The sequence below is a fragment of the Vulpes lagopus genome, chromosome 20 (genome assembly GCF_018345385.1).
Source record: "Vulpes lagopus strain Blue_001 chromosome 20, ASM1834538v1, whole genome shotgun sequence".
NCBI classification, from domain to species: Eukaryota; Metazoa; Chordata; class Mammalia; order Carnivora; family Canidae; genus Vulpes; species Vulpes lagopus.
The window spans coordinates 4,134,400-4,276,663 of record NC_054843.1 but is presented as its reverse complement, the minus strand read 5'-3'; the positions used below and the strand labels follow the sequence as shown (position 1 = coordinate 4,276,663).

The 142,264-nt window shown below is 49.8% G+C and overlaps 1 protein-coding gene and 1 long non-coding RNA gene across 2 annotated transcripts; both read left to right on the top strand.

The window, feature by feature from the left end:
• The first annotated feature begins 31,475 nt into the window (after positions 1-31,475).
• BACE2 (beta-secretase 2) lies at positions 31,476-116,171 on the top strand. The gene is made up of 9 exons (XM_041735123.1): positions 31,476-32,053; positions 69,942-70,030; positions 79,997-80,213; positions 83,543-83,671; positions 84,851-84,985; positions 86,442-86,543; positions 90,885-91,034; positions 96,774-96,942; positions 115,683-116,171. The coding sequence occupies exons 1-9, from the start codon at positions 31,772-31,774 to the stop codon at positions 115,934-115,936; spliced, it is 1,527 nt and encodes a 508-aa protein (XP_041591057.1). The 5' UTR covers positions 31,476-31,771; the 3' UTR covers positions 115,937-116,171.
• Positions 116,172-118,400: 2,229 nt separating this feature from the next.
• Positions 118,401-125,374, top strand: LOC121479489. The gene is made up of 3 exons (XR_005984734.1): positions 118,401-120,554; positions 122,151-122,367; positions 123,754-125,374. It is a non-coding gene; the product is annotated as an uncharacterized LOC121479489 (long non-coding RNA).
• Positions 125,375-142,264: the final 16,890 nt, after the last annotated feature.

The following is a 142,264-nucleotide window of genomic DNA, read 5'->3' as shown; positions in this document are numbered from 1 at the left end:
CTGGTGGGAGCCTATGGAGCAGGAACCGGGCCACGTGTCCCTGTCCTCATGCCATCTCTATGGAAAGCTGTCGGCTCCATCTTACATACGTGGAGACTGAGTCTCACAGGGGGGACTGATCGGATGGGCACCTCTGCTGGTAAGTGGCCCAGCATCCTTTTGACCCCGGCCGCCGTATCTAATTCCCAAAAGAAGGCAGGGATGGGGGTCCTCATCTGCGTGGGGAGCCAGAGACGGACACGGCCCGGGGAAGCCGGAAACGCAAGCGGAGAGTCCCACACAGGTCCCTGGGCCCCTGGCAGGGTCGTGGACCGTGTTTAGGGCGGCCCGCGATGGGGCGGCTCCTGTGCAACCACTGCGCAAAGGGGTCAGGTCCACAAAGCCAGGCTTTTTTCCTGCTTTTTAATTTCTGGATCCCCAGTGCCTCATCCCCGGTGTGGCTGTCGTGGGCCCTCGGCCAGTACTGGAATGAGTCCATCGCTCAAAGGATGGCCGACCCAGGCGGGCTGACAAATCAGCAGACTGAAAACTCTGGACTCGTTACGCGCACAGAATTAATCCAAACTGGCGTTCACTGCGGTCATTTTGAACATGCCTCCATAATATGTCTTATACACACACGCACATGCACACGCACACGCACACATGCATACTCTTTAGCAAAAACCCCCACCCGCCCACTTCTTGAATTATGGGCAGTGAAAAGTCCAGGAATGGTATGGGCTTCGGGGTGAGAAACTCCTCGGCAAATACCAATTCCATCCCATTCCCGGAACACCACCTCCAAATATCTCATTGGGGGGGAAAGAAAGAAATTTTTAAAATTGTGTCTGCACATGAAACCTCTCAAAACCGAAAAGGTAAAACAAGGGGTGTTGGGTTCCCCCCCTCCTTTTCCCTCTGTATTTTGAAACTGGCTCAGAACGAAGTTAGAAAAGAATCTCTGTCCATCTGCTGCCCAGCCTTCGCTCAGCGGAACATTGCTCAGTCAGGGTTACGCAAAGCTGGAGAAATAATGGAAATGCACAGAAAACCTCATCCCAACCCACACCGCTGATCGTTTTCCAAAACAGCGTTCTTGCCAAATGGGCTTTTGGCTTTATTCACTCAAACGACTTTCTTGCTCACTGCTTAGAAGAGGCGTTTTGGCAGGAAAAGGAATCCACAGTGTGCGTCTGACATGACATTCCCATTCTGATCGAGAGAACCGGGGTGGGAAACAGATACGGTGAAGCAGGTAGAGTTTGTCCAGCGGTCCCCTTCGCGGGGCAGTCCTCCCCCAAGTGCCTGTCGTCTTGTCACCCAGTGGCCGCGGGCAGCTGCCCCTCTGCCCCCCGCTGCTTCATATGTTCGCCTCCCAGACCTGCGTGCTTACGACTTAACAGTCGGCCTATTCTAATCGTCGCTATGCAAACTGTAAGGTTGATATTATTCCTGTTTTTTTTTTTTAAGATTTTATTTATTTATTCATGAGAGACACAGAGAGAGAGGCAGAGACACAGGCAGAGGGAGAAGCAGGCTCCATGCAGGGAGCTCGACCCAGGACCCCGGATCATGACCCAAGCCAAAGGCAGATGCTCAGCCACTGACCCAGCCAGGCTCCCCTCCTGACTACTTCGGGCCCCCACCCGTGCCAGGCTCTAGCACACTCGTCATTCTACAAAATCCAAGACGACTCTCCCATCCTTGTTCTGTTCATTTGACAGGCGGGGCTGGGGGCAGGCCCTGCATGTTTGGGGAATAAGGAGAGTTTTTCAAGTACATGTTAGACTCTCCAGTTTGGCGGTAGATCTTGTACAAAACATCGGGAAGGCACAGCGTCCAATGTCCTTGGTTTTATCGCTGTTGGTCACCGTTGACATTTGCTTGGCGGATAATTTCGGTATTTATTTGGTTGTAAATGCCTGTCTGTTTCCCAGATGGTCAGCTACCGGCCCCAGGGCTCTATGGCCTCAGAAACACTTGGTGCCCGACGACGTAGCCAAACGAGCCCGGGGGAATGGTTAGCTATGGCTTCACTGGGGGGAGAGAGAAGAGGAACGGACCGTACAGACGCAGCCGAGGCTCCGCTGCGAAGAAAGAGGCAGGAACGGGGGAGAGCTGCGAGGCCTGCAAGTAAGCGTGGGCTCTGCGTGACCGGGCCCGGGGGGCGCCCAGTACCACCTCTGCCCGCTGGAGCTGACGTCGGGAGAGCACGGGCCACAGGTCGCGGAGGGGAAAGCTCGGGTGAGGCTGGAGGGTGCCGTGGGACCCGGGCACCCGGCTTGAATTCACTTTTCCCCCCAGAGGACTTTTCCTCCCGGAGATCTGACTCAGGAACCAGTGTCAGGCCGGCCAGCAGGAGGAGGGACGACATTCCCCCTGGGCTAGAAGTTTCGGGACCAGAAGCCACCCCGCGGCATCCAGCCTCAGCCACAGGGGAGTCGTCTCCGTCCCAGCAGCACCCAGGTGCGGGGGTCGGTGGCCAAAGGGGCAGGAGGGTGTTACCCCTGCTCCAAGGCGGTGGGGCTTCTCTCAAGGCGTGCGTGTCCCCAGGGAGGAAATGAGGCCCAGAACTGACCCCCCGCTCGCCCCCTGGCATGACTCTTGCACAAAGGTCCTAGGGCTGCTGTAACAAAGCACCACCAGGGGCTCAAAGCAACAAATATGTACTCTCAGTTCAGGAGGCCGAAGTCTGAGATCAAGGGGTCAGCAGGGTTGGGTCCCTCTGACGGAGGGAGACTCTGCTCCAGGCTCCCCACACCCCACCCCAGCTTCTGGGGGTTTGCTGGCCATCTTTGGTGCTCCTTGGCTTGCAGAAGTGTCACCCGGATCTCTGCCTGAAGCATCCCACTGTGGAAAAATCCCGAGCACCCCATGCAGCACCACTCACACCTCCGGCACGCATGGGCTTCATTTTGTCTCTGAGGCTGCCCTAGTGGCCTGTGGCATCTGTGCAGGATGTCACAGTCCGGCCACCTGGAGCATGGAAGGCCCCACCGGGCGCCTCCGGCGGTAGAGGTGCTCTCACTCACCCTGGTGCAGCTCCCCCCCATCACGGCATCACCCCAAACTCCAGCTGCACGTTGCAGCAGGCAGCGGCACCCCCACACCCACCCCACACACCCCCACCCTACCCGGACCAGCCAAGCCACAGGCACTGCCTCCCGGGCCCGGAGTGAGGAGCCCTCTGGTGAGCCCCCTGACCAACTCTGCCCAAGGGCTTTGCCTAATTTGGGCCAAGGCAGCCCCAAGTGGAAGCACCTCTGCGTAAGTAGTGGCTTCTGTGACCAGCACAGTCCGGCAGCTCAGGGGGCGAGGAAAGGGCTCCCTGGGCGTAAGTGAGTAAAACTCAGATGTGCCTTCGCTGCCTGGGGACCCGAGGGGCCACCGGGTGCCCTGAAGCCGGCCATCGAGTCTCCGTCGTGGGAGTCACGCTGCCACCGTCATCTGCGAACCTGACTTCGCAAAGGGTGTCCGAGATGGCAGGACGTAGGCAGAGAAGGAGCCTGGTCGGGGGGTGCCGGCACCCAGCGTGAGCTCCCGAAGCCCCAGCGGGCACCCCAATGACCTCACCGCCTGGCGCTGGGAGAAGAGTCCGACTGACACGGGGAGCTTGGTGCTTGTCTCCCTGGGCCGAAGCATGAATCTCACCGACCCAGGAGCCTGAGTATAGGGCTATGGGTGTATTAGGCAGAGACACAGAGAAGCTCTCAGGACCGAGAGGGCCCCCCCCAGGGTTGCCCCTGAGGGCTTTTGGCTGACCTTTTACTGGGAACCTAACTGGGAAGCCCAAGGCCTTGAGATGCCTTTGTGCATCTCACGGGATTGACTTCTGGCTGTTTTGGGGTCTGGAGAAGCTCTGGGATCGTCTGGTAACCATCGAAAGGGGGATACTCCCTAACACTTTGGAGCTAGGGAGCCTGATTTGGTTATTTTTTCTGTTTTTATGGTTTTATCTCTGTGTCCTTGGGATGGGTAGGAGCCTGACTCTGGGCCATTTGGTGTCCTTGGGATGTATGAGAGCCCGACTCTGGGCCTTCCCCTCATCTTTCCCTGCCTAGCCCCATTGTCCCTAACTCACCACCAGGTGTTTTCGCCAACCTCTCAATTGTTCTCCTCGCACTTAACAGTGTCAAGGACCGTGGCTTCTGATGCACCCAGGGTTTCAGTGTGAAAGCAGAGATTTTCTGAGTTGTTCATTTTGTTTTTTTCTCATTTATTTTTGTGGGTTTTTTCTTTTTAAGATTTTATTTATTTATTCAGGAGAGACGCAGAGAGAGAGAGAGGCAGAGACACAGGCAGAGGGAGAAGCAGGCTTCCTGCGGGGACCCCGATGCGGGACTCGATCCCGGGACCCTGGGGTCAGGCCCTGGGCTGAAGGCAGGTGCTCAACTGCTGAGCCACCCGGATGCCCCTGAGTTGTTCGTTTTGTGCACAAGAAGCGCAGAGCGGACCGCTGCGTCCCTGTGTTGCTGTTACTGACAGTTTTTAAAGATTCACAGAATCAGCGGTGACTTTTCCAGTCCTGGGGCTAACGTGGTGGGAAGAGGGCCGGGGAAGCGGGGTCACCTCGGAGGAGCCCGCACGCCAGGCCGTGTGTGCCAGCTTATGCATGACGGCTGTCCCACGGGGAGGACAATTGTCCCGAATCACAGAGCAGGAAACTGAGACCCCGAGAGCTAGGCGCCAGGATGGCCTAAGTCTCGTCGGCCTTCCAAGTCCGTGCCCTTCCCAGACGCGAGGCGAGGCGAAGGTTTCTAACTCGCTGCTGAGCTCGCTGCTGAGCTCTGTGCTCCTCCATCCAGGAAGGCGGAGGAGAAACTAACGCCCCCCATCAGCGGAGCCTCCGGAAACCAGCGTTCACTGGTCACATCCAACGAGGCCGGAATAGGAAGCAAACCCATTGGGGAGCTGTGATCAAACGGGGGCGAATCCTACCCGTAGGAACCTACGTGACAGTGGGATCGATGCGTGGAAAAGGGAACAAGAGAGCACAGCGGAGCTCAAACAAATCCCGGAGCACCCGGTTGGGAGAGGGAGCTGGGACCTGGGGCTTTGTGTCAGGGTGGAGGGCGCACGCCCGTTTCCTATAGCTTCCAGAGGCTTCCAGAGGCTATTTCCAAGGCTTCCAGAGTTCAGTCGAAAGAGTACAGAAGAAAGTAGCATATCAAGTCACAAAACGTGTTTTTCTGGTGTTTTCTTACATCTGGGAGTGAGCCCAGCAGCCCTGGAGACACAGCGGGCCCCCCTCGTTCAGCTACGACTGACCCTCTGCAGGATCACCCCGTGGCCACCAGCTGGTCCCCTGCCAGGACTCTTGCTCAAGCCTCCCTACTGTCCCCCCTCTTCCCTCACTTCTTCCCCAGGCCAGGGTGTGTCTCGGATCCTACAGCCACCCCTCCTTGCTTTCACCTCCAGTTCCTACCTGAGCTAATCCAGCAGGTACCATCTCTCCAGGGCCCCTTTTCCCCCCAGGCTCCGGGGATGCCTCCTGAGATGCACTCAGGTGAATTGTGTTCTCTAACACATGGGGTGACCTAGAGAAAGGAACGTGAGAGGAGAGTGTGCACAGGCCCCTTTCGGGGCCCCACGTCCACCGAGCGCAGGGTGGACACCCTGTCCCTCCTCCGGGAGCTCCGGGCACTTGGGACTCTTGCGACACTCAGGGTGGACAAGACATCTATCTGGTCACCGTCCAGTAAAAGCGTCCTACTGCTGTGACAATCCTGCCACCAGTGCTTCCAGCAGGAAAAGCAGTGACAAGGATTTTCTTTTTAAAATTTTGTTTTATTTTCAACTTGTGAATTTAGTTTTTTTTTTATTTAAATTCAACTAATTAACATATAATGTATTATTGGAGGTGATACATTGGAAAAGCAGCGACAAGGATTTTCTTTCTTTTTTTATGCAATGAAATATTGCCTCATTTATTTGTTTTTTTAATAATAAATTTATTTTTTATTGGTGTTCAATTTGCCAACATACAGAATAACACCCAGTGCTCATCCCGTCAAGTGCCCCCCCTCAGTGCCCGTCACGCAGTCACCCCCACCCCCCGCCCATCTCCCCTTCCACCACCCCTAGTTCGTTTCCCAGAGTTAGGAGTCTTAAGGATTTTCTTTCTAAAACTTTTTTTATTTTCAACTTTTGAATTTAGTAATTATTTTTTTTATTTAAATTCAATTAATTAACATATAATGTATTATTGGAGGTAGAGGTCTGTGATTCATCACTCATATAACACCCAGGGCTCATCCTGGGTGCCCTCCTTCATGCCCATCACCCAGTTACCCCAAACTAGGTCCCCTCCAGGGACTCTCAGTTTGTTTCCTATGATTAAGAGTCTCTTAGGGTGTGTCTCCCTCTCTGATTTCCCGTGACAAGGATTTTCTTAAATCAGGAAAAGTATCCAGAGAGACTCCACTCCTGGCTCCTAAGGTGAGGCCTGCCACCTTTGGAGGGTGGGGCCACCCAGCATGGAGTGTGTTCCAGGACGTCAGCTTCCGTGGATTACACAGAAAACTGCAGCCCCCAAATGGAGCCACTTAGGCCAAGTCCCCAAACCGAGGTTTCATCCCTACCCAAACTGCAGTCCCAACCTCCCCCAGAAATGTGGTCTGAACCGGCCAGTCAGGAATGTCCTGTCCTCACCGGCGAGGGAACCGGGTCTCCTGGGCCTTCTCACTCCCCACAAGGAAGAGGGAATCTGCAGGATAGACACACCCCCCACCCCACCCTTCCCACCCAGGGAAGGTGACCTTGCCTAAAATAATCCTCTCTTTCCTTTTCTTTTTTTTTTTTTAATATTTTATTTATTTATTCAGGAGAGACAGAGAGAGAGAGACAGAGACCCAGGCAGAGGGAGAAGCAGGCTTCCTGCGGGGATCCCGATGTGGGACTGGATCCCAGGACCCCGGGGTCACGATCACAACCTGAGCCACAAACACTCAACTGCTCGGCTGCTGAGCCACCCAGGCGTCCCAATCCTTTTGTTTTGCTAATAACGTCCTTGCCCCACTGTCCTTCCTATAAAAACCCTCCCCGTCGTCACAGTTCCCCAGAGCTGCCCTCCGCTTGCTGGGTGGACCGCTACCTCGTTCGTGAATCGCGTAATAAGCCAATTAGATCTTCAGATGCACTCAGGTGAATTGTGTCCTCTAACACATGGGGTGACCCGGAGAAAGGATCGTGAGGGGAGAGTGTGCACAGGCCCTGAGCACTTGCTTTTTTTGTAACTACACCCAAAAACCGGAGTTTTAGGAAAGAAATTAGATCTTTAGTTGAAAGAGTCAGAAAATCCACAAGTGGGGCGCCTGGGTGGCCCAGATGGTGAAGCATCTGCCTTCGGTTCAGGTCCTGATCCCGGGGTCCTGAGATGGAGTTCCGCATCGGGCTCCCTGCTCAGCGGGGACCCTGCTTCTCCCTCTGCCTCTGCCCTTGCTTGTGGTCTCTCTGTCTCTGTCTCAGATGAATAAATTAAAAAATCTTAAAAACAAAACGAAACAAAAAACTCTACACTTAAAAAAAAAAGAGAGAAGGAAAGGAAAAAAAATCTAAAATCAAATTCTAGCTGTGTTATCTATTAGTTGTGAGTCCAAACAGATCACTGGGCCTTATATAAGCCTCAGTGTCCTCAGCGTGGAAACCAGAGACAGTCATTTTGCTCCCCGGGCCTCTCGAGATTGCGAAGACTATCCAGTTGTCCTGTGAATTGAATATGGGTGGGTTTTTTTAAAATATAAAGAACTGTAAAAAAATACAAGGTATTCTTGCCCTGCAGGAAAAAGAGAATTAGCGTGATGGGCAGGCGTTACTATAGCCACAACCTCCTCCCAGTTTTGTGATAGTAAAGACGGCCTGTGGGTTATATAACCCTCTGAAGAGCTTCACTGTGTGTGTATTGATCCAAGACAACAACAAACCTTTTTTTTTTTTTTTCAAATATGTGATGTCTGAAAACAACAACATGTTTATTAAAACCTAATAGGGGGCCTGGGTGGCTCGGTTGGTGAAACCTCTGCTTTCTGCTCAGACCATGATCTTGGGGTCCTGAGATCGAGCCCTGACGGGCTTCCTGCTTAGGGGTGGGGGCTTCTCCTTCTCCCCCTGCCCTTGCGCTTTCTCTCTCTCATATAAATAAATAAATAAAATATTTTAAAATAAATAAATAAAACTTAATAAATGTGGAGCGCCTGGCTGCCTCAGTCGGGGGGAGCGTGTCACCCTTGATCTCAGGGTTGTGAGTTCGAGCCCCACGTTGGGGGTAGAGAGTTCCCGAGAACAAAATCTTCAAAGCTGAATTAGTTAATTAATTAAATCCTGAATCGTATAAAGAAAAACTAATAAAGGCACCTTTAGAAAAACAATCCAAAGTCTACCCATTTCCAGGTGGGGAACACAGGGTATCGTGAGGATGAAATCTTCTGTGACCTCCGAAGAGCAGGCATGTCTGTCCCTGATGGTTTAGGCCACGGGGGCGGTGATGTGACCGTCCTGAGAGCCCCCAGGGGAGGTCAGGATGGCCACTGGCGGAGAAGGGAAGATGGGTGGGTGCAGGGTGCTAACCGTGACGGGGGGAAGGTGGACAAGCACGCAGGGGCCAGTGCAGAGTCCCCTGGGCGGGCAGGGCCCCTGATGGAACTAGTACCTCCCTCAAAAGCCTGGCTCCCCTCTGGGTGCCCCCGCGCAGCAGACCGCCCTGGGCAGGGGACAGGAGTATCCAGAGCCCCTGGGTGCGCGAAGCTCCGGACTCAGAACAAGCTCTGGGACACCTGTGCTGCCTCGGCGGACACCGGCCAGCCGTTAGGCTCAAATCCTAGGACGAGGTATCTATCTGCCCACCTTCTCCCCTGATCTGCGAGCCCGCAGCTGCCAAGCCCGTCACGTCTCACCGTCGTGTTCACGGATCCCGCTCCACTAGCTGAGCGCAGTTACCGCGTCGCCTCTGCATCCCGGAACACCCGCCAGGAGGGGATAAGGAAGCAGGTGACACCTGAGAGAGTTGCGGGCTGGCTCAGAGTGCCCTGGGAGGTAAAGACTTTTGGACACATTCCTGGGGGGGGGCGGGCAGGATGGGCAGCTAGGAGCTCCCTGAGGGGCTGTCAGGGCTCAGCAGGGAGGTCAAAGCCATTCTGAAAGGCTGATGGATCGTTAACTTAATTAGCACGATAAGCTGGTATTTTCCTAGGCTCTGAGCCAGGTGTTAGAGCAGAAGAGGCCCCCTGAGGAGTAGGGTGTAGACTGGAATGGCCCCAGCTTCTCATTTCCCTGGGAAACGGCTCCCCAGGGCTCCCCAGGAACACCCCAGGGCCACCAGACTCCATCCGGACCAGCCCGAGCAGGGTCTGGAAGTTGGCTCCCAGAGGCTCAGGACGGGGAAACGACCCTGTGCACACCTGCTAGTGAGGAGCACCCGAGGCCACTCCTCGGGGAGGAAAGGGAAGAAGCAGCTTATAGGAAACGTGGCGGCCGCTTTCTCCAACTCAACTCTGCTTCCCAGGATGCAGGGGCCTTGGCCACTCGCTTCTGGGAACTTACTTGCTTAGAAACACCCCCTCTCTGTTGTTCCTTGAAAACAAAGAACGGAAACATTGGAAAAACCCTTTCGTTACCTGGTACAGTGCTACACATGGACACAGCCATGGGGGAGCTTAAAGCCCTGGCTTGCAGCTGCGAACAAAGAGGGATTCATGGATTCTGCTGAAAGAAACGCATACAGCAGACAAACCAACGCATGCATCGTCTTCTTCTTCTTCTTCTTTTTCTTCTTCTCTTTAATTTTTCCCAATATATTTTAGAAGAAAAAGTTTAATTCAGGGGGAGGAAAAATCAGCCAGGGCCTAAACTTACTCAAACCGATCTGATACCCACAACCTACATTTTAAGAGGGAACCCCATGCATAACCACCCTGCCCACCGAAGCAGGGGACCCTGGAAAACATGAACATTTGCCATAAAAGTGATTTCCTGAGATGGACCTGTTTATAAACCGGCCCCAGTGTCACCGGAATGAATTTCAACTGTTCCTGCAGTTCTGAAGACGGATTGCAGACAAGACCTGGCCGATCCCTTCACCCGGGAGACCAGACCTGCAGGCCAAAGACAAAGTGCAGATCTGCCATTAAGTGATTGGGAAGGGGGAGAGGTACTTGCAGATAAACTGTGGCCCCGATGCATAAATCCTGCCGTGGGGAGATGCATCTGTTGTGCCCAAGATTGCGAATCCGAGAAACCACCGAGGAGCCGACCCGGATGCAAACACACGAGGGTTTATTTACAAGCTCGAGCTTGGGTCCAAGGGCACCCGACACAGCGGAGCAGGGACTTGGACCCCGAAGTGGGTTACAGCTGGTTTTTTTATAGGCTGGCCTAGGGGATTTTCAGAAGGGGTGGAGGAATTTCTCAAGTTCTGTTTACATTCTGATGTGGGGCTTTCAAGGGCATTGAGCTCTGTTTTCATTCTAATATGGGGCTTGCTACCACGGGGGTGGGCCCTGTTGTCTTTCTGATAGGGGATTCTCTGCCGAGCTCAATTCTGAGCTCTGTTGTCTTTCTGATACGGGATTACCTGCCCAGGACATTGAGGACATTCTGCAGTTTTTCCTATAAAATTCAGCTCTTATTCACAGGGGCCTAAGATGGCTGTACTTGTGCTAATGCTAAACTTGAGGTGGGATGGCCTTGATTTTTCTCGGCTTCCACACATCTTGGGTATGCAAACTCTCAATTTTCCTCAAACACAAAGCATTTCCTGTGAGTTCAATGCCAGAGCGGCTCGTGCTGAGCTGGGGGGTGGGGGGTGGAGGGTGGGCCTGGGCACAGCAGCGGATGGGGGCAGGGGTGATGCAGCTTTTCAGGGAGGACACAGCGGTGTCCCCTGCAGCGGCCCCTGAGAACAGCGGCCCCAAGTTCCAAACCACAGCCCCGCGGGCCCCAAAGAAAGTCAGACTAACTAGTCTCTGCTGGTGCTCTTGGCAGACTTGCCTTTCTTCATTCTAGAGACACCCGCCCCATGTTTGAGCACATTGAGCAGATGCCAAGGGGCCGATGGCTCTCGTTTGGCCCGTAGATTGTCTGCTCTTGTGTGTGTGGACGGGGTGTGTGTGTGTGTGTGTGTGTGTGTGTGTGTGATGCATGTGCATTTAGTGTGGTGTGTAGTGTGTGTGCGTGTGTGTGTATGTGGCACATGCGGTGTGTATATGTAGTGTGGTGTGTGTGTACTGTGTGTGTGGTGTGTATATGATATGTCGTGTGTGTGTGTGTAGGGTGTGTATGTGTGCGGTATGGTGTGTGTGTGGTGTGATGTGTGTGCAGTGTGTACGCGGTATATCGTGTGTGTTTGTGGGGAGTGTGTGTGTGATATGTCGTGTGTGTGTAGTGTGGTGTGAATGGAAATGTCATGTGTGTTTGTGAGGAGTGTATGTGTGTGCAGTGTGTACGTAGTGTGGTATGTGTGCACTCTGTGTGTGGTGTGTATGTGATATGTCGTGTGTGTGCAGGGCGTGTATGTGTGCGGTGTGGTGTGTGTGTGTGGTGTGTGTGTGGTATATCATGTGTGTGTGTGATATGTCATGTGTGCGGGGTTTGTGTATGTGTGTGTGCAGGGTGTGTGTGTGTGTGCGCGCGCGCGCGCGCAATGAAGGAGGGCAGAGGCCCCTGTGCACTGGGGGATTGAGAAGCCTTCCTCAGGGGCCTATGCAAGCAGAGTTAGGGGTCCCCAGAAAAAGGAATATGAGGTACAGCTTTCTTGACATCAGAAATGTCATGTTAGGCCCCGGCCACCCCGGGATCTAGGCCTGACCAGCACTACTTCCCCAAAGCATGTTTCTTCCGGAAGGTCCTGGGATATGTCGAAATTGCACAAGAATTGACCCCAGTAGTTAAGGTTTGGTTTTTTTTATTTTATTTTATTTATTTATTCATGAGAGACGGAAAGAGAGAGGCAGAGACACAGGCAGAGGGAGGAGCAGGTCCCTGCGGGGAGTCCAACGTGGGACTCGATCCTGGGTCTCCAGGATCATGCCCTGGGCTGAAGGTGGCGCTTAACCGCTGAGCCACCCGGGCTGCCCAGTAGTTAAGGATTTTAAGGCAAGAAAAGAAGGAAAGAAGCATCCGCCACTAGGAAGCCAGGAGAGAGCCTTGTGGGATCAGGGACAGTCAATCCGTCCCGGCGTCGCTCAAAACAAAGATTGGCCAACAGGCTCCTGAGCTGTCACTGCAGGATCCGAACCCCCTGAGGGCTCAGGTGCCAGACCAACTGGGGCGCAGAACTGACGGTGTCGCCTCTGGCCGGCCCCGTGGCTTCCGTCGCCCAGCACCCCGACTCTGGCGCTTAACATGGCTTTTGCCCCTGGGGCGCCTGGGTGGCTCAGTCAGCTAAGCACTGGCTCTTGATCTCAGGGTCTTGAGTTCGAGCCCTGCATTGGGCTCCACGCTGGGTTGTGGAGCCAAAAAAAAGAGAGGAAAAAAAAAAAAGATGGCTTTTGCCCCAATTGCACGCTGCGCTCCCCACTGCACGCACCCCCTCGTGAACATGCAAGCGCCCCAGCTTAAACCGTGCCCAGTTGTGTCATTTGAGGAGGTGCTGCTTGGGGAAATAGCCCCCCTGTTCCCCTTTACTTCCTCCAAGGACACTATTCTTGTCCTTGTCCTATTCTTTGGCTTGGTTGGTCGTGCCCTTTGGCTCCTGGAGGCCAACAAGGGGCGAACCCACTTTCGGGTAACGCTGAGGCTTGGTAGTGCTTCTCAGACTGCAATGGTCAAAGCCCCATTGGAGGTGCCGTCTGGGAGAAGCACATACCCTAGGTCACCCCCAGGGAGCGGCTGTAGGCGGGAAGGCCTGGCCAGCAGGAGCTCAGGACACCCCTGCAGAGGTGACTGAGCCCCCCGAGTGGGATCTTCTCACCATGATGTGATAGTGAAGGGCCCTTGGGACGGTTGTGACAGCAGGGATGGTACAGAAAGCTCCTGTTACAGGGTAAGAGCTCCAGAGCACTAGCAAAGCCCCTAATAATCTTGTTAATCACGCCCTGCAATGTTGTCTTTTAATATTGTAAAATACTCATGCAGCAAAGTGTTGTATTCGGGTATTAGAATAATCTAATCTTCTTATCCTCCAGAGATGCACTGGTAACAAAGCTCTGATGGCTTCTTTAACTTTGCATAGGATCTTACGTTTATACAAAATCACCATGTCCTGGGTACCTACCCATCACTTATCCTACGGTTCACGTATTTAACTCCCCTGCCCCGTAGTTTCCTCTGCTGTGCAACTGGGTTGACTTTTTTTTTTTTTTAAGATTTTATTTATTTACTTATGAGAGACACAGAGAGAGGCAGAGACACAGGCAGAGGGAGAAGGAGGCTCCATGCAAGGAGCCCGACGTGGGACTTGACCCCAGGATCCCGGGGACATGCCCTGAGCCCAAGGCAGATGTTCAACTACTGAGATACCCAGGCATCCTGGCTGACGGTTTATAAGTGACCTGGTAAAGGTGGGGTGTCTATACCTGCGTGCCCGCTGAGTGCCCAGTAAATGTTAGCCAGCCTCCCAAGCTGGTGTGCATCTTGGAGATGGAACTGAACTCCATCGACTCCATCGACTCCATCGACTCCATCGGGGCAAGTTCTCTGCTTTACCCCCGATGCTTGGTTCTAGGGCCAGTTGGCCTGGTTGATAGAAGGCAACCGTGGAAGGAGCCTCAGGACGTGCAAAGGAACAAAGAGGAAGGAGGAAGAGAGAGCCCAGCTGAGCTAAGGATGGCAAAGATGGACCTGACATGGACCCAGATACAAAGTAGCATGTCCCTGTTCTCCTCTCCTGCCTTCTTCCCAGCAGAATTTCCAAGCACATGGAAGTCTGGGCACATCCAGCACCTTCTTGTGTTCTCTGTCACCAGATGTATAGTCGAAAAACCACGTACCCTGAACTTGCACATCCAGACATGCTCACATTAGCAGTGTTTTCAGAGCTTGTGTATCTTAATTCCAAAAGAACACAAGGAATTTTTTTTAAAAAAAAGAGTGTTTACTTATTTTAGAGACACAGAGAATGTGAGGGAGTGGGGAGGCTAAAGGCAGAGAGAGAGAGAGAGAATCCCAAGCAGACTCTGTGCTGACCATGGAGCTGGACTCGGGGCTCAGTCTTATGATCCAGGACCCTGACATCATGACTTGAGCTGAAATCAAGGATTGGTCACTCAACTGATGGAGCTACTCAGGCACCCCAGGACTTTTCAAAAAGACATTTAATTTATTTTAATTTATTTTATTTATTTATTTTAAAGAGAGAAAGGAGTGGGGGAGGAGTAGAGGGAGAGAGAGAGAGAGAAAGAAATTCAATCAGACCCCCAACTGAGTGTGGAGCCTGGCTGGTCCATCTCATGACCTTGAGATCATGACCTGAGCCACCCAGGTGCCCCTAAAAGACATTTTATTTATTTATTTATTCATTTATTTATTTATTTATTTATTTATTTATTTTATTTATGATAGTCACACACAGAGAGAGAGAGAGAGAGAGGCAGAGACACAGGCAGAGGGAGAAGCAGGCTCCATGAACCAGGAGCCCGACGTGGGATTCGATCCCCGGTCTCCAGGATCATGCCCTGGACCAAAGGCAGGCGCCAAACCGCTGCGCCACCCAGGGATCCGTATTTATTTATTTTGTAAATATTTTATTAACTCATTTATGATGGACATAGAAAGAGAGAGAGAGAGGGGCAGAGACAGAGGCCGAAGGAGAAGCAGGCTCCCTGCTGGGAGCCCGATGTGGGACTTGATCCCGGGGCTCCAAGATCACGCCCCGGGCCAAAGGCAGGTGCTAAACCGCTGAGCCACCCAGGGATCCCCTAAAAGACATTTTAAAGTATATAAAGTATCCCTAAGGTATAAAAACATAATGTCATAGGGGTTTAAGTGATTTTCAAGTGAACGGGCACAGAAATGTAATTTTTGGCAAAAGACTAATATAATTTTTCATTGTTTTGTCACTAAATATTGAAGGTATTCATGGGTTATGTATGGGAAACACTTTTCTAAGGCATGTTTTTTTAAGTCCATTTATTTCTCACTCTGACAATTTCCTATATTATATACTATTATGTTTTTATACCTCTGAGCCTGGATGGCTCAGTCAGTTTGATTTCAGCTCAGGTCATGATCTTGGGGTCGTGAGATTGGGACCCACATTGGACTTCACACTGGGTGTGGATTTTCCTTAAGATTCTCTCTCTCACTCCTAACTCTGGGAAATGAACAAGGGGTGGCAGAAAGGGAGGTGGGCGGGGGGTGGGGGTGACTGGGTGACGGGCACTGAGGAGGGCACTTGCTGGGATGAGCACTGGGGGTTATGCTATATGTTGGCAAATTGAACACCAATAAAAAATAAAAATAAATAAATGAAAATTAATTAATTAAAAAAAGATTCTCTCTCTCTCTTTGGGACGACTGGGTAGCTAAGTGGTTGAGTGTCTGCCTTTGGCTCAGGTCATGATCCCGGGGTCCTGGGATAGAGTCCCGCATCGGGCTCCCTGCATGAAGCCTGCTTCTCTCTCAGCCTGTGTCTCTGCTTCTTTCTGTGTCTCTCATGAATAAATAAATACAAATCTAAAAAAAAAAATCCTCTCTCTCTCTCTCTCTCCCTCTGCCCCTTTTCCCTTTAAAAAGAAGAAAAATAAATAAATAAAAGAAACAAGAATTTCGGTGTCCTCGGCTTGCTCTTCTAGACTTTTTCTTTGACTTTGCACCTGAAATACCCCCGCCCAGAAGGTAAACAGCGGGTTCCAAGGGTTCCAACCACCGGTATTTGCAAGGCAAGGTCATTGTCTTAGTTTACTGGCCGGTTCAGCTCAACCAGGAGGCAACACAGCCTCCCACTCACGAGAGGGACCCGGCTGGGCTCACCCCAGTGGTGCATCAAGCGTAGCCCGTGGTGGTGATGATGTGTTTTGGGGGCAGTGTTGCTGGGGTCCAGGGCCGATGGCCAAGAAAGAATTCTTGAGCCATCTTTGGTGCAAAAAGGTGACTTTAGTAAAGCAGGAAGACAGGACCAGGTGCAGAAAGAGCTGGTGCCCTGGGATTGGGAGGGGTGACTTACATACTTTGGGGTTGGGGGAAGTATAGGGAAGGGAAGCTCCAAAAGGACTTTCAGAGGCTAAGAAGGCCCCACTCTGGTCAAACCAAGGTTGTTTTTCCCTCTAGTGGGGCATTAACACTAAGACCCTAGGGAGCTTCCTGGAGGAACTTTCTACCCTGCCAGCCTCCAGTACTTGCCAACGGGCTGCAGGTTATAAGGACACTTAATTTTGTCTCCATTTCCTTCTCCCTTTGTTTCTCACATCAGTGCCAGAGAACAGAGGGGTCAAGAGGACTTTTAAGGGCCACCGGGCTGGAGGACACCCTGGGACTGTAGGAAGGAGGAGGAGCCCTCCTTCATCAGTTCAATAAATATGTACTGAGCACCTGGGCGGGCCGACCTCTGTTCTGGGCATTTGGGATGTGTCAATACCCCAGATGGGCAAGGACCGGGGCCAGAGTGGACTTCAGGTGCTGCAGGAGGGGGTAGCCGCAGAGACAGCGGATGGTCAACTACAAATAGAACGACGGATTCGTTTGTGTGGCTTTATTATAGAGTGTAAGTGCTGTGGAGGGAAAGTAAGAGGGAAAGAAAGAAAAGGAAAGAAAGAAAGGAGGGAGGGACAGAGGATGACTGGAGGTGGGGTTGAGAGGGGGATGGAGGAAGGAAGGAGAGGGGATGGGGGAGGGTGGGGGAGGGGAAGGAAGGAGGATGAGGAGGGGGTGAGGGAGGGAGAGGGAGGAGGGGAGGAGGAAGGATAGGGGGTGAGGGAGGAGAAGAGAGGGGAAGGGAGAGAAGGTGGGGGAGGGGAGGAGGGACTGGGTGGGGGAGGGAAAGGTGAAAGGGTGAAAAGGTGAAAGGGTGGGGAAGGAAAGGTGAAAGGTGAAAAGGTGAAAGGGTGGGGAAGAGGAGGGAGGGGAGACTTGAGGAAGTGGGGGAGTGAGGTTGGAAGAGGAAGGGGCAGGGGTGGGGAGGGAGCTGCTGGCCAGGAGTGGAACGAGGGACGTCACCTGGGAGCGGGCCTTGGAGGAGGGGGGGGGTGCTGTGCAGGAGCTGTCACGGGGAGCACCCGGGACAGAGCAGGTGCTCCTGAGGGAGGAAGCAGCAAGGAGGCCCTGAGGGTAGACTCCCCTGACCCCAGGGCAGCTGGGGTGAGCCTGAGAGGAGAGGAGGGCCTCCCTGCTCCCCCAAAGACGTGGGTCCCTGCAGATATCCTTGCAGGAGCTGGGGGGGGGGGGAGCGAGCAGGGGACCAAGCCCAGGGACAGGTGTGGACAGGTGTGTGGGCCAGGGTGCCCTCTGGGAGGCTGGGGGGCAGGTGGGTGACGGTGGAGGAGCCAGAGGAAGGCGGGCAGCTCCTGGTAAGTCCTGAAGGCCGAGGGCTGTGAGCTGCACGGGGGCAGAGGGGCCTCGGGTGCCAGGCCCCTGGGGAGGCCCCAGAGCCTCAGGAGAGGCTGGGGAGGACAGAGGGACGGAGGATGGCAAAGAACCTGGGAGAAAAGACAAACGGTCAGCCCTGGATCTGGTGCACCCGAGGGCGCGGGTCGGGCGGGAGCCCCCCACTCGGTTCTGGGGCCCGGAGCCAAAGATGACTTTCACCACCTTGGTTGTCCTTCCCTGGGTGGTGCAAGCCCATCCCCGGGGTTCACAATTGGCTTCTGTCACGGGACTCCGTCAAGTTCACTGTCCGATGTGGGGACAACAGGTACTCAAGGTCATGAGCTTATTTGTTTGGCCTCCAGCTTGGAGGACAAAATGCCCCAGGCCCCGAGTTATCACCACTGAGAGCTAGAAAACCAGCAACGGCCCGGAGCCGGCAAGGCAGGTGCAGCACCCAATGGCCTCATTCCTCAGTGGAAAGCTGCCAGCCTCCAAGAACCAGCGGGGCAAGATTGCACTTCGTGGGTGGGGTGATACTGGTCTCCGCCCTCATACAGGACAGGTAGCTACCTTGGAGTATCTGCTTTCAAGACCCAATAAAAAGCTTCCCTGAAATGGAAACACTCTAAAAATACCGATGAAGGAACCACCTCTGAATTCTTCCTGACATGATTGGGGGATCCGGGACCGGGGTCCGGCGTCCCCTCCACCTAGTACGGGGCCAGCTCCTCACTCTCCGGGGCTCGGCGGCCTGGCGTGTACCTTGGGGATCATGATGCTCACTGTCCACAGTTGCTTAAGGAGTAAATGGGAGAAAGTGCGAGAGCCTGGCATATGGCAGCTGATAAATAGTAACTGTCATGATGGAGATTGGCAGCTTTAAGCACACGTCCCAAGAAGAGAAATTTCTTTTTTTTTTTTTTTCTGAGAAGATAAACTTCTCCCAGAGGGCTCATCCCCCAAGCCTCCGGGAAGCCCCAAAGTCCAGTCCTAACAGCAGCCGGTCTGCCCTCGACCAACCCCTCCACTGTCCCAAGTGACCCCTAAGGGAGGGATGTCCAGGTGAGACTCTCTGGTGTCCAGGCCTCCGGGAGAGGCCACTGAGACCTTTTTTTGCAGCATGGAAGGGAGTGTGGCCCTTCAGAGGAGTTTGGGTGGCTGAAGGGAGCTGCCAAGGACAGTGCTGGCATCTGCCTTCGCTCAGGTCACCATCTCAGGATCCAGCCCTGAGTCCTGTCACCCTGCTCAGTGGGGCATTTGCTTCTCTCCCACCCTCTGCTCTCACTCCTCCAACTCCCCTGCTTATGTGCTCTCTTTCTCTCTCTCAAATAAACAAATAAAATCTTAAAAAAAAAAAAAAAACAGTTATCATCAGGGCACTTGGGTGGCTCAATGGTGGAGAGTCTGCCTTCAGCTCAGATCACGATCCCAGGTCCTGGGATCAAGTCCTGCATTGGGCTCCCCTGCAGGGAGCCTGCTTCTCCCTCTGCCTGTGTCTCTGCCTCTCACGAATAAATGAAAAAAATGGAAAAAATGAAAAAAAGTTCTTAAGAAAACCCCAAATAATTATCCTCTCACTGTGTACACAGGCCTACATCCTGCTCTTTGCACGAAGCAGAACTTTCCTATGACTTTCTTGTTGGCTCTGGATTGGGTCCCAACCTCCCTGAAAAGAAAGCAAACAAACTCCACCCTCCAAAGCTGACCCAACCCAGCCCTAAGCCAGCCGGACTCCTCACGGGGCTTACTCAGAGGCCAGACACACCTCACCCACCTCTCCCAGGGCTTCGGGAGAGTGTTTCAGGCCATAGGACTCAGCAGGGGGGTAGAGCACAGGTTTGTCACCTGGGCGGGGATGTCAATATTCCACTCCCAGAATGGTACATTGAAAGGATCTCTGATACCTGATATCTTTTTTTTTTTTTTTTTAAGTAAGCTGTACGCCCAGCATGGGTCGCCAACCCATGACCACGAGACCAAGAGTCACAAGCCACCACCCACTGAGCCAGCCAGGGGCCCCCCAGCTTCCCGTAACTTCTCATAACGGCATCCCTGAAATCCTAGGTTCTTTTTTTTTTCCTTTCTTTTTTTTTTAAGATTTTATTTATTTATTCATGAAAGACACACACACACACAGAAAGAGAGGCAGAGACACAGGCAGAGGGAGAAGCAGGCTCCATGCAGGGAGCCCGACGTGGGACTCGATCCCTGGACTCCAGGATCACGCCCTGGGCCGAAGGCAGGCGCTAAACCGCGGAGCCCCCCAGGGATCCCCTGAAATCCTAGGTTCTTAAATTTCAGAAAAGTTTTCAGCGTGGCTTAACTTACAGGTTCCCATCCCCGTCAATAACAATGACTGTCATGAACTGAAATCATAGCTAAAGCGCTTGAAATGCGCCAGCTCCGAGTGAGGCGATTGGCAGGTACCGTGTCTTCATTCCACGGCGTCCAGCGCAGTGGGCTTCATCTCCCACCTCACAGGCGGGGAAGCCAAGGCAGCGCGAGGAGGCACAACAGATGGTGTCAGAACTCAGCCCTCCTGCGTGTGTGTGTGTGTGTGTGTGTGTGTGTGTGTGTGACCAGGACGTCTCCCTCCCTCTTCAGATAACCCTCCCCTCCCTGCACTCCCGGCCACAGGCCCCATCCAACCCCACCACATCTCCCCCCTCCCCACTCTGGGCCCTTCCTCTTCATCCCCACCCTGTCCTGCCCAGCTGGGAGAGTGGGTGACACCTGGGGTTTGGGTCTCCACCGGCCTCTCCTGTTTCAAGAATTCCTTCTTCACAATCACACTACTTCCTTCTCTCTGGGTCCTATTGTCAACAGCTGTTTGGATTCAGCTGTCAGCGTCAGGGCCATGCGGGGTCACACTGCTGCTCACACACCCCACCTTCCTGGTCTGGAAGGCCTCCTCCTGCCTCATTTCTCTTTCATTTGGTTGGCGGGCGTCTTGCCAGGCAGGCAGGGCCCACTTCTGCACCCCGTACTCTCCTCACTTCCCTCCCCCGGGGGTGGCGGTGGTGGTAGACAGAGTCTGGGACCAACCCTCTTCACCTCGGACCTGCTGTGCTTCTGTCTTCAGCCGTTGGGTGTCCTAGAGATGAGCCCATGTGGGCGGATGCAAACAATTTTTGTCTTCAGAATTCCTAAGTACCTTTTGAAATAATCCCACCCAGCCCCTGGGAGCACTTGTGATCCGACGTCTTGTCTTCCGCTCAAGGAACACTTGTTTCTCTGAACCCTGCTTCGCCTCGCCTCTCCTCTCTCGTCGTGAAAGACAAGATCTCCTGGATTTCCCCCTTGGTCTCTGGGTCGTAAATTCTGCCTTTCATGGCTGTTCCCTCCTCGGGCCCTCTCGCTCTGGGGTGGCAACAAGAACCCGAGTTCCGTGGAGCTGCTAATCCAGCGCTGGCATCAGGCTTTAAGCTCCGTCCTTTCTGCCATTTGTGGTCTCTACTCAAGTTTTTCTTTTATTCTCAAAAATCATGGCTTTTGCTCCAAGAATTCGTTGAGCTCCAATTGCTCATTTAAACACACACACACACACACACACACAGTAAAATCTGTTTTTCCCTTCACATGAATAGCTTCTGAAATTTCCCTGGGGGGAAAAATTAGCTCAAAATTAGCTCAGAAATATTGGCTCAATGGCCCCTTTCAGCCACTGACTGTCTTTGTGTGTCCGGGAGCTTCTCCTCGTCTGCGCACACTTACAAGCCAAAGCTCAGCCTGATGGATTCCGGTGGCTGGCAAGGGCTCTCTCTGCAGCCAGTTGAGTGGGAGTCCTCAGGAGAGAGCAGAGAATGAAATTGGAGGTGGGGGTGAGCTGACATGCTTCCTCTTGGAAATGGTGCAGAGGCAGGATGGGGACAGGTGGGCAAGAGCTAAGAGCCCGCTCGCAGGGGGTGGCTGCCATTCTGAGCCAAGTGGGTGGCTGTGAGCCCTTGAGTCTGCAGGCAGAGGCTGCCGGTCACTCTGTGTGCGACTCTCTGACGAAATTGCTCAGATTTCTCATGAGTACTCCCATAACCGCTCCCGGTCTGCCCACCCACCCTTCCAGCCTCGGTGCTGATGGGACTTCAGGGGTGTGTCTCTAAGAGGTCAAAGGAAAGCCGGAGAGGCTCATGGCAGGGGATGGGCATGCTTGGGCATTTTGACTATGGCATCCTAAAATGAACTGCAGACACCCCCCCCCCCAGCCCCTCTGGGTCCTTGCTTTTCTGTAAGAGCCCTGCCAGACCAGAAGTCCCACCCCTCCAACAGGTCAAACGCTAGGTTTGGCTGCTTTTCAGACAGGGGGGTCTCCAAAGCTCCTTTGCCATCCCCTCCTCCAACCTCCCCCAGAGGACCCACTGTGGGCTGCTGTACCCCCTCAGCTTGTAGGTGGGCGGTGGGGTTGTGTGCCCCATGCTTGAGGGGCAGGTGGTTTCCTAGGCTCCAGCGGAGATGGGACGGGGCGACACTGGACCAGCCAGGGGTTCCGAAATCCCGCTGAAGCCTGAGAACCACAGGGGCAGTGGTGACAGTGCAGAGGCGGGCGACTTCTCTGCACTTTCTTCCTTACTTGTCACCTTCCCTGTGTCCCTTCTGTGCTCTTTGTGTCTCCAACACACTCATAAATCCACACAGAGGACAGTCTCATTCTCCAAATGGCCCCTGTCCAAACAGATGCTGGAATTTGTCTTCCTCCAGACTTTTACCAGGAAAGGGACGCAGTCGAGGCTTTCGGAAGGTGACCAAAATAAATACAGGACATTAAAGAGGACATGTGTGCAGCCGAACGTGTCGTCTGGGGGCCGCCAAGCCGCTTCTCATTCAGCCACTCCGGGACTCCACCGGCCTTGGCATTATTATCAACTAATTCTGATGGTGTAAAATTCGAAGTCCACAGCGGGACCGCTGTGGACTCCAGAAGGATGCTAACTCCGGGAAGGAGGATCCCCTGCCTCTCACCTGTAGGGTCTTAGCCAAATGACTGCCGGGCTCCAGAACGAGGACAAGAAGTGGTTCCCAGAACGATGAGAATGACAGAGCAGCTCCGTTACAGAGAGAGGAGGCCATTCACACCAAGCCCTACAGGTGAGGAAGGATGACGGTGCAGGTAGGCACCTCCAAAACCCCAAAAACACACAGCTGAGGGGCCAAGTCTTAAAATCCAAGACATTTTCAGGGAAGCAAATGTTAACCCAATGACTCCTATGTAACGAGCATGCCCATATGGGTTATTCTATGTCCCTGACCATCATGATGGTAAAATACGCTCCTAGGGGTACTGGGGGACTCAGTCGGATAAGCATCCGATTCTTGGTTTCACCTCAGGTCATGATCTCGGGGCCAGGAGACGAGGTCCCCGATGCACTCCACACGCGGTAGGAAGTCCACTTGAGATTTCTCTCTCCCTTTCCCTGCTCCCCTAATTCATTAATTTAAAAAAAAATACACACTTCAGCGGAAAGAACCATTATTTCATGAACGACTAAGAAAAGGATATGTTGGGTGCCCGGGTGGCTCAGGGGTTGAGCATCTTGCCTTTGGCTCAGGGCGTGACCCCTGGGTCCCGGGATCGAGTCCCACATCGGGTTCCCCTCATGGAGCCTGCTTCTGCCTCTGCCTGTGCCTCTGCCTCTCTCTGTGTGTCCCTCATGAATAAATAAACAAAATCTTTAAAAAAAAGTTTGAAAAGGATATGTTACCGTTAACCCATGACAGGATACTCTCTTAACACTCAGGATTTCTGTTTTATATCTATGAAACAGAATTGTAGCCCTATTTAGACATTCCTGTGTGAACCTAAAATATAGGTGAATAGACTGGTAAGTTATTCTCAAAATTTTTCATATTCTGGCCCATTCTTGGACTTGTAGTGGTCACTATCCATGTTTTCGATATAAATATCATCCTCTGTGCCAGTAAGGTGTGAGGTGATCACTTCCTGAAAGTGGTGTATCTGTTTCCTCTTGCTGCTGTAACAAATTTCCACGAACTCAGTGGCTGAAACACGTGGATTTTATTATCTGACGCCTGTATGTTAAGAGGTCAGAGGTCTCACCTGGGCCTCACTGGGCTAAGGTCAAGGAGTAGGTGGGGTTGCTTTCCTTTCTGGTGGCTCGAGGGGACAGTGGCATTCCTCATCCTTACAAATTTCTCAGGCCACCTGCATTCCGTGGCTCATGGCCCTGTCCTCCCCTTTCAAAGCTAACAAAACCCCATCCCTCTGGCCACAGCTGGGAAAGGTTCTGATTTTAAAGATGCACAAGATTAGACTGGGCCCAACTGGATAGTCCGGGATACTTTGCCCATCCCAAGGGCCTTAACTTACTCACACCTGCAAAGTCCCTTCTGGCACAGAAGGTAACTCACAGATCCTGGGATTTGGGATGTGGGCATCCTTAAGAGGCCATTATCCTGCCTCACACAAGTGGTTCCCTCCTGGGGTCTCCAGGAGACTCCCAGCCCCAGACACCTTCTTGTAAGCATTCACACTGGGCTTTCTTGACATTGCTTGAAAGTATCAACAGAAAGTTTGAGACAAACCCCAAACTCACACACGTTTCACAAATGATCCTTCAATTGTTTGGTTACAAGTGTTGAGGGGGAGTGGTTTTCAACCACGGCACCAGGAATACCTGTCAAATACATGCCTTCACAGGTAACGAAGCCTGCGTCCTGGCTTTGGAGTGGTTAAGTGTGAATAGACTCAAGGGGCTATGGGATATAACTGAACTCTTTTTTTTTTTAAAGTAAAGATTGTATTTATTTGAGAGAGAAAGGGAGAGCACAAGTGAGGGGAGGAGCAGAAGGAGAGGGAGAAGCAGACTCCCCGCTGGGAAGGGTGCCTGACCCAGGGCTCCAACCCAGGACCCCGGGATCATGACCTGAGCTGAAGGCAGACGCTTCACCAAATGAGCCACCCACGTGTCCTGGGATATAATTTGATCCTAACGAGGAGCCCACTAAAGCAAGTAAATAGGCCATGCTGCTGCACAATGGGACCCCATTCGTGCTGAAGCTCTAAGAACACCCCATGGAGGTGGGCAGCAGACACAAGTGGAAGGGAATCCAGGTGAGAGCACAGGAAAGGTGCTGGGCACAGTCCCGTGGTCTGCGGCAGAATGAGCCGTTCATCCTGGGGCTCGGGGCTCAGGCCGGTGCAGTGGCCATTGGCTGTTCCCTCCGCTGGCCGAAAGAGCGGGGTTGCGGTGGACAAACCACTCGGAAACCTCCGTGATTTGGAGCCCACCTCTCCAGTCAGAGCCTTGCGGGGTGGCCCCAGCAGGTGTAGTGTTCCCCTGAAGGGCCCTGTGTATCCAGCCGCCGTGTTCCTGAGAGTGGCCAGGCTTCCTGCACAGGGGGCCCTACTTCTAATGCAGGAAGGGTACTTGGTATTTAACGGGAAGTCGGACGGAGGTGAGTCCTATTGCCCTCTGTCCTAGAACGTGCCTGATTAGTCATTTTAAGAAGCAGCCTGACTCAGGTAAAAGGACACGGGCTTCGGTGGCTGACTGACCGAGTGCAGATCTGGCTCATCATTACGCACAGGGCCCTTAGGCAGATCTTCAGAGCCCTGTGCCTTGGTGTCCCCTCGCCGGAGGCCTGCCTGCCCCCGAGTGGCAGAGGATGGGAAGCAGTCAGCGTCCAGGAGGTGCTGGGAGCTCGGTGCTGCTGTCCCTCCGAAAGTGGGGACCGCTGCCAGCCTCCCTACTTCTCACTGTCCAAGAGTCAGAACGAGCAGGGTTTGTGACATCACCGTGCAAACTCAGTGGCACGGGGATGGCCCCCAGCAAACGGAAGGAATGCACGTGTCTGGAGAACACCAGTGAGTCCTCCTCCCTCCACACTAAATGCTGACTCCACCCTCTCTGTGCCCCTTGTCACCTCCTCAAGGGGTCTTGCCACAGCCTCCTAACTGGTCTCCCCGTCATGGGCTCACCCCCACCCATCCCTCCTCCACCCAAGCCGGAGTGGTGTTTCCAAAGCAAAGATGTATCTCTGGTACGTGTCCTGCTACACTGTCATCTCTGATGGAAGGGGCCATTCGTCCCACGTGGCTCCAGCTCTGATGTGGTCAGTGGCACAGAGAAGGGCTCAGCTTGTCTTGAAACGAGCTACGGGGATGTTGCGTGTAGGACCGCCTGGTGGCTTCACCTTCTGTATGCTCCCCGGGCGGGTGTTCCCGGGGGGTCCTCTCCAGGTAGACACGCTGTGATCCTTCAGAAAGGGCCTCATTGAAGGGGTGCTAAGGAGCACAGGCTCTGAGGTCCCCAGGATCTGAATTCCAGTCCCATTACTCAGCAGTCAAATAACAACTCTGTGCCTCTGGTTCTCATCTGTAAAATGGGAATAATAATGATGCCTACTAACAGAGTTATTAATAGGATTATACATTTCACTGAGAATACTGACTGGCATGTTCTCCATTAACCTATGTTATTTTGAAATAAATCTCATTACATTTATAAATATTGCAGCATGTCTGCCCTAGATCATACCTCTTATATACATACACACACACACACACACACACTCAATGCCATTATTTTTTTAAAATTATTTATTTATTCATGAGAGACAGGGAGAGAGAGAGGCAGAGACATAGGCAGGCTCCCTGTGGGGAACCCAATGTGAGACCAATCCCAGGACTTGGGATCATGAGCCAAAGGCAGATGCTCAACCACTGAGCCACTCAGGTGCCCCTCAATGCCATTATTACATCTAAAATTATTATTATTATTTTTTGACGATCACATATCTGCCTTTATTGGGAGCTGCCGGTGGGACACTGCCAGCAATAGTAAAAAAAAATAATTTACAAAAGCAGGAGTTCAGTGAAGCCACCTGGTTGGAACCCTTGGGAGCTCATACGTATACATCTAAAATTATTAATAATTCCATAACATCCAGCCAGTGTTCAAATTTCTCTAATTGTCTTGTAAGTAAATTTTCCTTTTCGTTCAATCAGGATTTCAATATGATCCTTCTATCACAACTGATTGATAAGAGTCTTGGGACTCTTTTGATCTATAGCAAAGGTTGGCAAACATTTTCTGTAAAGGGTTGGATGGTAAATATTTCAGCCTTCAAAGCCAGATCGTCTCTGTTGCAACTACTTAGACAACTGGGCATGGCTGTGTTTCAATAAAGCTTTATTCACACAAACAGGCAGCAGGGCTGAGCTGGCCCAGGATGTAATGTGTCAATCTGTGACACAGAAGCTTAGTCAGATTCAGGTTTGATCTTCTGGTGAGAACATTTCACTGGTAGCATTCTGGACTTTCCATCAGGAACCACAGAATGTGGAATGGTCTCTTGTTTTGTGTGTGAAGTTATCAGCCATGTATGCTCAATGCCTAGATCTATGAATTCATGAGGGGCTGCTCAGGGGCAATATTCCAATCCCATCATTTTTTCTTCATGTATTAGCTGTAATCCTTCCATAAAGAGAAATTTCCCCTCATCAATTATTTGGTTCTACCGAGATAGAGTTTGCACAGGAAAGTCAAGATAATAAATGCTTGATTCTTTTCCTTTTTCTGCCAGTTTTAAAAAATAATGCGATGGGCTCCTTAGCAGTCTTCAGAAACAATCAATGTACTTTTTCAGAGGACATCATGAACGAATAGGTTTCAACATAATTGAAGTGTTTTGGACCATTATGGTTACTACCTTTAATGATGTTTGAATTGTCCCAGCTCTGCCCCAGCTCTGGACAGGGCTTCCAGAGTCTTTGATAACACCCTCGCTTTCTGGTATGACAAGATGTTCTAAGGTCACCTTGCTTGGTTTCTTCCGCAGACCTGGAACCTGCCTTCTCTGGGGAGCCAAGGTTTGCTTCATGGGGAAGTGATATTTAGAAGCCCTAATGCAGGCACTATGGGTGCTCATTTGTGTGTAGACCTATCCAGTAAACACAGCAAGACTTATTATCATTTTTTTAAAATATTTTATTTATTCATTTGAGAGAGAAAGAGAGAACTCAAGCAGGGAGAGCAGCAGAAGGAGAGGGAGAGAGACTGGGAGACAGCAGACCCCTCGCTAGGTGCAGAGACCAGTGTGGGGCTGGACGTCACCACCCTGAGATCATGATCCAAGCCAAAACCAAGAGTCAGATGCTCAGCCCACTGAGACACTCAGGTACCCCGAGGCATTTTTTTTTTTTTTAATATGAAAGATCTCAGGAATACTTACTGAAATTTCCAAACCAATTCAGGACCACGCAGCTCCTGAATCTCTTCAGTCCGACACCTTACCCTCTTTCTTCCACAGTCTACTTCTTGGCTCACCTGAGGAGCTTTCAAACCAGCAGTTCTGGAAGCTGGCCCCAAATCGTCTGAATGGGAAGAGGTGCAGGCAGGATCCCCCAGGTGATTCACTGAGCGGCCAGGCTTGGCTCTGAAGAACCAGCATGGAGTGCTGCCCAGGGGCCGGGTAGGAATAAAGACGGAGAGATGTCTACGGGTCCGACCTTTTGGGAGTTGGGTTTTGTAGGGTGCGGAGTGACTGAAGGCGGAGGAAGTCGAGGTAAGGAGGGCAGGCAGCTCTTTCATCAAGTGTGGCTATAAGGGGAGGAAGATAAGGGCCAGTAACCGGCAGAAGTGGGATGAAGATGGTTTTAAAAAAAGAGAAGTGGGGGCTGTAAGCATGTTTGCTAAGTTTCTGGGAAGGAACCAGGAGGCAGGCAGAAAATGAAGCTACAGGAGAATAAGGAGATGAGCTGATAAGCTTTCGCGGAGCTAGCTGCAGGTGGCTGGTGTCCTCCTCTTGCTAAGTGTGGGAGGCAATCAGATAGAGGAAGGAGCCCTTTGATTGAGTCTGCAAACTTAAGAGCAAGGACCAGATCTTACTCCGCCTTTCCCTCCCAGTCGCTGACACAGTGCCTGATAGAGAGGAGTCATTATCTGTTGAAAATGTAGATGCAAACGTAGAAACCAAAGATAGTACAAAGCAGCCGTTCTCCAAGTATGATCTGACCCTTTCAGAGGGCCTTCTAGCGCAAAACTATTTTTATGATGATTCTAAAGTGTTGTCTTTTTCACTTTCGTTCAGTTCTGTGTGCTGGTTAGAATTTTCCCGAGGCTTCCTAACAGGAATGCAGAAGCATATATGAGAACCCAGCTACCTTCCATTAAGCCAGATAAAGAGACTTGCACAAATGCAAAATAGCCATTCTTCTCACTTTTTGAAAAGATTAGTTTCCATTGAAATGTTATTTTAATGAAATGGGTTGTTGTATAATGGGTTTATTACATTATTTTTAAATGCATTTTTGCATATTAAAATTTCTGTTTTAATTTCTAATTTGGTAACCATTTGTAGGTATGATCTACTTAAATAAAAACTCCTTGGGGTCCTCAATCTTTTTTTTTTTTTTTTTTAGATTTTATTTTTAAGTAATCTCTATATCCATCGTGGGGCTTGAACTCACAACCCTGAGATCAAGACCTGAGCTAAGATCAAGAGTGGGACACAACCTACTTAACCTACACTTAACCCAGGTGCCCCATGGCTGTCCCCAATTTTTAAAAAGATTTTTAATTTATTTATTCATGAGAGACAGAGAGAGAGAGGCAGAGACATAGGCAGAGGGAGAAGGAGGCTCCCCTTCGTGGGAAGCCTGATGCGGGACTTGATCCCAGGACCCTGGGATCATAACCTGAACCAAAAGAATATGCTCAACTGCTGAGTCACCCAGGTGCCCCATGGCAGTCCCTAATTTTTAAGAGTTAAAGGGTCCTGGGACCCAAAAGTCTGAGAACGGCTGGTATAAAAGGACTCAGAGCTAGTGGCAAGAGCCAGTGAACATAAACAGGCCGATGACAATGTTCCTGGCCAAGCACCACATACTTTTGCAATGAGTCCCTGGCTGGTTCCTTGGATGGGAGGTGAGACCCGTCCTCACCCTCAACTGTCCAGGGCAGTTCTTGGTGAGGATGTTTGCTCTTTACAAGGAGGATGGGCCAGTCTCAGCAAGGAGCTCTCAGTGCACGGTCGAGTGGGGTGGGGTGGGGTGGGGTGGGGTGGGGTGGGGTGGGGTGCGGGCGGGGGAAGCGACATTTTGAAGAGGATGCAGGGGTGCTCTAGGGGTGTGAGGGGTCCACCTTCTCCCCACTGCTTACGAATGCTATGGGAAGTGGCTACTTAGATCAGTGCTTCCAGACGGATATCAAGGGCCTCTAAGGCTGCCCCCTGGGAGGCCTGCCCCATGGGTTTGAGTGAGAACACCTGGCAGGTAAAATGATTGTCTCCCAGGCCCAGCCAGCACCCTGGTTCTGAGGAGGGGGTCAAGAACCCGGAGACCATTCATAAAACAGCCAGCCAGGGGGACAGTCATCAGATGCTGTCACTTCAGCCGTATTATTTTCTGATGAGACAGCTCTGTCGTCCATTAAAACTGCATGAGCTCCTCTGTGACTATATCTTAATGCATCTGTTTTCCGGTAAACCTAAACTAGCCCTTTCAAAATGAAAAGCTCACACTAGGTGGAGTCAGGCGTTCCAAGAAGGACAAACCTTAATTAGACTTGATTTTTCAAACGTTCCCCTGTGGTGTCTAATTATTAGAGCAAATGTCTCTAATGTTGAACTTCAGAGTCATGTAGCCCCTATGCCAACGTCCTTAATAAATTCCATGTTTTTTTTTCACAAGGTTGTGTTCTCCTGAGAACTGTCTGCACGTCTCTCTGAACCCCTCACGACTGGACACTAAGGAGTATAAATAACCATTCTTTAAAAATTATACTTCCTCTCCAACCTTGAATTTGAAATGTGAATATATGAATATAATAGCTCTGGAATTACTATGCAGATTTATGAGGCTAACAATTTAGGTTACATCACAGGCCCGGCTAGGCCTTTCTTTTTGAGGCTGGGAATGTGTTAAAGTGGGGATATAGTTTTGGGAAAATGTGATTTTCAGATACATCGGCCGAAGCTCTCCCACGTGTGTGTGTGTGGGGGGGTGTGTGGGGGGGGGGGGTCTCTTGCAGAGTTAAGACCTGATTCTAAAACCGAGGAGGCAGGGATAAAATATCCAATCTGGAACTTGCAGGGAGTGAAGCTTCCCTCCAACCTTTCCACTGTTTGAAGTGTGTGTGTGTGTGTTTGTTTTTTTAAAAGAGCGGACATAATTCAGCTGGAGGAGGCAGGATTTTTCTGCTCTTTGTTTCAAAAGAAATGGACCGACTCTAGCTTGTGCAACTGTCCCTCCCGCGTTTAGTACCTAAAATAAAATAAGCCTCGTTGCTCGCACTCCTGTGCCACTTCTTTGGTCTCGGGGTCCAGGGCTAAGCAAGTATTAATTAGATCATCCGCCGAGGGCCGGCGGAGGGGGGATGGGGATGGGAGGGGGGATGGGGATGGGGATGGGGAGGGGAGGCGCGCAGCGGTGCAGACTCGGCCGCCCTGATGTTTGCATCGTGACTGCAACTTGCTGGGTGGACCGAGCGAGTCCTGGGGGAGGTGAGGGAGCAGCTTCTCCTCTGCATTGGGGCGGAGGAGCCCAAGCTGCAAGGCAGCAGCGGACGCCTCCCCCCCCACCCCCACCCCCACCCCCACCCCCACCCAGGCGGTAGCGGGGGGCGCCAGGGCCGGCAGCCAGGTTCCCTCCCCCTGCGCCCAAGATTTCTAGGGAGAAGTCCCCGAAGCCGTCGCGCTCTCCCCGCCTGCCCACCCCCTGCAGCCGGGGAGTGGGGATGCGGCGGGGGCAAGGCCCGGAGACGCAGCCCGACTCCCGAGCGCCCGAGTGCGGCGGGGACCGGCCCGGCGGGGCAGCGCGGCTCCTGGGATGCTCGCGGCCGCCCGCCCGCCGCTGCCCCCGCCGCGCCCCAAGCCCGCCCGCCCCCCCCGCTGCGGGGGGCCCCTGGCGCGCGGGGCGCCGGCCCTCGCTGCCCCTTTAAGCGATCCCGAAACTTTCCCGCTGGTATCAGACGAGCCTCGTCACATCCGTTGGCCGCGGCCGCGGGGCGCGTTCCGAGGGGAGCCGGCCCCGAGTTTCCCGGGGAAGGGGCGCGGCCCGGGAGCCGCCGGGGGACCCCGCGCGCCGCGGTGACCTTGGCCGCGGGGGAGGGGCCCGGGCCCTGCGGGGCAGCCGCCGCCCGCCAGAGGGGGCAGCGGCGACCAACTTGCTCAAGTTGGCGGCGCGGGCTGGGGCGGCTCCGGCTCCGGCGCCTCCTCCCGCCCCCCCGGGCCTCCGCCCGCCGCGCTCCTCCCAGCCGCCGCCGCCGCCCGGTGCGCGCCCAGCCCTGCCCGCAGCCCCGCGCCGCGCCGCCACCGCCACCGCCGCCGCCGGACGGGACGGGCCCCGCCGGGCCGGGCGCGCCCCCCGGGCCCCGCCGCGGGCATGGGCGCGCAGGCCGGGGCGCTGCTGCTGCTGCCGCTGCTGGCCCAGTGGCTCCTGCGCGCGGCCCCGGCGCCCGCGCCCGCGCCCCTCACGCTGCCCCTCCGCGTGGCCGCGCCCACCCCCGGGCCCGGGACCCCCGCCGCGCCCCGCGCCGACGGCCTGGCGCTCGCCCTGGAGCCCGCGGGCGGCGCCGCCAACTTCTTGGCCATGGTGGACAACCTGCAGGGGGACTCGGGCCGCGGCTACTACCTGGAGATGCTCATCGGGACCCCCCCGCAGAGGGTAGGTGGGCGGGCACCGGCGCGCGCGCCCCGCGGCTCCTCCCTCCGGGCTCCTCCGGGCTCCTCCGGGCTCCTCCGGGGCTCCTCCGGGCTCCTCCGGGGCTCCTCCGGGGCTCGGGGAGCGGGGTCGCCCCGGCACCCCGGCGGCGCAGCAGCCTGGGGGGGCGCCGAGGGGCCCCGCCGGGCCCGGAGCGCGGCGCCGCGCGCCGAGGGTGTGCGCGAGTGTTGGAGAACTTGTGGGTCCTCCCCTCCCGCGCGCGGGGAGCGGGCGTTGCGCGCGCTGCCGGGGCTCCCCGGGGCTCGCCCTGGGGCGCGGGTGCTGCCTCGGTGCTGCCTCTGGGTGCTGCGCAGCGGCCCCCGGGCGCCGGGGGGTGGGCGCGGGGGCGCGGCGCGCGCGGGGGGCTTGGAGCGCGAGCCCCGCGGGCAGCCCGTGCGCCCCGGCTCCCGGCTGCGGGCGCGGGGGCCGCGCGGCTCTCCTCTCCCGGAGTCGGCTCGTGCTCCCGCGCGCCCGCCCGGCCTCTCCGCACCGAGCCCGGCGTCTGCACACGTGTGCGTGGAATGTACTAAATGCGCTCAGGCTCCCGCAGGAAAAAGCAGGGACCGAGCGAGGCTTCCGGGGACCCAGTGGCCTCCCGGTGACCGAGGGAAAGCCAAGCCCAGCAGCTTTTTCTTTGTATCTTAATCTAATTTCCACTTATTCGCACTTTCTGGAGGAGCAAGAAGCTGATGGCCCCAGGCTCTGGCATCTGAAACAAAATAACAGGAGTCGATTTGGCTTCCCCCTCCTCCTTCCACCGACCTGATCCAAGCGCGATCTGAAGTCAGGTTTTTCCTATCAATTGAGTACAGTCTCAGGATACTTATTTTTTTTTTTTTTAACGTTGTCATTTGGGTTTGAATCCAGCTATGATTCTGCCCTAAATAGAACATACTCATGACTTTGGTGTAATTCTAATTATTCAAGGCTTTCTTAAGAGGAAAGGCGCGCCATGCTAATTCTTTTAAAAAAAGAAACGCTACTGAATAACTTCTATACTTGCTTAATTAGTTTCAAAAGAAAAGAGAGAGGGAGAGAGAAAAAAAAGACCTTCAGAAATGTGTTCTGCTCTGAACTTTAGGGCTGGTTGCCTTTCAGCTAAGCCTTGTCCCTGCCTGGCCTTCCAGGGAGGATGATGGGCAGGGAGAGGCAAGGAGTCAGCTGAGCCAGCTTAGCCTGGCCCCAGAGGTGGGCGCTTGGTTAGATCCACCACGTGGAGCCACGCGCGGGGGGTGAGAGCCTTGTTCCTTGTGCCTTCCCAAGATTTCACAAGGTTTTGAGGATGAACCTCCTCTGTGGTCTAAGGATGATCTTTTGGGAACCGGAAATGTGCCTGGAGGGGAAGAGCTCTTGTGAGTTTTTGAGTGGAAGGGAAGTCTTTGTGCAAAAGTAAAGATGTGGGTGGTTGGGTGCTGGGATAAAAGGGGTCCTTGATGTCTGTTTCCCCCCCCACAGAACAGGGGAAGGGAAGACAAGCCTTGAGAAAAATGCAGGGGGGGGGGGCGGTGAGGAGAGAAAAAAAGATTTCTCTTGGGCTCTCAAAAAAAAAGCTTTCATAAATATTAGCTTTTCTTTATTAATTAAGCCAGTGACCTTTACTTTATTAGTCTTGTAAGTACGCTCTAGGCCCACCATGGGGCTTGAACTCAGCTCCCGGGGATCGAGAGTCTGTTGCTCTACCCAGGTACCCCAGTGACCTTTACTTTAAAATGATGAAGTTTAATTAACAGGAAACGTATTGGATGCCTCGTGCTTGTATCTTTACCTTGGCCAAGGAAGTAGTTCATTCAAGGTTATTTCACAGTTAAAGATGAGCATGTTTCCAGGGAAGGCTGTTTTTAACAATCCAGATTTAATTTTTACATTTGACGGGGAATGAAATATTCTGTTCCTCCTTCTTGGCCTGATTTAGTAATAAGCTGTTTTATAGCAAAATCCGTGTGTACGATCTTTCCAAATGCCTACTATAAACTCTAAGGTGTTAGTGACAAGTGCACCGGGATTCATTTCTTCCCTGTCTGCTCCTGAGATGTCTCTGACCACCAGCAGGGTGTCTGCAGCAGGCCCCGGGGTGACTTCTGAACTCTGTACTGAGGTTTCCCGCTCTATTAATGGCCAAGAGTTATGCATTTATTCTCTGCTGATTCTCCTAAGCCTAAAATAAAACATGCTTAGGTGGAGAGAAAACTGAAATTGTAAATTTAGGCATTAAATAACCAAGAATTTTTGGAGAAGTGATAGTCCTAGATGGTGTGGAGGGCTCCCCTCGTGGCAGGCACCGTGCAGTGTGCTCCCATGTGTGCTCTCCTTGGGGATCCTCACAACCACCTCACGGCTCTGATACCCCTTTAGGGGATGGGGAAAGAAGCTTAGAGACGTTGAATGACTGACCCAGGGAACAGTTGGATAAGAAAGAGGGAGCACCAGAAATCCACCCCAGGTAGCTAGACTCCAGAAGCCAAGTTCCAAGTTACCTTTCCATCCTCCTTTTCTTTTCTTTTGCCTTTATTTAAAATTTTTAAAAGATTTATTTACTTGGAAGAGAAAGATGAGTGGGAAGAGGAGGGAAAAGCAGATTCCCCACTGAGGAGGGAGCCAGGCACTGGGCTCTATCCCAGGACCCTGGGATCATGATCGAAGCTGAAGGCAGATGCTTAACCCACTGAGCCACTCAGGTGCCCCTATTTTTCCCTTAAAAAAATTTTTTTGGGGGGCCTTCAACTACCCTGTCCAGCCAGAGGTCCCCGGATCTTCAACCCCAACGTGTCAGGGACATAATGAATGGTTGGATACAGATATGCGTGGAATAGAGAGTGGTCAGTCAGAACCAGAGCCATACAGATCCCTGCTCTCCCATGGGAAAGCCAGCTGTTGGACATGTGCTTGTTTCCCTGGATGCTTTAATCAAGAACTGGGGGTCCGTCGTTCTGCATGACACTGTTGAAGACATCACAGGCATCTGCCCCGAAGCCTGAGCAAGAGCAGGACCACGTTGGCATGGAGATGAGTGCCAGGTGTTTGATACCATCACGTGACTCCTTTCTAACAGTAGAGAACCAGCATCCGCTTGAACCATGCAATTTGGTCTTATTAATAATAATAATGGTGTTCTAAAGTGATTATAATTATAGCAATTTCCATTATTTAAAAAAAAAGGCTTTCACCCTGACACAATAAATCCAACTGGAGATGCTATGGGTCTGCAGCTCTATACCTTGTAATGGCCTCAAAAGAGGCCTTAGGGGTTTCTGTTGAAAGATTTTTCTGTCGTCTCCGCTAATATGGATGAAACAGACAGCAACACGATTTTCATATTTAAACATTCGAGTGTGAGGAGCTAAGAAATTATTTTGGGACTCACATTTTAATCATGGCGCCTTGGCTTACCACTTCTTAGTACACAATTGTTTGGAAGACTTGGGATTGAAAATATGTGCCAAGTATATGCAATTTAGGAGTTTGTCTTTTTTAGAATAAGCAATCCAGTGTCCCTAAATTACATGAAGCTCACTGCAGGCGAGGCTGGAAAAAGGAAGACGATGAGCACCGAGAATGTATTTGATGGAACACAGTGAGATGGGAAATACTAAGGACAATGGGAAAGATTTCTGGGGTCCAAAGAATAAGAGGCAAAGCGAGGTTCCCACCAGCTCTTGTGAGCGGCTCCTGAGCTTGAGTGGAGGAATTCAAGATCCAAGTCCTCCTTCGGAAGGCGGCTAGGCCAGGCCGAGGCATCTGCTCAAAGCACTTTAGGGGGGACGTTCTGAGAAGTCACTAACAACCGTTAATATTAATAGCTCAAAAAAAAATTAATAGCTCACCTTTATTTCAGGCTCACTGGATGGTGGGCACCATGCTAAGCATTTTGCACAGATCACCTCCTTTACTCCTGCAGACAGCCTTGGTAAGGACGTCTAAGTTACTCGACCTGACTGTCAGAGGGAGAGAGCAAGGTGCGGAGAGGCCCAGTCATCTGTCCCAGGTCCCCTTTGGTGAGAGGCCGAGCTGGGGTATCGGTCAGTGGGGTCTGCTCCGTTCTGCAATCTGAGCACTTGTGCACTTGTTATGAAACAAAACAAAACCGTTTTCATTTACCTGTGGATGACTTGGGTGTGGCGGGAAGCGTCCAGGATGCTGGTGGCATTACACAGGTGGCCGTGGACAGGTGATCAGCTGCCGTGTGCTGCCCTTCCCTTATTGCCTGGTGATCTTTTGAGCTTAGGTTCCAGTGGCTGGTGTCACAGATCACCACAAACCAGGTGACTTAAAACAGAAACGTATTCTCCTGCAGTTTTGGAGGTCAGCCATCCAGAGTAAGATGTTGGCAGGGTCCTGTTCCCTCTGACGCCTCTTCCAGCTTCTGGTGGCTGCCTGTAAGTCTTCCCTGCTCTTTGGCTCTAGGCTGCATCTCTGCAATCTCTGCGTCTGCCTTCAAGTGAAGATCCCCCTCGTGTGTGTGTGTCTAGGTGCAAATCTGCTGCTTCTTAGAATGATGCCAGTAATTGGATGAGGGGGTTTCACCTTGATCCGGTCTGACGTTATCTTAGCTTCATTATGTCTGTAAAGACAGATGGGTTTAAGGGTTTCAACACGTTTTTTTTTTTTTTTTTTTTTTAAGATATATTTACTTTAGGGGCACCTGGGTGGCTCAGTTAGTTAAGCGTCTGACTCTTGGTTTCAGCTCAGGACATGATCTCAGAGTCGTGAGATCGAGCCCCACATGGGGTTCCCTGCTCAGTGGGGAGTCTGCTGTAGATTCTCTCCCTCTCCCTCTACCCCCCCCCCCCCCCCCCCCCGCCGCAAATCAATCAATCAATCCAAAAAAAGTGATTTATTTAGAGAGAGAGAATCTTAAGCACTGAGCTGGACTAAGCCACCCAAACACCCTGGATTTCAACATATTTTCTGTGGGGGGGACTATAGTTTTTTAACCCACAAGTTCATTCTAAGTTTATCGTTCTGTGGATTTTCTTTTCTTTCATTCTATCCCATCTTTTAATTGCCGACAATTTTAATTTGGAATTCAAGTCTAATTTTCATTAAAGGCGGTAGCAGATGGTGGTTTTGGTGCTGTGTCAATGTGGAGCCTGCAAGAAGCCAGTGCACGAGGAGGGGACGGGGTGGGAGAAGGAGGCAAGGAGGGGTTCAGAGTCTTCTCTGTGTCTCTGTGTCAGTTTCCTCACTAGAGAGTAATTGCTTAACATTTTAAAGACATTTCTTGTCAAAAAAAAAAAAAAAAAAGACATTTCTTGTCATGTTACACAAATTCTCAAATTGCCAGAATCACCGCCTAACTTGAGCAAAAGTTGGGACGCCTGGGTGGCTCTGCAGTTGAGTGTCTACCTTTGGCTCAGGGTGTGATCCTGGGGTCCTGGGATCGAGTCTCACATCGGGATCCCTGCGTGGAGCCTGCTTCTTCCTCTGCCTGTGTCTCTGCCTCTCTCTCTCTCTCTGTCTCTCATAAATAAATAAATAAAATCTTTTAAAAAAATTTTAAAAATAACTTCAGCAAAAATCCATTTGTGCAAGCTCGGGTCACTGGTGTTTTAAATATCTGCGACTGGCAAATACGTTGGGAACAACAGAGATGTAGATGGCCTGAAAATGTGTATTTTGTGTTTTAAAGACTCTGTAAGGTGGGGCACCTGGGTGGCTCAGTCGGAGAAGCGTCTGTCTTTGGCTCAGGGTCCTGGGATCGAGTTCTGCGTCGACTCTCTGCTTAGTGGGGAGCCTGCTTCTTTGTCTCCCTCTGCCCCTCCTCCTTTGTGCACTCTCCCCATCAAATAAATAAATTCTTAAAAAAAAAAAAAGCAAAGACACTGTGAGGCATCCGTCACCCCTCTTTATTGAGTATTTTTGATACAGAATACACACCTCCAGTACTTCTAGTCCTATCCAGCACTTTCTTGACTTCTGATTTCCTTTGTTGAAGACAGGTGGGCATGACTTCCTTGAGGCTTCCCATCTCCTCCTCCTCAGCCATTGCTGGCTTCTCCTAACTAAAAACCAAAAGGAGGAGAGGTTACGGTTGGCTCTCGTGATGAGTGATGTCTCCACGTGGTAATACCTGCCGTGCTGGACCCGAGGACAGAAATTTCAAGGCTGTGTTGTCCTGTCCTGCTGGAGCCAGGCAGCATACCTTGGGCTTTATTTCATAGCACCGACCCTGAATGATGGAGCAGGTCAGGCCTTTGGTCCCTGGATTCAGGGCCCTCGTAGGCTGAAGGTCAGGGCTGGTGGCTGCTGACTTTTGCCCCAGCCCCACGCAGGGTGCAGCAGGAGTAGGTGGTGGGTCCAGTGTGATGATGGATGCTTCTGTCGCCAACCCAAGAGCCTCCTTTTATGACCATCGGTGGGGCTTCTGCTCACACTTGGCTCCATTGCCATATGTCATGATTCCTCTGCTCGCTCCGTTCTTCTGGCCCAGCCTGGGCTTGATGTGATCCTGGGGCTTACTGTGCGTTAGTGACAGCGGATGCTGTGTGGAAACATAATGCAGCTGGGAGGCAGGTGGACGGCCTAGCCTGCCTCTGTGACTTGGTGTAAATGTATTTACGGGTGAAATGTGAGTGAGGGTGTGTGCCCGTATCCTGGGATAGGTTCCCGAGCCTTGGAGACTGTGTGTGTGATGCACGGTTGGGTTGCCTGTCAGTTGGCGCCCCTCCGTCCTCTTCTGGCCCAAACGGACTATTGCCTGTTGCTACTCGGTTGCTTCTTTTTGCTCTTGGGATCCTGGAAGAGGGAAAAAAAAAATCACTCTTGGTGTAACATATTAAAGAAACAGAACTGGTGTAACCGCATTAAAGAAACAAAACTCGTAGGTTTGTGCATGAGTTATGCATGCTAGCCGACCCGGGTCTCAGGCTGGGTGTTCTTGGATTTTTTTATATGGCGCATCATATAGCTGTACCTGGAAATACACGGTCTCAGCACTGCCATTTTCAGAAGATAAAGAGGACTGTCTGAAGAGTAAAGCGGGTGCTGCCCTGGGCCAGCTTCATCATTCGGGGGAGCCATAAAGGGCAGTGGGAAGCCTCTCTCCTTCCATTTCACACTAGACCGAGAATGGCCCAGCAGGAGGATTTATACCTGGCCTCGCTAACGTGCTTCTACTGCGGAGCCCCTCCGAAGCCTGCACTGGATAAATGGCTTTATTGGCATTAAGCAGGGAACTATTTCAGTTCGCCAGCCGTGCAAACCCCCTGCAGGAAACAAAAAATAAAATAAAATAAAATAAAATAAAGAACAAACAAACAAAAAACCCACAACATTGCAAAACCCCAAAAACCCAGCCCACAAGCCAGCCCCTCAGAGACTGGTGCCGTGGGGGGACGAAAGGTGGAAAATAGTGAATCAAAAATTTTTCCAGATAGCAGAGAGGTTGGGACAATCAGGATGCTCACAGGAAGGGGAACTGCCGCTCGGGGAAGGTGAGTGTGGATTCCAGAAGCCTCACTGCAGCAGGCTGCACCCTGGAAACCATAAGCGCTGGGCGGACAAGTTGTTGGGAAGCCAGCGGAGCTGTGCAGTCGTTTGGGGATTGGGTGCTGATCCTAGAGGTGCTGCTTGTTGAGTGGTTGGTGTGGGACAAACCTCTTGGCGCCTCAGTTCATGAGCTGTCCATTAGGAGATTTGGCCAGATGGCCTGATAGCCCTTCGCGGTCTCTAACGCTCAGTGGTTACAGTCTGCTTTCGTTCTGAGTGCTTTCCAAAGCTCTAATTTTGGGGGCGCCCAGGTGGCTCAGCAGTTGAGCATCTGCCTTTGGCTCAGGGCATGACCCTGGGGTCCTGGGATCGAGTCCCGCATTGGGCTCCCTGCATGGAGTCTGCTTCTCCCTCTGCCTGTCTCTGCCTCTCTCTGTGTGTCTCTCGTGAATAAATAAAATTAAAAAAAAAAAAAGAGCTCTAATTTTCAGCAGTCGGGTGCAGGTTACGTCACCTGGGCCTCTGTTAAAATGCAGAATCTGGCTCGGCGCGCTGGGGTGGGGAGGGGAGGATGGGTGCCACTGGCTTGGCTCACTGGCCACAGCTGTGGCCCTGATTCCCAAAACAGCTGGCCTGGGAAGGACTAGGAGGTGCTGGTGGAGCTGGTTAAAAATAGTTTCCCAGGACCCAGCCCAGATGTACTGGCCGAGACAGTCTGCACCGGGCCTGAGAATCTGCATTTTACCCCGTGCCCGGGCTCCCCCTCGGGCCCCAGCCCCTGGGTGTTATTTGGGAGCCACGAGAGAGAGGGGCCTGGTTCTCCTCTCTGCCTGGTGGTTTCCTGCGTGGAATGGGCAGGTTCTTTTCTCTTCCTGGATGTTGTTGTTTGGTTAGCGTTTCCTCCGCGGCTTTAGCAGATCTCTACCTCAAGCAGATTGTGTTCCAAAAGCTTCCCTGTGTTTGGCAGGTTGGCAGCCTGGCGCGGGTTTTCTCCCGGGAACGTGCTCTCCAGGCGTGTGTGTATGTGTGTGCTGACGGCGTCCTTTTAAGATCTCCTTCTGTTACAGAGCAATAATTTATCAATCAATAAAAATGAATTAGGAGGAAAAACCAAGTGAAAACAAACCAAAAAAACCCCCTAATAGATACAAAGTGCTGCTGTTTCAGTTACTGGGTTCAGCAGACATCCGGTGTCCCTGGGGGCCGGCCGGGTTGGGGGTTGCCCATGTCAGGGCGTCCAGTGGCTCCCTTGGTGCCCACCGCACTGTTGGTCGGTGGAGGGTGCAGCAGAGCAGCTGGGGAGCCCTGCTCTAGAAAGTGTACTTGGCTCTGCACGAGGCGGGACACGTCGGAAGTTGTCAGGGATGGTTCCTTCCAGTCACAGGTTGGGTTTGCTGCCCCTCCCCTTAGTGGGATGGTGGTTATTTTTGTTTAAGCAAAAAGGAAATGTGACTGTGGCTTTCTCTGCTTCCTGGTCCTCTCCCGTGGGGCTGGGAGGAGAGCTTTGACACAGGGCAGCAAGTAGGTCTGACTCAGAGGCTCTCCGCCCCAGGAAGTTGTGCCGTCTAGGGGACACGTGGCACTGACCTGAGACGTGTTTGGTTGTTGCAGGTTCGATGGCGCCCGTAGCTTCCAGCGGAAGCTGCTCAGCGTCCTTCGAAGGCACAGGACAGCCCCTGCCCCACCCCCTGCCCCCATGACAAATAATGATCTGGTCTCAAATGTCAGCAGTAGCGAGGGGCCAGAAATCGTGGGGATCACTCATCTGGCCTGGGACAGCTGTGACACCTGTGGATCACCCCTGATCTTTACAGCCCTGTCTTTTTTTTTTTTTTTTTAAGATTTTATTTATTCATTCACGAGAGACACAGAGACACAGGCAGAGAGAGAAGCAGGCTCCATGCAGGGAGCTCGATGTGGGACTTGATCCCGGGACCCCAGGATCGTGCCCTGGACCAAAGGCAGATGCTCAGCAACTGAGCCACCCAGGCCGCCCTTACAGCCCTGTCTCATTCCAGCATCGTGCTTCTTCTCATTCAGCGCATTTATGGAGCACCTGCTGTGGGCCGGGCCCTGGGATGCAACAGTCAACAAAGACGGGCATGGTCCTCCATGCTCTAGAACCTGCGTGCTTGTTGGCCAGACAGATTCTAAGAAAGCAGACTTCGTTTCAGGTCATTGCAGAGACAGTACAGCCGGGTCATGGGCACAGGTGGAAACAGGCTGGTGCTTCGGCCCGGCGGGGGCAGGCACGCTCCCTGCTCCCTGAGGAGGGGCAGTTGGCCGTGAGCAGCAGCAGGGGAGGCCCGGCCTTGGGACTTGGGGGGAACCACGGTCCGGGGCGAGGCCGGCCAGGTGAGGGCTGCACCTGCACACCTGCCCTGCCAGCTTTGGGAGCAGCTCCTCTTTTAAAATGGTGCTTTGGGGTTAGATTTTATTTGAACAAAGTCTTTACGGAGGCAGCTTGTGTGTGTGTGTGTGTGTGTGTCTCTGTGTGTGTGTGTGTGTGTGTAGGGGGTGAAGAGTTGGGGGAAAGTTGCTGAATATGGTCAGCCGGGAATTTCAGAATTGAAAAGAACTGGGGACGCCCGGGTGGCTCAGCGGTTAAGCACCTGCCTTTGGCCCAGGCTATGATCCCCAGGTCCCGAGATCGAGTCCCTCATCAGGCTCCCTGCATGGGGCCTGCTTCTCCCTCTGCCTGTGTTTCTGCCTCTTTCTCTCTCTCTCTCTGTCTCTCATGCATAAGTAAATCTTTTTAAAAAAGGAAAGGAGGGACGCCTGGGTGGCTCAGGGGTTTAGTGCCGCCTTCGTCCCAGGACGTGATCCCGGGGTCCTGGGATCGAGTCCCACGTCTGGCTCCCTGCATGCAGCCTGCTTCTCCCTCTGCCTGTGTCTCTGCCTCTCTCTTTCTCTCTTTCTCATGAATAAATAAATAAAATCTTTATTAAAAAAAAAAAGAACTGAGCTCCATGTGCCCAGGGGAGGCGGGCGCCAGAAGACCCCTGCCTGTCTTCTCACTGCATCTTCTTCTCTTCCATCGGGTTCCCAGCATCAGACTGAGGCCTGGGTGGGTTTGAGCGGGTGGTTTATTCAGGAGGCGCATTCAGGAATCCCGTGTAGGGGTGAAGTGAGAAGGCAAGGGAAGCATGCAGGGAGAGGCTGCAGGTGTGGGCAGCAGGGCACGGGCCCCCTGAGGATCTGAGACAGGATGCCACAGGACTCGGTAGTCCCAACTGCAGGGTAAGGGCACTGGGCACCCCCGCCGCCCACCCTGCTCCCACCAGGTGTGGGCCCAGGGCTGCGACCGTCAGCGTGCAGGGTCCTCCGGCTGCACAGATTGTTGGCTCAACAATCCCTGCCGGAGCTGGGGCTGGCACAGGGAGGCTAACACTCAGGGCATGAGAAGGAAGGAATGTTCTCTGTCACCGAGTGCATTTGAGAGGCATCATTTCCACCGTCCACAAAACCACGTCGAAGCCCCACTTTATTTATTTATTTTAAAAAAAAAAAAAACTCTACTTTAAAATCCTAACTCCCCAGAGTGCTCTAGAATCTAACTCCCAGGAGCCTCTGTGATGAGTCAGTCCAGAATGTACTTTCCTTGATATACTTCTACTTTGAACTTTTTTTTTTCCCTAGAAGATGAGGATGTGGGCAGCGAGCAAGAGACAGAGAAATGGTTGGGGGGCAAAGGGAGATGATGTTTGAGGTTAAAAACAACCACAAAACCTCCTTTGAAGACCGTGTGCTCTGAACCTAAGACTCTCAATACCTTTTGCGTGCCTGGCGCCCTGCGGTGCCCGAGAGCAGTGCGGCCTAGGTCCCTAAACCGACACTCACGTGTGATCCACAATTTTCCTGATGCCCAAGAATTTGTCCTCCAGGTGCGTGCATATTCGTAGAATATGTAAGCTGCTTGTTTATCGCCCTTTGGTCAGTACACATAGGTGCGTTTTGGCTTCTCAACCCTGTGGGATGGGGCACTTTCTGGTCCCCGACCTCCTTGCTCGCTCTGCCCACATGGAAGAGACTGGGGGCTGATCTGGCTGCAGGCCTCGCGATGGGCCCTTTGTAGATGGTGGAGCCCCGTGGGCCTCACCTTCCCCTCTACATCTGAGCTGTGCCTCGCTCGGGGCCTGCTCATCCCAGGGTTGGTGAACACACGCCTCACTGTGCTGGGTTTATGAGCCATGCTGCCGGCCGGAGAATTGAAACATCCTAGTGCTGGCGTTCAGGCCTTGGGGGGGGGCGGGGGGGAGGCAGGGGCCTGCCCAGCCTCAAATCTTGGCCTCATGCTCCATCCCAGCTTCAGCAGAGCTGTGCATGGAGCTCCCGGCAGCGGCAGCAGCAGCAGCAGCACACGTTTCCCCTGGCTGCTGGGGGCTGCGCGACCTCAGATCCCCGACCCCACAAGGGTGTGCGGGCCCCAGAGCCCCGCAGTCCCGGGTCCTCTGGCCAGCATCCCCCGGCATCCTGCAGAGCTTAACATTCTGTTAGCCACTGAGGCTCTTGACAAGCCTGATGCAGTTGTGATTTGTGGTTCTTTGTATACAAAGCGTATGGAAAATGGTGAGCTACGGGAGACACCGGGTACGACATATCCTTAGAGCTGGTGTTCTGAAATTTCACAACAACGTGTCTTAGTTTTTTGGTTTTGTTTTGTTTTTTAATGTTGGGCATTTGGTCTTGTCTGTCTTTTTTTATTTCTTTCTTTCTAGTCATGAGAGACACAGAGAGAGGCAGAGACACAGGCAGAGGGAGAAGCAGGCTCCCTGCGGGAAGCCCGATACGGGACTCGATCCCAGGACCCCGGGGTCACGCCCTGAGCCGAAGGCAGCCGCTCAACCACTGAGCCACCTGGGCGTCTCCATTCGGTCTTTTCAATCTAGAAGCTCCACATGTTCAGTTCTGAGGAACTTTCTAGTAAAATGTCCATTCTCTTTTTGGACCTCCTGTTGTCCAGAGATTGGCCTTCTGGTTCGGGGTCTCTTGGTCTCCGGGTTCTACTCCGTATTCATTTCTGCCACTTACTTGCACTTTAACTTTTCAGGAGCACTTTCTTTTTTCCCTGAATGTTCCTTTTCATGGTTATACTTTATTCTCGTTTCAGAATTGTGTGTCTGCTATCTCTCTGAGGAAATAACGCTTTTTTAAAAAAAAAAAATTTCTTTCCACTTCCTGCCTTATTTCTGTTGGCCCTGAGTCCTTTTTTTGGGGTGTTCGTCTGGGACTGTGTCTCACACCAGTGATTATTGGCTGACTGTTCGTATTTAAAAAGGAACTGTTAGGGGTGTCTGGCTGGCTCAGTCGGTAGAGCATGTGACTCTTGATCTTGGGGTGGTGAGTTCAAGCCCCATGTTGGGTGTGGAGCCTACTTAAAAAAAAAAGTTAAAAAAAATAAAAAGGAAGTGTTAAAAGGCCAAGTGGAGGGCAATGCGTAGGCCGGGTGTAGAGTACATTTCTTGGTAAAAATTTATTTATTATTTTAGAGAGAGTGGGGGGAGGGAGGGGTAGAGGAATCTCTAACGTGGGACTCAGTCCTGTGACCCTGAGATCGTGACCTGAGCTGAAATACACCTTCCCAGCCGCCTTCACTCTGGCCTGGAGCTTTGCCCTGTGTGATGACGAAGCACTCGGCGGTGCTCAGTGGGACCTGGTCGGAGCCTCCTGGAGGATTTCACGGAAGCTTATTTTTCCTGATACAGGTGGCAGGTGTGGCTGGGGTGATACTTTCTACTCTTTCCTGCCTTTGATGCAGATGAAAGCCATGAACGGGAAGCCAACTTTTTTTTTTTTAAAGATTTTATTTATTTATTCATGAGAGACACACACAGAGAGGCAGAGACACAGGCAGAGGGAGAAGCAGGCTCCATGCAAGGAGCCTGATGCAGGACTCGATCCCAGAACCCCGGGATCATGCCCTGAGCCAAAGGCAGACGCTCAACCGCTGAGCCACCCAGGCATCCCAGGGAGCCTACTTTGACCTTGAGCGACAGGTGGGGGGAGCAGCAGTGATCTGATGCCGATTTTCTTCGAGGTGCTGATCCAATACCAACTATCTCCAGACGCGTCTTGATGTGGAGAAAAATCCCTGCTTGTTTGAGCTGCTCGAAACCTAGTTTTTACTTGCAGCCAGAAACATTCCAAATGATGTGCCACCATCACTCTTTGGGGAAAAAAATAGCTTAATATTAAAAAAAAAAATGCTTTAAGGTAATTTATCATTCCTTTCTTCTCCTTGCAATCTCCTGGGAGAGGAGGACAAGTCTAAAAGTCGTTTTTATTAGTGTCTTTGTTGCTGTTGCTGGCGAGATGCTTGTTTCCAGTGGGCCACAGGTGGACTCTGTTACAGGGACGTAGGCTTTGGCCGTCACAAGGGGGACCCCGCAGGGGGAGGCGTTTGCATGGGGCAGACCAGGGTCAGCATACTGAGGCCCATGGACCAAGTCTCCTGTTTCCGTAGGGTTTTCTTGGAATGCAGCTATGCCGGTTTACAGGCGGTCTGGGAGTGCTTTCATGCTACAGTGGCGGAGTTGAGAGAGATACTGTGTTGCCAGCCTCTAGGATTTTCACTGTCTGGCTCTGAACAGAATAAAAAAAGCTTGCTGACCTCTGGGTTCCACTGTCAGATTCTAGATGCCAAGGAGGGAGCGTCCGTGGCCAGCAGGCTGGCAGTGCTTTTGTCCACACCAGCAAGAGCAGGTGGGTGCCCTGTGTGGTGGGAATGGTGCGGGGGAGAGGTGGCTCCCAGAAACCTACTGAATACCCCACAGGAGGAAGGCTGAGTGTGCAGACATCAGCCACACCTAGAAAGCACCAGGCGTGAAATCAGACGAGCACATTCTTCCCCCGCCCCTTCCTTCCCTGGTGTTCCAGGCATTGTTGTGAGTCTGGTGGGGAAACAGAGATAAATCCCACACCATGCCTCCCCTTCCCCGCCGAGGATTTCTGAGCCTCAGGTGGGCCCATGGTAGTGGATGTCCGAGAGAAGCTTTGAACTTAAGCTTTGTCTTTAGAAAGGACCGGACTTCTAATGCCCGGAAATAAATGCATTACCACAAAGCTTTTGGGAAAATACAGTCTTTGCCCAAGATTTCATTCAAGGATGGGGAAGAATGATTTACAGAGCACGTTTGAAGGCGGTTGGTTGTAGGACAAGAGATAGTTCTCCTAAAGTGTTACCCCGTCACGCAAAGGCCATGGAGGGGAGTTTGGAAGTGTCTAGTAAACTCATGTCTGCATCTATCCTCTGACTCACAAATCCACTTCTGGGGGTTTACACAAAGTTACATCGGGGGAAACTGTGAAAAGCTTCTCCAAGGCTATTCATGGTGATGCCACCCGCACCAGCATACGGTTGGAGACGACCCGGATGTTCATAGAGGCCTGGCGGAGGGAAGGGTCGCACGTCTACACTGTGGGGCATGATGCATCTACACTGTGGGACTCCATGTGTCTGTGAGTGAGTGAGGGCGATCTTTAAAGGCTTCCAAGTGAGGAAAGCCAGGTGGAGAAAAGAGGAGAGCACGCATCTAGCAAAGCAGGTAGACACGTGTGGGCGCCTCTTCCTCGAGATTGTCCAGGACCGAGGCCCCCAGAGCCGGATGACTCTGCAGCGCAGCGATCACCACCTCTGCTCCTGCACCTGTTCCTCTCTGACAGCCCGCGGAGCCGTTTGCAGACTCCAGCACATTATTGGTCTGCTGTGTTGGAAAGGTCAAGACCTCCGAGGACGAGTTACATGCTTTCACTTCCCAGAGAGCCACTGTTCCAGGTTTGCTGGCTTTTACTGTGGTTACAAGTGGCTGGCAGTGCTATGCTGCTGAGCAGAGACCGGAAAAAAGCAAAATCAACAATTAAAACAGGTTCCTTTCAGGTGATATTTTCACACCGGGTTAGAAACTGCTTTTTTGTAAGAAACTCCTATGGAGAGAAGTCTTTCAAAGGTGATATCTTTGCATATTCCCATCATCATTTGATCTCTGTCGCCAGAAATGATGTTTGCCACGTACATAAATACTTTCGGACTCTTAATTTAGAATTTATTACCTGTGTAAAAATCTTCCAAAGATTTTTAGTTCTTTTTTTTTTTAATAAAGATTTATTTATTTATTTATTTATTTATTTAAGATTTTAATTTATTTATTCATGAGAGGCACAGAGAGAGAGAGAGAGAGAGGCAGAGACACAGGCAGAGGGAGAAGCAGGCTCCATGCGGGGAGCCTGATGCAGGACTCGATCCTGGGTCTCCAGGATCATGCCCTGGGCTGAAGGCGGCACTAAACCGCTGGGCCACAGGGGTTGCCCAAGATTTATTTTTTTATTGAGAGAGGGAGGGGGGCGTGCAGAGGGGGAGAATCTTGGAACAGACTCCCCACTAGGCGTGGAGCCCAACACGGGGCTTGATCTCACAATCCCGAGATCATGACCTGAGCTGAAACCAAGAGTTGAACGCCCAACCGACTGAGCCACTCGGGCACCCCGAACAATTTTAGTTCTTTTTAAAAAAAAAAAAAAAAAAAAGAAGCCAAAAAACCAACAACAACCTGGAGAAAAGTCATACCTTCTGGTCAGTTTGCTAGAGGTACTGATGGACCTCAGGGAAGATGAAATTTTAGGATTCATGGCCCCCATTTCACGGATGAGGAGCCCGAGGCACAGCTGGTAAAGTCGCACAATGCATGGGGACAAGGCCAGGACTTGAAAACAGCTGGTCGGGTCCCACCCTGAACCACAGCTAAGCTGCCTCCTAGCACAGAGGTCACGTGTGGGGTTGAGGCCTCAGAAATACTCTTCTTGATCGTTACCCAGAAATGTTCAGAGTCGCTTGTCCGTGAGAATTTGGGAGTCCCGTAAGGACTGAGGGGCTGGCTCGATTCCAGAGAAGCTGCTCGCCGACGGGCTGAGTTCACACGGGTCCCGGAATGCACAGATGCCCAGTAAATCGTCACCCGTTGGTTTTTCCCCCACCCCTTCCGGACACCCGACCTTCTGGAGGGGATACCGGCTCTCTTCTTCGGTAGGCTCCCCCCAAAGCAGCCCCAGAACGGCACCGGACAGTCGAAAGGTTTATCTAAACCACAAACATCGCCTTGGCCCTGCAGGGCCTGCGTGTGGCGGGTCTCTCCCCTCTTTCCAGTCGGCCAATGGGAGTGACGCCCGCTGGTTTCAGTGCTGTCCACTCATTGATGGGCGATCTCCGACGTCAGGGTACAGCTGGGATCTGCTCATCTCCCACCCATGCATGTGGGGTGGCGGGTGGGCTGCCCCTTGCTCGCTCTCCTCCATCCTCGATTCCGGTTCCTGCCCTGTTTCCCACCTTCTGGGAGGTGCCACTGGAAGTAGGAAGAGGAGGTGGCCAGCTAGGAGCAAGGTGCTAGGGACGCCTCTGTGGGTGGCATCTGGTCTTGGTGCCCAAGTGCAAATGGCACCACACGGTGGGGGGGGTCTTAAGGAGGAGGGGGTCTTCCTGGGGCAGGCCCTTCTGTCCTGCCTGTGTCTGCATGGCTGGCTTCCGTGAACCGTGCTGCTCAGGCTCCCTTTTCCCTTGGCTGGGGATTGGGCTTGGTAGGATGAGAGAGAAGCAGGTGTGTAAATCCCACTGCCCTTCCTTCTGGTCTTAGCATGACTGTGGTTCCCTCCACCATTGCAGCTGCTGGGACATGGTCCACCCTGCCCCTTCACACCCCGGTCAGGGGGTTCCCTGGGCCCCTCAGCTCTGTGATCCTGCCCCTGCCTGCACCTCCGTGGATGGGCCCTCCAGCAGCCTCCTCCCATGAACTCTGGAATAGAATCCCCTGTCCTGCTGCACTCCGCTCACGCAGCTGGTGAGGATACAGCTGTAGCACTTTCCTACTGTATGAGTCTGTCCAAATGTCTGGAACTTCAGGGGCTCCCGACTGGCTCAGTCAGTAGAGCATGCAACTCTTGATCTCAGGGTCGTGAGTTCGAGCCCCATGTTGGGTGTGGAGCCTACTTAAAAAAGGCAAATCTTTGGAATGTTCAAGCTAAGCTTGCTGCGGTTGGTCTGTCCTTATAAGAAGAGGTGAGGACACACTGATACGAGGGCACTTGTGCACGGAGGATGGCCATCTACACACCAAGGGGAGAGGGCTCAGAGGAAGCCAGCCCTGCCCCGTCCTTGATCTCGAACTTCCAGCCTCAAAGCTAGGAGAAGATGGATTTCTATTAAGACGCCAGCCGGCGCCAGCTAACACTTGCTGTCTCCATCCCAGTTCGTGAGGGGAGTCCTAGCGCATGTGGCCATCCGGAGCCCACCCCCACCACCACCAATCGACTTTTCCCACACTGCTGTTGCTCACCAGGCTATTTTATGTTGGCCAGGAGGGAGGACGAGGTGGGTCTTCCATGAAAGAATTTTCCCTTTGCTCTAAATTCCCACCCGGCTTTATTTTCTGGACCTTAAAAAACATGTTAAGTGTTCCTCGGTAAATGAATGCTAAGGCATCCCACCGTGCACCCACCACCACCTGCTCTGGGCCCACGGCGGACCGGAGGGAAGCACGTTTAACAGAGTTAAGCTTATTTATTTTTCTCAAATCAAGACACATCCACTTGGGGTAAAATCGTGACATTCAGGTGCATCAGAAAATTATGGTTTCTTTTAGAGCCGGTTCCAGGGCCGGCTAGCTGCCTGCCTTTCTGCGCACTTGAGACAAAAAGGATTGGGGTGTTTTGTCCAAGACCTGGCACTTAGGCGCACGAGGCTTTCAGCTGGACTCTTACGGTCTCGTCTCGGTCTCGGCGGTTCATTGATCTCAGACCTGGAAGCCTCCTTGGGGAGAGGAGGTGGAGGACGCAGCGGCCAGCTCAGAGGGCTGTTGTGTCCAGGAGCCCCGGGGGGTGCGGGGGTGCGGGGGTGCGGCCTAGGCGTGCACTGCTGCTCAAGGCTGTTCAAGGCCGTGGCTGCAAGCCTGCAAGCCCTCGTGTAAATCAGTGCAGGAGGTCGGGAGGTGGAAGGCTTTTCTCCAGTCCGTGCTCACACTTCCTTTCTGACAGTGGAGGCAATAAAGGTGGAGTGAGTTTAGGCAATTTTATTTATTTATTATTTTTTTTTATTTTTTAAAGATTTTATTTATTTATTCATGAGAGACACAGAGAGAGGCAGAGGGAGAAGCAGGCTCCATGCAGGGAGCTCGACGCGCGACTCGATCCTTGGACTCCAGGATCATGCTCTGGGCCACAGGCAGGCACCAAATCACTGAGCCACCCAGGCGCCCCATTTTTTTTTTCTTTTAAAGACAGTTTAGGCAATTTTAAACAGTAATCAGAACCTTCCAGGTTAGCAAGCCCAGCATTCTTTAGGATCGTTGTCAGTAATTAAAACTAAAAATTGATTGTTTTAAAAGTTCAGTTGAGGGGTGCCTGGGTGGCTCAGTCGGTGAAGCGTCTGCCTTCAGCTCAGGTCGTAATTCCGGGGTCCTGGGATCGAGCCCCACGTCTGGGCTCTCTGCCCAACAGGGTGTCCGCTCCTCCCTCTGCCTCTGACATTCCCCCTGCTTGTGCTCTCTGGCTTGCGCTCTCTCTCTCTCTCTCTCTCTCTCTCTGTCAAATAAATAAATAAAATCTTTTTGAAAAATAAAAGTTCCGTTGGATGCTGACAGCGACAGGCCCTGATGGAACAGGGCAGTGTGCCTCGGAGGCTTAAAAGCCTTTATTGAGTACAAATCCTATCTTTGATGGTGGCTTTTATATAGTTTTTAATGTCTCCAGGAGTTGTGAAATCATGTAAGACAGTTTCTACTATGAGTTGCTTTCATGGGTATTTGTGATAAATCAGCGGAGGTGACTCATCCAGTGTTTGTGGTGTGCATCATGGCACGGAAGTTGAGTTGACAGGTATGGAAATGAGAATCAGATTTTTTTTTTTAATTGAAGCATAGTTAATAGGCAGTGTTATCCCAGTTTCAGGTGTACCATGTAGTAACTCAACAGTTCTGTAGATTACTCAGTGCTCATTATCATCACTTTTTTTTTTTAAGATTTTATTTATTTATTTATTTGAGAGTGAAATCTAGAGAGGGAGCACGCACAGGAGAATGAGCAGGGGGAGGGGCAGAGGGAGAGGGAGAAGCAGACTCCCCGCTGAGCAGGGAGCCCAGTGCAGGCCGATCCTGGAGTCGATCCTGGGACTCCAGCATCGTGACCTGAGCCGAAGGCAGATGCTCAACCCACTGACCACCCGAGTGCCCCGATCAGTGTACTTTTAATCCCCTGTATGTTGAAAATACAGAACACTTCATGAATTTGCCTGCATCCTTGCTTAGGGGCCGTGCTAAGTGAGCACGATAATTAGAGGTTTGATTAGCAGATAACTGGAAGGTGATATGAAAGCTGGATATTGACTTTCAGTGGGGTCCTGAGAAGGTACCACGATGAGGAAGGGGTAGGAAGTCAAGTCATGTGACCAACACTTGCAGGCTTCCAGGGAGATGTACGTCCCATCCACCTGTCCTGGAGGAGGGCTCTAGGGAGGCCAAACCCTCTCACTTCAAATAATCCACAGGCTGCCCCATGGAAGGGGGCATTGCTACGGAGCACGGGCGTGGGTCTGCTGGGAAGTAGGGGTGCCACGAACTCTTTAGCCCACTGGAAGTTCCATGAGGACAGGCACTGGATCCATCGCAGGATGGAGCATTGCACCTGCATGGGATGCGTCCTCAATAAATATTTGTTTTTTTTAATTTTTATTTATTATTTATGATAGTCACATAGAGAGAGAGGCGGAGACACAGGCAGAGGGAGAAGCAGGCTCCATGCACCGGGAGCCCGACATGGGACTCGATCCCAGGTCTCCAGGATTGCGCCCTGGGCCAAAAGCAGGCACCAAACCGCTGCGCCACCCAGGGATCCCTCTCAATAAATATTTGTTGAATTAAACTGAGAAAGGAAGCAGGTACCAGAACGGATGCTCTAGAGTTATAACAAGTTAGGACATCAGGTAATAAGCTTCTCATCCCTGAGGATTGTGGCAGAAATGTCAGCGCCTTTCTGGGTGGCTCTGGGTGGCCGTGCTGTGTCATGGGGGATTTGGACTGCGCTATGGTCCCCAGACCCGGGTTAGTTGTCCGTTACCTGGGACCTGGTTAAAAGCGTGGATTCCAGGTTCTCTTCTTGGGGTTGCAGATTACATACAGTAGCTCCTGGGGTGATTCCAATGGACGTAACAGTGACCTGTCAGATTCATTTCAGTTCTTGTTTTTATGTTTCTTTTTATTTTTTTTTAAGATTTTATGTATTTATTCTTGAGAGACACACAGAGAGAGAGAGAGAGGCAGAGACACAGGCAGAGGGAGAAGCAGGCTCTGTGCAGGGAGCCTGATGTGGGATTCGATCCCGGGACTCCAGGATCACGCCCTGAGCTGAAGGCAGACGCTCAACTGCTAAGCCACCCAGGTGTCCCTGTTTTTATGTTTCCTAATTAAAACCTAGCCTCGTGTCCAAGTTTGGTGATTATTTTGTGCAGGCAGTTACACTCATTGCTGCGTGACTAACCACATCCAACAGAGAGGCGACGGCTACTTGTACTTGCCAGGCCCTGTTCTAGGCACAGGGGGCTTGGCAGCGAGCCACAGCGATAACAGATCTGGCCTTCCCGGATCTATGTTTGATGAGAAGATACAGACAAATCTGGTAAATATGCAGTTATTTGGAAGGTGGATTAAAATGCAGACGAAGGCATGCTGCGAGTAGGCAAATGTTCCTGAGCTCTGTAGGATGTGCCCGGGAAGGTCCTTCAGTGACGCACTAGAGCGGAGGCCCAGAGAGAGAGGGAGGGAGTGAGTACGCGGGCAAGGTTGTTCCAGGCCATGGGAACAGCCGGGGCACAGGCCCTGAAAAGGATGTGTGCTTGCATGTTGGAGGAGCCCCAGGGTGGCTCCAGTGGGAGCACGATGGGTGAGCTGTGTGGGACAGGAGGGGAGAGACAAGCTGGAAGGGGGACCTTGCTGTTGCTGAGAGCTATGTGGTCGAGAAGGTGAAATGAGGAGATTGGCTTTGGAAATGCCAAAGTGAGACCCCTTTTGTGCCGTGCAAGGTGAGTGGTCCCAAAGCAGCTGAATATGCATGTGGGTCTCCAACGAGGGGTCCCAGACGGAGACATAAATCTGAGCATCGACTCCAGAGCAGCTGTGTGAAGCCTCAGTTAGAGGTAGCATCCTGGGGCATGAGCCTGGACAGAGCGGTGAGGTCCAAGATCAGGGCCCGAGACATCCCAAAACTTGGAAGCTGGGGGAGGTGAGGAGGCATCGCCCGGGGGCCTGAAAGGGAGCAGCAGGGAGACAGGAGGGGAGCTCGACGGTGGTGATGTCCCCAAGCCAGGGGAAGTAGAGTCAGGAACAGGCCCAAATCCCATGATGGCCAAGGGCTGCAAGGTCTGGCGGTTGGCCTTGGATCCCTGTGGGTTCAAATGAGAAGGGACATGAGGACTTGGCAGCCATGAGTGCCGACACCTCTTGTAAGGGGCTTCACTGCAGGAGCATGGCGGCATGGGGCCATGGTTGGAACAAGCTCTGGGGTGAAGGCAGTTGCCTGTTGCTGTCTTTCCTAGGATGGGCGATAGAACAGCCTGTTTGTAAGCAGGAGTGATGGGGGGGGGAGGGAGGGACAAGTAGATGATGCAGAAGAGAGTTGGGGGCATTGGTGGTGTGCTGTCCTGAGTGGGTGACGGTGGGATCCAGAGAGGGTGACGGTGGGATCCAGAGAGGGTGGCGGGAGTTAGGAGGTGGATGGTGTCTTTCTCTACGTTTGCTGCACCAGTGGCCTTGAATGATGGTACAGAGGAGCTCTCACGTCTCTGCTGGAGATCTTGCCAAGGTCCATATGTTGCAGCCTTTCCAGCCAAGCCTTGGTGTTTCCCATTTCTAGAATGTTCTAGAAGGTTTTTCTGTGCCCGTGCTGTACTCTAATTGGGAAAATACTTGTATTTTGCAGAGAAAAACCAAAGAGGGGTGCATCTGTCATTTCTCCTTTGGGTTAGCATTCTTTCAAAATATCTGGACACCATAAAAATGTGGAGATCTATGGAGATTTAATGTCTTTCCTGAGAGGAATTTACTTGGAAGGGCTTTAAAAAGTCTTTTTTAGCAGAGAATGATCTCTTTGATCGCCATATGCCTATTAAAACATTTTTTTCTCCCCCTCATGGGTTTAACGAGAAAAAACCATCAAAGCCTTTTACAAACCACATAGAAGTAGCTGGTTTCTTAAATGGCTGGCCTGGAATGAGCAAAGGCTGGCGAACCCAAAACAATGGCCTTTCTGTGTCACTCATTCCAGGTTTGGGCCATCAGACAGCAGGCACAGAGAGGATGCAAAATGGAGATAACACTTCAGATTTTTAAGAAGAGGTCATTGTAAATTGGGCTACGTCCCGTCCCGCAGTGAGATGAACATGAGGATTCTTGGGTCGTCACTCATTGCGTGTAGTTGTCCGGGTTTGCTAGAAAGTGTTCGTACCTTTGTGACACTGAGGACTTAAGTCACTCTTTCTGATTTCTAAGTCCTTAATGGAGGTCTGGGTGGATCAGTGGTTGAGCATCTGCCTTCAGGGTGTGATCCTGGGGTCCTGGGATCGAGTCTCAGGTTGGGCTCCCCGCAGGGAGTCTGCTTCTCCCTCTGCTTGGGTCTCTGCCTCTCTGCCTGGGTCTCTCGTGAATAAATAAATGAAATCTTAAAAAACAAAACAAAACAAAAAACAAAAAAATAAAGCCCTTCATGGTAATATTGTATGTGTCTTTTCAATAAATAAACTGTGAGAGGCTCACCCGGCAAACCCATTTGGCTGATCAGTTTTATTTTTATTTTTTAAAGATTTTATTTATTTGACAGAGAGAGAGAGAGGACAAGCAGGGGAAGCAGGAGAGGGAGCAGCAGATGCCCCACTGAGCAGGGAGCCGGACATGGGACTCGATCCCAGGACCCTGGGATCATGACCTGAGCCAAAGGCAGACACTTAAAGCACTCGAGCCACCCAGGTGCCCCAGCCCATCAGTTTTATTTATTTATTTATTTATTTTTAATTTTTATTTATAATAAAAATTATAAGTTTTAAATGCAGTACAGGGTATAGACAAGTACGGGTTGTGTGATCGGCAGTCTGTGGCCCTGTGCTAATTCTTTTGTGTTTCACACAGTATTAAAACTGATTATAGTATCTTGACAGATCACATCATAAAACAGAGGGACTTATTTTTTCTCTTTTCTTTTTTTTCATAAGATTTTATTTATTTATTCATGAAAGACACAGAAGGAGAGGCAGAGACACAGGCAGAGGGAGAAGCAGGCTCCATGCAGGGCGCCCGATGCGGGACTCCATCCCAGGACTCCGGGATCACACCCTGGACCAAAGGCAGATGCTCAACCACTGAGCCACCCGGGTGTCCCAGGACTTATTTTTTTCTTAAGTGTGTCGAGTGGCAGGGGGAAAGGGCTTAGAAATTAAACTTTAAATTCAGTGGATCAACGTCATATAATTAATCTCTCGTTACTTAGTGTTTCCTTCCTCACTGGTCTCATAGTCAAGTCAGAGACTGAAGATCATGATGAAAGAGAAAGTTGGTTTCCTGTCTCGGTCCTCGGTGGTGAGATCTGGAAAGGGCACCGGAGCTTCTTTATTATCTCCGTGGCCCCGGGGCACGTGGTAGCTGCTCACAAATTATTTATTGCAAAAAATAATCTTCCCCAAAGACTTGAAACAGAATTTTGAAGAGATACTTGTACACCTGTGTTCTTATCAGCATTATTCAGCCAAAAGGTGGGAAGCAACCCGAGTGTCTGCTGATGGATGAATGGACCAACACCGTGTGATGTGTCCATACGGCGGATTATTATTCAGCCCTACATTCTGACACCTGCTACGACGTGGGTCAACCTGGAGGGCACTGTGCTGCTCAGCGAGATATGCCAGAGGCAGAAAGAGAAATACTGTGTGGATTCCACCGGAGTAGTCAGATTCATAGAGTCAGAATGTCGGATGGACGGTGGGTGCTGGGGGCCGGAGGAGGGAACGAGGAGCTTGTGTCTCCTGGGGACGGAGTTTGGGTTAGAAGAAGATGGACAAGTTCTGGAGGTGGACAGAGGTGACGGCTGTACACCCGCGGGAGTGGTCTTCATGGCACTGACCTCGTATCCTTAAAAATGGTTACGATGGCAAATTTTATGTGTATTTCACCACAATTAAAAAAATGAATCTTAATGCCTAGAATAATAGCAAAAAACAGCCATTTTATGAAAACAGTAAATTGGCAATCTTGCCTCTTGCTGCAGCAGGTGCATATAGGCTTTGTCTTTCTTTCTTTTTTTTTTTTTTTTTTTTTTTTAAATTTTAGATTTTATTTTTTTTTTTTTAATTTTTATTTACCCATGATAGTCACAGAGAGAGAGAGAGGCAGAGACACAGGCAGAGGGAGAAGCAGGCTCCATGCACCAGGAGCCCGATGCGGGATTCGATCCTGGGTCTCCAGGATCGCGCCCCGGGCCAAAGGCAGGCGCCAAACCGCTGCGCCACCCAGGGATCCCATCTTTCTTTCTTTCTTTCTTTCTTTCTTTCTTTCTTTCTTTCTTTCTTTCTTTCTTTCTTTCTTTCTTTCTTTTTTTTAACACTGAGTAAAAACAGACGATATTTGAATGTGAGACCTGGATGAAGTTTATCCTGTGTCTCTTTTCTGAAAGATGGGATCTGAAATAGCTTTTCAATTGCGGTTACCAACCCGTGAGCAAAAGGGAGCATTTAGCGAACCTCCGGAAATATCTTGAGAGTTAAGATATTGCACCTTTGATGAGAATCTGTTTAAACTCCTTTTGGAAAATGTGCAGAAAGAGCTGATTTTTAGCTAACACGACGTCTCCTAAGATCCCTGGAAACCTGTAATGGGTTTTGGGGAGTAGTTAGTTACTTCTCCGGAAGGAAGACGCTACCTTGCCGTCTGGAAATAGAAGTTTCCCCTCCCTCCACAGTCAAATATGGAGACAAACCCGCTTTGGAACTTTTTGGTAGTGCTTTCTGTAAAAAGCACTGTTGGGGGCACCTGGGTGGCTCAGTGGGTTAAGCGTCTGACTTTTGGTCTCGGCTCAGGTCATGATCTTAGGGTTGTGAGATCAAGCCCCGTGTCAGACTCTGCACTCAGCAAGGAGTCTGCTTGACAATCTCTCTCTCTCCTTCCCTCCCTCCTCCCCCCTCCTCCTCCCACCCTCTCCCCCTCTCCTTCTCCCTCTTTCCCCCATTTTTTTTTATTTTTTTAATTTTTTTTAATTTTTATTTATTTATGATAGTCACAGAGAGAGAGAAAGGGAGGCAGAGACATAGGCAGAGGGAGAAGCAGGCTCCATGCACCGGGAGCCTGATGTGGGATTCGATCCCAGGTCTTCAGGATCGCGCCCTGGGCCAAAGGCAAGCGCCAAACCACTGCGCCACCCAGGGATCCCTCTTTCCCCCATTTGTATGGACATGTGCACCTGCGTGCATGTACTCCACATGCTCTTTCAAAAAAAAAATAAATAAAAAGCACCATTTAATGCGAATTTTCTTGTCCATGGTAAAGGAGATCATTATTTTCATTGGCATCAGTGAATAAGGCCTAGCCTTGTGACTCTTACGTAGGACTGTTGAAATATCCACCTTCATTCCTCTGGCAGTGGGGTTGCATCCTGCCACAGGTGGATGATGTAAACCCAGAGGACGAGGAAACTCCAACCAGGGAGGTCTCTAGGCAAGAGCTGGAAACCCACAGACATTAGCTTCATTAGGGCGGTGGGTTTAGCACACTGGGGGAGACCCACGTTCCAAATGGCCTGCCTTGTTTGAATTCTCTTTCTTTTCTTTCTTTTTTTCTTTTTTTTTTTTAAGATTTATATATTTTAGAGAGAGTGCACCCCCTGGAGGAGGGAGGGGCAGGGGAAGAGCCAGTGCTCAGATCCAGGTCGAACAGATCCTGAAGTCACTGCTCGGTCCTGCTGCTCCACTTTAGAGAAAGTGCAGAGTGTATCCTGGGACCAGCGGCAGGAAATGAACTTGAGGCCAGCATCCTGTGAATGGACGTCGTTGCCGGCATGTTTCAGGGTTGCGGGCTGTGGGTGTGTGATAAAAAAAAAAATCTCCCCCACTCTTGGCCTTTTCAATCTTCCTAACAAGGTGGGTTGTCTGGAAAGTTTCAAAACTCAGAGACCACCCCGTCCTGGCGGTAGCCACCCTCACCACTCCAGAGATGGGTTTTCATTGCAGAGAGAGTAGTAGTGACTGTCATGCCCAGAAGGATTCAGAATTGGGAATGAATGACCTTTAGGTTTTTTTTTTTTTTTTAAGATTTTATTTATTCACGAGAGACGCACAGAGAGAGGTAGAGACACAGGCAGAGGGAGAAGTAGGCTCCCTGCAGGGATCCCGATGTGGGACTCGATCCCAGGACCCTGGTGTCACGCCCTGAGCCGAAGGCAGATGCTCAACCCCTGAGCCACCCAGGCACCCCATGACTTTTAGGTTCTTAAGACAGGGACCCTGCCCACCAACCCTCCTGTGCCCCCACATACTGCTCTTTTCCACCTCCACCTCCAGCATTGACCTGCCAAGCCCTGAGCATTCGTGGGAAACTTCACTGTGCCATCCACTTGTGGCTCCAAAAGAAACCGGGGAATCCATGGGGCTCTTGGCACGTGGTTTTTGTTTTTGTTTTTTGGTAGAGGCCCCCTTGCAGTCATGAAAGCACAAGTGTGCGTGCACCCGGAGCCCGAATACATTGCGTAATCAAGCTCCTCTTAGCTAAAGTTCTGTAACATCTGGTTGTGTTAAGTGGAGCCCTTTGAAAATGATCCCCCCCCCCCCTTCTTTATAAAACAACCTTAATTTTAGATTGTGGAGAAACAGTGTGTGGCAGTTACTCTTGCTTGCTTTCCACGAGATGTGTTTAAGTAAATGGGATCCGTCTGCAGAACCGAAGCGTAGGAAGAACCTGATTAACAAGATCAGCGCCTGTAATCACGTGTAATAGCTGTGGGCAAGCAGCCCCGCCGGGCCGGGCCAGAAAGCGGTGCTGCCCGGGTTCTGTGAGCCAGGCCTGCGGCAGATGGGCTGCTAATGTAATTAGGAATCGTTGTGTTAAATGAGCCATTATTTAAATTATCTGCTAATTTTCCTATCTATTAACCTGCTGAAAAAGAGACAGTGATATCTGAGAACTCTGGCTGCCAGTCGCTAACTAGGCGCGGAACTCACTCCTCTTTAATGCAACAGTTTACCTTATCGGGTGGCATTCGGTGAGGTTATTGCCCCCGTGCATCTGATGGAGGAGGGACAGACCGAGGGAGATGGGGACAGCCCCTGTGTCGGGTTCAGGTGATGTGGAGATCTGCGAGGCTCTTAGATTTCCAGACCACACGTGTGTGTTTTGATCAGGGTCTCTGAGTTTAAGGATATTTGGTCTTTGGGGTGCACGAAGCAAGGTTTTTTGTTGTTTTTTTCTTTAAAAGATTTTATTTATTTATTTATGAGAGACACAGAGACCCAGGCAGAGGGAGAAGCAGGCTCCCTGCGGGGAGCCCTATGCGGGACTCGATCCCAGGACCCCAGGATCACGACCTGAGCCAAAGGCAAGTGCCCAACCACTGAGCCCCGAGGCCCCAAGGCAAGGTTTGCATGAGTCCACCTTCCCTGGTTTCTCCCTGCCCTGGGAGACTGGTGGGGGCAAGGCAGTGGGGGCAGGAAGGAGCCCGTTTCAGCAGTGAGCCGCCCGGCCTCGCGCTGCCGGGGCCTCTGGGAGGTGGCGAAGCACGCTCTCCAGCTGTCCACGGGGTGAGGGAGCCAGCGACTGGAGGTCTGGATCTGCCAGATGTTGTGTATTTTGGCTCGAGGGGGCTCCCAGGGGCCTTCGCTCCTTGGCTTTTCAGGCCTGCCCTGGCCGCTGCTGCGGGGTCTTGCTCTTGATTCTAGCTTTGGTTATCCTTGGCTATCTGAGAGGTAAGCGTGTGCCTATTTGGAAGAGCCACTGGGACATTAGTAGGCCCGCCCAGGCCATCTCTAGAAAGCCAAACTACTGGGCACACGTGTATCGGGAGCTTGACCTCTGGAACGCCCTCCCGCTTCTTCCAGCTTCTTGGCCGCCGTGCCTTCATCTCTTCTCCCAGGTGTTAGCTCACGTGCGTTCTTGCCCCTGCAGGTCAGGTGATTAGCAGATTCCTGTTAGTTGTAGTCATGATGGGGACCTTCAAAAAGACACCAGAAAATGTGTTTTGCTTTCCAGCTCATTGAAAGAAAAGGTATGCAATTGGGCAGCACCTGGGTGGCTCAGCCGGCTGGGCAAATCTGCCTTCAGCTCAGGTCATCATACCGAGGTCCTGCCCCACGTTGGGCTCCCTGCGCAGAGGGGAGTCTGCTCCCTCTCCCTCTGCCGGTCACTCCCCCTGCTTGCGCTCTCCCTCTCTGTCAAATAAATATTTTTAAAAAAGAAAAGAAAAGGTATGCAGTTTGGAGGAATGGGAAGCCAAGTAAAGACCCAGACCGCCAGGAGTGCCTGTCAGAATCACGCCAACACAAAATGAGGAAAATAAAACCCCACAAAATGGGCCATCTTAAAAATGAGTGAGTTTGTCTAGGCAGGGCCTGAGGATGAAATCCTGAGTGTCCCCAAGAAGACCCCTAAAGAGAACATCCTGAAGAAACTGCTAGAGTCAAGTTGCTCCGGAACCAGCCCTTGGCCGGAGGTCTGTTGGGTGTCATGGAGTTTGTGTTGGTGGCCACCAAGGACAGTAGAGAAGCTCCTTGGCGTGAAGACAAACTGCCCGTTTACATTCGAAACCTGCCCAGTTCCCACCCACCGGTAACTTGTGCAGAATGGCTGTCCCTGTTTCAGGATTATTTTGTAGGATGGCACCGTGCAGGTCCAGGCGGGACTGGTGGGGCTGGAAGGTATTGCTGAAAAAGTTCATGTCTAAGAGGGAAGTGTTTGCCTTGGGGGTGGTGGGATTCTCACACATCTTCTCTCGTCTCTTTGAATAGATGCTCTAAGAATCTTTTGCCTTCTTGTGCATAATTCATAGGTATACAGTGCAGACTTGTCTAATAAATGAATAACTTTTCCAAAAAAAGAAACCTGTTTCTTTAGCCCAGAATATGCAGATCTGCTACTTCGTGTCCACTCAGTAAAGGCTTCTCTGTCCCCACCGTGACGTAGTCAGTGGCTGTTTATTGAGCACCTACTGTGTCCTGGCTGCTGTCCAAGGTGCTGGAGACGGAGCACAAACCACACCCAGGCCCCACCCTCCCACAGGGCACCCTGTGCTGGGGAGTCATCTGGAGAACACAGTTGGACTCCATCCAGCGTGGAAGTGGTGCACCAGGGTCTGGGGACCTAGAATTCCCAGGAATGATGTGTAAAGGGTTTCCAAGAGCACAGAGGAGGGAGATAACCACAGGGGCGATGAGAATGGAGGGGCTATGGTGGGAAACCCAGGAAGGTGGTGTTTCTGAGGTTTCCAGGGGGGCTGGTGAGTAGGGGCCGGTGCTTCTTGTAACCTCACGAGCAGGCTGGGACCTCGAAGGTCACCAGTGAGCCTGGCCGGCGCTGGCACCGTAAGGCAGAGTTGATGAGGGAAGGGAGGTGAGGAATCCAGACCCCAGCTAACTCACTGATGCTTGCCGGTGACAGGGGTAAGGGCAGAAGCTCCAGAGAGTATGTTTGGGGTTTTGCTGAATCTAAGAAGTGACCAAAAAAAAAAAAAAAAAAAACTTGTCCTGTCAAGTCCTGCAGTTCTGACCTGGACTGTAGGCAGCCTTGAGGACAGGCCTGTGGACATTTCTTTCCTCCCTCTGGGTTCCTAGCTCTGCAGGGCCTGTGTCTGCTGCTTACCCTCCCGGAGGCCGCTGTGCTAAAGGCCAGCGGCCCTCGGAACACAGGCCCCAGCTCCTCACGTCACACGTGGCTGTGTTCTAGAAGAAACAAAAGGCGAGGTCCCCACCATTGGGAGGGAAGAGGGACTCCTACCTCTGGGATGGGCATGTCTGCAACCCTGGTGTGAAGTGGGACGTTGTCTTTCTTCAGCATTTACAAAAAAAATTTTTTTTATTAGAGACAAAGGGAGAAGCAGACTCCCCCCTGAGTGGGGAACCTCGATCCCAGGACCCCAGGAGCATGACTTGAGCCAAAGGCAGATACTTCCCCGGCTGAACCACCCAGGGGCCCCTATCTTCAGCCCTAAGTCATTTCCCGTTGTGTTTCGAAAATGCAAACGTTCCCTGGGTTCGAGAGACAATGTGTGCATTTTCAATGTCCCGTGATGGGGCTGGGCGACATGTTCCAGGATTAGGCCATCATATGTGTGGACTTGAACCCAAGGAGGTGGGAGATGATTCGGGAAGCTGGGGATGAAGGAAGCCGAGGAGGTCGGTGCAGGCGTGTGCAGTCAGGCTAACAGGACCGCACCCTGAGCCTCGGAGGTCCAGCCCTTTCAGAGCATGTGGGGGTGAGATGTATAGGGCAGGGGGCACTGGGCTTCTTCCTCTGTGGTTGAGACTCCTCCCCGGAGGGAGGCTTGGCTCTAGCTGGAAGTCAACTCTGCTTCTGGCGTCGGCACATGGGAGAAGGTATTGGCTTGTCTGGCATGCAGAAATGTCACTTGAAACACGACCCGTGGGGTTCACCCTTGGACATCCATCCCTTTCCTGACTTTGGGCTGCCTCATTTTTTGGGGCGATCTCTCTCCTCGAATCTTAACACTCTAGCAACAGCCGGGGTGGCCCTGCTTTGCCAAAGCCATGACTCCAAAATGAATTTTCTTGCAGGGTGGCCCCTGCTGAAGGAGCTGTGTTGTCCCGAATGCCTGGGCTGGATGGTTAGGAGTTGTGCATGTGTAAAATAATACAATCTGTATTCTGGTGCAACTTTCTCCGCTTTTGTGTTCCCTGCTTTTGCACAGGGGGGCATTGTGCGTCCTGGTAGGAGTAAGGGTGGGGGTGTGTGAAAGCACCCGGTTCTGGTATGATGTGGAGGCTGTGGGAGGGAATCTACCCAGAAAGTCGCTGGTCACTGGGGCCATTATGTCAAGGACAGTCGTCTTGTGTCCCTCTGACCACACCATGTTGTGCAGGAGCATTTGGTGTAGATGTGGGATGCCCCAGCGTCTGGCCTGTCTGTACACGGCCTGCTGGGGGCCGGTGGGGTGCATGGAGACCCAGAAACACTCATGGAGCTGGCACGCTTTCCTGATCGACCACAAGCGTGGGCAGGCAGGATGCTCATGTTCAGGAATCTAGAGCTTTGATTGTGACTTTTAATACTGATGAAGCAATCCTCACTGTTGTGCAGTTGGTTTTTGGTTTTCTTTTGTATTTTTTGGGTGATTGATGTGTGTCTTGCTGCATACACTCAGCCACACTCTCTGCTTTTTTTTTTTTTTTAATTTTTAAAATATTTTATTTATTTATCTGAGAGAGAGAACAAGCCGTGGGGAGGGGCAGAGGGAGACAGAGAGAGAAGCAGGCTCCTTGATGAGCAGGAAACCTGACGCAAGACTCGATCCCAGCACCCTGGGATCATCACCTGAGCTGAAGGCAGATGCCCAACCGACTGAGTCACCCCAGGTGCCCCCACTTTCTTCCTTTAAAGGTGTGGAATTCTCTGTTTGGCCTCATGAGGGAGTCCTGTTGGTTTTTCCTTTCTCAAACTTCACCCGCTTTCATCCAGGCCACTTGGAAAGCTCATCTTGCCCCCAGGAACCCTTTAAATCTGGACACAGGACCCTGTGAGTTGCATGGATGAACTTACGTACGCTTGCATCCAGTGTCTGCTCTTGGGACTAAAGCCTTGGCGCTCGACAAGCTGCATTTTGGAACTTGATTCCCCAGATGGGTAAAGGTCCCATAGTGGCTGTTTGCACATTGGCCATATGTGATACTGTGATTTACAGGAAGAAATCTATATTTGGTCTTATTCTAGCTCCTGGCTGAGCTCCAGAAACCCTACGAATTCCCCCAGGGAGGGGACTGATTAAAGGATTCTTTTGGTATGCATACCAAGCCCCTTTGGACCACACCTGAGTGACTTGGGAAAGCTCCCAGGTTGGGAAACCAGCCTGGGAGGAGAGAATGAGTCCAGCCTCTCCTCTGGAAGGGCAGAGGGCCATCACCACCATGGATTTCATCAGCCATCCTAAGTGTGAGGCCCCCGTGAAAACATAAACCACAGGATCAAAATGGAAATGTGACGTGGGAAGCCACAGGATTAAGAAACATGCTTCCATTGGATGTAGACAGGATGAACTCATCTCTCAAAAGAATTGAAGTTGAGGGGATTTAAAAAAAAAAAAAAAACCTGCACAGAAGGGTGCTTGGGTAGTTTAGTGAGTTCAGGTTCTGATTCTTGATCTCAGCTCAGGTCTTGATCTCAGGGTCATGATTTCAAGCCCCAAGTTGGGCTTCACATGGGGCAGGGATCCTACTTAAAAAAAAAAAAAAAAACCTGCACAGAGATTCTGATGCGCTCGCTTTGAGGATCATGTCGTGGGGAGCCACTGAAGACGAGAGTGTCCAGGAGCAGAGAACTCTGCCCTGTGGGAATATCTGGCCCGCCCCACTGACCTGCATGCAGAGGTCACCTGTTCTGACTGCTGGATGCTCACCAGCATCGCTCCCCTGCATCGCCAGCTCCTCTCCCGTCAAATCCAAGTACGTGCACACTTGCTTGGCACACTTGCTTTGCACGTTGATGAGAAACTCAGATGCAGTCCAACCCACGTGGTAGTTTGGGAGCTTAGGGCTGTTGGGCATCAAATATTTGAATGGGGAACCGGGTCATTTTTATTCAGACTACGTGCTGTCTGAAGTATGCAGGCCTCTCTGTAGGGGAGTGAAGCTTGCACCTCTTCTAGTGACTCTGTTAGTAAATGCAGATGAAGAGCAGAATTCACCTCTAAGGTTAAGGTGTAGAAAGTGACTTCTATCATCTTTGTTTTTTTTTTTTTAATATTTTATTTATTTATTCATGAGAGATACAGAGAGAGAGGCAGAGACACAGGCAGAGGGAGAAGCAGGCTCCATGCAGGAAGCCCCATGTGGGACTCGATCCAGGGACTCCAGGATCACACCCTAGACTGAAGGCAGCCACGCTTAACCGCTGAGCTACCCAGGGGTCCCTCATCTTTGTTTAGTGTGTTTTATTTATTTATTGGAAGATTTTATTTATTCATTTGACAGAAACAGCAGGTGCGCACATTTAGGGGGAACGGCAGGCAGAGGGAGAAGCAGACTCCTCGTGGGGAGCCCGATGCAGGACTCGATCCCAGGACCCCAGGATCACGATCTGAGCCGAAGGCAGATGCTCACCTGCCAAGTCATCCAGGCGCCCATAAAGTGCATCTGAGAGTCCCATCAGTCCTTCGTCGTCAGATCTGTTTGTCTGCCATTCCTAAGGTGTCACGGACAGGATCCTCAGTTATGGGGGGAGGGCACCCTCTGAGCTCACAGAATAGGCTCTGGTTTGAGAAAATGTGGGTGTTGCATTTGTTGTCAGACGCCAAGGTAGGTGCTCCCAGGACAGTTCGGATTTGCTCTCCGATGCCTGGCAGCCCCAGACTGAGTCTCTGTGCAGCCTGCACACAGCGGGTTCAGAGGTACCAACTATACCTTGTTTATTTATTTTTTTTCCAGAAGCAATGGTGTCCTTGGACCAAGGGAAAGGTTAGCGTCTTTAGTGTTACCATTGAGAATCATGTTCATTCAACAGATACTTGAGTTTGTCTCCTACGTGCCTGGCCCGGTTCTGGGCACAGGGGGCAGAGCAGGGGAAAGAATAGCACAAATCCCTGCCCAGGAGCTCACAGGCTAGTGGGGTGGAGGGAAACAGGGAGCTCCTAGAGCCTAGGGAGCAGCAGGTGGGTTAAAAGAATGCATTTGGAGCAAGACAATGTGGGTTCAGACCCAGTCCCACCAGTCACTCCTGCGGCTGGGCAGGTCAGTCCCTCTGCACCTGCTTGCCCTACCTGTGACATGGGGGTGGTGGCAATGCTGCCCTCAGAAAGGCCTCGTGGAGATCGAACAAATTAGTGTGGGTGAAGCACTGTAGAGTCCCTGGCACAAAGTAGGTGCTCGTTAGATCTCTGCCGTGGCTGTGGTTATCCCAGGAGTGATGGGTGTCCTGGGAGCAGAGGGAGGAAGGGCAGCGGAGGGGGCGCCAGCAGGCCTGGGTATTGGCATTCAGAAGGGGGTGTGCTGAGAAGTGCCCACGGAATGAAGGCCTTGGAGGAGGTGAGGGAACGTGCACACGGGCACCTTGGAAGAGCCCTCACGTTGGCACAGGCCCCAGTCGAGCGTCTGGACTGTCCACGGAACAGCTCGGCGGTCAGCGTGGTGGAGGCGGCACCATGGACTTGGCTGTCAAGCCGAGGGAATGCAGGGGAGTGGTGCGGTCTGACTATGCTTTAGGGGGGTCATGGTGGCCACTGGTTGGAGTGGACCCAGGGAGGAAGCAGGGACACTGGTTGGGAAGGTGGAGACGGCCACGCCGCTGGTCACAGGGGTCCCAGCAGAGGTGGTGAGACGTGAGCGGGCCCTGAACACGGCCTGGAAGAGGAGAAAGTGCGCTTTCCCCGGTGGGCTGGATGTGGCCACGAGGGAGACAAGCACAGAGGGTGTCGCCGAGCGGGCCTGAGCCCCCAAGCTGGAGCCACGTTAGCAAGATTGGGACGTCTGTGGACGTGGCCGGTCTGGGGTGCTGGGACTTAGTTCACTCGGTGCTGGACACGTGTCATACTCCAGGCGTGTGCTTGTTTGCTGGGGCTGCTGTGATGACGTGCAGACCGGGTGGTGGTCTAACAGGAATGTCACCTCTCACGGTCTGGAGGCCAGAAGGCTGACGTCAAGGTGGCCACAGGGCCGAGCTCCCTCGGGGGCCCCGGGGAGAGGCCTTCCGCACATCTCTGGCTCCGGGTGGTGGAGCCAGGCTTTGGAGCGCCTTGGCCTGCGCCCGCGTCCCTTCAGTCTGCCTCTGTCCCGTGGCCGTCTCCCTGTGTGTCTGTCTTCAGGTGGCGTTTCCCTCTTATGAGGACACCAGTCCTGCTGGATCAGGGCCGCCCTCATGGTCTCATCTTAACTGGATGACGTCTGCAAAGACCCCATTTCCAAGTCAGGCCACAGCCACGGTTACCCCAGGGGGTTGGGACTTCAGCGTGTCTTTTGGGGGCACAATCAGAGGAAGACTGGTTGTGTCGTGTCCCAGAACCCAAAGTGATGACCATATTTCCAGAAGGACAGAGGGGCCCATCGAGTGACCTCCTGCTGGATGGGGGGAGGGAGGAAGGGGACAAAGCAAGAGAAGGATGGAAAGCATTAGCTTTGGCGAAACTGAGGGTTTGACCAGAACAGCAGGTGCAAACGTTGAGAGAATTCTAGGTAAAAACTGTACCCACTTGGATTTCCTTACCTACAGCTTTTTATACTTGGTTTTTAGCCTTTGGGGTCATATCTGCATAATCTGTGTTTACCTCTGAACGCTTTCCTCGTTGCGTATACTAGTGGGCTGTGCGTCTGGACGCGGGATGATGCTGAGCACGCCCCACGCGTGGACATCATTGCTTACAGGCGAGCGCAGGGGGACCATTCAAAGACAATGTGGCAGCTCCATGTCACCGGGCACGGGGACCAGCAGATCAAAGCCACAGTGCGATACCACTCCACACCCCCTAGACGGGCTGGCGGGAGAAGAACTGGGGATGCCGCATTTGAGGAGGATACGGAGCAGATGAACCAAAGGGACAATGGACCCATCGCTTGTGGGAGCGTCACTTGGTTATATTCCTCCTCTGGAGGTGTTGGGAATTAAAAATAAACAACATTAAAAATACACTTACCCTGTGACCCATCAAGTCAGAGCTCTCGGGGTTTATCCAAAAGGAGTGGAAACAATGACTCCTACAGGATTGTCCGATGCAGCCTTGTCCCCGAGAGGCTGAAACTAGAAGCGACCCCCGTGCCCCTTGAGGAGGACGGACGTTGTGCTGTGTCCGTGCTCAGCTGCAGGACAAGTAACAGTAGTAACAGGATGCATCATAGCAGGGGAGCAGCTCGGAAGCAGTGTTGACCAGAAGAAGCCAGATGCACCCCCGCCCCGACTTTGCCGGGCAAAAGAAAAAAAAAAACCCACGATCACATTTATATAATGTCCAGGAACCAGGGACCCCAGTCCATTGCAATAAAGTCAGAAAGTGGTTGCCTCTGAGGAACCGGAGGGGTTGCCTGGAAAGGGGTCATGAAGCGGGTTTTGGGGAATAACAGAAACATCCGTCTCTTGCTTTGGGTGCATGCCACGTCAGGGCTCACCAGGGGAAAATCTGAGGCCGTGCGTTTTTATTTACGTAAATTCTTTTTTTTTTTTTCAAAATGTGAATATATCTTATTTATATTTGTATCCTGAATATCTGGCACAAAGAAGGCACTTGGCTTATTAAGAGAATGACTGGATTTAACAGTACTTCCTGTTTGTCCCCCTGTGATTTAAGGGATTATTTTCTTATTAATCAAAGACTGTTTTTTTATTATTATTATTATTTATTTATGATAGTCATACAGAGAGAGAGAGAGAGGCAGAGACACAGGCAGAGGGAGAAGCAGGTTCCATGCACGGGGAGCCTGACGTGGGATTCGATCCCGGGTCTCCAGGATCGCGCCCTGGGCCAAAGGCAGGCGCCAAACCGCTGCGCCACCCAGGGATCCCTATTTACGTAAATTCTAAGTCGTTAAAACAAAGAAATGACACAGTGACAGGTGTGCCCGGGTGCTGTGCTGCAGAGGTGAGGGAATGCCAGCTGCCAGGGGGAGGTTAGGGGGGCCCCGGGTCAGGATTTCCACATGAGACTGGAAAGGCAGGGACAGGGCAGACCCAGCCAGGTGACGGAGCTGGCTGACACGGGGTGGGACAGCCTCATAGCAGGTGCCAGTGGCTTAAAAAGGAAATTTCAATTATTTTGCCGAATTTACCTTTTTTTCTTAAAAATTCATTAATTTATTTGAGAGAGAGAGGGAGAGCAGGAGTGAGTGAGAGAGAGAGAGAGAATGAGCCAGGGGAGGGGCAGAGGGAGCAGCAGACCCCCCCTGAGCAGGGAGGCCGATGTGGGACTTGAACCCAGGACCCCGGGATCACGACCTGAGCCAAAGGCAGATGCAGAGCCACCCAGGCGCCCCCTGAATGTACCTTCTTTTCAGGCCTAGTGTGTATTGGAAGCAAAGCCGATCCCCCTCCCTGCTCTAAACTTCTTAATGGATCGCGTTCAGATTTCTATTCCAAAGCCGCATTTAAAAAGAATTTCTAATCCAAGTTTTTTTCCCCGAATAATACATCGTTCTTGGGGCTTAGTTTTTGAGAGAATTATTCAAGAGCGTTGCCTTATTCACGCCACCTGATCGTGTCTGTTTTTCCCTTGCAAATCAAAGCTGCAGATTCTCGTTGACACTGGAAGCAGCAACTTCGCCGTGGCGGGCGCCCCGCATTCTTACACAGACTCGTACTTCGACGCGGACAGGTGAGTGAGGGGTGCGCGGCTGGGCGTGGCGGGGTTTCGGGGCGCCACGCCAGTGCTTGAGGATACACACGGACAGGAGAAGCCCAGGGTCTGCATCATTTGAGGGGGGGTCTGTGTATGGCTGTGTTTGTGTGTCTGTGTAGATAGACGTCTGTGTGTATGGTCGTGTGCATTTTTGTATGTGTAGGTATCTGTGGGGACGTGTCTGGTTGTGTGCATATTTGTGTAGACATCTGTGTCTGGGTATGGCATACGTATTTGTACGTGTAGATGTTTTCATGGGTTTATGGTTTTGTATGTATTTGTGTGTCTGTGCATGTGGTCGTATATCTGTGTGTGTATCTGTGGATATCGGCATATGTGTTTTTTTTTTTTAAGATTTTATTTATTTATGAGAGACACAGAGAGAGAGAGGCAGAGACAGGCAGAGGGAGAAGCAGGCTCCATGCAGGGAGCCGGACGTGGGACTTGATCCTGAGTCTCCAGAGTCAGGCCCTGGGCTGAAGGCGGCGCTAAACTGCTGAGCCACCCGGGCTGCCCAGCATATGTGTATTTGGTCGTACATATATTTGTATATGGTGGTGTGTCTATTTGTGTGTCTGTGTACACATCTGTGTATATGTAGGTATTTGTGTGTACGTGATTGTGCATTTATTTGCATGTATGTGTGTGTTTGTGTGTATGTGTAATTTGCATATGTGTATATATGGTTGTGTGCATATTTGTGCGTATGTATTTGTGTAGACATCTCTGCGACCGTGTGTGTGGTGTACGAATTTGTGTGCAGATACTTGCATGTACTTATGGTTGTGTATATTTGTGTGTATGTGCATGTGGTCATATGTCCGTGTCTATGTATTTGTGTATGTCTATAGGTATCTGCATATGTGTATATGGTTGTGTGTCTGTGTCTCTGTGTAGACCTCTGTATGTGTGTATATGATTGTGTGCATATTTGTGTGCATGTGTTGATAGTTTGCATATGCTTATATATGGTTATGTGCATATTTGGATAGACATCTGTGTATATGTACATATCTCTGTGTATATGGTTGTGTGTCTGTGTAGATGTCTCCGTATAAGTGTCTGGTTGTGTTTGTGTAGACGTCTGTGTATATGGGTAATGTGTGTGTGTGGTTGTGTTTTTCTGTGGCTGCTGTAGTTGTCTGGGCATGTGTGTATGCATCTGTACTGGCTCCTTCCAGGGCATTCCAGGGGAGGATTCTCCTAGTGGCTGTGGTACGTGCTCATGACATTTACCCTCTGAAAATGCGAGTGTGCTGGAAGTTGTGTAGTTGCACCTGACTGCAGAATGCACACCGTCCTCTGATGGTCATTGAGGGGTGGTGAGTTGGAGCAGGGACAGGGCATCAGGTGTGAGCACGAGGCTGTTCTGGGCAGCGGCCTGGGGTTCTTGGAGAACCACCTTTGTGTTGCTCCGACAGCAGTGGTCAAAGTGTGGTTCATTGAAACCACTTCTGTGCAAGGAAGGTTCCTGGTGCGAGAAATCTGTGATTCGCAGGGGACAGAGCGCAGAGCATCCAGGCCAGGGACAGGCTCCGAGCCTGCCGTCCCAGGGCGGGGTGTGCACCCGGACGGAGGTCTCTGCATGGTCTGGCATCGAGGAGCCTGGCATGAGCTCGGGGGACGCCCACCAGGACCTCGAGGCATCCTTCGGCTCCTGGGGAGCCCGTGGGGCCAGAGTCCCTGTCTCCTGGAGGTGCAGGGTGATTTCAATCTGTTTTTGTGACCCTAAAATTGAAACTCAGATTAAACAAATTACCAGTGGTTTGCTTTCCAGGGGTGTGAGCTGTTGCGAGACTCCGAGCTTCCTCACTAAAGTCCCTGCCGTCCCCTTCCCGTCTCCCGGCTCACTTGCCTCATCCACCGTCTTTCTTCCAGAGAACAAACCCCCACTTTTGGTGGGGGAGCGTAACAACTGAGTAATTGGCCTTCTGGAAATGGCAGGCCACTTGGACAGGGCAGGGCAGCTAGCCTGGGGTGGGAAGGGCCCTTCTGTCTTCTCCAGGTAGCACGTCTCGGTCTCTGTTCTGGTGGCACCAGAGACGTGGTCTCCTGTATGAACAACTGGAGAGTAGTGGTGGCAGGTGCTAGACAGGCCTCCGGGGGCCACCACGTACTCGGTTGGCCCTTGTTCGAAGAGCCTGTCGTTTAGTGTACGACTCTGTGTGTTGATGACCCTTCGTCATTGACATTCCAGGATGAACTTCCCGGCCAGGGACTCCTTATGACAGAGAAGACTCAGATGTGCCCTGAGCGTCACTGTGGCCACAGATACCTGTGTGGTGGGGGAAGGGCTGTTTCTGTGTGTGTGCAGGGGGAGGGAGGTCCTCTCTGCCCTTTCCCATTCTGTTGGGCGGTCCTTCCACATCCCCTGCCCCTCCACAGCCACCTGTCCCCAAGCTGGTTCATCATGGAGCAGAACTTCCAGTTGGTCCAGACCTCGATTTTACATGGGAGATCCAAGTTCCAGCTTCTAGGTCAGCGGTTCCCAGACCTTCAGCCCTGGTGCCACCCCCCTTTTGTAGCAAGTACTCTGTAATGCCCTGAATGAGACGCAAAGGTAGTATCACTTGCCTGCGTACGTACGTCTAAAGGCCCTGATGCCATAATTGGGAGAATGAGAAGAGGTCACGTGGAGGAAGGTAGGTAGCACCTCGATCTGTGCACGCTCTGCACGCTCTGAGTCGACTGCAGCAGGGGTCCGTGAGGTAGGGGTGCACGGGCCGTGAGCATCTCCGGGGGCTTGCAGCACTTAGCAGATTGAGCCCTGGGAATGAGCATTTCCTCCCCAGTGAGTCAGCCGTGGTTCTTTGGCAAACACCCGCAGCCTGGAATCCGTCAAGGCCAAAGGGCACTTTGCAAGCCAGTCACCCTTTCGTCACACGGATGCAGGTACTGAAACATTCGAGGGCAGATCATAACATTACAAATACAGTGTACGTTTAACACGTGTGCAATATTTAATCGACTGGAGGCTACCGGTGGCTTATTCACCTTCTACTTTGTTCATGGTTTGGTTGAACTGTGGTTCTGTTCAGGCTTCAGCGGGACACGTCTTTTTTTTTTTTTTTTAATACTTATTTGTGGGCAGCCCAGGTGGCTCAGTGGTCTGCCTTCAGCCCAGGGTGTGATCCTGGAGACCCGGGATCGAGTCCCACGTCGGGCTCCCTGCACGGAGCCTGCTTCTCCCTCTGCCTGTGTCTCTGCCTCTGTCTCTCTCTCTCTCTCTGTGTCTCTCATGAATAAATAAATAAAATATTTTTAAAAAATACTTATTTGTGAGAAAGAGAGAGTGAGATGGGGAGGGGCAGAGGGGGAGAGAGAGAGAACCTCAAGCAGACTCTGTGCTGAGCATGGAGCCTGAGGTGGGGCTTGATTCCACGACCCTGAGATCGTGACCTGAGCCGAAATCAAGAGTCAGATGCTTAACTGACTGAGCCACCACTGAGCCACCTGGGCGCCCCCAAGACACGTCTTTCTGACTTAACCTGCTAACCTTGCTGGCCAGGTGTGTGGTCAGGTGGTTCTTGTTTTTCATACTTAAGCGTCAAGCCTGATTGAACGTGAAAACTCATGGGAAGGCCTATAGTTCCGACGATGCCTAGGCCTTCCCTCCTGCTAACTCCGCAGGAGAGCTGAGGGCTCCCTACCAGCTTTTGGGACGGTCGGGGTTCTCCTGGACTCCCCATGCACAGGCTAATAGAGAAGTCCCAGAGCCCACTGGGGGGTGCAGGAAGCCCCAGGCTCTGCTGCCCAGATGTCAGCCCACCTGGTGCTGACAGGTGTTGCTGAAATGTGCTTAGTACCCTTATGGGGCCGCGCCCTGGGCCTCCGTCCTTCCTTTTAAGAGAACTGTTCTTCCACAGGGCTGTCAGGTGTCTTCTTAGCCGCATCAGAGGGGAAGCATCACGGTTCTGAGTCTGGGGCAAGTTCCCTTCCATCGGCGGCGGCGCCCCTCCTGACGGTGGGGGTTTCGCAGGTGAAGTGCCTGCTGCAATTTGCGTTAACTTTCTTTTCTCTCCCTTTCTCTGTTGGTTTTTTGCCCCCCAATCCCGTGCTTCTCACAGGCTTCTACTGGACACAGATGTCATATTGCGAAGATGGGAACATTTTCTGTGTAAATGATGTATCACTGATTTGCGTATTACTCTCAGCTGACTTTCCAGTTGGCCTAAGGCGTGTGCTTTTCCACCACTGTGTTTAACGGAAGCCACGAGAACGTTCTCACTTCCCTTCCCGATTTCTGACAAAGGGTTCTTTTCTGAGCCGTAGCTCCCTGCCCTGTGATGCTTCTGTGTTTGCTTGTCCCTCTGATCTCCCTTAGTTATAATAAGGTTTCTGGTTGGGTTTGTCAGCTTCTGATTCAAGTCTGTCCCCACCCCCCCACCTCTCCCCCCCCCCCCCCAGTCTTTGGATATTCAGGTTTAATGCTTCCTGAAACATTTCCCAGTAATTGGAGATTTGGCTTGGGGTTCTTTGACAGGAGCTCTTTGATTTATGGAATGAGCCGTCAGGCTACCCATTCATCATTTGTGTAGCTTCTTCCCATCGGAGGCCCTCTTTTCATGGTGGTGAATGTTCCAATGAATTTCTACATGGCAAAAAGAAGATTGTGTATTCCTTTAGATGTTCTTCTTTTTTAGCCAGTAAAATAGCCGCCAGCCAGTTGGCTTGATTGAAGATCCAATATACCCGCTCCCCTGGCCTTGTAGTAAACTATTCGGGGAAATTAAAATGTCTCCTCCTCCCCGTACGCCATCTGGGGGGAAAGCCCACAGAGTAGTTGTGGCAAAGGACCAGTTTATTTTCCTCAACTGATGCTTGGGCGTAGTGTTAGGATGTTAGGGAATTACCCAGTGGCCTTCTTAAGGATGCTGAGCCGGACCCCTGAGCCCCCTGAGAAATGCCTCATCTCTCCTTGTGATGATGGCAGGCATTTGTGCCTGATGATTGAGATCATTTCTCGAACCCACTCATTGTTTGCTTGTCCCAGAGGCGACTGTTGGAGTCCCCCCAGCGTTGGCCATCCCCCAGCGTTGGCCATTGTTGAGGGTGTTGATGAACCTCCAGGCTGGGCAGGCATCAGTGGCCCCGTCCACTCTGGTCTGGTCACTTCTACACCCTGAGCGGAGAAGAAGGGTAGTATCCGGTCAACATGGGCCAGTCCACTAACCCCGAAGATAGGTTCCAAACCCCCAAACATGCACATTCCGCATTCTTTAGGAGAATTCTTGCATTCCTGGCTGCATTCTTTAGGAGACTCCGCATGCCCTGGGTGGGGCGGCTTAGGAGGACCAGAGCAGACCCCAGGACTCCCCTCTTCTGAAATCGGCCCTTCCCTTCCACCTTCTCTTTTTTTTTTTAAATTTTTTTTTTTTTAATTTATGATAGTCACAGAGAGAGAGAGAGAGAGAGAGAGGCAGAGACACAGGCAGAGGGAGAAGCAGGCTCCATGCACCGGGAGCCCGATGTGGGATTCGATCCCGGGTCTCCAGGATCGTGCCCTGGGCCAAAGGCAGGCGCCAAACCGTTGCGCCACCCAGGGATCCCCCACCTTCTCTTTTTTTTATGTCCTCTGCAAACAACAGTGGGTGTCTTTTCAAACAATAAAATGTTCGGTGGCGCTCTTCTCCTCTGTTCATTGATTTCACTTTTCACGCCTGTGTTTCCTCAACCCTCCTATCAGAAGCAGAATGCCGCCTGAACTTGGTTCCGCGTGATTTTATTGCTGTGAGTGGACGTTTTCCTGGCTCTCTGCATCCTTGATTGATTGTTGTTTCTGAGCACCCGGAATGAATGCCACGGGAGGAGGCAATCTGGGGTTCTCTCTCAATATAGTTAATTAACGTGCAGAGCAGTTGAGAGCCAGAGCATCTCGGGGCCAACAAGTAGGATGTGGGAGCATGAAGACGGAGGAACGTTTTTGTTTTTTTAAATGTAGTGCTGGAAACTATATGTCGATAACCCTCAGAGTTACTTACAATTCATCACTGGGGTTTTTGCTCTTTGAGGTTTCGTTCAAGGAGCTCAGAGAGTACACGTTCACTTTTTCCTCGCGTTATCTAGAACTCTGCTTTCTGCAAGGGTAGCCGCTAGCCACACGTGGCTATTTGAATTTACCTGGCATTAGATGAAGTAAGAGGTTGACCTCTTCAGTCACTGTGTAATCGTATTTTAGGGCTCAGTGCACCTGTGGCTACCGTGTTGGACAGCGTAGATACGTAATATTTCTGTCACCGCAGCCAGGTCTGTTGGGCGGCACCACTCTGGACTGTGGGAGAACTCTGCCTTTAAAATCCGAGAAAAAAAAAAAAAATCCGAGAAGACCCCTCCACTGCTCCCAACCACCTTGACTGAGTCAAACGACAGACTTGCCCCTTCCTGTGGGGATGGTTGGACTTCCAAATGAGACTGGTTTGGGTATTCAGTAAGAGTAACTCTATAGGAGCATTTACAGGAAAAATGATTTTTTAAAGATTTATTATTATTATTTAAAGATTTTATTTATTCATGAGAAACAGAGAGAGGCAGAGACATAGGCAGAGGGATAAGCAGGCTCCCCATGAGGAGCCTGATGTGGGACTAGATCCCAGGACCCCTGGATCATGACCTGAACCAAAGGCAGATGCTCAACTGCTGAGCCACCCAGGCGTCCTGATTTATTATTATTTTTTTAAAGAGCATGCACGAGGGAGGGGCAGACAGGGAGGGGCAGTCTCAAGCAGACTCCCTGCTGAGCGTGGACCCCCCACCCACACACACACTCAGGGCTCTATCCCATGATCCTGAGGTCATGACTTGAGCCGAAATCAAGAGTTGGATGCTCAACCGACTGAGCCACCCAGGCACTCAGGAAAAAATATTCTTACAAAAAAAAACAAAACAAAAAACATTCTTACATTTTCTGGTAGTACTTCATAGGTTGAATAAAGGCAGCAGGTGATTGGGTCAAAGGATAACAGTGTTTTTTGTTGCGCACCTGCTGTGTCCCTGGGTTTCGTTCTAAACACTTCCCAGAGCTCACTCTCCTGGTCTTCAAGATTAACCCCATGAGAGGTGTCTACATGGTCTTCCTTTTTCACTTGAGGCGGTGGGGGCACAGAGAGGTTATGTAACCTGGCCCAGGGTCACACAGCTGAGTTGTCGAACGAGGGGTTGAACCCGGGCCGTGTACCATCCATGGCCTCTCAATCCCGCAAGTGGCACCAGGAAATCCAGAATGCTCCCGCTGTGAGGGGACTAGGGAGCTGGTCAGGATAGTGTAGGAAACACACTCCACATACACCTAAGAGGCTGCGTCAGGCTCTTAGCAGATGCTAACGAGTGTTCTGTAGGGTGGGCAGAGTAAGAATAAAACAGCTTCTCCAAAGAAAGTCATGGTAGTTGACACTGTGTTGGGGAGAGAGCTAATCTTTCAGATCAGGGGTTGGCCAACGAGGGCCCATGGGCTACGTCCAACCTGCCCTTTCTGTTAATAAAACCTTATTAGAGCACAGCAGCGCACGTTTGTTCTATGTATCGTCCGTGGCTGCTTCCTCCTTATACTTGCAGAGCTGGGGAGGTCACACGACCCACAAGAGGTAAAAGTTGTTTTGTAGCCCTTGATGGGAAAAGTGTGCACACCCTGGGCTGGATCCCGTTCTCTGAGCATTTCCATATCGCCTCTTCTGTTAGCAGTGCTGCGTTTGTGGCCCTGAGGAATGGCCCCACGTTGTCCTGATTCAGTAGGTTCATTGCTGTTCGTAAATGTGTGAAGCCCTGGATGTATAGCACATACACCTGAATTGGTGCTGGCAGTAAAGTTGGCAATACAGCGACCTTCCAGTCCCCTTGGTTGACTGCCCTGACTGCCCTACCAGTGTGACTTCTGATGGGTGACCTAGCTCTCTGTGTGCCTGGACCCATCCACTCCCGCTCTTCTGTCTGTGACTGCCCTCATGCACACACTAGGCATTCACTCAATGCTGTTGTCTCCCCCCCCCCTACTTTTTTTTAAGATTTTATTTATTCATGAGAGAGGCAGAGACACTTGCAGAGGGAGAAGCAGGCTCCCTGCAAGGATCCCAATGCGGGACTCGATCCTGGGATCCCAGGATCACGCCCTGAGCCGAAGGCAGACGCTCAACCGCTGAGCCACCCGGGTGCCCCCAGATGCTCTTTAAGATCATGGCAGAGTGAGCTAAGACGGCAAATATTACAATTCCTCATTCTTCATATACTGTATCCTATTATGAAGTTAGCATAAATCAAATTTCTCCAAAATGTATCTGCCAGACATTTTAAGAATCCCCCCTTCCTTTCTTCCTTCTGATTATGAAAGGTATGCAGAAACCCTATAGACAGCCCTGACCACAAGGGGAGTCTCCCTCACGATCCCCACCACCCAGAGGGAGCCGCTGAAAAGTCTTCTTTCACCTTATTTTTGTGCCATTGAAAATGACCCTTTGCATCGCATTTTGTGGTTCTATGTGGTTCTACATCATAGTCCATCATCGTGATGCACTTGGTTTCCTGAACTGTTCCCTTTCTCCTGGGCATTGAGGTTGTTTCCAACTGTTTGCTATTATAAATAAAACATAATGACCGTCTTTGTCGCGGGATCTCCATCTGCATCGTGGGTGTTTCCCTTGGGATCAGATTCTCGGAAGTGCCGCTACTGAATTAAAGACTGTTAGCATAGTTAAAGCGTAAGCGACGGGCGCCCCAAGAAGGGGTTGTATCATCTCTGACTTCACTTCCTTCTGGACCCCGGGCAAGATTGCCCTGGTTCTTACAGTCCTATGGCAAAGACGTCGTGTTCAGAGGCTCAGTGTTAAAGCAGTGAGTGAAGACGGCGGGCAAGCAGGAGCACTTGACAGTGATCTGTTTGGTGACCTGACACTTCTCTTAGGAACTTGACCGTTTTTCCTAGGGTGAGTTCGGTTTTGAGTGCTTAGATACTTGCCTACAGACGTTCTTTGGGTCCCTTCCTATAAACCAGCAGAGTTTTCAAACTCAGATGGCTGGAGGTTTGGATACCCCAGGGCCCTGACACCTACTGTCCTCCCTCCGGAACGTCCTTCCCACGGGACTCACTGTGTTTATGCAGGGCTCACACAGATGTGGTTGGATTGTAGAGGCCTGGGCGACCGCCAGGTCCCTGCCTCCACCCCCACTTTACGCCCTGGGGAGTCCTTCCACTCTTTATTGCTACCCTGAATGGAATTTTATGTATTCGTGTGTTTACTGTCTGTCTCTGAAAGCCCCAGAACAGGATTCTCATCTGTTTGAGTAGCTCTTATGCCTAGGGCCGGGTGCATGCAGGACTGCAGATGGTGCCACAGCGATTGGTGTCACAGTGCACACATTCATGTACAGCCACTAGCCATACCCCCCTCCCCTATTTTGGTGTTTGAGTATAATGCGCTTCGGGGCGTGGGGAGAGCACGGAGAGGGAGCCTGTGACATCCGGAGGAAATGTGGGCCTGAGGAGCAGTGCCGTGGTGCTTGGTCTTTACTTGTCACATTGGTTGCGCGTGGGAATCCGAACCCGAGGCCGCTGCGGACCCCTCCCTGGGTCACAGAGCAGCAGCACAGGGTCCCTGCAAAGCCACGGGGCCGGACGGGTGCCCAGACTGGCTTGTGCCTTCAAAGGCAAATGTGGTTAAGTAAAACACCTGGCTTACGGCCTTTACTCGGGCAGATGTTAAACTCGGGGTTATGTGTCGACCCCAGTCCCCCACCCCCACCCCATCCCACCATGTGGCACAGAAATACTCCCAAATGTTCGTGATGATGTGTTGTGGGATATGTCACTTTGTCGACAGGAACACTCTTAACTATGAAGGATTGCATGTGGTCGCTTTCCTGTGCTTTGGAGGGTTGTCTTTGCCATGGGCCCGGCCACCTTGTCTGGACACGGACACGCAGGTGAGGACCGGGCCTTGTCTTTTCCTTCTCCAGGTCCAGTACGTACCGCTCCAAGGGCTTTGATGTCACCGTGAAGTACACGCAAGGGAGCTGGACCGGCTTCGTCGGGGAGGACTTTGTCACCATCCCCAAAGGCTTCAACAGCTCCTTCCTTGTCAACATTGCCACTATCTTTGAGTCCGAGAATTTCTTTCTGCCTGGGATCAAATGGAATGGGATACTTGGACTCGCATATGCTGCTCTGGCCAAGGTAAGGCCAGTCTGTGGATCTAAGTAAATCGAAGGTGGGACGAGTCAAACCGGTCATCAGACGGGCGGCAGGTGGGTCCCGGCTGTTGGGAGACGGTCAGTCAGTGAGAGTCGTGTGGTGGAGACAGACCGTGGTCACACAGTTAATTACGTGTCTAGGCATCGTTAAAATTTAAGGTAAAGGGTGCAGTTCTTTGAACCTTCCTGCCAAGATATACCCGTAGCCTTCCCTTTTTTTTTCCGCTGGTCTTTGTTTTTGCTAATTTTACTTCTGTAGTTTAAAAAATGTTAACAAATTCTGAATCGCTTTAATTTTGGTGTTTAGGAGCTTTTCTGAGGGGAGGATTAAAAAAAGAAAACACATTTATTAAATTCGTATATTTGCATGAAGACATGGAGCCTGTAGGTGGCCCTGGAACCTCGGCCAGGGAGGCATCCCACTGGGGGTTGGGGGAAGGAGCATTGTGCTGCCTTCCTGTGGTTGCGGACACCCCAGAGAGCCACCTGGAGCCTCACCAGGTGGAGGAAGGGTTCTGAACATGCATCCTGGGGACCCCCAGCCATTGGCCCAGGAAGCACCAGGGGGAAAGCAGGGGAGCCCTCTCTCTCATCAGCATCAGAACCTGCACCGATGGCCCAGATAGAGTCTCCAAACAGGTGTGCTCAGGCCAACCCAAAGGAAGTGACGTCGGTGTGCCTGAGCGGGGAGGCCAGCTTGCTCGCAGGCTGGGGAATTTCCACCAGGAAGGGAGCCCGAGGCACGCAGATTGGATACCAGGGTGTGCCCTGGGCTCAGGCTGGACACACTTGAGCAGAGCAATAGGCAGTCACACACCCCCCTCCCCCACTCCCCGTGGCGGTGCACTTTGCCCTCTCGTTGTTCAGAGCTTGACTTGGAGCCAGAACAAGTGTGGAACAGACAGAAGCAGGACTGCAGGAGCCGCAGCCCCAGTGCCAGCAGAGCCCCCCGGGGGCGCTGTGGGGGTCCGGGAGGAAAGGCCTGTCTTCTCTGCCCGCCGGGATGTTCATCCCGGCCTGGGCTCACTAGTAAACGGTGCAGGGGGCGAGGTGGGGAGGGGGTGTTCCCTGACCCCGTGGCTTCTCAAGGAGAAAGGGCCCGTGAGGACATCCTAGGATGTTGGCTCCCGGGGTTCTCATAGCCTCCCCGGGGCGGGGGAGCGACTTGTGAGGCCACGCTGTCCCGTCTCAGGACGCTGCAGGCTGAGGGGCAGAGGGGTTTACCCTCCTCGCCCAGAGCCTGTCTGCAGAGCCCGGGGGGTCCAGGGGCCCCTTTTCTTCTCAGTTCCATGGGGTGAGCTTCATATGGAATTTCATATGAAGCATGTTCTATCCTAATAAACTACATTCCTTAGTATCGACCGGGCGACCGAGGGCACATTTTGTTACCTGACTTTGACAGTGAAAGGTGTGCGCGTGATTGGTTTTATGCTGACCGTTGGGAAGATGGGAGAATAAAACTGGATTGCCCGCGACTGTGATAATACAGATAATAAGCTTCCTTGCAAATATTGACTTGAGAGTCCCCGGGGGTGTCCGGACTTGCCACGTGGCCTCCTTGTGTACAGAATTCTGACATGACGGCAATCGGCTTCCCATCCCGGGTTTGAGGACAAAGTCACAGGATGGGTCGGATGCGGCGCCGGGGCCGGAAACAGGCCCAGCGGGGCAGGGTGGCCTGGTGGCCCGGAGCCGTTTTAGAAATAGGCCAACCGAGCACACAGTGGTGGCCGCAGCGAGGGGCGGCCCCTGGTCAGTCCTGATGCTTCCCGCCGAGGATGCGCCTCAGACCCTGCCCTCTGGGGTCTCTCTCACCGGGGGGCCTGGGAGCCACTGCACACCTCCGAGTCGGGCTCTCTGGGGCTGACCCTGGCACCTGGATGTTCTTAAAGCTCAAGAGGGATCCCGTGGGACAGTCGTCCTGAGGATGACAATGGATCCCTTATAGTGAGCCAGGCCCTGTTCCAAGGCCTCTGTGTGTATTGGCCCATTGCGACCCCGGAGCAGCTCTGGGAGGCTACTGTTTCCCCATTTTGCAGATAAAGAAACAAAGGAACGAGTCACACGGTGAGCAAGTGGTAGGGCCAGAATTCAGTCGCAGGCGGGTGGCCAGAAGAACGCCAGGCGGGGTCAGCACCACACCCGGCCCACTTCGGGAGGGGGGCTCTGTCTCTGTCGTCCACCCTGATGCCAGGCGTGCTGCACGTGTCACAGACAGGAACTGTGCCGAATCCTGCTTGAGATTCGACGGAAGCAGGAGGAGGCGGCCAGACACAACTGAGCTAAATAAATGGGACAATTTGCGTTTGCTGAAGGGCGGGGCTCTTACTCCCTCCAGAATTACAGTTTTGATTCTTACAGCTAGTAAATAGTGGTTCCTGAGACTGACCGTTGGTGGTCAGAATCTGCCGACGGCGTCTGTGCCACCACAAGTAAGTTTCCGTCAGGAATCAACAACTCAAGAGTGCTTGGTATCCCCTAGGGGTCACAGTGAAAATCTGTGCTCAGGTCCCTGCCCTGCCCTCGGGTCCACCAGCCCTGGAGGCCCACCCCCCAGCTCAGAGCTGCTCGCACACCACGCCTCTTCCTTTGGGTTCCTTTGAGTCCCTGGGACATGGGGGCGCCCCGAGTGAGTGCTGGCTCCACGGAAGGGAGGCACGGGCCACTTCGGTCCACTGAGCGGTGCAGCGAGGAATCCAGGCTCTTAAACCCCCAGGGGTGCAGGACTGTCCTTCCCTTCTGCTTCCCTGCTCACCAGAGTTCAGCGGGGCCTGGGGTCTGAGAGGTCTCGTGCTCAAGACCTGTGGTTGGTGTAGCGGACAGCCACGGCCGGGAGACGTGAAGAACGTTCTCTGAAGCCACGAAGGCCGCTCCCAGAGACAGTTCTCTCCTTACTTACTCAGGCTGAGGTGCGAGTCCACTGCCCATGTCGGTGACCCACTTGCACACCTCGTCGCATCAGGGTGAGAGATGCGACGACATCCTAATAGCTCTAGAAATACTGTCTTGTGTTTGCGTGTCAGCCTCGCGCAGCATCCACGCGGATCTTCTCTCTACCGTTCCAATTTTAGAAATACTATCTTATTTTTACAACAGAGCCGTACAGACAGGGAAAATAACTGCGTTGTAGGAAGAAGGTCTGTTGTAGGCTTCTGCGTTACTGTCCTTGATCAGAAGCTTGTGTGTGGTTGAGCCACGAAAAAAATTAAACGCAAAGAGAAACCGTTTTGTACCTCAGGCCCGGCATCTCCCTGGGGTCACTCCTCGTCTACACCGCGAGTCACGGGGCTGCTGTCCTTGTTTCTCCTACAGCCATCCAGTTCCCTGGAGACGTTCTTTGATTCTCTAGTGGCGCAGGCGAAGATCCCCAACGTCTTCTCCATGCAGATGTGCGGGGCGGGGCTGCCCGTAGCTGGATCTGGTACCAACGGAGGTAGTCTTGTGGGTATCTTTTAGTCTTCAAGGGGGAAAAAAAAAATCACAATTTAATCGGGCAGTTTTTCTGTTTTATTAACACCCTGGTGGAAGAATTAGACATAGAAGCATACTTAAGTACTGTGGAATTTGGATAACCCTCCTTTTACGACATTTAAAAAAAAATGGCTAAAATTAGGTCTTATTTTTATCTTTCCTAATTATCCTGCCACCCACAAGATGATTCTCATGGCTTCTTCAAATTCCATTAGAGCATTTTGAAATTTTTCCTTTGAAGGGTAACTTTTTTGATGGGTGGAGGAGGAGGGGCAATGAGGAATGAGGAACAGTAGGGGCTACTGAGGCAGGTGAGCCTCACTCGGGGTTGACCCGCTGGTGGAGGGTAATGCCGGTGGTTTCCTAAACTGGATGGGGAGACGGGGACACCTGTGTGTCCTTTCTCTGCACGTGCACTCACAGCAGGAAGTTTTCTAGTGAACACATGGATTGAAGGCATCAGCACTGTGCATGTGCTGTAGCCTGAGTGTCCCCTCTCGATGGACTCTGTGCCCAAATGTTCTAAACCAGGAGGTAACAGGGACAGGAAGGGCCCTTCAGAGCGGGTGCTGACAATCCCCTAATCATCCAACTGTGAGAAGCAAATACTGTTACTGGCATTTGCCTACAGTACACCCAATCTTAATACCTGATTTGCCCCCTTTTCAGGATAGAGGACAGCCTAGGATTCGTGGGGTGAGGTTTTATAGTGTTGCAACATGAAGTTTTGATGAGGGCAGCGCATCTGTTCTGCTTTCCGTGCAGATGCGTGAGGTTATAAGTCCTCCTAAGTCTTCCGAAGAACTAAATTATTGTGGGTCAATGTGGCTCATCATTTTACCTCATTTGTTTGGGGGCGAATCTCGGTATTGGAAGGCTAGAATTGTATGTACCTCCTTTACATGAGGGAAACCACCAGAGCCTCTTGATTACATGAGGGCATAATATTGTTCAACCCTGGGGTACGTGGCCCTCAGACGTTCCCTGTTTAATTTTCAAGCATGTGTGTTGTGTAACATCATCCCAATGGGAAGGTACTGATTCCGGCGAGGCTCTACCCTTCTGATTGTATGCTTCTCTGTGTATGTAACCTGCTGATGTGCCTCCGTATATTTAGTCTCTTAGACCCGTCAATATTTTTCTTCTCAGGTCCTGGGTGGAATTGAACCGAGTTTGTACAAAGGAGACATCTGGTATACCCCTATTAAGGAGGAGTGGTATTATCAGATAGAAATTCTGAAGTTGGAAATTGGAGGCCAGAGTCTGAATCTGGACTGCAGAGAGGTATTTACCCTTGTGATGTCTTTGTGTCTCGGTACCTGGGTCACTTTTTAATACTACAGCGGGGACCTGGATAGGAAATTAGAAGGTACAGGGGCGCCTGGGTGGTGCAGCCGGTTTAGCATCTGATTCTCGGTTTTGGCTCAGGTCGTGATCTCCGGGTATTGGGGTTGAGCCCCACATGGGGCTCCACAGTCAGCGGGGAGTCTGCTTGGATTCTCTTCTTTCTTTGCCCGCCTCCCCCGCTCCATGCACACTCACTCTTTCTCTAAAATAAATACATTAAAAAAAAAAAAAGAAAATTTGGAAGTACACTACATTGTAAGACAAATGAAAGATTCATCACACTAGTTATAGGGCCGTGATAATGATGAACTCCTCCTTCCAGAAAATTTGCTTCCTTCTAGTCACTTGGCTTCATAGGGAGAAATTAGCATAAGATGGTATGTGTGAAGAGCACCATTTCATTGTTCATCTGGGCCTGATGGTTCCTGGAGATGGACTAAGCAGGTTTTCATCGGTGCAAGGGAAAGAACAGGGACTAGAAAAAAAACAAATGAAACCCAAAATGAGTCACCAGCTTTATCCTCCATTCATCCCCCTGCCTCTCAGCTCTCACTCCAGGACAACTGATGCTCTGAGGAGCGGCGTGTCCTGACTGCCCTGACTGTCCTCTGACAGGAGCAGACGTGCAGAGCTGAGGCGTCGAGTCATATAGGAACCCCGTTCTCACCCTATATACATCTGGCTTATTTGTGGTCATAACAGCATTATGATGAGGCCAGCTTGAGGGAGTCCGTCTCCTACAACATCTGCAGGATGGTTTATAAAAACTGCCAGCATTTCATTCTGTTCCTTTCTCATGAACCATCCCCTTGTACCACGGTTCCCATACACACAGATGCTTCTGTGAAACCCATCAGAGCTCCAGGGAGCAGTGCTCCTTCCCTCTGGGGTGCTCCCTCCCACTGCAGTGGTTTCCAGTCCTAAGACCATGAAGCTGGGTTTATCATCAGAGGCACTTACTTTCCATTACAGAATCCAGGGGTCGAATCAAAGGGGAGGTCCTGTAACACGACACAAACTCTGTGTGCTGATTTTGTAGGATTTGTATAATGGTAATTAGTGTTGTCATTTTGATCTGGAAAGACAAATGGCTCTTCCCCCTTCTGCTCTTGGGGGATCCTCGACAAGGACATCTGGGCACCTCCAAAACGAGGAGGTTTCTGCATGGGGAGAGCTGTCGATTTTGGTCATGTCACTTCCCTTTCCTCTGTTTCCTTATCTGGGAAGCGAGAACGTTGGGCTAGATCCAAGGTCTGAGAAGACACTGTGGGTTTAGCCAGGAGTGAGGTACCCTGGCTGTGGCTGCGTATGGCAGACCCACAGTGACAGCAGGCTGGTATCCCATGTCATGTCGCTCACGCGCCTTTTCCCCACCAACTCTCCTCTGTTCTAGTATAACGCAGACAAGGCCATCGTGGATAGCGGTACCACTCTTCTGCGCCTGCCCCAGAAGGTGTTCAATGCGGTGGTTGAAGCCGTAGCCCGCACGTCTCTGGTGAGTCCTCAGGGTGCTCGTCAACTTCGGAGAACACCACCGGGTTATGGCCACATCCGGGGGGAGTACTGCTGTGTATTCTCATAGTCTTCATCTGAGCATTTTGAGGAGTTGAATTTTTTTTTTTTTTAACTATTACTTACTAAGTTCACAGTCTTACTTTTAACTAGCACAGAATTTCTTCACATTAACCTCAGGGGACTTGAATCTGAAGGTGTCATGCTGTTTAGTATTTCAAATAACAGTGTCGTGGATGTAGTACTGTTTTTTTTTTTAATCTGGAAAAAAAGCCACTTGGTAATGTTCTATATTAAATAGTGAACCAGGAATACATTTGTGGTCTTTAAAACAAAACACATGAACTAGAAAATCGTACTTTTTTTTTTTTTTTGGTTTTCATCCAAGCCGTGCTGGGGTTTTAATTCTTCTGTAAAAGAATGTGATTCTTTTTACAGAAGACAAAGGTCAATCAGCCAGTGTAGTAATTATTAAAATCACGCTCAAGGGCAACATGCGTTTTGGAGAACAGGCTGACAGTATTCCAGTATGGCCCCAACTTTCCAGTTGGTTCGGGGCAAAAGGTGGACCAGAGTTATTGATGGAGAAGAACACAGCTTCAGGGATCTGGTGGACTTGAATGTAGACTGGTTTCTGCTCTTTCCTAGCTGGGTGCCTGGGGTGGGCTTCGGGCACTCCGAGTATCCACGTTCTCATCGCGGGGCTGTCGGGAGGGCTGGGGTAGGGTGCACCCCACACGGTGGTGCCCCCGAAGAGAAGCATCTCATGTCCCAACCACGGTGCTGCTGCTGTTTGTTTGAACGTGAGACAAACATCCCTCTCAGCTTCTTGGGTGTTTTCATAAGCGTCTGTCTGTACAGGGCCACCCTTGCAAGGTCACCAAAACCACTGTCTCCTCCTGTCCAAAGTCTCAATCCTGGTCCTAACGCGGGGCTGACTGCCCCACTACTCCACTGGCCGAAATCAAAGAATGATGGGAAAATGCACAGCGGCTGCTCTGTTACAGGTTCCAAGCAGAAGCATGGGAGGGAGGAGGGGGTTTTTGGTTGTCCTGAGCCAAACTTAAGAAGTCTGCAACTGCCCTGGGAAGAGCAGCAGGCAAATCAAGAGAATGGCGAGTGGTGGCGAAAAAGCAGCAGCACAGAGGCCCTTTCTGAGCTTGAAAGGACTCCAAGGCAGCAGTGGTCAAAAGCCAGAGTCAAGCTCTGATCTTGTCTCATATCTGCTGAATCAGAAAAAAACGGCAAGTAAAGTTTTTAGTGCCCTAAATTCAGAATGCTGGCTGAAAAATCAGACCACGCTTAAAATACGAAGCCATATGCTGATCTCCTTCAGTAGTGAAAATGTCCTCAGCAGACCTGACACGAGCATCTTGGGGCTGAGTATTCTGGGCTGTACGTGTGTCAGGACCATCCGCAGGAATGCTCAAGGCGAGCGTGTGAGCCCCGCACGCCCGTGGGCTGCCCTGCCTCTGCGCAGCCCGTGACTCCAGCCCCGGTGGGAGCTGGGTGAGCCCCCCGGGGGGCATCGCAGCCCCTGGTTAGCGGCGGCTGACTTTGTGAGAAGGCCACGAGGGAGAAGACATGAGATCGCAGGATTTGTTGGCCTTGTCTAAAATTATCCTCGCATTTCTGAGCGTGTGTCGGGAAGAGGAGGACCCGAGAAGGCTCTCTGTCTTGGGCAGGGAGAGCGCAGCCAGTGTGGACTGGGTCCCTGCCTGGACCAAAGACGGGCCTGGTCTTTTTCTCCTGTGGTGGAGGAGAGTTTCTTTCTAGTTAAGGGAATGACTGGCTTCGGGGAGGTAGATGCAGTGCAAATGTTGGGCTCTGTCTCCTGGTCCGGTTTGTTCAGATGGGATTTCAGGAATGCATGATTTATAGGTCTGTATCTTGAAATGGGCCTTGTGGGGAGTTCTGGGTATAGCAACCTCGGCTCCCCCTCTTCATAGCTGTAGCCCCCTTGTGTTCAGACCACTGCTCCCCTATCTTTAAAATCAGATGCAGGATGACACCTGCTTCTGACTCTAAACTCTGTGATCTGAGGGTCAAAACTGTCCCCCAATGACATGTGGCTTAGCCTCCAGGGAGGCCCTTAGATGCACAGACATCTCTTTGGAGGCAGGTCCCCCATCTGATTGGGAGCTGTGCCCCTTAGTTGAGTTACCGGGGCCCCTCGGCCTGATCCTTCATCTGCAAATTAGAGCTGTGCCTGGGCACTGATTGGGGGCTCCCTGCCCTGGGTGCAGGCCCAGCCACCCTCACCTTAGCCCATCCTCAGGTCCAGCAAATGACTGCCCCATCCTTATCAACTCATCTGGCAAGGGATTTTGCCCTCTGATAAATATGGTTCAAATCAACGTAACTTTTTCAAAAAGTAAAGATATATTAACGCCTTTAATATATTAAAGATATATTAACAAATTTTACTAACTGGTCACTAACAGTTTCCATTATGGATGTTCCATGCAATGGATGAAAAACCCCAAGGCATTTTCTCCCCATTGTCTGGCCCAGGAGGGTGGGAGGGTAGGCGGGCTCGCAGCTGCCATATGTGGTCCTGCAGCACGGGGCACCCAGAGTTCGTCCAGTGACCCCTGGTTTTCTCAGTTCTTGCCCTGCTTGGTCTCCGCACCATCCCTGCTTGCCTGTCTTACCTTTTCTCCACTTTCATAGCAGCCTCCTTCCTGACTTCCCATCCCTGCGCCCTCTTCATGGGTGTCTCCTTTGCTGGCCTGATCCAGGGTGGGTCCTAGGCCCCACTCGTCTTCCTGTATTCTCTCGGAAGGGATCCCACCCGAGCCACATCATCACTTCCCATCCGCCCATCAGTGACTCCAGGGTGCGCCTGGCTAGACAGGAGTTTAGACTCATCTGGTGGGTATGCAAGTCCCACTTGGACTCCAGAGTCACACCCGCTTGCCGCAAAGCTCAGATCTCTGACAAATGATTTCTGATGAAGACACCAAGGCCATGAAGATACCCTCGGACCCTCAGCTCCTGCTCCTTCCTATTGGTACACCAGCCCCCCCAGCTGCCATCTGTTTTATCCAGTGAGGCAGCTTCCATGCTCTGCCCGCCCTCCCTCAGTCTCATCTCCTACCACCTCTGGCCCTTAGCTCAGCTTCCTAGGGATGTTCTCTTGACTGTCACCCCTTATTCCGGGTACTTCTCTCCTACCCTGCCCTGTCCCAAGCTCTCCTTGCCCCGCCCCATCCCATGCTCCCCTAACTCCCCCCATCCCCTGCTCTCCTAGCCCTGCCCCTGCTCCCCTAGCCCCGCCCCATCCCCTGCTCTCCTAGCCCTGCCCCAGCTCCTCTAGTCTTGCCCGGTCCCTGCTCTCCTAGCTCACATAAGCTGCAGGATAGGACTGCTCCAGAACCTTCCCTCACCCTGGTGAGATGGCGGGAGTTATTTGTAGTTAACTTGGCACCTTTGAGACTAGTGGGCATGTGCAGGAGGCATCACCTGTCCTGGGATTCGGTAGACCTGTGACCTGAGGCTCAGGTGGGCGCGCTTGTGTTCTTGGCTGTTCGTTTTCCCCACAGATGTTTCCCGAGCTTCTCCTGCGGGCGAGGTGTCAGACCTGTAAGCTCTAAGACAATACAACCCACGTCCTTAGAGGTCCTGAGACAACGCGATCTCTGGCCTTAGAGGACTCAGATGCTAGTGTGCGAAAGAGAACAGAAGCAGTTACACCCCTGACTGTGGAGCTGTAACTGCTACGAGCAGAAGGACCTGGGGGACAGAGCTACGTGTGGGGTGGGTTTCCTGGAAGGTGGCATCTGAGCTGATGCCTAGAGAAAGAGAAGGATGTTCCAGAAGAGCAGAGAGCCCCACCCCCCAGGGCTCAGTACCAGGAGGAAGAGTGCTGCGCTCCTAATTCAAAGGAGAGGTGATGCCCAAGAGGGCCGGAGGGCCCCATGTAGGATGTGTTCCGTCTTCTAAAGGGTCATTGCGCAGTACTGAGACCCTGGGCGGACTGCAGCACCTCTGTGTGCTCTGGTTTCCTCAACTATGAAGAAGATGGGGGGGTCAGGGGGTGATGTTACTGCACCCACAGGGCTTCTGGAGAAGCAACTGGGGCAGCAGAGGGCTCCCAGCCCGACCCGACACCCGTAGATGCTCTCCGTGCCCGGGGAGCTGAATAGCTAAGGATTTGTCATCCCCGTTCCCCTTCCCGAGGCCGGCTGCCTCGGCCCCACCGTCCGAGGGAAACACTGCTCACTGCTGCAGGCATCTGGCACGGGATGAGGGGGGCCGGGAGCTGTTTCCTGTTGATGCGCCAGACTAGTCATGCTTTCTCACGTGATCTCGTTTTGTCCAGATTCCAGAATTCTCTGATGGTTTCTGGACTGGGTCCCAGCTGGCTTGCTGGACGAATTCGGAGACACCTTGGTCTTACTTCCCTAAAATCTCCATCTACCTGAGAGACGAGAACTCCAGCCAGTCGTTCCGCATAACCATCCTGCCTCAGGTATGAACGGGGACCTGTGCGTCCCTCCCTAAACACGCGACACCCAGAAGTAATAAGGTGCTTCGTGGGTACTGCGCCTGGGTGGGTACCGCATCTCCGCTAGGTGTCGATGGCCACATGACGCCGTGTAACAAATGGCCACAAACCCAGGCGGCCCTCATCAGCTCTTGAGTCCGGGCAGATGTGCTCCTCTCGGGAGGCTGGTTGACACGTCTGGTCAGCTGGTGGCCCACCAGCCCTCTAGGGTGGCCTTGCTCATGGCGAGGCCGCTTGGCAGTGGAACGATGGGGCCGCTGACTCCCACCTTGGGGGACACGTCCCCTGCACCGCGGGCCACCCTGTCCTGCACTGTGCACCCTCCTGGGGCGGAGGCATCCCAGGTTCCCCGGGCTGGGGAGGTGGACCCACCTGCCAGCAGAAGGGGCTGGCCGCACAGTCACATCCCAAGGGCCTGACAGCACAGGAGGCCAAGAATTGAGGACATTTGTGCAACATCCACCGTGGCACCAAAGTATGTTCTTTTATTTATTTATTTTTAAAGATTTTATGTATTTATTCATGAGAGACAGAAACAGATAGAGAAGCCATGGGGGAAGCAGGTTCCCTGCGGAGTAGGAGCCCAATGCGGGACTCGATCCCAGGACCTGAGCTGAAGGCAGATGCTTAGCCGCTTAGCCACCCAGGGGCTCCAGGATATGTTGTTTTAAAGAGGAGCCTAAAACTGGACCTTCAGAGAGAGGAAGACGTCCTTTTGTTTTCCACGTTCAGTACATCATTGGTGCCTCCCTGCTCGGCCACGCTTCTCGCCTCCCCCCACGTTCCCGAGGCTCCGGCTCAGGTCCCCCTCAGGGACGTCCAGGTGGGCGCCATGTAGTCCAGTCCTCTCCTCACTGCCCTTAGTACCGTGGCAGCCTGCGGCCTCCTGTCCCTGCTGTGAGCCAGCACTGAGCCCGGCTAACTGCGTACACGTGCCCTTTCCCTGAGGGCCCTCCCCCCGCCCCCGAGCCTCGGGGGACCCTTCCCCGGCCTCCAGCCTGCCTCCTGCTGTGCCCCTGACCCTCCACTCACTGGGTCAGCGTCCTCCTGGGCTTCGTGCTCGCTCTGCTGCCCTGACCTTTGCTTGTGCCACCCCCAGCCTGAATGCCCTCTCCTCCGCACGCCCTCTGCATATCCAGATTCTTCCCATCCTTCAACATCCAACCCAAACAACCCCTCTTTTGTTGAACGTCTGCTGAGCAGAATAACCCATTTGTGAGCCCGCCCTTCAGACGGGTAACGCGTGTCTGCTCACCCGGTGTGCAGTCATCCCTCGAGGGGGTGTTTTGTGCTGTTGCCTTTTTCATTTGACTTCTGTTTTTGTTTTTTGTTTTTTTTTTTAAAGCACATACACACACACACTTAGAGCTCTTTCTCGGTTACATTAATTCCTTGAAGATGAGAACCCTGAGATCGAAGGTCCTTGCTCCTTCTCTGGCATGAGCGCACAGTGGAGGCCAGTGTGTAATCATTGTTTGTTTGGGTTTTTTTAAGATTTTAAAAATTTGTTTATTCATGAGAGAGACAGAGATATAAGCAGAGGGAGAAGCAGGCTCCCTGCGGGGACCCCGATGTGGGACTTGATCCCAGGACCCCGGATCACACCCTGAGCTGAAGGCAGACGCTCAACCACTGAGCCACCTAGGCACCCTCACTGGTTTCTTTCTTTTTTTTTTTTTTTTTTTCTGAACACAAAGATCAATGTGTCTTTGTTATGATTTGGTGACTTTGGGATAAAGGGGATGGAATTGGGCGACAGGGAAGGAGGAGTACTTTCAGGAGAAAAAAGGAAGTGCTACTACCACCTTTCCCCTTGTCCACTTCCTACGTGGGGACACGTGCCCTCCAGGAAGGGCAGGTTCCTGGGGAAGGTTGCTTGAGAGGCTCAGGAGAAACAGGGCTGGACAGAGGATGCCCGCACACCCCGAGAACCCGAGGCTTGAGTTTCATGCTCATTTCCGCCCCTGACGCATGCTGTAACTCTGAGCAGATCACTGAGCCCTTTCTCCGTCTGTCCCTTTAACCATAAAGGGAGAAATCCTAATACTTGCCAAAGACATTTTCCCTGCATACAGCGATATGTTCTCTGCATCTTTAAAATAATTTATTTTTATGATTAAATTTTGGTGGGTCGAACAGCACGACGTGGACATTATTTCCTCAGTGTGGTTCGTAACTAAAGTCGAAGCCTCACTTCGGGACAGAGATGAGCATGTAATTGTAAATAAATGGCAGGGGGGCTGGTTGGCAGACTCGGGAACTCAGGAGAAGCAGAAGAAAACACAGGCATTTGGGGGGAAATCTGTTCCATCCGGGGCAGCTAATAGCCCCCAGGGTGGGAAGGTCGCTGGGGGCTTAGCAGCTGGTCCCAGGACCCAGCACGGCCGAGTGTGGAAATACAGTGCGGGGCTTTGGGAGATTTTGCCTTTGCTTTTTGTTATCTCTGCGTTCTGAGAATTCAGTAGTATTCTCACGAGACTGTAGATATATTTTGGTTGACTTTGACATGTTCACATTTTTGGTTTTTAAAAATCTGCTTTCCCTGCTGTTTTCCTGATTTTTTTTTTTAAAGATTTTATTTATCTATTCATGAGAGACACACAGAGAGAGGCAGAGACACAGGCAGAGGGAGAAGCAGGCTCCCTGCAGGGAGTCCAATGCGGGACTGAATCCTGGGACCCCGGGGTCATGACCTGAGCCAAAGGCAGATGCTCCACCACTGAGCTCAGCACCCAGGCATCCCTGTTTTCCTGATTTCTTACTCAAACTTTACCATTTCGTCTTCTTTCCATTGCCTCTTTGGAAAAGGCTTTGTTGGGCAGTTGTGAACCATCACGTGCCAATAACCTCACAAGCTCCGTGTGCCACTGACACAGCCCTCGGGGTCAGTGCTGGGTTGGGGGGGGGGGGTCATCTCCTAACACTGCAGCTCTGCCTGCCTGCCATCCATCCCTCACATTTAGGGGCAATCGTCAGGGCCCCTTCCCTCCAAAGTCTGAGGATGAGGCCCCTGCCTAGGACCTTTTTGGCATCAGCAGCCCTAGATTGGCATATGCTCACTAGTGCAGAAGGGAGCTGTGTCAAAGGCAATTATCTTAAATTTCATCTGTCTCCGTTCTTTCCCCAAAACACATGGGCTGAATCTTTTCTGGCCTGTTTACAAAAGCAGCCCCCAACCCCAGCCCACAGGCAAATTCTGGTTTTCTTTTCCACATAACCCTAAAAATGTAAATAATTTCAGTCTACCACTGGTTGGTCTATTTGTGCTATTTTAGTTTAAGGCAGACAGTTTATTCTGAGATCCAGCAATACTTCAGCTTTCCCAGCGTGTTACAGCATTGACAGTCTGGAACTTTTATTGGCAGTCAGCTGGGACGCACATACAAAGAGTAAAAGATACAAATTCAGTCTGCATATTTTTGCATTGGTATCATCAGTTACATGCTATGTGATAATTGACTGGGTTTTATTATAGAATTAGTTCCTTCTGAGGTAGGGGTGTGTTGTGTGTGTCTGTGGATCCATGTACATTCCTAGCGTTTGCTTGCAGAGAGGTAGGGGAGGGTGCTGTCCCAGCCCCCAATGTATCCCCGGCCTTTGCCTCATTCACGTTGATCATGTGAAGTTGCATGTTTCATTTGATGCTGATCAAGCTTAGGGCCGCTTATTCGTGTCACAGGCACCCTTCGAGGCCCTCCTGTGTGCCCACCATACCCCCGAAGCCTAGACACCAGGAGCAGAGCGAAGCATAGAATGAAGGGTTCCTTGCCTCGGAGGAGGGCTTGCAGACAGACGAACCACTCAGGCAGGGTTCTGACTGTGGGCTCGGTTCCCTGGACCCAGCCGCTGGCCCGTGTCCAGCCATTGACGACACCAGGGGCTGCCACAGCTCTGTCCTTGCTCACCCCCTGCCTGTCAGCCCCTGTCTTTCACATTGTCCGTATGCTGGCAAGGGCAGTGAAGCTCATCTTCCTCGGGTGTCAGTTTGATCGTAGGCGCTCTCTCCAGTCCTACTTCTGGTTTCCTTTCCTGCTTGGGATGTTAAATAGTGCTCCTGTGTTTCCCACTCCTGGTGGCCGGTGCTCCATCTCGTCTGTGCTTTCCCTCCTGGCTGGCACCCCTTCCCTGTTGCCCCGCTGCAGCCCCTAAAAATCCCCACCCCTCGTGGTCCCTCAGGCCCCAGAGCCCCGGGTTCCCAAGCTTGTCCTCCAAAATCTTTCTTTGTGCTTTTACCACTTGAGGGCTGGTCAGTGCTCACAAGAAAGTCCTTTTTTCCTACTCATTTTGCCCTTTATTGCCTTTTTTTTTTTTCAGATGTTTGGTATTTTGCCTTACTAAGCCACTCTATTCTCTTGGTTGCCTGCATTTGAATACTTTGCTGTTAAAAAAATAAAGGGATTGTTCTTACTGGTGTGACTTCGGTTTGCTCCCTAGTTGTTTAAAGTTTTGACCCCCACCCCCCCAGGACCTCACGGGCCAGGTGTCGTGTTTATGGAGCATGCACAGCCCGTGCAAGAAATGGTCTCCATCCCTGTCGGCGCTTCCTACGTGGGGATGCTGTGTCTTCTCTTTGACACAGCTCTTCTTTCTCTGACTGAGGAAATAAATCATCCTGCTTCCTCCCTGCTGCCTACTCTTAAGCTCTCTCTGGCAGAGGATGACAAAGACGGCATCCTGGGGCCAGTTAGGAGCCATTGCAGTCTCTCAGAGAGAAGGGGATGCTAATGGTCCAGACTGGGGCTGTAGCCATGGGGATGGGAGCAGTGATTGGACTCAGATTCCATTTCAAAGGAAGGCCTGCAGCCTCTGGTTATGGTTTCCCTGTAGGGAATGAGATACTGGCCTGGTGCTGTAGGGCCTGAGTAAGTGGGTGAATCACAGATTTATTGAAACGGAAGACCTTGAAAAATAGCAGATCTCCCAGATCTGTCCGGAGTTCAGTTTTTCTAATATTGCATTTGAGATGCCAGTTGAGTGGCGAGTAGGGCAGGTGGGCGTAAAAGTGTGGCCATGGTGGCAAAGGTCTGGCTGGAGGTCAAGATTTGGGCATCAGCATAGAGCCCCAGGGTATCTTTAGGGCCATGGGGCCACAGGTGGGGGATGGCCACCAGGATGCCGGAGTCCTGGGGGTCCTCTGATGTTCAAAGGTGAGGAAGGCAAAGTGAACCCTACACGGGTGCCTGAGAAGGAGCAGCCAGTGTTGGGGGAAAGAAGAAACAACCCCTTCTCAGAGGCCAAGGGAAGGAAGGGTTTGGAGGGGGGAGAATTAGCTGGTCCATGGTACCATAGAAGGGCCCATCAGAGCACTTCCCACTCCACATTTACTTAACCTGCCTCCTCCCTGGATGGGAAGCTTCTAGGGCGCAGGGAATGTGTGTTCCTCAGCCCTGTTGCTGGTACTGAGGGAGGCATGTCTTGGCGATGCCATGTGCTAGATGGATGGACTGATGGATGGACAGCTGTATGGATGCACCTGTGAATATTTACCGGCGGCACACGTGTTTTTTATCCTCTCAGTAATGTCTGTCACCACGCTTGTGATGTCGTCTTCCAGATGACAATGTGATGTCATCCCCTTCCCTCCCTGTGTCCCGCCCCCGCCATGGCACCTGGGCAGGTTTGAACACTCCGCGGCCTTGACAGCTTGGTGATATTGCCCGATTCATGCTTTGTCCTGTTTGTTTGCTCTTTCCTCGTAAACAGCTGTACATCCAGCCCATGATGGGGGCTGGCCTGAATTATGAATGTTACCGATTCGGCATTTCACCTTCCACGAACGCGCTGGTGATCGGTGCTACCGTGATGGAGGGCTTCTACGTGGTCTTCGACAGAGCTCGGAAGAGGGTGGGCTTTGCAGCAAGCCCCTGTGCAGGTAAGCGATGCTTGCACTAGACAGGGAGCCCCAACTACAGTGCATCATGTCCCTTCACTAACTTGGAAGCAACTTTTGATGATGGGTGAGTTGCCTCCGAATTGTTCCCTGCAGGCCCATCATCCGTGGTCAGTCTTATCAGTAAGACACACCACAGGATTGCAGAAAGGAGTACGTGAGGCCACCTGTGTAAAACGTTTAGTTCCGTGCCTGACACCTGGCAAATGTGTGATCAGTGTTAGTATTACAGTTATCTTGCATTGGACTTAAAACAGTATCTCACACCCTAGAATAAAGGTGGGGGGCCTTGGAGAAGAATTACAGTTTTTTGATAGGAAAACCAAAATAAAGATCAGGGATAAGCTGTGTATTGTTTTCCCCTCAAAGAAATCTTGGTTGTTGTGCAATAAGGAATAAATGCTTATCATTGCTATTTCTTGAAATCCTAAAATGATGAGATCAAGAAGCATGTTTTTCTCCTACAACCCCATTGAAAAGCTGGTGTGAGGGTGAGTCAGCAGCATTGTTTTGCGGAGCCCAGCTTGAGGGTTGGGCCCGTGTTCGGGAAACCAGGAGGGAGGGCAGGAAAGCTGATGGGTGGGGAAACCCCCAAACTTGAAAATGTCTATGCATGAACAGTTTGCTGGAATGGAGTGTCCACACAGCTCCCGGGTCAGCGGGAGGGTCGGGTACTTCGGGCAGCAGCCCAGGCTAGCACTGCAAAGGCCAGTCCTGGACGTGGGCATGAGCTGGGGTCACTGGGGACGTGTGGAGGGAGCGCGTGAGTCGGACTTCTCGGTGGGATTTCAGGGGACTGACACATCCTGGCACATGGGATTCAGAGTTGGGGAACATGCCAACGGAGAGAAAAATTAAGCAAATGTGTGGCAGCGAAAAATACAGGCAGCGAGGACGTGGGACAGGAGAAATTTAGAGGCTGTGGGGCGGCACAGAGGATCACCACGTGGTGTGGGGATGGAGGTGCGACTTGGATGAAACGGTCCTTCAGGGACAGGAGTAGTGAGCGACAGGTATGAATGCCAGCTGTGCTGGTCACCTCGACCCCAACCAGGCTTTCACGGGGATCTAGAACCCACGGGGGGCGTCTGGGGAAGAGCCATGGAGATGAGGGTGTGCAGGCAAGACATCAAAGGAGCTCAGCTGATTTATCCCCGAGGGGGACATTTCAGGTCTTACCACCTGACTCAGGTTGGGGGTGGAATGGGAGTCATGGTAAGCGAAGCAGGTCGGGCATGCTTCCTATCCTTGTTTGGACACACCGGCGTTCCTGGAGGATAAAATAACAACTTGGAGCCTGGAAGGAGAGAAATATCGAAGGGAAAATGTAACATCTGGAACATGAGCCCAACTCATGTGCTGTAGAAATGAAACCACTCAACCCCATGTACACATTCGATGGTTGGCAAGTTCTTTTTTTTTTTTTTTTAAGATTTTATTTATTTATTCAGGAGAGACAGAGAGAGAGAGAGGCAGAAACACAGGCAAAGGGAGAAGCAGGCTTCCTGCGGGGTTCAGGATGTGGAATTCGATCCCAGGAACCTTGGATCCCGACCTGGGCCGAAGGCAGCTCAACCGCTGAGCCACCCAGGCGCCCCTGCAACTACTTTAAGTGTTAACGCAGCTCCCTCTGACTTTGTATTGGTGGGGAGGCTTGGAATCCTCGAGGCTTGTCATTTTGGCATCTCTGTTGGGAGGGAATATTTACCTTTTCAGAGTGCATTACCTGTTTTTAGCACATGAGGTATCCCTGGGGAAGACCTTTCTCTGTGCTGGGACCTGGGACTGTACAGTCAGAGACGCTACTCTGTCTCCCAGCTGTATTTTTGCATCTTGTAACCCAGAGAACTAAGCACTAAGGCAATTTCCCCCACAATTTCTGTTCTCTTGTTAAACACTATTAAAGTAGAGGCTACTATGGCAACAGCCGTTATATCGTCCACTTTACTTAATACCGCAGAGCGCGTAATCGCCGTGTCTCCTTAAGTGAATTGCTGTTGGAAGTAGTTTAATATTAAGTGTCTCCAGGCAAAGCAACATTCGCGCCTGCATTTCAACATGAATCCTTTGTTAGGTGTGCTTATGGAAGTTTATTATTATTATTATTTTGCTACTGTTTAAAAAAAGCATATTTAAGATTTTGGTACTTAAACATTTGATTTTTACCAGCAGCGGGAATATACATGGATATGTCTCCTCTTCTGTGCAAACTGTTTAGCCATTAAAGTAATTACTTCCCTCCAAGCTGCAATTAGGAGCCAGACAGTGGTCTATAGCGCTGTAATAAATGGAAGAGGTACACTGCCCTTTTTTTTTTCTCTTTAAAAGTGTCTATTTTTAATTTATCACTTGCTTTAAATAACAAAATGATTTAAGTCCTAGGAAATCTCATGTGCTTTGTGCACACTTATGGAACACCCAGATTTAACAAATGCTAACATGTTGTCATATTTTCTTCAAAAATTTGTCATAGAAACAGAAAAGAAATACAGCTAAAGCCTCACCCCACTACCTTCCCCAGAATGACCCTTCATCCTGAAACTGGTGTAGATTCTTCTCATAATTACTATACACTTAAGATTCCACTGCATGGGGCACCTGGGGGCCTCCATCGGTTAAGCATCTGCCTTCGGCTCAGGTCGTGATCCCGGATCCCGGGATCGAGTCCCGCATCAAGCTCCCTACTCAGTGAGGAGTCTGCTTCTCCCTCTGCTTCTGCTCCTTCCTCTGCTTGTGCATGCTGTCAAATAAATAAAATCATAAATTAAAAAAAAATTCACTACATAGTTGTAAGTGCCTTGGATTAGTTGTCTATTGCTTGGTAACAATTTAGCCCCGGATTTAGCAGCACTGTGTGACCTTGTGCAGGCACTGAGGGTCAGGAATCGAGGGGGCTTAGCTGGTGGTTCAGGTCTAGGGTCTCTCAGCAGGGTGGAGGGGGGTTCTGCTGGAAGCTCACTCATGTGGTAGGTGAGAGGAGCCCTCCATTCCTCGCCATTGGGACCTCACGCCAGGCTTCCCTACACATCCTTAAGATGAGCACCCAGTCACCCCAGAACAAGTGATTCCAGAGAGTGGAAGTGCAACAAAGCACCCGGGACAGAAGCCACAGTCTTTGCTCACCCAATTTTTTAAGTGACATGCTATCACTTGTGCCCTATTTTGTTGGTTGCACAGAACCACCCTGGCACAGTGTAGGAGGGGATTATATAAAAGTGAATACCAGGGAGCTGGGGTCATTGGAGTCACCTTAGAAGCTGTCTACTGGATACCTATAAATAAATGCCATATAACAAAACGTAGATGATTGGTTGTGGGGTTTGGCATTTTTAAAATGTATATGAATGCTCTATAGTACTGTGCCTATCCTTTTTCAGCCTGCCTTATTGCTCAGCATTACACATTTACTACATTTTTTGTGTTGGTGTGAATACTAGGTCACTTGTTTTGACTGCTGTAGTGTCCTCTTGTATGAATATCCCCAGGTCACTTACCATTCCTGCCTTGATTACCGTTTGGATTATTTCTGATACTTGCAATTATAACTTGCAGTGAGCATCTTCCTGCACACTATTAGGATCTTCTGAAGATGGGATTTCTGGATGGTTTGGTATGCCAGCCATCAGTGTTAATGGCTCCTGTCAGAGTTGTCTTCCAAGTAGCTGGACCATCAGATTACATAAGAATGTTCATTTCCTCAAAATATTATATTTGTTTTGTTTTTGTTATTTTGCTAATCTGTATGTATGAAATTGTGTCACAGGGTGATTACTTCTGAACTGATGGGCCTTTTTTTTTTTTTAAGGATTTATTATTTGAGAGAGAGAGTGAGAGAGCTTGCACACTTAGTGGGGAAGGGTAGAGGCAGGGAGAGAATCTCAAGCAGACTCCCCACTGAGTATAAGGCCTTATTGGGGCTCAATCTTAAGACCCTGAGATCATGATCTGAGCCAAAACCAAGAGTCAGGGAAGCCTGGGTGGCTCAGTGATTAAGCATCTGCCTTTGGTCCAGGGTGTGATCCTGGAGGCGCAAGATTGAGTCCCACATCGGGCTCCCTGCATGGAGCCTGTTTCTCCCTCTGCCTGTGTCTCTGCCTCTCTCTCTCTCTCTCTCTCTCTCTCTCTCTCTCATGAATAAATAAAATCTTAAAACAAACCCAAGAGTCAGATGCTCAACCTACTGAGCCACCCTAACACCCTGAGATGATGCGGTTTTTATAAGTTTATGGGGTGTTTGAGCTCTTTCTCTAATGGTGAATTTTTCTGCTAATAGCTTATGTACATTTTTCTACCAGTCTTTTTTATTAATGTCTATACATTCTTCTTATTTGATCCATTAGGTATGGGGGGCTTATGTGTGGTGAGTATCTGCTTATCTCTCTGGATTTCTCCTACCTGTTTTTGTTGTCTTTCATTTATATATATATATATATTTTTTAATTTAGTGAGATAAAATATACTGATCTCTTCCTTATGGCTTTTACTCTGTACCTTACTTAAGATTTTTTTTTTCAATCTAAGAAAATAGAGATTTTTTTCCCTAAAGATACACTGTACTTTTTTCCATATTCTCATAGAATATGAATGGGAATCTAATTTTTTATAAGAATTCAATTTTCTCAGTATTATTTATTGAAGATATTTTCCTCTCTAATATTTTCAGTATTATAAAAATTTTAATATACAGGAAAGACTAAAAATAATACAATGATGTCTTACTATCCACCATCTAGATTTGATAATTTTTGCATTTTGCCATATATGTCAGTATACGTGTATATGTAGTTTTTGTTGGAACCATTTGCAAATAGGTTGCAGATATCACGACATTCTACCCCTAAATATTTCACTCTATAACATTTCATTTATAAATACATCTTAAAAATATGGACAGTCTCATACATAACCATAATACCATTATGACATCTAAAAAATCAAAAATATTTACATTGTATTATGTATTATCTAGGTCATATTCAGATTTCCTCAGGTACCCCCAAAAATGGTTTCCTTAGCTGTGTTTTTGTTTTTGGTATTTTTGAAGGCCAGTTTTGTAGAATATATCATTCGGATTTGTTGGGATTTCTTGTAATAGTATCATTTAACATGTTCAACATGTTCATTTAACCTTACATTTCTGTAAACTTGTTTTGTTTTTTTAATATTTATTTACTTGAGAGACAGCAAGAGCTATAGAGAGCACAGAGGGAGAGGGAGAAACAGGCACCCCACTGAGCAGGAAGCCCGATGTGGGACTCGATGTGGGACTCAACGTGGGACTCGACCCTAGGACCCTGGGACCATGACCTGAGCCAAAGGCAGATGCTTAACTGTCTGAACCACCCAGGTGGCCTGCATTTCTGTAAACTTGAACTTAGGTCTGGAGGCTTGGTTAGATTCAGGTTAAATTAATTTTGCAAGATATCTACAAAATTTTAATAACATCTTTGTTATATACCAAGACCCAGTATATACCTGGATCTGTTCTTTCTGAGCATTCTCTTCTACCCTACTGGTATAGTTGCTGTTCCTGTGCTATAATATATGGCTTAATTTCTGTAGTTATAAGACTTAATTTTCAGCAGGGGCTCAACTCTTCTTTAAATGCCCTAGGCTACTTTTGTCCTTTTTTTTCTTAAAGATTTTATTCATGAGAGACACACAGAGAGAGGCAGAGACACAGACAGAGGGAAAAGCAGGCTCCATTCAGGGAGCCTGATGTGGGACTCAATCCCAGGACTCCAGGAACACCCCCTGAGCTGAAGAAGGCAGATGCTTAACCACTGAGCCACCGAGGAATCCCTTGTCTTTTGTTTCAACTTGTCAGGATCTCTGAAGAACCCTATTGGGATTTTTATTAGAACCACATTGGATTTAGAGATTAATTTGAGAAGAAATCAAGTCTTTGTTATACAAGTCTTTTCCCTATAAATGTGCTAATTCTCATTTGTTTAGGTCTTTTTTTATGTCCTACAGCAGTTTTGTAGTTTTCTCTAAGAAAGTCTTACACACATAAATTTATTGGTAGATACCTGTTAGCTCTTATTGTTACTATAAATGATATTTTAAATTGCATTTTGGTTGTTTAGTATATAGGCTTACAGGGTTTTTTGTATGTTAATCTTCTATCCAGTCACCTTGCTGGATATTCTGTTTAAAAAAAAAAAAACAGTTGTTAGAGTTGCTTGGATTCTTCTATGAAAGCAGTCATATAGTCTCATGTACAGAGTAGGTTTGTGGAATTTCCTTCTAATCCTCAATTAAGGGATTCTCAGTTTGCTGAAATTGTTTAGTATGAATGGAAAAACTGACATTTTTACTAATGTTAAACATATTCCTACTCTGTGACTCAGCAACTTCACTCTTAGGTATATGCAGTGGGGAAATGAATGTGTGTCCACCCAAAGACTTGACCAGAAGCAACTTTATTCATAAAATGAACTAAAAGTACTACATCATTCAGTTATTACATTGTTACACAAAACCACCATTTTCATCAAACTAAAAATAGCCCAAAGTGTAATGAAGGAGAATGGATAAATTTTGACACAACAATTTTCCTTATGCTGAAAAATATGCTTTAGGATCTCTCTTAAATTTCATTTTGGGGGCAGCCCGGGTGGCTTAGTGGTTTAGTGCCACCTTCAGCCCAGGACCTGGTCCTGGAGACCCGGGATCCAGTCCCACATCAGGCTACCTGTGTAGAGCCTGCTTCTCCCTCTGCCTGTGTCTCTGCCCCCCCACCCCCTCTGTGTCTCTCATGAATAAATAAAATCTTTGAAAAAAAATTTCATTTGCCCTGATTCTTAAATCATGGTTTAGCCATAGCATTCTAGATTGCCCATTTTCCCTTAGTGTTTTGAAGATGCTATTTTAGTGTTTTCTGTCCAACATTATTGCTGGTGAAAAAAAACCCAGTTTCAGGTGTTGTACCTTTAAGGGTAATCTGTTTGTTTTCTCTGGTTCCTGTTCAGACTTAAGTTAAATTTTTCATCTTCTAAAGTTTCACCATGATGTATCTAGACCTAGATTGTTTTTCATCTTGCTCAGGACTCTCTGAGTCTGATAATTCATGTTTTTTTTTTAATCATCAAGCCCAGAGAATTCTAAGCTGTTACCTCCACCACTCTTGCCTCATGCTCATCTTTACTAGTTTCTCTTGGACTGCTGAGATAAATTTTGAGATTTCTCATTATTTCCTTTACATCCCATAACCTTTTATTCATAGTTTCCTTTCTTTATCTTTGCTGCTTTCTGTGTAGTTTCTACAGACACATCCTAGGTTGTCCTAGTTCTCTCAGGGTTTTTTTTTTTTTTTAAGATTTTATTTCTTCATGAGAGAGAGAAAGAGAAGAGCGCATGTGTGAGAGAGAGGCAGAGGGGCAGGGAGAAGGAGAGAGAATCTCAGGCAGACTTCATGCTGGGGCTCCATCCCACAACCACGAGATCACAGCCTGAGATGAAACCAAGAGTCCAATCCGATGCCTTACCTCAACCAACCACCTGTGGCACCCGGGTGCCCCAACCTATTCAGTGAGCTTTAAATTATATTGGCTGTATTTTTCATTTCTAGAAATCCCACTTTGTACTTTTTCAAATATACTAGTGTACTTTTCTGTAGTGTTCTGTAATAATTTTGTTGTGGCTTGTATTTACTTTGTCTCCATTATTTTATTTGATCTTTGAAAATGGCCAGATAATGTTCCAGTGACACAAGGCACACCCTCAGAGGCAATCATGTATATTGTATACATGTATATATACACAGTGTTCCCACATTATTTTTTGAGCCTTATAATCCTCTGTTATGTGGATGTTCTCTGATTTATTTAACAATTCCTTAATGATATATTTAAGTTGTTTCTAGTCTCCTGTTATTATTAACAGTAATACCATGTTTCACTCACACATGTGAAAGTATATCTCTAGGTTAGATTATTGGAAGTAGAATTGCCAGGCTAAAGGGTATAAGCATTTGTAATCTTGATAAATATTGTCACATTGCTTTCCAGAGAGGTTGTACTCTTTTATACCTGGTTGTACCAGTTTTCTAAGAATGTTATATAATGGCCTGAGTTCCCAGTCAGCATCACCAACAGGGTAGTGTCACATTTTCAGGAATTTTGCCAATCTGATAGGTAGAAACGATTATCTCGGTATAGTTTTAATTTAATTACTTTATTACATGTGTGGTTGTATCTGTGTCTAAGGGCATTTGTTTTTCTTTTCTATGAACTATGTGCTCATATCTTTTCCCTATTCTATTGGGTTTTTAGTTTTTTATATTGATTTGTAGAAGCTCTGTGTAATGGAGTAATTAACCATTTGGAGAAAAACCCTATAATCATGTTTTAGTTCTACATTATTTAAAAATTTACTTTGCTGTTGAGGAATTTTATTGTAAAAATGGTTTGAGGTATTTAAATATATCAGTCTTTTGTTTTAAGTATATCAATCTTTTAAGTTTTAAGGCTCTTAGGTTTGAAGTCACATTTTAAATGACCTTCTTTATTGAAATTATTTTGTGATTTGAGCAAGTACTTTCATGTTTCATTTACCTTGACATAGTCTGTATGGATAGCCTTTTTGCCCCCAAGTTGACTACCACATTATTCCTGTAATATTTTTCAGATAATCCACATTTTCTTCACTGATCTGAAATTTCATAATTATCATATTCCAAATTCCAGTAAATATTTAAAAGATATATATTTATTTCTGGACTTTCTGTTCTGTTCAGTTGATTTATCTTACAGTGCTAGTTTCTGTTCATTACTCTTTTTTTAAAACATTTTATTTATTTATTTATTTATTTGAGAGAGAGAGAGAACAAACACAAGCATGGGGAGTGGCAGAGGGAGAGGGAGAAGCAGGCTCCAGCTGAGCAGGGAGCCAATGTGGGACTCGATCTTAGGACCCTGCGACATGACCTGAGCCAAAGGCAGTCTCTTAAACCAACTGAGCTACCCAGATGCCTCCCATTATTCTTTTCTATTCAGAACTTCCCTGCTGTTCTTAATTGTATTTTCCTTTATGAACTTTAAATCAACCTGTTAAAAAAAAATCTTGTTAGTATTTTCATGAGGTTTTAATCACTGTAAACACAGCTATAGTATAATCTCAAGCATATTCTGTGTCCCTATCATTTGTGGAGAGCTAATCTCTTTGTTTTTGTGTCTGCTTACGGTTCTCTCCTGGTGGAGTTTCTTCTCACTTGGTTTGCAAGTTTTTGTTGTGAGCTTATCTTTAGTGGGCATGCTTTTTTTTTTTTTTTTTTTTTTGAATTTTTTTTTTCTGCCTTTGGAGAGAGTTCGGTGCACCTTGGGTTGTAAAAATGTTGCTATTAAAGCAACTCTGCATTTGTTTCTGCTGAGTGTGAGGCATCGAGAACTTTTAGGATTTCTACCCCAAGCTGTGTAAATGTAGATGCCCTCCATGCATGTCGCTGTGGTTGGGAGACTCTCTTTCTCATGGGAGATTGTTTCTTGCCCTCCTTGCCCTCTGCCCCTCTGGCCTCAGGCAGAGTCAGATTTCTGTGTTGGCAGAGTTTTCCCAGCTCCCTCCACCAGTGAACCAGTCTCTGTCACCCATCCATGTGGTGCTGGGGTCAAATCTGCCTCCCTCCCTCCCCCTGTCCCTGGGCATTGGATCTCCAGTTCTAGGGCCTATTTCTAGGCTCATCTACATATTTAAAAATACAAGTTTATCATCTTTTCTATGTGTTATAGTAGGAGGAAGTTCTACCTTGGTGCCAGCTAGCACTTGGCGGAGCCCAAATCTTTGGGAGCTTCCCTTTTCTCTTGATGCCTTTTATTTGGTTTTCGTAATAATTGGTGTTTGTCAGACAACACTTCGCGATAGGATTAGGCTTTTCTATAAGGGTTGGGGCAGGGTGGGAAGGAGAGCAGTGAGTGGGATCTCTTTGAAGACTTTTCCTGGGGAGCTTTTTAAAATACATTATGGCCCACACCCTCCCCTCCTTTTTCAGCCAGGGTGTATCAGAATGGTGGTGGGTGGGAGGGTGATGGTTATTTTGGAAAAAGATCCACAGATGCTTCTCTTATGCTGCCCTGCCTCTCCTCGCCTCACCCCCCCCCAACCCCTACGAAGCGTCACTATTCTAGTCTCAGAGCCACATAAATAAGGCGGTGGTCACCATGTGCCATGGAGCTGGCCGACCTGGGGCGTCCGCAGATAGAGAGCCTCCCATGCCAGGGGCAGATGTTAGAGGCTGCAGCACTTTCAGCTGCCTCTGTGCTGCCCGGGCCAAGTATCCTATAACTAGGAAGATAATAGAGTGTTAAGAGTGACAGCTCTCTCTTAATGTATCCAAAGCTTCTGAAATACCACCCATCTCTTTTTATAGATTGAGACATTTAGCACCCAAGAGCCGTATAGATTTCAGCTTTTACAACTTGAGACTCATCATAGATTGTGGCAGTCATTTCACTGCGAATTTTCCTTGCTGCAGGTTGAAAGTGGATCATCTGGTACATATTCATGTTTAAAAATAGAAAACTTAGCTGTTAAGAGCAGAGTTGCAGAGATAGGCCTCCTCCACCTACTTAGAATACAATGAAAAGATGCCAACGCCAGGGGCCCCAAAGATAGGGTTTAGGTAGCCCTCATTCCTCATTTTATAGAAAAGAACCGTGAGAACTGGGGGTGCTGAGTGGTTCTCATGTGGTTGCACAACAAAATGGCCCCGGGCCCAGAATGCCTGTCCTGTAAACTCCAGAACATTCTTCCAGGTGAACCCTAGCTACTCAGAAGGCATCTTGGTATCAATTTAGTCCGTGTGGGGAGACCATTCACTTTATTTTCCATACTGTGGCAAAAAAAAAAAAAAAAAAGGACCCGGCCATGATGATTTTTTTATGGTTAGCAGATTAATGTGTCTTCCTCGGGTGCTCATTATCAACTGGGTACTGATCTTCCAGGAGGTAAGACAGAGAAACCATAATTAAAAATCGTAACCCAAGATATCGATGAGAGATTTAAAATAATGATTTATTAACAGGAGACAGGAGATGCTGAAGAAACACCAAGCTTACCCAGGCACAGTGCTGAGTGCCCTGCCGGTTAGCCTGGTGATCCATTGAGCAAGACTGATTCGTGGGTGCCGTTACTTTCCCCATTTTACAGATAGGGAAACCAAGGAGCAGAGAAGTTAAGGATATTGGCCAAGGTGACAACTTCCCTAAGTGGGAACTTGGACTTGAACCCCAGCAGTCTGACCTGTGCCCTTAACCCATGCAGAGGGTGGCCTCATCAATAATTCCAGTATAAAAAATTAAAATCTACTCCAGGATCATAGAATTAGTAGTATAGGTAAACAAGTGCACAGACCAGCCAATGGATGCCATTTCCTGAAGATATTCCAGAAGTAATTTAAAATCAACTCTAATTTAAAAATTTATTTATTTATTTATTTATTTATTTATTTATTTATTTATTTATGTAATATCTGCCCTCAATGTGGCGAACTCAGGACCCTGAGATCAAGAGCCACATGTTCCGCGAGCGTGCGCCCTTCCTTTAATAGGAAGTAGCTGTTGAGAAAATGTGAGGGCACGGTTGTTTTCAGATAAGACATTTTGACTGACAACCTTAAATTGGTGCTATTTTTCAGGAATGTAAACAAATTTTTTTTTGAATATAAAAGTAATAAGTGTACTTTGAAGAAAATTTGACTTTGGCGAGGGTTTTGATGCATTTGTATTGTAGATCTGTTTTTTTTGTTTTTTGTTTTTTGTTTTTTGTTTTTTTTTGTAGATCTGTTTCTGTGAAAACCTGTATATAAACTTGAGTGTTGAACAAACCCCCATGTACCTAGCGGAACTGGGCCTGGGTTCATTTTTCTTCTTCTTCTTTTTTTTTTTTTTCCGTTTTTCTTTTTCAGCCTGAGTGCAAGCCTGTCACGTGTGTTGTTCATTGACATACTTTTTTGACTACCTCATTTTTGGATTTGTTTAAATGGCTTTATTGACATATAGTTGCTATAAAGTGGACAGTTTGTGTTTTGGGGACCGGTTTGCTGAATTTTACATATGTATGTGAATTGGAAAAACTCAGGTCCCCTCCAGTGGTTCTCCATTGCTCTGGGGCTTGCCGCCTCGCTCACAGCGCAGACCACTCTCTGTCACTGACTTCTGACTAAATTCCACTGTGATCAGAGAACATAGCGTGGATTTTAGTTCCTTTAGATTTCTCGATATTTCGGGTTTTTAAAATATTTTATTTATTTATTCACGAGAGACACAGAGAGGAAGGTAGAGACACAGGAAGAGGGAGAAGCAGACTCCCCACTGAGCAGGGAGCCCAATGAAGGACTCGATTCCAAGACCCCGATTCCAAGACCCTGGGATCACAACCTGAGCTGAAGGCAGATGCTCCACTGATGAGCGCCGCCCCCCCCCCCCAGGTGCCCCTCACTCCACATTACCTTTGATTAGCATTAGCTTGACGCATCTTTTTCCATCCTGTGACTTTCAATGTAGTTGAGTATCGACATCTAAAATGCGCTCCTTGGGAGCAAATAGTCAGGTCTTGCTTTTTCTCTAATTCGACAATCTCTGCTTTGTCTTTGGGGTGTTTAGACCAGAGATTGGCAGATAACAGCCTGCAGGCCAAATCTGGCCTGTCGTTTTTTTTTTTTTTTTTTATATACAGCCTTTGTAAAAAACGGTTTTACATTTTTAAAGGGGTGTGAAATAAAAAAAGAAATCCGGGAAGAATGTGACAAATCCTCCATGGCCCAAAAAGCCCTAACACATTTACTTTCTGATGCTTTCTGGAACAAGTTTGCGGACCCCCGGTGTAGATTATAACAAGATGATTGATTGATCGGTACTTTTCCTCCTTTCCTGCCTCCTTCTGGGTTGAGCATTTTTATCTCTCTCCCCCTCGGCTGGTGTCCTGGCTCTCACTCTGGACGTGCGATCGTAGCGGTTGCTCTAGGGTCCAAGCGGGCACCGTGGAGACCTGGTCTGCTGCTTCGTACAGTATAAGGACCCAGAGTGTGCTCGCACTTCTCACGTCGCCCCTTGTGATGTTGCTGCGCGCGTTTTACTTATGCGTGTGTTACAAACCACCCACGACACTGGTGTTATTTTTACTTGACGCCAGTTATCTCCTTAAGTATTTAAGATGAAAAGTGAGATGATATAATTGCCTACATAGTTACCGCGTCTGGTGCTCATCGTTCCTTTGTGTACATTCCGGTCTCCAGCTGACATCCTTGACCTTCTGCTTGAAGGCCTTCTGTTAGTGTGATTTCAGTGCACATTGATTGGCGATTTCTTTTTCTCTTTCTTTCTTTCCTTTCTTTCTTTCTTCCTTTCTTTCTTTCTTTCTTTCTTTCTTTTTCAGCTTTACGGAGGTGTAAGTGACACATAAAAGCTAGGAACATTTAAGGTATACAACTTGATGTTTTCCTGTATGTACATGTTGTAAAATGATCACCACCAGCTGCATATCCATCATCTCACGTGGGTACCATTGTCTGTCTTTCTTCCTTTTTTTTCCTCCTTTTTTCTTTTCTTTTTTCTTTCTTTCTTCCTTTCTCTTTCTACTTTCTTCTTTCCCTTCCCCTCTCCTTCCCTCCCCTCCCCTCCTCCCTTCCCCTCTCCTTTCCTCCCCTGTCCCCTCTCTCTCTCTCTCTCTCTCTCTCTCTCCCTCCCTCCCTCCCCACAAGTGAGAACACATAAGATCTACACCCACCATTCCACTCTCTGCTGCTGAGTTGGACTCTTTTAGTTTCCATGTACAGTGAGGTCCTACGGAGTTTCTCTTCCTCTCTCTGGCTCATTTCGCTCGGCATTGTGTCCTCCAGGTGTATCCATGTGGCCACAAATGTGGCAGGATCTCCTCCTTTAAGGCTGGACAAGACTCTAGTGTGTGTGTCTCTTCTCGTGATAAATCCTTTCAGCCTGTGGATGTCTCAGAACATCTTTTATCTTTGCTTTGAAAGATACTTTTGCTTGGTACAGAACTCTGGGTTGGTGAGGTTTTCCCTTCCAGCCCTTAAGGATGTCACCCCCACATTCTTATCACTTGTGTTATTTCTGAGATGAAATTAGTTCTAATTCTTGTACAGAATATTTTGTTTTGCTTGTATTTTCTATGCGTTTAAGATTTTCTCCTTATCACCAGTTTTCAGCGGTTCACTGGCATCATCTACTTCTTGTTTTTTCATGCTTGGGGATCTCTGAGCCTCTTGGAACTGTAGGTTTATGGTTTCCCTCAAGTTTGGAAAGATTTTCGGCATTATTTCTTCAGATATGTTTTCTGCCTCCTGCCCCTCCTATCGGGGTCCTCTGACTACAGGGATGCTGAGCCTCTTCATATGTTCCCACAGTTTACTGCTGTTTTCCCCTTATGTTTTCAGGATTTTGTTCTGTTTCATGGATAGTTCCATTGCTATGTTTTCAAGTTCGCTAGTCTTTTTTTTCCCCCTGCAGATATATATTCTATTAATACCATGCAGTGTACGTCTTGTCTCACATACTGTCAATTTTTATCTCTAGAAATTTGACTTAGGTCTTAATTATAGCTTCTGTGTCTCTACTTAACACATCTGACATTCTTACAGCTCCTGTGTCTCTGATATTCCCTCCAGCGTCCCGAGCCGAATGCAGTTACAATAACCATCTTCATAGCCTGTCTCCTAATACTACCATCTGTGTCATTTCTTGCCATGCTCTGAATGATTGATCCCCCCCCCCGCCTTGTTATGAATTGTATTTTTCTACTTGGCCATGACTTCTGAATTGTGTTTTCCTGCTTCTTTGCATACTTGGAAATTTTGTATTGGATGCCAGACATTGCAAACTTCATCCTGTCAGTTGCTTTGTGATATTACGATTTACAAGAACTATGTATTTGGTATTTGTCTCCATCTCTGGCACAGAGCTCCAGAAGCTCCTGGGATTTCCTAACGAGGGGGAGCGAGAGAGAGAGAGAGAGAGAGAGAGAGAGAGAGAGAAACTGTCTTTTGTGATATTAATAAGGTAACTTAAAAGCATCTCAGGGAAGGGCTGGCCAGACATTAGGATTAGAACTTTGAGCCCCACCCCCTGAGCTCCAGGGAAGGAGAACCATTGGGGGTCCAAGCATTTCCACTGGCCTTTTACTCCATCCATTGTGTCTGTGTCACAAAGCCACCAGAAAAACCCCAAAAGGTGAGGGTTTGGAGCGCTTCAGGGCTAGGGAGCACGACGTGGAGCTGTGAGGAGGGTTGGCACGGAAGCTCCACCCCTGCCCCCAGACCTCGCCCTGGGCATCTCTTCCCTCTCTGGCTGTTGAGTCTGTCCTTCACTACTAACCCAGTAACCTCAAGTGACCTGTTTCTCTGAGTTCTGTGAGCCGCTCTGGCTAATTATTCCGTCCCAAGGTGGGGGTGGGTTGGAGCCTCCAATCTGTAGCCACTGGGTCAGAGGCACAGGTGACACCATGGGCTTTAAACTCTCATCTGAAGTTGGGAGTGGGGCTCATAGGACTGAATCTTTAACGTGTGGGATCTGATGCTGCTTCTGAGTAGGTCTGTCAGGATTGAGTTGAATTCTTGGACACCCTGCTGGTGTGTGGGAATTGCTTATTGGTAATTTGATCCCCAACACATTGAAATTGGGTCCAGGGGGATCCCTGGGTGGCGCAGCGGTTTGGCGCCTGCCTTTGGCCCAGGGCGCGATCCTGGAGACCCGGGATCGAATCCCACGTCGGGCTCCCGGTGCATGGAGCCTGCTTCTCCCTATGCCTGTGTCTCTGCCTCTCTCTCTCTCTCTCTGTGACTATCATAAATAAATAAAAATTAAAAAAAAAAAAAAAGAAAGAAATTGGGTCCAGGGACCCAAAAGAGTGCCGAATCCTTCTGTATTCTTACAAGTCTTCTTGAGATTTGTCCTGGGTCACATTTAAGTTGCTTAGAGTCCTGCCTTCTCTTTTTTTTTTTTTTTTTTTTTTGAGTCCTGCCTTGTCTTGCTTTGAAGCTTCTTTGGATGAGACCAGGGCAGTGTGCAGCACGTGGTTCCTTCCCCCCGCCCCACCACAACCCGGGGATAGAGGACCGACCCCTATGGTTTTTTGTTTTGTTTTGTTTTGTTTTTCCACTCTGGGAAACAGAGTAAATGGGAAGCAGTTGGCAGTAGGTACTGTTCTGAGTCCTACCTGTGGGCTTCAAGCCCTGTTCCTTTTAGTCCTTTCAGCTGGTCCTCTGGCCTTCTGTTCATTTTTGGTCAGCACTCGGCTGAAGGCTTGGGGGGCCCCATGGAGATGTGTGGGATTTCTGTCTGCAGCTGCCTTCTGTCCTTGAACTCCAGCAGAGGCCCTGCCCTTCCCTGCCCCCCAGCCTTACCCCCAGCCCTGCCTGCATCCCCCTCCCAGCACCACAACCCAGAAATGTTCTCAAAGCACCTGTCGGGCTCCCTTCATCTGTCTCCCATCTGTCGGGGGTTCATGCTCTTTGCTCAGTTGGCAATATCTCCAGAGCCTCTGTTTCTTTGTGTGCTTTGCCCAGTATTTTAGTTGTTTCAGGTCTGGGGTAAATCTGGCCCCTCTGACTCCACCTTGTTAGGAAGTAAAACTGGTTTTGGGTGATTTTTTGTCACCTTCTGTTGGGCCAGGCGGCGGCTTTGGTGACTTGGCACTAAGTGTTCTTCACTGGTATTTGTGTGTGTGTGTGTGAGAGAGAGAGAGAGAGAGAGAGAGAAAGCTTCTCCGTTCATAAAGCAAGTCAGTTTTTAAGAAGACAGATGACCTGCTGTGGGAAGACATTTGCTACTTAAGTTTCTACTATGTAAAGGATTCTTACAAACCAGGGGAAAAAAAGATAGAAATTATAATACAAATGCAAATAGCCAAGGAGTGTCTGGTTTTTGTTGTTGTTGTTGTTTTTTATTTTTTATTTATTTATGATAGTCACAGAGAGAGAGAGAGAGAGAGAGAGGCAGAGGGAAAAGCAGGCTCCATGCACCGGGAGCCCGATGTGGGATTTGATCCCAGGTCTCCAGGATCGCGCCCCGGGCCAAAGGCAGGCGCCAAACCGCTGCGCCACCCAGGGATCCCCAGAGTGTCTGTTTTAAATCGGGGCTTCAGCTGTGGGCCCTTGGGCTCTGGGTGAACAGAAGGCCTGCATCCCCGGGGCCCGGGGTCTACACAGGCTCTTGTGCAGCGCTCGACTCTTCCAGCACACGTGGAAGCAGCCGTGAATCCACACAAATGTGAGCAAGAAAATGTTCTAATCAAGACTGGTCTTTCCCTCACTTTAAACCATTCTGTTAAGGCCTTCGTTGTATTGTTATTTTACATTTTCTTTCCTCAGTTAAAAAAAAAAATGGATGTGATTTGGCAGGCCTTCGGGTCTTGAGGCTTTAGTTACAGAGAAACGAAATGCCTAGCAACATTGCTTTTTCATGTCTAAATGTTCATTTCTGCAATTAAACATGGGTGAGGTGGGTAATAGGGCCTTTTTCCTTTTCCAAGTGAAATGTAAAATGCCACATAAATTCTATACTAATGAGAAGGGCAGATAAGCCTGATGGAGAAACGTGAAATCCTGATAATCCCCGAACCTGCTTTAAGAGATCTCTGCGCCTCCCCCGCTGGAAGAGCGTTGCCCAGGGCCCGCTGGCAGCCGTGGCCAGGTGGATTGCAGCTGCGTTCGCCTTTGTTACGGGGAGGCCGCGAATTCCCTGTCACCCTCACGGACGGACCATTCCCGATTCTGGATCCTCCATACGCTGCGGGTGGGACGCGGGACAGGTGTGGGGCAGGGCAGGATCTCCTGGGCTGACTGGGCGGTCTAGAGGCCCCTTCAGAGTGCCAGTCGGGCTGATGATGAGGACAGTCATGGGAGCACATGAGTCAGGTTGACTGCTCTTCCCCGTGCCTCCCAGCTCCCCCTGCACTCCCGACTTACCTCTGCCCCCCTCCCTCCCAGCAGCCCACACCCCTGTCCTCACCAGGCACTGAGCTCTGCACCCTCACCTGTGGGGTGCTTTGCGTTCTCACCTGTGGGGGGCTCTGCGGCCTCACCTGCAGGGGGCTCTGTGCCCTCACCTGTGGGGTGCTCCGTGGCCTCACCTACGGAGGGGGCTCTGCACCCTCACCTGTGGGGCTCTGTGGCCTCACCTGCAGGGGGGCTCTGCGGCCTCATGTGTGGGAGACTCTGGCCTCACCTGCAGGGGGCTCTGCGGCCTCACCTGCAGGGCTCTGTAGCCTCACCTGCGGGGCTCTGCGGCTTCACCTGCAGGGGGCTCTGCGGCCTCACCTGTGGGGGGTTCTGTGCCCTCACCTGCAGAGGGCCCTGTGCCCTCACCTGCGGGGAGGGGGGCCCTGTACCCTCACCTGTGGGGGGCTCCGTGCCCTTACCTGCGGGGGGCTCTGTGCCCTCACCTCTGGGGCTCTGCAGCCTGGGCCTCCCCAGAGCACCTGATGCTTCTGTACCAGCCCTTGTGCCCATTGCCCTCCTACCATGTAGGTTCAACACCTGCAGTTCTTGAAACATGCTGTGCTTGGAGGTGGGGGCTGGCCCATCAGAAGGTGCACTGCCACAGGGTGCAGCCACCCTTGGGACATGCCCAGTGCCTGAGCCACTGGCTCCTGCCCCGTGAGGCCGTGGTTTTGTAAAGCAAGTGTTACCTGTTTTGTCAAAGGGTAAGGACAGCCTGCTCATTTCACAGCTGTGGATTTCAACCCACCCCCACCCCTTTCTGTCTCCTCAGAAATTGCAGGTGCTCCAGTGTCTGAAATTTCTGGGCCTTTCTCAACAGACGACATAGCCAGCAACTGCGTCCCCGCCCTGCCTTTGAATGAGCCCATTTTGTGGATCGTCTCCTATACTCTCATGAGCGTGTGTGGAATCATCCTTCTTATCCTAATCGTCCTGCTGCTACTTCCCTTCCGGTGTCGGCACCTGCCCCGCGATCCCGAGGTTGTCAATGACGAGTCCTCTCTCGTCCGGCATCGCTGGAAGTGAAGAGCGAAGGCTGAACTCTAGCGGCCTCGAACTCTCTGTTACGAGAATGACGTTTCAGGTGGAGCAGGCGGGGCCGTAAGGCAGGGTCGCTTCCTGTGTCCACTAGTCTTAAATCTGTTCTGCTCCTAGATGCCTTCCAGATTCACTGTATTTTGATTCTTGATTTTAAAGCTTCCTTCTTCTCCCTCACTTCCAAGAAAAATTATAATAAAAAACACCTCATTCTAAACCAAAACAGAGTGAATTGGGCTTCAGGCTTTATGTGACTGGTTATGCCAAACTGTCTAGGTGTGCCACCCAAAAAAAAAAAAAGGCAAGCTTTGGCTAGTTCTCCTCTTCCGTCTCTGGAGAGATGAGCGCATATGGTTCATACCTCCTCTTAGCTCATGGGAAGCTCGTATTCATTGCATTTAAGGGTATTTTGCACCAGGCCTCAACCTGGCTTGGCTCAGAGTGTACAGTGTGGTGGCAGGAGAAGCAGCCTGGGGCCTGACGATCTCACCATCCTGCCTGCTTCTGAGGCGGAAACAGAGCCTTGTTCTGGGTCTCTCTGTGCTCTGAGTGGGAGCCCGAATCCTCTTGGAGGGGAACGTCACTCAACAGTCTTCACCAGCCTCTTCGGAAGATGGAAAGCCTTTGCCTGTCATGGTAGAGTGGGAAGGAAACCTACTCTTTTGTACTCGGTGCTTCTGTAGTCTTGGTATAAAATAAAAAGTTACCTCTGTGGAGACTTTGCCGGGGGGGCCCTGTGCCCGGGTGGGGCTGCAGGCAGCCTGGTACCAGCTCTTGCCCTCCTGAAGGAACCCTCCTTCCAACAGGCGAGGGTAACAGGTGCCATTCTGTTGCCAAGCAGGCCATTGTGTCAGATACTCACCGCTCTTACTTAAAATTAACCAAACGTGTTTTGGTAAGAAAAAAGAAATCTTACTTCACTAGCTTAGTTGTTTGTTTTTCCAAATCTCTGTAGGTAGGTTGATTGTTACCCTTGAGGGAAATGGGGAAATGGCTAAACACCCAGCCTTCTGACCAACTCTTGGGGGAAGGAAGACACAAGACACATGGAGGACCTGAAGGAACGTCTTCCACGCTTTCAGACTGTATGTTTGCATTTGCAGAAACCCCAAGACTCCAGCCCAGCTGCCCGAATCCACGTAAACATATCTGTGGAGCTGATGACCCACACGCTCCCTCCCTTTGGCACGTTCAGTTTTTGGCGACGAGGTAGGTATCCAGTGCTCTCCTTTTATGGGGAACCTCCCCCTTACTATCATTTACTTGATGAAGAAATTCATTTCTTCGCCAAAAAAAAAAAAAAAAAAAAAAAAAAAAGCAGAATCCTTAACTTGATGTAGTCAGCCTTCTGTGATCAGTTATAATTAGAAGAAGGGTTCAAAGCCAATATCCCTTCTCTTGTTTGTGTGCCAAGTGTAACATTGGCTTTGCGTTGCTATTGGGATGAGTTGGATATACGATAGAATCCTACTGGAGGGGCTAACGGGAGTATCTCTTCTGGTTGGATTGTCATTTATATACAGGATTGGCTGCTTGTGAGTGTTTCAGCCATTTGCTCCGCTCACTGGACCAGGGCATGTCCATACTGAAGAATATATGACCAAAGAGAGATGGGATCACTTACACATGTCACGGCGTCCTTGCAGACGCTCCAGCAACAGAAGGTTTGAGTTGACTTTTAGAACATGAACCTTCTGGGATCCCTGGGTGGCTCAGTGGTTGAGCGTCTGCCTTCGGCTCAGGGCGTGATCCCGGGGTCCTGGGATCGAGTCCTGCATCAGGTTCCCTGCATGGAGCCTGCTTCTCCCTCTGCCTGGGTCTCTGCCTCTCTCTCTGTGTCTCTCATGAATAAATAAATAAAATCTTAAGAAAAAGAACATGAACCTTCTGCATACTCTTCAAACAACACTTTGGGTATGGTGTGTACGAGGCCTTCTTGACATGGGGTTCTGTTACCAGATGCTCCTTATCATGTCTGCTATCAGCTAGGTGAATGGTAGTAGTTTCAAAATACATTTCAGAGTTAGGAATCTCTGAAAGTCTAATTCTCTAGTTCTGTGGGCTTTTTTTTTTTAATAAATTAATTTTTATTGGTGTTCAATTTACCAACATACAGAATAACACCCAGTGCTCATCCCGTCAAGTGCCCCCCTCAGTGCCCGTCACCCATTCCCCCCCACCCCCCGCCCTCCTCCCCTTCCACCACCCCTAGTTCGTTTCCCAGAGTTAGGAGTCTTTATGTTCTGTCTCCCTTCCTGATATTTCCCACACATTTCTTCTCCCTTCCTTTATATTCCCTTTCACTATTATTCATATTCCCCAAATGAATGAGGACATACACTGTCCTTCTCTGATTGACTTACTTCAGTGGGCTTTTTCATGGGTTCCCCTTTTTTTTTTTTTTAAGATTTTTAATTTATTTACTCATGAGAGACAGAGAGAGCAGCAGAGACACAGGCAGAGGGAGAAGCAGACTCCCTGCAGGGAGCCCAAAGCGGGACTCGATCCCAGGACCCCAGGATCACTACCTGAGTCAAAGGCAGACGCTCAACCGCTGAGCCCCCCGGGTACCCCTCATGGGTTCCCATTTTGTGGTCCACTTTACACAGTGGGAGAGCAGTCCTCCCAGAGTGGACCTTCCCCTTGCTGTGAAAATCCGGACCCTTTGAAATCAAAGGAAGGAGTCGCTGAGATGACCTGGTTCATTTGGCTGCTTATTCCTTCACACAGGCGTCTTCTGTTCCAGTTTCTCGTATTAGGTTTCTGAGCTGGGGAACGTTTCTGCTACGGCGGATCAGCAGGCGCTGTTCCCAGAATACATGATAATAGCACGACAGATTTCAAGCTAGGGAATTTGAATGAAGTTTGCTCTAACGCTCTGTATTTCATATCAGATTTCTCCACCTTTTCATCTCAGATGTCATTGGATGTGACATTTTAATGGAAATACTTAAATTACAAAAGCATAACTTAGCAACAAGAATGAAACAGACAATTGAATGTGGGACATTTTCCTGGCATGCCTTACTGTCGAAAATTGGACTTTGAGTCAAAACCCTGGTTAGTGACACCTACCTCCTCGAGTTATGTAAATCGATGCTGAGCTTGGAAAACCTTCAAAGAGGCTTCCTTTGAACAGGAAAGGAAGTAGCAATCGTCTGAGGGTGTCATTTTTACCTTGTAACCTACTGTGGAAAATGCTGGAAGACGGTCCTTCCCTGAAAACTGCATTTAGCTTTGTGCCTTTGTCAAACCCTGTCAACTCGCCCATAAGAAATGGATGCTTCTTCGTGAACAGTGTGTTGTTTTTTTGGTTTTTTTTTTTTTTTTTTTAATAGGGTGATACTTTATATTCTTGATAAGTTATTTGGAAGCCCCCAATGAAATCCTGTCTTTAGTAGCTTGAAACCGTTTATGAAAACTAGCAAGAAACAAGATGAGGACTGGGTCTGATTTTTACCCCCCTCCTTGGGAGTTTTAAAAAGCACTGCTACGCTTAGTGCCAGGTCATCTGGCATTTCCTGTACACTATGTTGTATTTCTTCTGAAGCAAAAAACAAGTACCTGGCATTATAGAAACAGATTCTTGGCATGTGACTTCTGGGAATGTTTTCCGGAACGCGTTCTGCTCCCAAACATTTGGAAGGATTTTACCTGACTCATTGTGAGATGCAGAGTTTTTGGTGGGAGATCAGTTTGGGGTCAGTTACGGTTCAAGATTATGGAAGTAATCCCCAGCAGTGCAGCATTAAGAGCTCCGTAGAGCTTGGGTAATAGATTTTGCAAGTTGTTCTGATTTAGGGATCGCATTAACGTATGGAAGAGGTGAGAGAGGACTATTCCATAATTTAATAGGTTCCTGTGCAAATGAAAATTTGTCACGCTCCTCCTCCCAGGTTCCTGCATGGTGGATTGCCAAGCGAGGTTCAGTTCTAAGTTCTGGCTTAGGGCCACGCGATGTCACGGGGAATAAATCACTGCTCCCCACCCCACCCCCCCCAAAAAAGCCTGTTCCATAAGCAATACAGATCGAGTCTCACCAACCTCTCCTTCTTAGTGAAAACCAGATACTTGGGTGGACTGCAGTGTGCTTTTTGTCCTGCACAAACTTATTAGAAGATTACAGACAAAACACTTGCCACCGATTTTTTTTTTCTTTTTTAGGAAAAACAACTAAACATCTTAAAATGTAAAATCGGGGAGACACTAGATTTGTGGAGCCAAGGAAACTCCACAACAGCAGACGCTATTGTGTACCTTTCCTAGTGGGTTTTAAGAATTTCAGATTTGGACTTAATGGCAGTTTATCAATTAAATGGCAAGCAGAAAAAATGCATTTTGAGAGCAGGGAAGGAAAATAAAAACATAATCAAAAGTGTGCTGACGAAATATGCAGAAGTAGCTGTTCTGGAGAAGTTGCTTGAATTAACTCCAGGAGTCCTCAGATGTCTCTTATCGATAAAGTTGCTGTGTCAGCTGGAGATGTGGTTTATTCTACGTAGCAGCAAAGGCCGAACTTCAGGAGTACTTGAGCTGCAGTCATCTGTCAGATGTCAGCACCGGACAAAGCGAGAATGTGGCTTATGCGTCCCATTACCCAAGCCAGGTGAAGATTGGTTCATTTGAAGAAGAGGGAAGGGGATGGTTGGGCCTTGGAAAGTTCTAGAACGTGGGAAGGGAGGTGGGGAAGGAAGTCCTATCCTTTGGTCAACAGATGACTGCAAAGGTCTGGGCGAACTATGAGGACGTTCCAGGGTGTCCTAGGCAACTCAACTCCAACGGTGGAAATGATTTTTTTTTCACACCCCTGTTTTTCAGGAATGTTCCAAAGGAACCTCTCAGGATTTGAATTTTGTCAAAGAGAAATTGCTTTGCAGACAGACGTAGTTAGAATACCTGCATTCTAACACAACTAGGGACTCGTGAAGTCCCAAGCAAGTCATGGTCCTTAGGCTGTAGGTTCAGGGTTACACACTGGGAAGTTTATAGGTCAGGGACAAAAAGCTGAAGCCAGGGCAGCCCCGGTGGCACAGCGGTTTAGCGCTGCCTGCAGCCCAGGGCCTGATCCTGGAGACCCTGGATCAAGTCCCATGTCAGGCTCCCTGCATGGAGCCTGCTTCTCCCTCTGCCTGTGTCTCTTCTTCTCTGTGTGTCTCTCATGAATAAATAAATAAAATCTTAAAACAAACAAACAAACAAAAAAAGCTGAAGCCAGAGCAGGTAGTTGGCAGTTACCTTTGGGGTCTGAGCATCTGATAGTTGCATTGAAAGCCAGAGCAACTCAGAGCCGTATCCACCCAACCCTGCCAGGGCAACCCACTGATTCAGAAAGAATGTGACAGGTTCCTGACCTCATTTGTTCTCTGGCAACACCTGCTGTCAGAGACACTTGCAGAAACAAGTGTCAGCCCCTGAGCCCCCACGCGTCAGTGTGGCCTTGTGGCATCCCACAGGGCCGTGCGGTCCTGGAGCTCACCCTGGTCCTAGTCAGAATCAGCAAACGTCATTAGGCTCCCCTGGTGTCCTAGTGAACGCAAGCTGGGGCTCGGGCACATGCCCTGGTTTGGTACGAGTGTCATCCTGGGGGTGGGTCAGCCATACTGTGACACCAGTGTGTCTGCAAAACCTCTAGTCACATGAGTTACTGGGGTTAATTTTGAGTATCAAGGACATGTGACCTCAACCAATCAATACAGTGTTCCTACCCCTGAGCATTCTCTGGGCTTCTTCTGAGTATTACATTCAGATGACCTGTGGTTTGGTTTGGTTTGGTTTGGTTTGGTTTGAAGATTTTACTTATTTATTCATGAGAGGCAGACACACAGGCAGAGGGAGAAGCAGGCCCCCTGCAGGGAGCCTGATGCGGGACTCGATCCCAGGACCCCAGGGTCATGCCCTGAGCCGAAGGCAGATGCTTCACCCCTGAGTCACCCAGGCATGCCCAGATGACCTATGTTTCTTTTTTTTTTTTTTTTTTTAATTTTTTTTTTTTTATTTATTTATGATAGTCACAGAGAGAGAGAGAGGCAGAGACACAGGCAGAGGGAGAAGCAGGCTCCATGCACCGGGAGCCCGACGTGGGACTCGATCCCGGGTCTCCAGGATCGCGCCCTGGGCCAAAGGCAGGCGCCAAACCACTGCGCCACCCAGGGATCCCATGACCTATGTTTCTAAACTACGTTGTACCGTGTGACTTTTGCAGCACATTTGGTCTTAAAGACCTCTCTGTAGCCAAGGACTGGGGTAGGAGGCACATGAAGATTCCGGATAGGAAGGAGCCTCGGTGTCCATCGAAAGATGAATGGATAAAGAAGCTGTGGTTTATGTATACAATGGAATATTCCTCAGCCATTAGAAACGACAAATACCCACCATTTGCTTCAACGTGGATGGAACTGGAGGGTATTATGCTGAGTGAAGTAAGTCAATCGGAGAAGGACAAACAGTGTATGTTCTCATTCATTTGGGGAATATAAATAATAGTGAAAGGGAATATAAAGGAAGGGAGAAGAAATGTTGGGAAATATCAGGAAGGGAGACAGAACATAAAGACTCCTAACTCGGGGAAACGAACTAGGGGTGGTGGAAGGGGAGGAGGCCGGGTGTTGGAGGGGAATGGGTGACGGGCACTGAGGCGGACGCTTGACGGGATGAGCACTGGGTGTTTTTCTGTATGTTGGTAAATTGAACACCAATAAAAATTAATTAAAAAAAAAAAAAAAAGAAAAAAAAAAGATTCCGGATAAATTCAGACCTAGCCCACTGCAAGGACGGCTCCTGGGTACCTGACCTTTGATGCTTGAGGGCCGCCACGTGTCCCAGAAAGCCCTTGGGTACTTGTTGGGCACCATTGCCCAAACTGTGAGTGTAGTTGTGCCCAGCTGGCCTCTCAGGATACAGCAAAGGTGTCAGTAAAATCCCTGTCTCACCTCTAAAAGTCTGCTGATCAGGGTTTGTCCACGCCTGCAGGGCGGTGAGGAGATGGGCCAGCTCCCTTTGCAGAGGGAGAGTTATTTGTACAGGATCAAAAGTGGATGAGCTGGTAAAGTGGAAATTGTATGTGACACACGGGTGTCCTCCAATATCGATTTACAATGATATATAATTACAAATGATGGGTTTACAAAAGAGATTTCTAGAATGGTGTCACGATGGGGAGAATTGAAACCTGGAGCATCAGGATGCCTGGGTGGCTCAGCGGTTAAGCATCTGCCTTCAGCTCAGGGCATGATCCCGGGGTCCTGGGATCAAGTCCCACATCGGGCTCCCTGTAGGGAGCCTGCTTCTCCCTCTGCCTGTGTCTCTACCTCTCCCTGTGTGTGTCTCATGAATAAATAAATACAATCTTAAAAAAAAAAAAAAAAAGAAACCTTGAGCATCTTTGAAATCTAGCATTCTTTACCGTTCGGGTTTTTCCATAGGATTTGCTACATTTAGGTTAGAATATATGTACTTTTTCCATGGCACTTGCACTGACCAGCATGTCGTGAGAAGGCAGGTGTCTCCCGAGGGCAGGACTTATTACTTTTTCTCCAGGAAATGCTCTATGTACGGGTCTCTGAGAGTTTCCAATAAAAGCAAGGCTTTTCGCTGGCTCCTGTCTACCTATTGAAGTAAAGTTTCACACAAGCCTTACAATTTTGAAGTTAATGCTTCTGAATGAAGGTTAAAAACACATTAAAAGATCTTTTTGAGATTAAAAAACCAAGGCTAAAGCATCTGTTCATCATCTATAGTGAAAATCACCAAAAATACACTCCCATAATTCCATTTTTCTTACACAACTTTGTGTTCTCTCTCGCTAGGGGTAACAACTTGGAATTGCTTTTTCTCCTTTGCCTCATTGGTGATAATGTGTCATCTAGTGCGTCCCATGTCACACGTTCTTGTCGGCGAGCTCGGAAATCCTGTTTGGCCTTGGAAGTGCGTGGATCATGTGAGGGGAGCTGCATGATGATGGAAAGTTCTGGACGTCGGGAATCAGCTGAAATGAGTGGGATTGGCCATGGGCTCACAAAAGCCGAATTTCTATAATCGACGAGGAGGTATTTCCTGCTATTTCTGTTAATCCGTGCAGTTAAATAGACTGCAAGCTGAAAATCCCCATGTTCAGTCCCTGAAAGCAAGGACTTATTTTTTTCTTAAGAAGGGCGTCTTCGCTGCTGCCTTGGGGTGGAGCTGGGGGTCTGCTGTGGCCGAGGAGCTCACAGACCTCACCTTCTGGAGCGGTGCCCACTGAGCAGCGGCGCTTTGCAGAATGTATTGATGTGTACAACTTTCATTTCTGAAAAGGCCTAAATAAGATAGTTTATTGTTCCCCTTTGGGGCTTTCCCTCTGTTTTTGGCATGCCATGTTGATTTAAAATTAAGCTGTGCTAGGCCAGCAGTTGGGGTGAAAGAGGTATGCACCCCACTTCAGAAGTGGCTCTGCAGCTGTGGCCCTGGCTGGTTGGTGCCTCAAAACTCGCGTTTTCTAAAAAATAATCTTATTTTTCTACTTACATGCCCCACGAATTTAAGATGTATACCGTTGGAAAGGAAATCAAAGAGTTCGGTTTGTTTGAATAAATAATACTTTCAACTTGTTGAGTTTGGTACTGTTTTAACGCTTTTGTTCAAGTCAAGCTTTGGAAGTTACTGCCCATGACGAGTCACGGTCCTCTGCCTCTGCTGCCACAAAATAGATTCCTGGAAAGCGTCGAAATAAAACTGTAGGGAGAGTCTTGGCCTGATCACTGCAATGTAAAACGGGAGAATACAGTACTTGGGGACGTGAGAACCCTCAGGAGTGGGAAGAGACCAGGTACAGCTAAGCATGTTTAAGGGGGTCGTAAAGATTAGACGGGGTGTCAGACTCATCCTGGGGACGGACTGTGGCTGGATGGGGTGTTCATGCCACATTCACCCTGCAAGGAGATGGTGTTCTCCGAATCCAGCAGACAAACACATGCCCAGGAACCCCCAGCCCGAAAAGTATCTGCCTGGGCGTAGACCCCAGTCCATCCACCTGCGAGCTAACCTCTGCACCACATTGTCTCGCCGGGTGCTGCTAGCCGTGCTTTCAGGAGCATAAGGGTCCACCTGAGTGGGTCAGTTTCTAGAGCAGGATGTTGCCAACTTTGGGGGAGCAGAAATCATGAAGACAGATGTCACTCATGAGCTGTGATCTGGCTGCTGCACCAAACCTTATAAAAACACACTTAGGTTTGGTGACAAGAGGGGGGAAAGGGAATTTCAAACCATTAGGAGGTGAAGCACTATAGTCACTGGAGAAGGAGAATAGGAGGTTTGCTTTCCACTAATGAAAAAGATCATTTGATTTCAGCTTCATGTTTTTCTTTTTAAAGATTTTGCTTGAAGGTTCATGTGAGAGAGAAAGAGAGAGAGAGAGAGCAGAGGGAGATGCCAGCTCCCCTCTGAGCAGAGAGCCTGATGTGGGGCTTGATCCCAGGACCCTGGGATCATGACCTGAGCCAAAGGCAGATGCTTAACTGCACCACCCAGGTGCTCTAATTATTTTATTTTATTTTTTTTTTACGCGGATTTATCATTTTGCCATTCTTAAGCCGTGGGTGATGTTGCAGTTGTGGTTTTGTATGCCTGTCACTAGGTGGTGTTGTTGTGAAACTTTGTGGAATGACATTTGTGCTTTTATTTTTTTGTTGTTCTGTGCATTTGTTGGCAAATTTCATCAAGCGTCTGCATGTAATTAAACTATACCCAGCAACTACCCAGGGGTGTTTACTCCTCCATCCTGCTCTAAGATAGAATCTTTAAAGTATGCAGGCTAGAGATCTATAGTGAATCTTGGGGATGATCCCCAAATACACGTTTCCAGCACCTGGCCTGTCTTATTTGGCTGCCGCAGAGGGAAGGAAACTGAGTCACAGGGGGGTGCCATGAATTCCCCAGGCTCTCACTCACTGGCAGGTCCAGATTCGAAAAACCAGTTAGTCTGATCCCCAGACCTATGATCTCAGCCGTTGTGCTGCTGTCTTTATAAAGGTTAAAATGTGAGAATCGAAAGGGAAAATATTGTTTTTAAAAGTTAAAACTGGGACCCCTGGGTGGCGCAGCGGTTTAGCGCCTGCCTTTGGCCCAGGGCGCGATCCTGGAGACCCAGGATCAAATCTCACGTTGGGCTCCCGGTGCATGGAGCCTGCTTCTCTCTCTGCCTGTGTCTCTGCCCCTCTCTCTCTCTCTGTGTGTGTGTGTGACTATCATAAATAAAATTAAAAAAAAAAAAAAGTTAAAACTGACGTGTGCTTAAATAAAAATGCTGTAAGGGAAAATATTGCAGGAGATACCTCTCTATTTATACGCTTACAAATATATATCTGTATATTTACAAATATAAGGGTGGAAGCTAACACTTGATGAACAGGGAGTTCTGGCCAGATATATCGGGTGCACTGACATTCTATCCTCGGATCGGGCCCCATCAGGTAGGTAGACATGTTACTAAAGATATTTTTTAAGCTGCAGGGTGGAAGGCAAGGGCACGTATTCAGAGAAATCAAGAGGTCTGGGGCAAAGACGCTCCCACCCACAGGATGAGAGTCCAAAGGCTCTCATCATGGTAAAAAAATTAAATAAAAATAATAATAAAAAAAAAGGCCTGCTGTCCATTGCATATAAAAATTTCATACCGGTAAGTCAGATGTATTACCCATGTCTTTATTTTCTGTATTCTGACGCTCCCACGTGTCAGACCTTGCTGGCCACAGAGAGACTGGACTCCTAGAGTTAGCAAAATTCCCAGAGAAAGCAAGCAGCTCACTGCAGAGTAAACCACACATTTGGGTGCAGGCCTTTCAGATGCAAGTCGGTGGTCCAGAACCCACAGTCACACTCTGGGCCGCTGTCCCCTGCCCACATCTCCCCCAGGGTCAGATACCAGGCAACAAAGGATGACTGTCCCTGTGCTCTAGCCAAACCCAAGCCTCTCTACCCTGCCTTACCCATTCTTCCCTCTGCAAGCCACAGTGAAGGCTCATGGAATCTCCTCCTCCCCCTCCTCCTCCTCCTGCCTCCCGGGCATCCCTGGTGGCTCCCCACATGGCCCTGCGTGCATGCCATGCCTTCTGGTTCCCGGGATCTACTTCAGGACCGTCTCTTCTGCTCCTGCTGTCTAACCATGCCTCATTAAAAACAAACCCCTGCTACCCTTAAAACCCCAAAGAAGAACCTGAGAGCCCGGAAGCAAAGCCAGCAAAAGCTGGCAGAAGTGGGACGCGAGTGGTCAAGAAACAGGATCAATCTTACAATGTCTGCAAAATGCTTACATAGTTAGAAATCAAGTGAGCACAGCTTTAATGATGAATAGCAGCCTAAGAGGTGAACCGTTTCCTGCTGGGCTGACGAGGGGTATAAGCTGGGGCGCTCAATACAGAGAGCCCAAAAGCACCCACGTCGTCCCTGAATCGATACTTCTCTTGGAATCTATCCTAAAGAAATAGAAATGTGGACAAGCCCAGAAATAATGGAGAGAGAGAGAGAGAGAGAGAGAGAAGTGGTTTGCTGGATGACATGCCTGTATTACATCCATTTTTAAAAAGAAATATGCTAATCGGGATGTGTGTATAAAATACAAGAATCTAGTGAGTGACTTACATTCACAGTAACCTGTGACCTCTAGAAGTGGGGATCCTGGACGATAGGAATCATTTAGGGATTTTTAATTATTTTTATTCAAATCCTACATCGACGACATTATTAAAAATTCAAGTAATCTCAGGATGCTTTTCACAAAAGCAGCGGTCCCCAGCTGCACCCCTACCCAACTTTAGGTCCTACTGTGCAAATTTTGTTTGCTCTGGAGCTGCTTCTGTGTTTTTTTGTTTGAGATTTATTTACTTATTTGAGACAGAAAGAAACTATGAGTGGCCGGGGCCGCGGAAGAGCGAGGCAGAGAATCTCAAGCCAGCGCCCTGCTGAGCACCGAGCCCGACTCAGGGCCCATCTCACCACCCCGAGGTCATGAGCTGAGCCGAAACCAAGAGCCGGACACTTAACCGACTGAGCCACCCAGGCGCCCCCACTTCCATGTTTCTAAATGACATATTTGTGCTGTGCGTGCTACGTGATTGGTCAACGGGCTTGAGCCTATTCGTTAATTGGCGACCTCTTAGCATTTTCTAAATTGCTGCATTTACTAAGGGCCATTTTTGGACTCTTCTTATCCAGGCGTGTTCCTGCCTTTGCGCCTGCGCCCACTGCTTTCGTGACTGTCCCTTAATAATGTGATTATAGTATAAGGAGGATGAATATAATTAATATTAATATATGATTAATATATGATTAATATATATAACACCTGCTCCCACCCCCCGGGTAGTCCTCTCACATGAGCGATGTTATATACTTTATCCTCCTGGATGTCCTTTAGAAATATTGGATGATGTCTCTGGAATCATCCAGTTGAGATTTGTTTTGGAATCATACCGAATGTATATGCAGAGAAATTCGGGGAGAATTTACGTCATTGTGAGCGGGAGGCCTTGAATCCCCTGGAACGGGTAGTTCTGTCTGGATCTGTCCTCTGTCGCAGTCCCCCGGTGGGCTCCATTTCATGTCGATCCACACCGATTTCTTGATAACTTAATTCACAAGGGTTTTGAGTTTTCTATTGTCCTTATGAATGAGATTTCTTTTTTAAGATTTTATTTGAGAGAGAGCGTGCACAAGTAGGGAGAGGGGCAGAGGGAGAAGGAGAAGCAGCAGGCTCTCTGCTGAGCCCTGTGAATGAGATTTTTTAAATTACGTTTGAAAACTGGTAAAAAAAAAAAAAAGAAAAAAAAAAGAAAAGAAAACTGGTTAGTGCTGGGACGCCTGGGTGGCTCAGTGGTTGAGCATCTGCCTTCGGCTCAGGGTGTGATCCCCGGGGTCCTGGGATCGAGTCCCATGGCGGGTTCCCCGCAGGGAGCCTGCTTCTCCCTGTGCCTGTGTCTCTGCCTCTCTCTGTGGTGCGTCTCTCATGAATAAACAAATAAAATCTTAAAAAAAAAAAAGAATATTGGTTATTGCTTATGTATCTGAAAGCACCTGCTTTTCCCTGTTGATTCTGTAACTGACCACATTAGTAAACTTACTGTTTCTAGCTAGTTTTGTTCTGCTGACAAATATCGGGGGGGGGGGTTCCCAAGAATAAAGTTATGTCACCTGCAAATGACGGTAATCTTAGCTCCTTTCTGATATTTGTGCTTTGTATCTTACGTTCTTATTTTTTTTTTTTATGTTCTTATTTTTTTTAATGCCTGTTATGGTATAAGACACAATGTTGGAGCTGTTGTGTTCCTCCACTTACTCTTTTGAATACATGATATATTTACAGGGTTCAAAAATCAGAACAGCATATGGCGAGAATTCTTCTTTGCACTCCTGACCCGTCGTCTGCCGAGGTAACCTGCCATCACCTCCCGATTTATCTTTAGGCGCTAATCAGCACGTGTGTTTATTTTCTCTCTTGTAATATAAAGACGTAACAAACTATATACACCACTCTGCTTTCTTCTTCTTTTTTTCCCCCCACATAATTTACCTTTGGGAGGTTGCTCTGTATGTTTTTTCCCAGATGCGTCATATCCACGGTGCACCTGTCCCATTCTTTATGTAACCGGCCCCTCGATGACATCATCTGGGTTGTTTGCCATCTTTTGCTTCTACAGACGTGGCTGCAATGAATAACCTTATGCAAACATCATTATGTGTTTCCAGGAGGGGAACTGCTGGGTCAGACGACAGCTGCATTTATAATCCCCGTGAGCACTATGAAATTGCCTTTTATAAGGATTATTCCAAATTACGCTCCCACAGTCATGCATGAGTGTGCCTGTTTTCCTCTTCTCTCATCAAGGAGCTGGTGGTGAAACTTGGAAGTTTTTGCCAAGCTGACGGGTGGAGAAGGACATATTTCAGTGTAGTGCTAAATTGCAGATCTTTTATGATGAGCGACTTGGGATATGTTTTGCCCATTTTTCCATAGGGCTGTTGGTCGATTTCTAGGAAACCACCCCATAGATATATCGGTGTACACATTACAGGCTTTCCACACGGAGGTCTCCTTACGCGTTAACTTCATAACTCTGTGTGATTTGGGCAAATTAACCCTTTCCCCTTGCATTTCCCAGCTGCAGAACGGTGTTCATGCGAATGCTGCCTCACAGGGGCGGTAGACACATGAACTGAGCTAATCTTCGTAGCACGCTCGGCCAGGTGCCCACCCTATAGGCCACATGGGGGTGATGGTTATGTCTCAAAAAGGTTGGGGGTGCTTATCAGTTACAGTTTTCTTTGTCAGTTTGTCATGGCTTTTGACTGAATTTGTTAGGCTTGGGTTTTTTTTTTTTTTTTGCTTTTCCCTTTGAGAAGGGTGTGTGCCCTCACACATACTCAGATTTACAAAATGTTTTTGATAAGCCTTCTGGATGTAAGTCTGTTAGAAACGTCTTCCCACCTCCAAGTTTTTTTTATAAGACTTATAAACAGGGGCTTGGGATGCCTGGGTGGCTCTGTCGGTGAAGTGTCTGCCTTCAGCTCTGGTCCCTGCTGAGCAGGGAGCCCGATGCAGGGCTCGATCCCAGGATTCCGGGGTCATGCCCTGAGCCGAAGGCAGACGCTTCATCGACGGAGCCACCCAGGTGACCCTGTTCTTTTTTCACAAACAATTGAATCAGTTTGTATAGATGCTCCCCTCCCCAGTACGTATTGGGATGTTTATTGGAATCACATACGTTTACAATTGGACTTAGGGAGACCTTGACACCTCTTGAGGTTGAGGCATCCTCTCCAAGAAGAGGAATCGTGCTTCTATTCATTTACTTCTCGTTTTTGTTCCTTCAGAACATTTTAAAGTTTCCTTGGCCTAGGCCTTGCCAATTTCTTGTTAAATTTATTTCTAGGCATTTAATCTTTTGTTTTTGTTGTTATTGCAAATGAGATTTTTCTGCCATTAAATCTCCTACCTCCTCGTTGTTTGTGAATATGAAAGCTGCCTGTTTCTGTATTTTAATTTTGTATCCTGCTTCTTAGTGAATTCCTTTGAGATATTTCAGGTGACTATTTTGGATTCTGCAGGTGTATGTGTCATGTATGGATAGTGATAGTTTCCCTTTGTGCTCTCCAATATTTGCACCTCTGATTCTTTCTCTTGTCATATTACATTGTCTAGTACTTTCAGTAGAGTGTTAAATAGTAAAGACCATCTTATTTCATTCCTGACTTTAAAACCTGATACTAGGATCCACCCTGGGCACAGCGGTTTGGCGCCTGCTTTTGGCCCAGGGCGCGATCCTGGAGACCCGGGATCGAGTCCCACGTCGGGCTCCCGGTGCATGGAGCCTGCTTCTCCCTCTGCCTGTGTCTCTGCCTCTCTCTCTCTCTGTGTCTGACTATCATAAATTTAAAAAAATTAAAAAAAAAAACAACCTGATATATTGTCTGAGAAAGGTACAACTTACTATGTTGAAGAAGTATCCATTTCTCATGGTTAATTTTGTGTCTGTTGCTGGGAAGATATTTTTTAGATGAGCTTAACATTTAAATTAGTGGATATTGAATAAAGTGCATTACCCCTTAGTCTGCAGGCGGGCTTTGTCCAATTAGTTGAATGTCTTAAGAGAAAATGACTAAATTTTGCCTCCAGACAGCCTGCAGACTCAAGCTGCCACTTTAACTCCCTGGGTCTCCAGCCTGCCTGGCTGCGCTGCATTTTGGACTTGCCAGGCTCCACAATTATATGAACTAGTTCCTTAAAATAAATCTATGTGGGACAACCTGGGTGGCTCAGTCGGTTGAACATCTGACTCTTAATCTCAGGGTCATGGGATTGAGCCTCACGTTGAGCTCTGATAGGGGCACCAGGGTGGCTCAGTGGTTGAGCATCTGCCTTTGGCTCAGGTCATGATCCCGGGGTCCTGGGATCGAGTCCCACATCGAGCTCCCTGTGTGGAGTCTGCTTCTCCCTCTGCCTGTGTCTCTGCCATTCTCTGTGTGTCTCTCATGAATAAATAAATAAAATCTTAAGAAACAATAATTTTATCATAAATTTTACAATTTTGTCAGGTACTTTCTTATCGTCTACAGAAGGTATCATTTCTGTCCTTATAGTTCATAACCCTGTGAATTATACTACCAGATTTCCTAACAGTGAACCATTCATGCTTCTGGAATAACCTTTGTTATTGTGTTATTGTGATGTATTTTTCTTTTAGTGCTTTTTGATTCTGTTTGCTCCTGTTTTCCCTAACGTTTTCCTGACCATATTCACAACTGTGTTTTGTCTGTGGCTTTCTTTTTCTGCAGTCTGTCAGGTGTTATCAATGCTATGCTTCACTTCTCCTTTTCTGAGATCTGGAAGAGCTTAATGTCTGTGGCTTTCTTTTTCTGCAGTCTGTCAGGTGTTATCAATGCTATGCTCACTTCGTGAAAATAATTTGGGTGTTTTACCCTTTTTCCTGAGATCTGGAAGAGCTTAATGAAATTATTCACTCTTTAGAAGTTTAGGGACACCCGGGTCCCTCAGTGGTTGAGCAACGGCCTTCGGCTCAGGGCGTGACCCCAGGGTCCCAGCATACAGTCCCGCATTGGGGTCCCCACAGGGAGCCTGCTTCTCCCTCTGCCTATGTCTGCCTCTCTCTGTGTGTCTCTCATGAATAAATAAATAAATAATCTTAAAAAAAATAAAAGTTTGGTAGAATTTCCTTAGAATTCTCTGTGCATAATACTCTTTTGCAGACTAGCACGTGATACCTTTCTCTATGTATTTTGTGGAAATAAGCTGCTTAGATTTTCTCTTTCTTTTGAAATCAGTTTTGATGGGACACCTGGGTTGCTCAGTGGTTGAGCCTTGCTTTCGGCTTAGGGTGTGATCTTGGGGTCCAGGGATCAAGTCCCACATCGGGCTCCCTGCATGGAGCCTGCTTCTCCCTCTGACTGTGTCTCTGCCTCTCCCTCTGTGCCTCTCATGAATAAATAAATAAATAAAATCTTTTAAACATAAAATCAGTTTTGATAAATCACATCTTATAAAATTATGCATTTTAACCCAGGGTTCCAAGTTATACTTAAAAGTTAAGCATAACAGTCTTATGATTCCTTTCCCATTTTTCCAGTTTTTGTAACTTGTTTTTCCCTCATTCCTCACTTTATGTATCTTTTTATTATATCAAGGTAGCTCATGAGTTAACCACTTTATTGTTTTAAGGGTCTATTTTTGTAAAGGTTTTAAGGATTGGGGCTCCTGGGTGGCTCAGTAAGTAAAGTGTCTGCTTTTGGCTCAGGTCATGATCCCGGGGTGCTGAGATCAAGTCCCATGTCAGGTTCTCTGCTCCGTGGGGAGCCTGCTTCTCCCTCTGCCTCTGTCTGCTGCTCTGCCTATTTTGCTCTCTCTCTCTCTCTCTCTCTCTCTCTCTCTCTCAAATAAGTAAATAAAATATTTTTTTAAAAATCTAATTTAAAGGTTTTAAGGATCAATTCTACTGTTTACTGCCGTTACTCATTTCTGTTTTGTGAATCTCTTTTTTCTTTGCTTACGTTTCTTCTTCTTTTTTTTTTTTTTGTTTTTTTTTAGGATTTTATTTATTTGAAAGAGAGAGCCCATGAGTAGGGGGAGGAGCAGAGAGAGAGGGAGAGGAAGAGGGAAAGAATCCCTTGGACCCTGACACGGGGCTCAGCCCACAACCCATGAGATCATGATCTGAGTGAAAACCAAGAGTTGGACACTCAACTGGACTGAACCACCCAGGCACCCTCTGCTTTAGTTTCTTGACTGAGGATTCCTTTTTTTTAAATAGGCTCCACACCCAGCGTGAGGCTTGAAACTCACAACCCCAAGATGAAGAGCCCTTGATTCATTTGGTTTTATTCTGTTTTGCTGATAAAAGCTTTGTGGCATCAAGTCTTCCTTGAGTGCTGGTTTAATTTGTTTCATAATTTACATGTAGTATCACGGTATTCTAAAAACTATAACTATTTCAGTTTGTTTCCTCTTTCACCAGAGAGAGATTTTTTTGTAAGATTTTATTTATTTGTTCGTGAGAGAGGCAGAGACATGGGCAGAGGGAGAAGCAGGCTCCCTGCGGGGAGCCCTATGCGGGACTCGATCCCAGGACCCCGGGGTCACGACCTGAGCCGAAGGCAGATGCTCAACCGCTGAGCCACCCGGGCATCCCATCATCTGTGTGTTTCTGTAGAGCTCATCACATGTCCGCTTTAGAACCAGCGCTGTTCTATGGCTTTGTCCGTACGTGTTGTATTATCGATTACACATTCGTGAGGAATCCCCCACTAACAAATAAGGAGAAGTAGGCCTCTTCATAGCATGTAAAAAGCCTTTTGGCTTAGGTGTTATCTAAGTTCTATCTAATGTCTCCTTGACTACTTCTAAGACCCCAGAGCTTATTTCCTGCTGCGGCGGCCTGCTGGGATATGTCCATCCCCTGTATTTTCGCCCTTTCCAGATCACCCAGAGTGGAGTTTTTCTGATGACGCATTCAACAAATCTTTTATTTATTTATTTTTTTCTTTTCTAAGTAAAGGACTTGAACCAGTTGCATTCATTCCCACGACAAGATGACCTTGTTTCCACCCTGTGTGTCCTGTGGGCTCATGCCCACGTTTGTACAGGTTGTTTCTTTCACTGTGTGACGTTCGCTTTACCTTTTTTGTGTGCACTTCTTCTTTTTTTTTTTTTTTAGATTTATTTATTTATTTATTGGGGCAGGGGCAGGGGCAGGTGCAGAGGGGGAGAGAGAAAATCTCAAATAGACTCGCAGCTGAGTGCTGAGCTCCAGCCCACAACCACAACCCTGAGATCATGACCTGAGCCGAAACCAAGAGTCGGATGCTCACCCCACTGAGCCACCCAGGTTCCCCTTGTTGTATTTCTTTTTTTCCAGGGAGCCTCTTCCTTTTTGTTGCCCTTATAATTACAGGTTTATAGAATGGCAGAGGGGAAGTCCCTTGGTCTTACATTTGTCCCAGCCTATGGGAGCCTCCCCAAGGTGAGCATTTCCTCCACGCCCTCCCTCTCAGCCATCACCTCACTTAGTGACCTCAGTGCCTCGATGAATACGTGTGCCTCTCTTGCTTGGTTTGCAGCCCCATTTGATTTCTTTTGGCTCTCAACCGCTACAGACGAGAATCCCTGGATTCATTCTACCTCGTATTTGCCTTCCTGCTTCCCTCTGTGGTTCTGGTGGGTTGTATTGTTCCAACATCACCCAGGATATAGAAACACTGTATTCCCTTCCAGCTCGCTGGCACCTGCACTCTGCGTGTCACCATCTTGTTTGCCAGCCTCCCCACCTACCTCTGGATTGGGGAAAAAGCTACTTTCTGGTAATTTCCTCAAAAAGGGCTTACGGGAACAGTATCTCTTGAGTCCTTGCTTCTTAAAAACCATTTTGTGGCCTTTAAACTTAAAGTTTGGCTGTATAAAAGCTTCATTTTGCTTTCTCTCTCTTTCTCTCGCACCTTATGGCATGGCATCCTGCCTTCTGGCTTTGAACGTTGCTTTGGGGAAACTGACACCAGCACTCTATCCCCTTCCTATCTGATATGACTTGACCTTTTTTTTCCCTAGCTGTCCTGAAGACTCTTTGTAATTTTTTAAAATATTTTACTATTTTCATTTATTTATTCTGGAGAGATCGAGACAGAGAGCACATGTGAGACAGTAACGCAAGCAGGGGACAGGGAGGGTAGAGGAAGAGAGAGAAGCAGGCTCCCCACTGAGCAGGGAGCTTGATGCAGGGCTGGATCCCAGGACCCCAAGATCATGCCCTGAGCCAAAGGCAGACGCTTCACTGACAAGCCACCCAGGTGCCCCAAAGACTCTTATCTCTAAAGCCTTATAACTAGGACATGTCTCATGCTGACCATTTGGGGTCAAGAAACGTTAAATGGTTCTTCTGATCCACTGCATTAGCCCCTCCCTGCTCTTAATGTGAACTTCAATTATGCCTGTGTTAACTCCACCTGGCTTGTCTTCTATAGCCATCATTTTACAATACTTTAAAAGTATTGCTTTATTTCCATAAATTCTTTACTGACCTCATTTTTACCTGTCTTGTTATTTACTATATTTTCGTGAGCATCTCTTTTCCCTGGTGCATCGTCTGGTGGCTTTGTGTTTTTCTTCTGTGTCTTTCGTGAGTTCAGTCAGTTAGAATTTTATCTCCTCTTATTTTGCCATCCTTCCCACCTCTATGCATTTCTCCGTTATGGGCCTCCTTCACTAGACGAATTGCTTCAATGAATTGTCTTTTTTTTTCTTTTCATTTGCGATGAAATGCACACTCAAGTTTGTGCATCTGCTCTCTGAATTCCTTTTTCTGGAGAGTGTTCTTCATTAGATGGTAAGCTCGGCCACGCTATTCCACATGTTATTTCTTATAACATCTGCTCATCAGTTCTGCTTGATTTCTTTTTTAAGCCACTCACTCACTCACCAGGAAGCTGGGGACCAGCCGCCTGCAGGACGTTCCAAGGGAAAGAGCACACAGGTTTCACATAACCCCCTGGCTTTCGTGGTTCTGATATTTCCTCTTTCTCTGCTGCCAGAGAGGCAGACTGTTCTCTGGAAATATGGAGCATATGTGTGCTAACTCTTCTGATTCTCTGAGGAAGGCCACCTGCCTCATTTACGCTTCTCTTCTTTTCCAGGAAAAGAAGAAACAGGACTTTTACACTTCAGGGTGAGTGCCTCATCAGTGGACACGGACTTCCTTCTGGTGCCTTCTAAGGCTGGATGCTGCTGGAACCAAGGACCTTGAGCTGTCCTTCATCCCTGCATTTCTTCCCAGGACCTCTGCCCTCACTCAGCTGCTTTTGGCAGCTCCTGTGCATTCTTTGAAGTCTGCGGCTTATCTCTCCCTCCTAGTTTCCCTAAAAATGTGGAGTTCAGAGCTTTGTGGTTCATTTTGTTTTTTTCTTTTGTTTTGTTTTGTTTTTTTCACTTTTCTTATTTCACTTCCGTGATTCTAGGACAGGATTACATGCCCCACTCATACTGGGAGTCTGCCTTCAGCTTTTATTGTGTATATGTTTATATAATTTCAAGGTTTTTGGGTTTTGGGGTTTTTTTTTGTTGCTTTTGTTTTTCTTTTGTTGCTACGGAAATATTGTAGTTTGGTTATATTTGGTTTTTTTTCTCTCTAAAGATTTTATTTGGCAGAGAGAGAGAGAGAGAGAGAGAGAGAGAGAGTGAGCGCACAGGTAGGAGGAGCAGAAGGGGGAAGGAGAAGCAGACTCCCTGCCAAGCAGGGAGCCTATGTGGAGCTCCATTCTGGGACTCTGGGATCATGACCTGAGAGCCAAGGCAGATGCTTAATTGACTGAGCCACCCATGTGTCCCTGTTAGTTTGGTTATTTAAATATTTTTAAACTCTTTTATTGAAACTTGGATAGAGACTTACTACAAACATATACATTGTTGTGTTTTTCAAGGTGGAAAAAAGTGGAGATGGTCCAAGTGTCCAGAAGTAAAGGAATAAACTAACTGCCACATATCTATAGGGTGGAATACAAGGTAACTTTTAAAAACCTGTTTTAGGGGCTCCTGGATGGATCAGTCAGTGAATTATCTATCTCTTAATTTCCACTCAAGTCGTGATCCTGGGATCGAGCCCTGAGTCATGGCTCGGAGTCTGCTTGAGACTCCCTCCCTCTGCCCCTCCTCTACTCGCATGCACCCTCTCTAAAAATAAATAAATAAATATATATTTTTTAATAATTTTAAGGTCAGAAAGTGATTAAGAGAAAAAGGATACGAATTGTCTATGTAGTAAGATCAGCATTTTAAATGTACACACACACACACACACACACACCCCAAACACTCGAAAGAAATGCACTAAAAAGTTGAAGTTATCTGTGAAAGAATTCTAGGTGACTTAAACTGTCCTTTTGCAAATTATGTATTTCCTAAATATATTTTTATAACCTGAAGATACCATTAAAAAACAAATTTGGAAACCTTGCCCATTATTTTCTTGCTGTGCCTCTCCCTTGATCCTGCTCTTACTTCCTTCTCTGTCTTGGTGGATGGCAGCGCCACACATCCACACCCTGGGCGGGAAACCAAGTCATTCTCACCTCTTCCCACTCCCTGGTTCCCCATCCTCAATGGGTCATCAGTCATTTTAGTTCTATCTTCTAGGGACCTCATGTTGTACCCCCTTCACAAGAGTTGTTCTCATGATCTGTCTTCTAGGCTCTTGAGTTGGCTCCCTTATTCATCTCCTGGCTGCCTGCCTCTCCCACCTTGAAACCACCTTCTCTCTGGGTTGAATCAGTCCCAGCCTAAACATTTCCCCTGGCCTGCTGTAGCTACAGGAAGAAAATCCAAATTCAAGCACTCAAGGCCAGCCTCAGTCTGATCCAAATCTACCTCTCCCATGACACACCAGTCACGCTCCAGTCTCTAGGTACCCTGCAAGCTGGCACCATACCTGGAGTCAAGAATGACCATCAGATTATGTAATAACAGACTCCAGACAACCAGGACCAATGCTGGCTGGACCGGCTGCTATGGGCTGGCTGGAGTGCACGAAGCAGGGAGCACCCAGTTGCGGACAGAACCAGTTCTAATCCGTGCTAGGCTACGGTGACTTGTCCTAGCCTCGTAAGCGTGGAATAGAAACCCCAGGTTCCTGCGTGGCAACCATTAAAATACCCAATTCCTGTTTTGATCGTTTGAGTAGGGTTAGGGTCAGGAAATCCTCCTTGGAGCCCTCTGACAGCTTCGTGACATAGTTGGCACAGACAGCGTCCCTGTGTTCTAGGAAACGGCCTGTCCACTCCATCAGCGTTTGGATACTTTTCCATGAGGATTTCCAAATTCATACTCCTCTCAGCAGCGGGATGAGACAGGTCCCCTGACTTACATTAGTATTATTTTTTAAACCCTGGCTAGTTTTAGAGCCATCTGCCTGTTTGTAAGATTAATTATTTTTCTTCTGTGTCTCATGTATTTTGCAAACAGTTGCTTCATTTCCTGGGTCCGTTTTTTATTTGTTCTGCTGGAAGAGCCCTGCTGCTTTCGTGGGTCGGCTGAACTCTGCATATGTGAGGAAGAAACGTGCAAGGAGTTCACACCCACGGCCCCGCAGGCCAGCCACTGAAAGAGCAGAGCTCTCTGCAGAGCGTCTGCGAGTCAGTATCTTGTTTACTGACTGCACTCCACGCGTAGAGACGTAAGCAGACTGCAGCAGAGGAGAAAGAGGGTAAAAGTCCCAGCTGGGTGAGGGAGCCAGGACACTCCAGTCCTGGGCTGCTGGCCCCTTGGGACAAGAAATGGAACCAGAGCAGTCGTTTTCTTCTTCTTCTTTTTTTTTTTAAGATTTTATTTATTCATGAGAGATTCAGAGACATAGGCAGAGACACAGGTAGAGGGAGAAGCAGGTTCCCTGTGGGAAGCCTGATGCAGGACTCGATCCCAGGACCCTGGGGTCACGCCCTGAGCCGAAGGCAGCCTCAACCGCTGAGCCACCCGGGCATCCTCAGAGCAGTCATTTTCAAGCCTGTCGGCACTCACTCACCTGCCCCATGCACATTCCCATAATGCCCCAGACTCTGTTACCCCCAAGACTGTAAATATTCTTTGCACAGAATTGTCTGGGTCAGGGCTTCTCCGAGTTTAAGGTAACATGAATCACACTGGAACCTTGTGAAAATGCACATTTAGATTCTTGGAGGGTTGGGGGGGCGAGGCCTTTCCAACAAGCTCACAGTGATCCAGGGCTGCTCCATGGGTCTCACTCCGTAAGTAGCAAGGTCTGGGTTACATCCTCACCCCCAACGGCACCTTCAGGAAACACACTACTGCCTCTCATCCTCAGACCCCAACCAGGCTGCACCCTTGGGTGGAAGGCCGTGTCAGCAGGACCTGAGATTGGGTGAAGACCAAACGCTGTCCCCCTGAGGATGTTGGTTAGCTTGGCCGGTGTCCTAGCCTGACTGTTACCTAGTGGGAAACAGGCCATGGGAGCCTACGATCAAGCCAGGCTTGGGGAAGATAAGGACTCTGTTCCAGATCAGTGAATGCATGCTTGTCTGTATTTCTCTATGGTTTTTACAAGCCCATTAAAACGTTTTGAATTCCCAGACGGTATAAATCTTCAGTGTATGAGGGGTGTGTGTTGAGATCCATTCCAGTACCACGCACTTGGCAAAAACACCTCAGTTTCACTCTTGGAGAGCTGCTGTGACCCTCCCCATGAATCCACTTACTCCTCCAGCCCCTTCCATGCCTCCAATGCTCACCCACGCACCCATCTGTGGGCCTAGCAGGGAGCAACTTTTGAACTCACCTAACCCTCCAGAAGGCCGAAGGCCACAAGCCTGGGCTACCTGCCATGGGTGGGGCAGCCTGTCTCACAATTCCTGACATGGTCAGCCATGCCTCACCTGTCCATAAGGCCTTCATTTCCCTCACCCTTTAAAACTGGCTCCCATGCCAGGCCTCAGGCCGGCTCTTCTAGGCTTCCACGGAGCAGCTGTATGAGTGGAAGAGGACAGGGCCCCTCTGACAACGCCTCCCTATAAAACGGGGATACAACACCCAAGTCACATGGCAGCTCAGGTTTATAAGACTTGGCTTTTTTGTTCACCTCTGTCTTGGCACGTAGCTTGCTGCCCCGTGGATGGCAGTTCCTTGGGAGATATCCTTTCACTGAATAGATGGATGGATGGATGGATGGATGGATGGACAGATGGAGATATCCTTTCACTGAATGGATGGATGGACGGATGGATGGATGGATGGGTGGATGGGTGGATGGACGGACAGACAGATGGAGGGATGGAGGGATGGATGAATTAAAGCATTCGCTAAGCAAAACTTGTAGAAGAAGTAGGAAATGTTAATACAGGCAGTTTCTAATGTCTGTGAAAGAGAAGAGAGTGTATCCAAGAGACAAAACTGCCCCCTGGCATTGTGGCATGAGGAAAATGAAGACACCCCTCTTGGTCCTTTGCTGGGGAACCTCCAAATAATTTTTCCAGAAGCAGGTAAATATAAAATGTATCAAGTCATCAGAGGAAGAGGAAGAAGGAAGAGGTCACTCTTGCAGTTATGAAAATAAACCTGCTGCGTCTCTACCTTATTTGCTCATTCATTTATTCGGTCCTTAAACAAATATTTAGGAAGTGGGGGCTCTGATCCCGGTCCTGTCCGAGGCCCTGGTGACTCAGCTGTGAATGGGTCAAAGACCTTATCCTCATGGAGCTTGCAGTGGCGGGCAAGGGTTACACTCCAGGTAATAAGCAAGTTCACAATGAAGTGCCTAAAACACCACCAGGAAGTGCTCAGCTCTGTGGGGGATGGGAGAGGGTCAGCCGAGGGGAGAGGGTCAGAGGGCTATCCATCCATCTGTCCATCCATCCATCCATCCATCCGTCTGTCCGTCCATGCATCCGTCCATATATTCAGTGGAAGGATATCTCCCAAGGAACTGCCATCCGTGGGGCAGCAAGCTACATGCTGGGGCAGAAGTGAACAAAAAAGCCAAGTCTCATAAACCTGAGCTGCCACATGACATGGGGGCGGGAAGGGTGCCAGTTGGATATTGGATTGACATCACGGGGCCACCATCCTGTTTGTGCAAATCCCCACAGGCTGCCCTTCTGTGGCTCCCCCTGCCTTTCAAAGCTAACCTTGACATCTATGCTCCTGCCAGCTCTCACCTGCGGGGATGTCTGGGGATGGAGTGGGAGGCCGGCTGCAGGCCTGCCCCCTGCTCCCCAGCAGCTCTGCAGTGGCTCTTGCCGCCACTGCCACGTTGTGCCCTGATGGCCCTGGCAAGGCGGGGTCAGCCCCTCCCATGCTCCCTGACCCACCAGGGGGCAGCCCCCTTCACACACCTGGAAGAAGTGGCCTCACCTGCCTGTCATTTGCAAGGTGTCTGGGAGGGAGATGTGAGAGGAACAGGTAGTCTGTGATAGCAACAGGCTTGCTCACCCAGTTCACTGATTGTGACGGTCATTAAGGCTCCTCTCCCTTGGCTGTCCCCACCCACGGCCCTCCCATCCAGGAAGGCCCACCTTAGGTACACCCTAGGTACACCCTCTCATCCAGCCTCCCACTGTCTCTCTCACCTGGTGGAGCTCTGCTGCAAAGAACCCAGCCACCTTGGGTCCTTGTCTGGGAGGTTCCGACACCACCCACCATCACATCCCTTCCACACTGACCTCTGGCTCTGATCTCATGTTGTCTGGATGCAGATGGTGAATTGCTGTTTTCAATAAAACTGCTTTCAGGGGACACCACACCGGTGCCCTGGCCATATTCTCAAACATTCACACAGTGATCTTGTG

What these genes read in the sequence shown, in the direction of transcription:
- BACE2 (XM_041735123.1), top strand. Translation starts at nt 31,772, where the DNA reads ATGGGCGCGCAGGCCGGGGCGCTGCTGCTGCTGCCGCTGCTGGCCCAG. An exon ending in TCGTACTTCGACGCGGACAG is followed by an intron (nt 70,031 to 79,996) that starts GTGAGTGAGGGG and finishes TTCCTTCTCCAG; the next exon opens with GTCCAGTACGTACCGCTCCA. An exon ending in CATATGCTGCTCTGGCCAAG is followed by an intron (nt 80,214 to 83,542) that starts GTAAGGCCAGTC and finishes TTTCTCCTACAG; the next exon opens with CCATCCAGTTCCCTGGAGAC.